Source organism: Oncorhynchus kisutch, linkage group LG25 (genome assembly GCF_002021735.2).
Source record: "Oncorhynchus kisutch isolate 150728-3 linkage group LG25, Okis_V2, whole genome shotgun sequence".
Lineage (NCBI taxonomy): Eukaryota > Metazoa > Chordata > Actinopteri > Salmoniformes > Salmonidae > Oncorhynchus > Oncorhynchus kisutch.
The window spans coordinates 30,966,856-31,111,034 of NC_034198.2; the positions used below are offsets into that span (position 1 = coordinate 30,966,856).

The window sequence follows — 144,179 nt, forward strand, 5'->3', positions numbered from 1 at the left end:
ATGGGGTGGCAGCATCATGTTATGGGAGTGCTTTGCTACAGGAGGGACTGGTGCACTGAACAAAATCATGAGGCAGGAAAATTATGTGTATATTTTGAAGCAGCATCTCAAGACATCAGTCAGGAAGTTAAAGCTTGGTCGCAAATGGGTATTCCAAATGGACAATGACATACTTCCAAAGTTGTGGAAAAATGGCTTAGGACAACAAAGTCAAGGTATTTGAGTAGTCATCACAAGCCCTGACCTCAACCCTACAGAAAATGTGAGGACAGAACTGAAAAAGCGTGTGCGAGCAAGGAGGCCTATCAACCTGACTCAGTTTACACCAGTTCTGTCAGGAAGAATGGGCCAAAATTCACCCAACTTACTGTGGGAAGCTTGTGGAAGGCTACCTGAAACGTTTGACCCAAGTTAAACAATTTAAAGGCAATGCTACCAAATACTAATTGAGTGTATGTAAACTTCTGACCCACTGGGAATGTGATGAAAGAAATAAAAGCTGAAAAAAAAAATTCTCTGAACTATTATTCTGACATTTCACATTCTTAAAATAAAGTGGTGATCCTAACTGACCTAAGACAGGGAATTTTTACTTGGATGAAATGTCAAGAATTGTGAAGCACTGAGTATAAATGTATTTGGCTAAGGTGTATATAAACTACCGACTTCAACTGTATATACAGTGCTGTAACGATGTGCAAATAGTTCAAGTTTAAAAAAATTGATCATAAATTAACATAAATATGGGTTGTATTCTTCACTGGTTGCCATTTTCTTGCAGCAACAGGTCACACATATTGCTGCTGTGATGGCACACTATGGTGTTTCACCCAATAGATATAGCCTGTCTTCTCTTGAGAGCCCGGTCTGCCTACAGCGACCTTTCTGAATAGCAAGGCTATGCTCACTGAGTCTGTACATAGTCAAAGCATTCCTTAATTTTGGGTCAGTCACAGTGGTAAGTTATTCTGCCACTGTGTACTCTCTGTTTATGGCCAAATAGCATTCTAGTTTGTTCCATTTTTTTGTTAATTCTTTCCAATATGTCAAGTAATTATTTTTGTTTTCTTGTGATGTGGTTGGGTCTAATTGTGTTGCTGTCTTAAGGTTCTGTGGGGTCTGTTTGTGTTTGTGAACAGAGCCCCAGGACCAGCTTGCTTAGGGGACTCTTCTCCAGTTTCATCTCTCTGTATGTGATGGCTTTGTTATGGAAGGTTTGGGAATCGCTTTCTTTTAGGTTTTGATCATTAGCGGGTATTGGCCTAATTCATGCATTATTTGGTATTTTACTTGGTACTGAGGATATTTTTGCAGAATTCTGCATGCAAAGTTTCAATTTGGTATTTATCCCATTTTGTGAATTCTTGGTTGTTGAGCAGACCCCAGACCTCACAACCACAAAGGGCAATGGGTTCTATAACTATTCAAGTATTTTTAGCCAGATCCTAATTGTCAAATTTTATGTTCCTTTTGATGGCATTGAAGGCCCTTCTTGCCTTGTCTGTCAGATCGTTCACAGCTTTGTGAAAGTTACATGTGGCGCTGATATTTAGGGCGAGGTATGTATAGTTTTTCGTGTGCTCTAGGGCAACGGTGTCTAGGTGGAATTTGTATTTGTGGTCCTGGCAACTGGTCCTTTTTTGGAACACCATTATTTTTGTCTTACTGAGATTTACTGTCAGGGCCCAGGTCTGACAGAATCTGTGCAGATGATCTAGGTGCTGCTGTAGGCTCTCCTTGGTTGGGTACAGAAACACCAGTTCATCAGCAAACAGTAGACATTTAACTTCAGATTCTAGTAGGATGAGGCAGAGTGTTCTAGTGCCCTCACCAATTTGTTGGTATATATGTTGAAGAGGGTGGGGCTTAGGCTGCATCCATGTCTCACCCCACGGCCCTGTGGAAAGAAATGTGTGTTTTTTGGCCAATTTTAACCACACACTTGTTGTTTATGTACATAGATTTTATAATGTCTTTGTTTTTTCTTCAACACCGCTTTCCATAAATGTGTATCTATCATGCCAAATCGAGTCAAAAGCTTTTTGAAGTCAACAAAGCATGAGAAGAGTTTGCCTTTGTTTTGTTTTGTTTGTTTGTCAATTAGGGTGTGCAGGGTGAATATGTGGTCTGTCATACGGTAACTTGGTAAAAAGTACATTTGACATTTGCTCAGTACATTGTTTTCACTGAGGAAATGTACAAGTATGCTGTTACTGATAATGCAGAGGATTTTCCCAAGGTTGCTGTTGACACATATCCCATGGTAGTTATTGGGGTCAAATGTGTCTCCACTTTTGTGGATTGGTGTTATCAGTACTTGGTTCCAAATACTGTGGAAAATGCCAGAGCTGGGGATGATTTTAAAGAGTTTAAGTGGAGCCAATTGGAATTTGTGTTCTATATGTTTAATCATTTCATCATAGATACCATCAACACCACAGAGCTTTTTGGGTTGGAGGGTTTGTATTTTGTCCTGTAATTCATTCAATGTAATTGGAGAATCTAGTGCGTTCTGGTAGTCTTTAATTGCTGAATCTAAGATTTGTAATTGATCATGTACATGTTTTTGCTGTTTGTTCTTTGTTATAGAGACAAAAAGATTGGAGAAGTGGTTTTGGATAGATAATTCCTCATGTTGTTGTTGTTTATTTAGTGTGTTCCAATTCTCCCAGAAGTGATTAGACTCCATGGATTCTTCAATTACATTGAGATGATTTCTGATGTGTTGTTCCTTCGTTTTCCGTAGTGTACTTTTGTATCGTTTTACTGATTCACCATAGTGTAGGCGTAGATTCAGGTTTTCTGGGTCTCTATGTTTTTTGTTGGATAGGTTTCTCAATTTCTTTCTTGGGTTTTTGCATTCTTCATCAAATCATTTGTCATTGTTGTTCATTTTCTTTGGTTGTCTGCTTGAGGTTTTTTTTATTTGATAGAGAAGCTGAAAGGTCAAATATACTGTTTAGGCTTTCTACTGCCAAGTTTACACCTTCACATTATAGTGAAATGTTTTGTCCAGGAAGTTGTCTAAAAGGGATTGAATTTGTTGTTGCCTAAGTGTTTTTTTGGTAGGTTTCTACACTACTTTCCTTGCATCTATAGCATTTCTTAATATTGTGCAATTCCTTTGGCTTTGATGTCTCATGATTGAGTATTGCTCGGTTCAGGTAGACAATGATTTTGCTGTGATCTGATATGGGTGTTAGTGGGCTGACTGTGAACGCTCTGAGAGACTCTGGGTTGAAGTCAGTGATGAAGTAATCTACAGTAATACTGCCAAGGGATGAGCTGTAGGTGTACCTCCCATAGGAGTCTACTCGAAGCCTACCATTGACTATATACAGACCCAGCGTGCAACAGAGCTGCAGGAGTTCATTTGTGACCCATTTTTGTTGGTTGTTTTGTCATAGTTGTGTCTAGGGGGGCATATTTGGGAGGGAATACTGTCACCTACAGGTAGGTGTTTGTCCCCCTGTGTGCTGACAGTGTCAGGTTCTTGTCCAGTTCTGGGATTCAGGTTGCCAGAACCTATTTTTTAAATAACAATATTTTTTGGTGAATTAGTTTTCAAATAATGTCAAATGAACAAGAAAAATGCCATTATTGAACATGGAGTGAGACGTTGTTACTAATTTTTAAATAAAGCCAATTTGTTATTTAGAATGATTTATTTCTGTTTTTAGAGGGAGAGAAACCAAAAACCTACAGTCATCTCATGGATCTCCTAGTCGAGGCCAGCGCTGTACACTGTAACCAGTCGGGAGTAGTGTACACTACTACAGAGACACAGTAGCGCCTTGGGACCCAAAAGCATAATCAGTGCTCTAATTCCCCCTTCCGCTGGTCTGAAGCAATGAAGTAGTGACGCGGGGTACCGTACTAAACCACAAAAAAAAAACTTTTAGTGGAGCAACCACTGTAGCTTAGTATCCTTATTTACTAAGCTTTATATAACTAAATCACCTAGAGATTATTGCCTTTTACTTTTTGGCTTCAGAAGTAGATTCAGACTGAACATTGCTCACTGAGTTTTGTGTTGGATGATATTTTCAGGTTTCTGCTGTTTCTTCAGCAGGTTTTGGTTTGTTAGAAGTTTTTTTCTTGATAGTAAGTATCCATTTAGGTAATTTTGTCCAACATCAAGATTTAAGTTATAGAATTTTGATTTGAAGATTTTGATGTAGGGGGTAGTATCCTGTATAAATCCTTGCAGAAAAAAAATCTAAGTTTATCTACATTAAATTTTTTGCAGAAAAACTCATTAGCCCATGAGCTCATGACCTCTCCTTGTCTCTCTCATCACTCGGTCTCTCTCTTTTGGTCTCTCTCTTCCGCTCTGCCCATGCAGATGCCACTGTTAGCTGACATGTAAGAGACTTTGGTTTCTGGGATGATCGAAACCAGAAGAAGGAAAACAATATGAACTGCCAATAAATGTACTTTTGGAACAATGAGATATATAACCTAGGATCACTAATTTAGTTCTAAGAAATATCTAAGGAGGATGAGGCTATATTATCGCTCTGCTGTCAGCCCATGTTCTAGAAGGTTTTCTAAATGAGTTCAAAAGTAATATAACATGTGAATGTTACATAGAGAAGCACCCACCTAACATCCTATTACTAAATATCATAGGCAGATATACTGTCTATTAGAAGCCCGAGTGCACAAACAGCTCTGTAGGAAACTCTTCGTTAGTGCGACGCAGTTAAGCCACCAGCAGAAGGAGGTACAGGCCAAATAATGAAATAGAAAGTTGAGCGGTGACAAGACATTGTTTTCCCATGTGGGAGTTTCTACACGTGACTTCCCACACAACCGCAACAAGAACATGCATATTTGTGCAAGATGGGGAAATGTTATCACATTAGCTGTGTGAAAGCCTTACCACCAGTAGGCGACCCACACGACTGACTTCATATCTGGGTCAAAGTGTCATTTTAATTAGTTAGTTTAGGCAGGGGAATCAGGCAATTTGTCAAACGCGTTTGTTCCGTTCCCCAATCTGAACAAACCTACACACAGTTTGGAGTCTGATTTTCTGGTGTGGTGAGATAACTCGATTCGTTGGAATATGGCGATAAGAGAGCTTATTTCAAAGAGCCCTCCATAAACCACGCCCCAGTGGGCAGATCTAGGCATGTTGCACTGGGACAGGTTTTAATACGTATTTGCAATACCTACATAAATGGGATCATTTGGTTACCACCAGTATTTGGAATACATTGAGTTCGTTGACAAAACAGACCACGGGACGCATTTTCACACAGAGATGTATTTGTCAAAGGTCCGCGGCTGGTCTGTGTAAAATTGTGGGATTATAGTGGATACAGCTTTATAGCAGTGAATGCCATCTATTCATTTACTGTCAAAGTATTTCTAAGTAGGAGTTATATCATCCAGGGAAACCAATTCCTCTCACTTTATAATAGAACACTCACATTGTTTCTGCCTGACTGTGGCTCTTTACCTGAATTGTTCTTGTAATCACAACATAACTACTTATTTTGCTCAAATAGAGATAGATTTCAATTGTGTTTTCTTTGAAAAGATGGGCCTGTCTGACATGAAAAATAGATTAAGAGGAAAGGATCCACAGACACAGAGGCTGATTATCTTTCTGCACATCTCTTTATTTACAATGCTGGTTGCCATGGTTAACAAAAATGCAGGACATTGAATGCTACCTGAATTAACTCAGAAAAGGGACATAAGTAGGTCTACAGTATCACAGTGAGGTTAAGCAGGTGTTGTTCCAACATCTAGTGGAAAGCCTTCCCAGAAGAGTGGAGGCTGTTATAGCAGCAAATGGGGAACCAACTCCATATTAACGCCCATAATTTTGTAATGAGATGTTCGACGAGCAGGTGTCCACATAAATTTGTCCATGTGGTGTAAGTAGTCCCACAGTTTCACAGCGGGTCAAACAGGTGTGTGTGTGTGTTAGTCAGATTATCCAGTGTCCACAGTGCATGTGGTGTACTATGGTCTTAGTCATGCTCTCACTAACCTTTCCTTCCCGGAGGGCCTGAGGCTCTTGGAACAGGCCTGATGCTCTTGGAACTTGACTGAGGACACCCTGGCATGACACCTGGACTTGCCTGGCCCAATCTCACCTGGCTTCCATCTATCTGCCAGTTACTTTAAAGTCCATAATTAACCTATGCGGCTCTGGATCCATTGTCTTACTTACTACTGCAACAACTTGTGTCAATTATTTGCCCATAAGGCTCTGGTCAAATGTAGTGCATTAGTTGTGGGGAATAAAGTGCCCTTTGAAATGTATTCTGCCTGTTGAGCCACACCCTGCCTATTGGAAATAATTTCTCCATCTCATTCCAGTTAATCAAACGAAGATGAGATGCTGTGACTATGATTGATGTAGTAAATTACTTGTCAATGACTTTATAAACTTCCTTTATTGTGTATGTGTGTCCCTTTTGAAGGTTTAATAAAACCTTAATTCCATATTTTCATTAATGTAATATTCAACAGACTGAAGAGTCATGTACCAATGAGATGACTTAGTTGCATTGCAGTTGTGTGTGGTGTTGTTGCCATTCAGCATCATCTGGCCTTGGTATCATCTAGCCTTGGTAACTTATAACTGACAAAATACCTCAGCCATAGCAAATCATTGACGAAAGAAGTCACAGTTCCTGTTTGCGCTAATCTTTATTTGACATGCTGTAATATGGAGACACAGAGTGTATAAAAGCATGCATTCAAGAACCTATGGTCAGATGGAGAAGTAGAGAAAGTGCCAGTGGAGGCAGCAACAGGCAGGTAGAAGGGAGCCAGGTGGGCCAGGCCCAACCAGGTGTCAGGCCAGGGTGTCCTCAGTTGCAGTCTAAGTGCCTCAGACCCTCCAGAAGGGTTAGTTAGAGCATGGCTAAGATCATAGTACACCACATGCAATGGGGGTATTGGATAATCAATAGTGTTGCTGTGGACACTGGATAATCTAACACACACCTGTTTAACCTCGCTGTGATACTGTAGACTTACTTATGTTACTTTTCTGAGTCAATTCAGGTAGCATTCAATGTCCTGTGTTTGTGTTAACCATGTCAGCCAGCGTTGTAAATAAAGAAATGTGCAGTGTCTGTGGATCCTTTCCCCTTTAATGCATTTGTCATGTCAGCCAGGCCCATATTTTCAAAGAAACACAATTTATTTCAGTCTCTAGCTGAGAAAATGTAGGCATCTATTGATTCAGTCCTTGTTTCGTTTTCACTTATTGTTACCTGGTAAATAACCAAGAACCATGGAAACCAGATGAACCCAATAATTTAGGTAGCCTAGTAAATGATGCGCCCCATGGGTATGTTCTATTGGGAACTGTCTGGGAGTCGTTTCCTGTTTACTACTCAAATATATTTTACTTAATAAGTCTAAAACGAAATGAACTGCAATACACTGGTCTGAAATATATTAGCATAACTAGGCTACACAGAACAAAAGCGGACCCATTGTAAATTGAGTATTTTTTGTATCCCAGTGCAACATGCCTAGCTCTGCCCACTGGGGCGTGGCTTACCGAGCACTCTTTGAAATGAGCGCTCGCAACGCCGTATTCCAACTGATCGAGTTATCTCACCACACCGGTAGTATCTGGGCCGCGTTATCGCCACAAAAGAACCAAAGCCTGGGACAAGTAAGGTAACACACTTTTATTCATGTAATCTAAACGTCTGTTTTTTTCACACTGTCTTATTATTAGGTTACTCCTGAATGTTCTTATTTTTCGTATACTACAAATAGTATACATATAGTTACTTGGTCAGAATATTGATTATAAATTAAAACCTAGTTTGTTAGATTTCAATCAATGAAAAAAGCTTTGTGATTTTGAACTATATTAACTTAGTGTTATCATAACCAAAAATAACCTATTGGGGAGACTCAAATATGTTGGCTGTCGTTTTAAATGATATTTTTTCTAAATAATTTTGCTCTTATGGAATGCCATTCATTGAGCACTTCAGATAGAAACGAAGTGCTATTTGGAATCAGAAGATGTCATGGGATGCATTTGCTTAGAATGAGAATGAGAAACAATTTTCCTCTCCTGTCCTGACATTTCCTCAAAAGCATAGCTGAGATTTGACAGTCTACTGTACACCAGCACTCCCCTGAGGTAAATTTCTCCATACTAGATTGTATTGTATTGTGGTGCAGTCAGGTAGGGCCAGCCAGGCCAGTCAGCTCTTGGTACACTGTAGTGTTTCCCATGGTGTAACCTAGCAGGGTGTGTCATCAGCATGGTATAATTATCAGATAGCCAGTCAGACAATGTTTACCTGCCAGTACAGTTGTCTGCCTAGAGTTGTGCCCAGTCCTGTTGGGAAGTTGGCTGGTGGAAGACAGTTAGATTAGATTAGAGTTGTTCCACCTCAAAGAGCACAAGAAATAGGATTTCAACACCCACTATCTCAGATAGTTCTGACGTTGTTTCTGTAGTTCCTAACAGATACGATTAGCATTTTTGAAATTTTATTTCGTTGAAATATAATTTGATCTCTGAGAAATTAAGATATTTGATTGCACCAAATATCTTAAATTGGTCATTTTAATTTATCGGATTCAGATAATATTCAATAAATATAGTACTCAACATCCCATTTGAACCAAACTTCTTCCTACCAATGAGTAAGACATGAGGAATAAATAAAAAATGGTCAAAAGCCACCCACGGACCACCCACACCCCATGCCAATCCCACCCCAACAACCAGTACACAGTATCAGTTCTCTATGTTTAACAAGTAGAATGAAGCTGTAGCTTTGAGTGTTGCTTCTCCATACTATGAAATGTATTCACTGTGTATCTGGTGGTGTTTCATTCTCTCTCCTCTTCAGAGGAATTACTAATTGAAGTCGCTTGCATTAGTTACCATAGAGTTGTGTGAAAGTACCAGGTTTTGACCACTAGAACAAGTCAAATCAAATTCTATTTGTCACAAGTGCCGAATACAACATGGTTACTTACACGACCTTAACCAACAATGCAGTATTTTTTTTAAAGTAAGAAAAAATGTTTATGCAGCTGTTCCTGCAATACCACCACACTCTTTTATCCATTTTGCTGTTGTCTTGTGTTTATTAAATAGATCACATTTTCCTTTGTAACTTTGGGTTGAAAACCAATAGATTTGGCTCATTATGAAAATAAATTGTGTGGTCATCTTCACAATTCAAGCCAGTCCTTTTATAAAAGCTGTTCAGTTAATAGGAGGTTCAACACCTGAGGAAGTGGAAACTCAGAACACATTAGATTGCTAACTTTAAATACAATACCCACTGCTAGTAGCCATGTATTCATCCAACAGTAAATGTCAGTAATGTCCTAAAACAGACTTTGACAGTAGACTACTACCCATGATACCTATAGGCCTATGCCCTCGCAATGGCCGATGCGCATTTTGCGCACGCAAAGCTCCATATCTCCAAGCCATATCAAATATCTTGCTTGTAAAATAGTTGCTATTGAGTTGAATATTGAGAGTTGAGAAATCCAAATTATATCTAATAGAAAGCTGAGACCCTCCTCTCTAAGACCTGTTTAAAAAAAAAAAAACATACAGTATATAGACAAAAACAATAAACAACTTAACATAGCATGCTAGCAGACTTAGCATGCTAGCAGACAATAGACTTCCAGTCATTGTGCTAATGCTAGCTAGCATTGGCTCAAGAAACTACCTCTAACTTGCTTCTTTTTATTATTTTTTACAACAAACAAAAAAGATACATGGACAAAAAACAGTAACAACTTAACATTACATACATTTCCACAAACATTAATGACATCACACTTGCTCAGACCCACATGTTCCCACTGTATCCACACCCATTCTTTCTAATACTTGTAAGACTCTTCCCCATATGATTTCAAATTGTGTTATGTTGTTTTTGTCTGTAGAAAGATTATTATTAGATTCAATATTTAAATAATAAAGAATATGATTATTCTATTCTCTTAAGTTTGGAGTATCATTTGGCTTCCAGTATTTAAGTAATAGCTTCTTCAATATATGTGTTGAAAAGAATATTGTCCAACCCTTTGTGTATCTCAATGCACCCCCATTAGCCATGTGTTTAAATATGCGGATAGACGGATTAAAAGTACATTTACATTGTAAAACTTCTGACAGTTTTCTAACACTCCCAGAAGACATGAATTATTGAGTCATTGTGAGTTTTCCACTTAAGACATGACATTGCTGTTTTGCTGTAGACTTTGTGATTGTTGTCTCTTGTATAATACATTAGTTTATACTGGATTAAGAATACATTTTCTTTACCTGTAATTTTGTGCGTTATGTTCTAACACTCTCTCCATCTTGTGCCAATATCAGTTCCAAAGCTGTGTTTTTCGCACTTTTTGCATTTTGAAACGTTATAGCCTACAATCAGAACACATTTTTCTCTTGAGTTCATGGGGGGAGAGGAGAGTGGCTCACTTAATCCAGCAGCAGGCTCCAGTAAGGGCACAGGGGCTGGGCAGACACTTTGATTACAGGAATCAGGAGGATAATGCACTTTACTCTTTGACCAAATCATGGTTTTCAGAACAATAGGAAGTTTTAAGTGAGGTGACAAATTAAAATATGCTTTTTCTACATTTATAGGCACCATTTCCATTTTTTAATATACATGATCTTAGCTGTCTAACTGATGACAGACATGGAGCAGGTCTCTTTGCTGATGTCGAGTTTGACTTTGAATGTGAGTTTGCATGACCTCAGCTCATCAGAAAACCAGGCCGGCCCATCTTGATAGGTGGCTGGTTGTTGCCCACAGAGAAATTGCACACGTAAGGTAACACAAAAAATAAATAATGGGCTTCTGGCCATGTCACCTTTTTTTATTTGTTTACTTTTAGATAAAATTATATTTTTGTGTGTCAATTTCAAGCAGCCCAACCAACAAAAAATGGTCCAGCCCATCAAGGCATTTGCCAGATGGCAAATCTGCCACTGGACCTTTATGGATTGTGGTGACAGGCCTACATGTCTCCTTTTAGATCAGTACAGTCTTTCTTTCGTAGACCTCAATGACTTCTATTCAGCCAAGATGGAGGAAGGGAGAGAGATCAAGAAGTGGAATAAAAGGAGCTTTATTTTTCAGCAGCTCTTTGGAGGGCAGTGAGCGCTTCACTGTGTCAGTCAGGGTCAGGATAACACAACTCTGCCAACTGTTGTGGAGCGAGGATGGGGTGACCTTTGCCCCATTAACCATCCAGTGACTAGCTTTTGTAATTCACCTTCTGAAATATTGAACTTCAACTATTTGAAGTGGTCAGTGAGACTAAATACTGTGAATAAAATAACATTTGAACTTCCTCAACTGGTTGTCTGGGTGGTTGGTTCTCCTACCTCTGGGGAATTTGAGACCACATATCCACAGGTAGGCCTAAGTATTATTAGACAGACCTTTCAAAACTCTGGTGCATTCACATTTCTGTCACCTGAAGCATGCGCACATGATGTAAATACATGCAAGCTATGCATGCATAGTAGTTGAGCAAGGGGGATCTATAGTGTAACTTCCAGTCATCAGTATCTCATTAATGTGTATCCTTGAGACTTGTCTGTCCAACCTGGTCTCAGAGCATTTAGTATTATTCTGTACGTAAATACGGAACACTCCATTTAGTATGATATGTTACATTTTGTCGGGTATGTATTTAGTTGTGGATGTCCATCACCAATTTTGTTTGTTAGGGGGTTAAGTTTAGGAGTTAGGTTAAATGTTAACGTCAGCTTGACAAAGGAGCTGATCGGGGACTACAGGAAACAGAGGGCTGAGTATGCCCCCATTCACATAGTTGAGATGGTTGAGAGATTGAAGTTCCAGGGTGTCTACATCACTTAATTAATTAATTTTTATTTACCCTTTAATTAACTAGGCAAGTCAGTGAAGAACAAATTATTATTTACAATGACAGCCTACCCAGGCCAAGCCCTAATCCGGACAACGCTGGGCCAATTGTACGCCGCCCAATCACGATTGGTTGTGATACAGCTTGGAATGGACACCTCTAGCACTGAGATGAAGTGCCTTAGACCGTTGCACCACTCAGGAGGCCACTAAAGACCCATCATGGTCCAAACACACCCACAATCGTGAAGAGGGCACAACAATGCCTCTTCTCCCTCAGGAGGCTGAAACAAAAAGATTTGGCATGGGCCCTCAGATCCTCAAAATGTTCTACAGCTGCACCATTGAGAGCATCTTGACTGTCTGCACCATCGCTTGATATGGCAATTGCTCGGCATCCGGCCGCAAGGTACTACAGAGGGTAGTAGTGCGTACGGCCCACTACATCACTGGGGCTGAGCTCCCAGTGATTGGAGCACGCATCAGCAACCACTGCTAATGAAGTCACTGAAACTCTTTAAAAAGAGTTGCAGTCTGTTTTGGAATGGGTGGCCAGTAATAAACTGGTCCTGAACATCTCTAAAACTAAGAGCATTCATTGTACTGTATTTGGTACAAATCAATCCCAAAGTTCAAGAGCTCATCTGAATCTGGTAATGAATGGTGTGGCTGTTGAACAAGTTGAGGAGACTAAATAACTTGGCATTACCTTAGATTGTAAACTGCCATGGTCAAAACATATAGATTCAATGGTAGTAAAGGTGGGGAGATGTCTGTCCATAATAAAGAGATGCTCTGCTTTTTTGACACCACACTCCAAAAAGCAAGTCGGTAGGTTTTAGTTTGATCTTATCTTGATTATTGTTCAGTCGTGTGGTTGAGTGCTGCAAGGAAAGACCTAGTTAAGCTGCAGCTGGCCCAAAACAGAGAGACTGACTGCATCACTTCTTCTATAAGAATCATTAATGTGTGGAAAATAGTCAACATACACAGCTCTGACACACACACTTACCCCACCAGACATGCCACCAGGTGTCTGTTCACAGTCCCCAAATCCAGAACAAATTCAAGAAAGCGTACAGTATAATATAGAGCCATTATTGCATGGAACTCGGTTCCATCTCCTATTGCTCAAGTGAACTGCAAACCTGGTTTCAAAAAACAAATAAAGCAACACCTCACGGCACAACGCCTCTCACCTATTTGACCTAGATAGTTTGTGTGTATGTATTGATATGTAGGCTACGTGGTGCCTTTAAAACAAAAATGGATGGAGTTCTTTCCTTTAGCTGTTCTTGTCTATTAATGTTCTATATGATGTCATGTTTTGTGTGGAACCCAGTTAATGGGGATCCTAATAAAATACCAAATACCTCCGATCCCCTCCCCTGAATTCATTCAGTTGTACAACTGACTAGGCATCCCCCTTTCCTCTTCCCTTCCTCCCCACTTCTCTCCTCTAGATGGGTCTGGTACAGTGGTTGAAGGGCCAGTTCTTGTGTCATCTGGTCATCTGCTATGGGTTCTTTGTCAGCGGTCTCCTGATCAACCTATTACAGATCTGCACTCTGCCCCTCTGGCCAATCAACAAGCAGCTGGCCAGGAGGATCAACTGTAAACTGGGATACTCCCTCACCAGCCGTGAGTAGGATCTATTCTACTGTTCTTTACTTCCACTGTTCTTTACTTCTACTGCAGGCCTTCTCTTGGCCTGAAATACAAACCCAATATCGCTCTTTCCCTATTGTTTCACTTCACTGATTTAAAGGGTAAATCTCAGGCTCAGACACGAGGTATGTGGCAGGAATCCCAACCAATCACAGATTATAAAGGGAAAGCCAGCCACGTTGCAGACACTGACGCCTCACTTCCGAACAAACTAAACACCTTTGCCCTCGTCAAGGAAAAAACGGAGCCGCGGAAGTGGGCCACCAGCTCTAACGAGGACAGTGAGCTCTCGTTCTCCGTGGCCGACGTGAGTAAGACATTTAAGCGTGTTAACCATTGCAAGGCTGCCGGCCCAGACGGCATCCCAAGCCGCGTTCTCAGAGCATGTGTAGACCAGCTGGCTGGGTTGTTTACGGATATATTAAATATCTTCCTATCCCAGTCTGTTGTACCAGCTTGCTTCAATATGTCCACCATTGTTCCTTTACTCAAGAGAGCAAAAGTAACTGAACTAAATGACTATTGTTCAGTAGCACTCACTTCTGTCATCATGAAGTGTTTTGACAGGCTAGTTAAGGATCATATCACCTCCACCTTATCCGGCACCCTAGACCACACTACAATTTGCATACCGCCCCAACAGATCCACGGATGTGCACTGTCCTATCCCTTCTGGACAAGAGGAATACCTACGTATGTAAGAATGCTGTTCATTGACTTCAGCTCAGCCTTCAACACCATAGTGCCCTCCAAGCTCATCAATAAGCTCGAGGCCCTGGATCTGAACCCCACCTTGTGCAACTGGGTCCTGGACTTCCTGACCGACCTACCCCAGGTGATGAAGTTTGGCAAAAACACACTGATCCTCAACATGTGGGCCCCACAAGGTTACGTGCTCAGCCCCCTTCTGTACACCGTGTTCATCCATGACTGCATGGCCATGCACATCCCTAACTCCATCATCAAGTTTGCTGACGAAACAAAAGTGGTAGGTCTGATTACCAACAACAAGACCGCCTACAGGGAGGAGGTGAGGGCCCTGGCGGAGTGGTGCCAGGAAAACAACCTCTCCCTCAACGCCAACAAAACAAAGGAGCTGATTGTTGACTTCAGGAGGCAGCAGAGGGAGCACGCCCCCATCCACATTGATGGGGAGAGGGTGAAATGCTTCAAGTTCCTCTGTGTGCACATCACTGACAACCTGAAATGGTCCATCCACACAGACAGTGTGGTGAGAATGCGCAACAGCGCCTCTTCAACCTCAGCAGGGTGAAGAAATTTGGCTTAGCCCCCCAAGCCACAGACTGTTCACCCCGCTACCATCTAGAAGGCAGAGACCATACATGTGTATCAAAGCTGGGACAGAGTCTGAAAAGTCAGCTTCTATCTCCAGGCCATCAGACTGTAAAATAGTCACCTCTAGCTGACCTCCGCCCAGTACCCTGCCCTCAACTTAGTCACTGTTCCTAGCTGGCTACCACCCAATACAATACACTGCACCTTAGAGACTGCTGCCCTAAGTAGTCATTGAACACTGATTTAATAACGGGTGGTATGAGCCATGAATTCTGATACCACAGGTATGATGAAATGTTTAGTTTTGCTGCTCTAATTATGTTGGTAACCAGTTTCTGTTTTGATGTCTTTACTATTATTGCAGACTGATGAGAGAAAAATAAATTACCTGGACTGATGCATTACACACAGACCTATACACAAAGCCCACAGATCACAATACCCTGCTATGTGTGGATAGTATGCATCCTCTTCCCCTCAAGAATGGTCTACCATATAGCCAGTCATGCAGGGTTAAACGAACATGTGGCCACCAGACAGATTTTGACAGCAATGCTAAAAAAATGACAGAAATTGAAAATGAGAGGCTACAAGGACAAAACGTTTGATGCTGCAATGATGAAAATAATTCAAAAACCAAGAGGAATTACTAAACTCAACCAAAGAAGAAAAACAACGCAACCGTCTTTTGTACTAAGTACACCAAGAGTTCGGAGAAAATGAACGCAATCCTGAAAAAGCACTGGCATATTCTACAATGAGACAAAAAAATTGCACACCTCTTCAAGGATCCCCACTGGTGGTCTACTAGGTGTGGTTGCTATATTGGAGATCGCTTGGTGAGATCTGACCTGCCCCCTGAGCCCACTCGGACACTCAAATCAAATCGAAATGTATTTGGACCCATGCCAAATCTTTTCAGTCTCCTGAGGGGGGAAAAGGTTTAGTTGTGCCCTCTTCACGACTGTCTTGGTGTGTTTGGACCATGATAGATCGTTGGTGACGTGGACACCGCGGAACATGAAACTTTCGACCTGCTCCACTACAGCCTCGTTGATGTTTCTTGTAGTCCCCAATCAGCTCCTTTGTCTTGCTCACGTTGAGGGAGAGGTTGTTGTCCTGGCACCAAACTGTCAGTTCTCTGACCTCTTCCTTATAGCCTGTCTCATCGTTGTCGGTGATTATGCCTACCACTGTTAAGCAAACATCATTAAGCAAACTTAATGATGGTGTTGGAGTCGTGTTTGGCCACGCAGTCGTGGGTGAACAGGGAATACAGGAGTGGATTACGTACACACCCCTGAGGGGTGTGTTCAGAGGGAGGTGTTCAGTCCCATGGTCCTTAACTTAGTGATGAGCTTTGTGGGCACTATAGTATTGAACGCTGGGCTGTAGTCCATGAACAGCATTTTCACATAGGTGTTCCTTTTGTCCAGGTGGGAAAGGGTAGTGTGGAGTGCGATTGCATCATCTGTGGATCTGTTGGGGCGGTATGTGAATTGGAGTGGGTCTAGGGTATCTGGGAGGATGCTGTTGATGTGAGCCATGACCAGCCTTTCGAAGCACTTCATGGCTACCGACATGAGTGCTAGGGGGCGGTAATCATTTAGGCATGTTACCTTCGCTTCCTTGGGCACAGGGACTATGGTGGTCTGCTTGAAACATGTAGGTATTACAGACTCAGTTGAAAAGGTTGAAAATGTCAGTGAAGACACTTGCCAGTTGGTCTGCGCATACTTTGAGTACACATCCTGTAATCCAATTGGCCCCACGGCTTTGTGAATGTTGACTGGTTTAAAAGTCTTGCTCACATTGGCTACCGAGAGCATTATCACACAGTCATCCAGAACAGCTGGTGCTCTCGTGCATGCTTCAGTTTTGCTTGGCTCAAAGTGAGCATAAAAGGCATTTAGCTAGTCTGGTAGGCTCGCGTCACTGGGCAGCTCGCAACTGGCTTTCCCTTTGTAGTCTGTAATAGTTTTCAAGCCCTGCCACATCCGACGAGCGTCCGAGCCGGTGTAGTAGGATTCAATCTTAATCCTGTATTGATGCTTTGCTTGTTTGATGGATCATCTGAGGTCATAGCAGGATTTCTTATAGGCATCCGGCTTAGTGTCCCGCTCCTTGAAAGCGGCAGCTCTAGCGTTTAGCTCGATGCGGATGTTGCCTGTAATCCATGGCTTCTGGTTGGGATATGTACGTATGGTCACAGTGGGGATGATGTCGTCGATGCACTTATTGATGAAGCCGATGACTGAGGTGATGTACTCCTTAATGCCATTGGATGAATCCCGGAACATATTCCAGTCTGTGCTAGCAAAACAGTCCTGTAGCGTAGCATTCGCGTCATCCGACCACTTTAGTATTGAGCGAGTCACTGGTACTTCCTGCTTTAGTTTTGGCTTGTAAGCAGGAATCAGGAGGACATATTATGGTCAGATTTGCCCATCTCTGCAGGGGAGAGCTTTGTATGCATCTCTGTGTGTGTGGAGTAAAGATGGTCTAGAGTTTTTTTTTTTTTTTTTCTCTGGTTGCATGTGACATGCTGGTCAAATTTTTTTAAAACTTATATAAGTTTGCCTGCATTAAAGTCCCTGGCCACTAGGAGCGCCGCTTCTGGGTGAGCATTTTCTTTTTTGCTTATGGCCTTATAGAGTTGGTTGAGTGCGATCTTAGTGCAAGCATTGGTCTGTGATGGTAAATAGACGGCTACGTATAATATAGATAGTGTGGTCTACAGCTTATCATAAGGTACTCTACCTCAGGCGACCAATAACTCGAGACTTATTTAGTATTAGACATTGCGCACCAGTTGTTATTGACAAAAAGACACACACCCATCCCTCGTCTTACCAGTCGTAACTTCTCTGTTCTGCAGGTGCATTGAAAACCACTCCAGCTCTATTATCCGTGTCGTCGTTCAGCCACGACTAGGTGTAACATAAGATATTATAGTTCTTAATGTCCCGTTGGTAGGATAATTGTAATTGTGGTCATCCATTTTATTTTCCAACAGTTGCATGTTAGCAAGTAGAATTGATGGCATTGGGAGTTTACTAGCTCGCCTACAGATTCTCAAAAGGCAGCCTGATCTGTGTCCTCTTTTCCTTCATCTTTTCTTCACGCAAATGACGGGTCTCCGGGCCTGTTCCAGTGAAAGCAGTATATCTTTCTCCTCTGACTCATTAAAGGAAAAAGCTTCTTCCAGTTCGTGGTGAGTAATCCCAGTTCTGATGTCCAGAAGTTATTTTCGGCCATAAGAGACGGTAGCAGCAACAATATGTAGAAAATAAGTTAAATACGTTACAAACAACGTTAAAAAAAAGAATAAAATAGCACTTGGTTATGGCCATGTAAAACAGTCAGCCATCCATGTCAGCCATCCTCTTCGGCGCCATCTTACTCTTGACACCCATTCCAAAATGGGAACTACAAATGTGGCTCATGCGCACAGTGCAAAAGCACTTTAAAAACATCCTTCACAGACACTCGCATACAGGTTGATCATCACATACAAGACTAAGGGAAAATCTATCTCATTACCTGTTCATGTGAGAAAGCCTACGTAGGACAAACGAAAGACAATTTAAAAAAATGCATAGTTGAACACCGCAGCTCAGTCAGGTGTAAGAACGTTGACTATCCAGTAGCAGCTCACTTTGTTGAAGCTAACCATCCTATCTCCTCCCTCATACACAGGCATTGAGCATGTTGCTCTACCAAGGAGAGGAGGTAACCAAATCAAATTTACATCAGCTGATATCTCAAAGTGCTGTAGAGAAACCCAGCCTAAAACCCCAAACAGCAAGCAATGCAGGTGTAGAAGCACGGTGGCTAGGAAAAACTCCCTAGAAAGGCCGAAACCTAGAGGGGAACCAGGCTATGAGGGGTGGCCAGTCCTCTTCTGGCTGTGCCGGGTGGAGATTATAACAGAACATGGCCAAGATGTTCATAAATGACCAGCATGGTCAAATAATAATAATCACAGTAGTTGTCGAGGGTGCAACAAGTCAGCACCTCATGAGTAAATGTCAGTTGGCTTTTCATAGCCGATCATTAAAGAGTATCTCTACCGCTCCTGCTGTCTCTAGAGAGTTGAAAACAGCAGGTCTGGGACAGGTAGAACGTCCGGTGAACAGGTCAGGGTTTCATAGCCACAGTCAGAACAGTTGAAACTGGAGCAGCAGCACAGCCAGGTGGATTGGGGACAGCAAGGAGTCATCATGCAGGTAGTCCTGAGGCATGGTCCTAGGGCTCAGGTCCTCCAAGAGAGAGAAAGAAAGAAAGAAAGAGAGCATTAGAAAGAGCATACTTAAATTCACACAGGACACCGGATAAGACAGGAGAAGTACTCCAGATATAACAGGCTGACCCTAGCCCCCGACACAAACTACTGCAGCATAAATACTGGAGGCTGAGATAGAAGGGGTCAGGAGACACTGTGGCTCCATCTGATGATTCCCCCGGACAGGGCCAAACAGGCAGGATATAACCCCACCCACTTTGCCAAAGCACAGCCCCCACACCACTAGAGGGATATCTTCAACCACCAACTTACCATCCTGAGACAAGGCCGAGTATAGCCCACAAAGATCTCCGCCACGGCACAACCCAAGGGGGGGTGCGCCAACCCAGACAGCAAGATCACGTCAGTGACTCAACCCACTCAAGTGACGCGCCCCTCCTAGGGACGGCATGGAAGAGCACCAGTAAGCCAGTGACTCAGCCCCTGTAATAGGGTTAGAGGCAGAGAATCCCAGTAGAGAGAGGGGAACCGGCCAGGCAGAGACAGCAAGGGCAGTTCGTTGCTCCAGAGCCTTTCCGTTCACCTTCCCACTCCTGGGCCAGACTACACTCAATCATATGACCTACTGAAGAGATGAGTCTTCAGTAAAGACTTAAAGGTTGAGACCGAGTCTGCGTCTCTCACATGGGTAGGCAGACCATTCCATACAAATGGTGTTCTATAGGAGAAAGCCTTGCCTCCAGCTGTTTGCTTAGAAATTCTAGGGATAATTAGGAGGCCTGCGTCTTGTGACCGTAGCATGTGAAGGTATGTATGGCAGGACCAAATCGTAAAGATAGGTAGGAGCAAGCCCATGTAATGCTTTGTAGGTTAGCAGTAAAACCTTGAAATCAGCCCCTGCCTTAACAGGAAGCCAGTGTCGGGAGGCTAGCACTGGAGTAATATGATCACATTTTTTGGCTCTAGTCAGGATTCTAGCAGCCGTATTTAGCACCAACTGAAGTTTATTTAGTGCTTTAGCCGGAAAGTAGAGCATTGCAGTAGTCTAACATAGAAGTAACAAAAGCATGGATACATTTTTCTGCATCATTTTTGGACAAAGTTTCTGATTTTTGCAATGTTACGTAGATGGAAAAAAAGCTGTTCTTGAAACAGTCTTGATATTTTCGTCAAAAGAGAGATCAGGGTCCAGAGTAACGCCGAGGTCCTTCACAGTTTTATTTGAGACGACTGTACAACCATCAAGATTAATTGTCAGGTTCAACAGAAGATCTCTTTGTTTCTTGGGACCTAGAACAGCATCTCTGTTGACATTGAGATCCTGCTACTACAAAGGGAGGCTTACTGAATATCTTGTCTAAAAACATTGACCCCTATTGGTAGAATATTCACTGATCTCAGGCCACAATTATCTCTTTGAATAGGTCTTATAAATGGTTATATTCTTTCTACAGTTTATCAGCATACTCCCAAAAATGTTCCCCCAGTTGATGATGCTTATGGTTGAACCAAAAGATCACATCTAACAATTGTTTTTTAATGAAATAGGAAACTTAAATATAAAATGTGAAACTGTATTAAACAATAATGTTTAGGCCTCCCGGGTGGCGCAGTGGTTAAGGGCGCTGTATTGCTGCGCCAGCTGTGCCACCAGAGACTCTGGGTTCGCGCCCAGGCTCTGTCGTAACCGGCCGCTACCAGGAGGTCTGTGGGGCGGCGCACAATTGGCCTAGCGTCGTCTGGGTTAGGGAGGATTTGGCCGGTAGGGATATCCTTGTCTCACCGCGGCCCCTGTGGCGGGCTGGGCACAGTGCGCGCTAACCAAGGTTGCCAGGTGCATGGTGTTTCCTCTGAAACATTGGTGGGTCTGCATTCAGGGTTGGATGTGCGCTGTGTTAAGAAGCAGTGTGGCTTGGTTGGGTTGTGTATCGGAGGACGCATGCCTTTCAACCTTCGTCTCTCCCGAGCCCGTACGGGAGTTGTAGCGATGAGACAAGATAGTAGCTACTAAAAAACAATTGGATATCACGAAATTAGGGAGATTTTTTTAAATCTATGTTGATGCTAATATTATTTGCAGAAATTCAATTGTGTCTATGTATATGTATACGATATCACACAATTGAATTTCTGCAAATAATATTAGCATCAACATAGATAATTAGTTGTTTTTTTTTACCCCTTTTTCTCCCTAATTTCGTGGTATCCAATTGTTTTTTTTAGTAGCTACTATCTTGTTACATCTCGCTACAACTCCCGTACGGGCTCGGGAGAGACGAAGGTTGAAAGGCATGACAAACTGTTTTTTTTTTTTTAACAGTTTCACTCAATTAATTCTAATTCCCTTAATAATTATGACACACCCCTCACTATTGTCACTATTTGTCTACACAATCTGGTTCAAGCATTCATGACATTACCCCGAAGGCACAGTGATGCGGAAACATTGGTGATTTACCTAATAAATTACAGGGAGTTTATATATAGTGTGTGCAACTCTGTTTTTATAGCTTGGAGCTATACATTTTTTTTTTACACCTGCAAAATATGTGTACGCCACCAATAAAATTGGATTTCATCTGCAGTTCAAACAAAAACAAAGTGGGCACCCCACCATTGTTTTGGTAAAAAGCTGAGGGATGGCAGTTCATGACCATCCATGAAATCAAAATTATAGTTTCAACCATCTTTTGAGGATATACTGTTTGTTTCCAATTGCATTGTTTACAGAGTAAAAAAAAAGTGGATATTTTGGATTTTGGTGGGGATCGACAGTTGAACTAAGCCCGAGGTATTTATGTTATATTCTTCAAGAATCAATGGGTATGTATCACCCATTTAAAAGTTGTAAAAAATTGTACCAACTGCAGATTGCCCCTTTAAGTGCACTGATGCTGCAGGAGGGCTATGCTCTCTAACATTGTGCAATAACTGCAATGCAAAGTCACTGTACCCGCTGACAGTGGTATATATTATATATTATTATTTACACTTTTCTCTGTTATGCTACGTGTATTCCTCAGAATCTGTGGCTCTCTTAGAGTGGTGGTCTGGCACTGAAGTCACGCTCTACACAGACCCAGAGAACTACCAACTCTACGGTAAAGAGAATGCCATCGTCGTCCTCAACCACAACTTTGAAATAGACTTTCTGTGTGGCTGGACCTTCTGTGAACGATTCGGGGTCCTTGGGGTAAGAGAACAGGGCGCTTTCTCGATTAATCGATCTCAGATTCCTTGCATTCTCTCTCCATGGATCTTCTCATCCAATACTGTTGAGAAGGAGGTGAGGAAGGTGGGAAGCAAGGAATTGCTTGAGAAAAGACCCAGATTTTCTGAAGTTCTTTGATGCCCTCTGTACTCAAACACATGAACAATCTTTCCCTTTCCAGGCCTCCAAATGTTTAGCCAAGAAAGAGTTGTCGTACCTGCCTGTGATTGGCTGGATGTGGTACTTCCTGGAGATGGTGTTTATTAAGAGGAAGTGGGAGGAAGATAAGAGCAACTTTGTCCAGAGTCTTCAGAACCTACGGGATTACCCTGAGAACTTCTGGGTGAGCAATCAATCAACCAACCAACTAGTAAAGTAATTAATCAATCAGTCAATCAGTAATGACACTTAATAGTCAAGTTGATTAAGACATGTATAGTTCATGAGAGGATGTGATGTCTTTTTAAATTCCTTATTCCAGCTTTCTTCACAACTAACATGAGTATGCAGTTTGGTTGTTCTAAAAGATTGCATTGATTGACACAATCAATAGTATGTCATGAGTCTAGGAAGGATAATAATGTGAGAATATAATGATACTCACCTTGTAAACATGAGCATGCAGGTTCATTGGTAAATCTAAACACAGTTTTGATGCTACAGTGAATCTCTAATTATGTGCCAGTTCTTGCTCCACTGTGAGGGAACACGCTTCACAGAGGAGAAGCATCGGGTCAGTATGGAGGTGGCAGAGAAGAAAAGCCTGCCCAAACTCAAACACCACCTCCTGCCCAGGACCAAGGGTTTCTGGGTAGCCGTCCAGAACCTCAGGGGGACAGGTGCGGAACCCTGTAGAGCTCCAGAATGACCAAACGCTACACGTCAAACTCATGAGCAGAGTTGGGGAATGACTAATTACATGTAATCTGATTACATTAAAAACTGTAATCAGTTAGGGTTCCAACAAAAATATTGTTATCAGATACTTAAAAAAAAACTGGATTACTTCTTGGATTACTGTTAAAATCCGCAAGGATGTTAGTGAAAAAATGAATTGACAACTTTCTGTTTTCTCAATGATATTCAATTCAGAATTTTAAAAAGGTGCAAGTTTAAGTTTGTTCCACCTGGGTGAGTCTGACCACAAGTCAGAGACCACTATGATGACACACCATATGTGTTTGGTGGATCCTTTTTGTCTTCTTTGAATGGAAAGTAATCCAAAAGTAACTGAAAGTAATCAGATTGTTACTGGTTGCAATTTTGGACAGGTAACTGATTAAATTTAGAAAAGTAACACTACAGCGGAGTATTAGGGCCAAGTGAAGAGAAAAAATAAATAAGTGATGGGTGGTGGTACTGGTTTGCACAGATAGTATTTTAAAAACTTGAAATACTTTCACAATAACGTTTAAATACATTTTCGGGAATATTCAAAATACAATTTTGTCAATATTTTAATTAGAAAGTAGCAATATTTTGAGAATAAGGGGCAATATTTAGAGAATAAAGTCGCAGTTGTATATGGTTATTAATTGCATGCCTTCCTGGCTCCCTGTTGCTGTGCGCACCACCGTTGAAGGAAATCCTTGCTCTTTTAGAACATAATAACCACATTATTATAAGTATTAGAACCTGGAAGAGGTTGTGCCATGGTGGCGTGCACAGCAACAGGGAGCAAGGCAGACATGCAGTTAACCAAATCCCTACTATAATCTACTACTATGATCCCCTACTATAATATACAGTCGTGGCCAAAAGTTTTGAGAATGACACAAATATTAATTTTCACAAAGTCTGCTGCCTCAGTTTGTATGATGGCAATTTGCATATACTCCAAAATGTTATGAAGAGTGATCAGATGAATTGCAAAGTCCCTCTTTGCCATGCAAATGAACTGAATCCCCCAAAAACATTTCCACTGCATTTCAGCCCTGCCACAAAAAGACCAGCTGACATGTCAGTGATTTTCTCGTTAACACAGGTGTGAGTGTTGATGAGTACAAGGCTGGAGATCACTCTGTCATGCTGATTGAGTTCGGATAACAGACTGGAAGCTTCAAAAGGAGGGTGGTGCTTGGAATCATTGTTCTTCCTCTGTCAACCATGGTTACCCCCAAGGAAACACGTGCCGTCATCATTGCTTTGCACAAAAAGGGCTTCACAGGCAAGGATATTGCTGCCAGTAGGCTTCAGGGCGCCCAAGAAAGTCTAGCAAGCTCCAGGACCGTGTCCTCAAGTTGATTCAACTGCGGGATCCGGGCATCACCAGTACAGAGCTTGCTCAGGAATGGCAGCAGGCAGGTGTGAGTGCATCTGCACACACAGTGAGGCAAAGACTTTTGGAGGATGGCCTGGTGCCAAGAAGGGCAGCAAAGAAGCCACTTCTCTCCAGGAAAAACCTCAGGGGCAGACTGATATTCTGCAAAAGGTACAGGGATTGGACTGCTGAGGACTGGGGTAATGTCATTTTCTCTGATGAATCCCCTTTCCGATTGTTTGGGGCATTCGGAAAAAAGCTTGTCCGGAGAAGACAAGGTGAGCGCTAACACAGTCCTGTGTCATGCCAACAGTAAAGCATCCTGAGACCATTCATGTGTGGGGTTGCTTCTCAGCCAAGGGAGTGGGCTCACTCACTGCCTAAGAACACAGCCATGAATACAGAATGGTACCAACACATCCTCCAAAAGCAACTTCTCCCAACCATCCAGGAACATTTTGGCGACGAACAATGCCTGATTGAGCACATTGCCATAAGGCAAAAGTGATAACTAAGTGGCTCGGGGAAAAAACATCGATATTTTGGGTCCATGGCCAGGAAACTCCCCAGACCTTAATCCCAGCATGCCAGGGCGGAATGCAGAGGTCTTGAAAAAGAAGGGTCAACACTGCAAATATTGACTCTTTGCATCAACTTCATGTAATTGTCAATAAAAGCCTTTGACACTTATGCTTGTAATTATACTTCAGTATTCCATAGTAACATCTGACAAACATATCTAAAGACACTGAAGCAGCAAACTTTGTGGAAATTAATATTTGTCATTCTCAAAACTACGACTGTACTACTATAATCTACTACTATAATATGGAAATATAACTGCAATATTATTAACTTTATTTAAAAAAATTGGCTTTATTCTTTAAATATTGCCAATTTATTCTCAAATGATCGCCGCTTTATTCTCGAAATATTGCTACTTAAGTACTATCCGTGCAATTACCACCACAAGCAAAAAAATAAATATCTTCACTTGGCCCTAATGTGGGGGCGGCAGGTAGTCTACTGGTTAAGAGAGTTGGACCAGTAACCGAAAGGTTGCTGGTTTGAATCCCAGAGCCAGAAAGGTGTGAACATCTGATGTTCTGCCCTTGAACAAGGCAGTTAACCTGCAGCAGCAACTGACCCCCGGGTGCCGATAATGTGGACATTGATTATGGCAGCCCCCCGCACCTCTCTGATTCAGAGACACATTTCGGTTGAATGCATTCAGTTGTGCAACTGACTAGGTTAATACTCTTCCGTACAACCCTGCTCATGAGTGAATATCTAAGTATTATTTGTTTATATTTGTTTATATATTTTTTAAAATATATTCTCTGTTACCCCTTTAGTTGCTGCTGTGTACTGTTGTACATTAAATTTCAGAAACAACGAAACGCCAACCTTGTGGGGGGTTCTCAATGGGGAAAAGTATCATCCAGATTTATATGTAAGGTATGGATAATATGAATTCTTTTAAACCTGCAATTTCTATCACAAGTTGGGCAAGTGCTATGAGTGGGACCTGGAAGGGCCAATGGTTAGAGGCATAACTTACTGATCTCAAAGCCCACATATTGTCTTATTGAACTGTTTGTTTTTACTGGACCATAAAGTTATTTTGAATTGGACAGCTAAAATAAATGTTTCCTTCTACATTTCTGTCTCAAGGAGAATCCCACTGGAGTCCATACCAGAGGATGAGGCTGAGTGTTCTGCCTGGCTTCATAAACTCTACCAGGAAAAGGTGGTGTTCTTATTGGGGAAAGGGATTACAATTCACTAACTATTGGTACAAGGTGCAGTTTGCATCTATTTGTTCATTAAGGGATACAACAAAGGACAAAGTTAAACTCTCTTAATTTATACTTTATCTTCATGTCAGTACCTACTCTTCACCCTTAAATTATAACTTTGTTCTGTCGCCTATGTTTAATTCAAACATTACACCGATCACTTGCATAATCCGACCCGTATGTACATTAACTGATGAAAAATGGCCCTTTGGCCCCTGTTAGATTCATTTGGATTTGATTATTATAGAGTCATGCGTCTTTAACGATGCCCAGCCCAAATGGATAAGATTAGATGGTGCTTTGTCTGTTAGTCACAGATGTGTACTACGTACAGACATTCCCACTCCTGTTGAGCAGTTAGCAGGTGGAACTGAGTGAGTTTCCAATACTACAGTACATTGTACAGGGAATTATCACCCTTTTACACAGGCAACCCAATTATGGGCAAATTATCTGACTTGTCAAAGATCAGAATTGGGCTGACTTTGTAAACACAGCTATAGTCATATTCACAGTACTCATGCTTTGAACAGGTTGCCACTGCAGTTGTCTGCATTGAATGATTGTGGTAATTCTATAAGAAGTTCCTATTAAACAAGACTATTGGAACTAAGACAGTTTGTCCTGGTTCTAGTGTGAGTAGGTAGTCAACCTTTATGGATAGTGGTGACAGGCCTACATGTCTCCTTTTGGATCAGTAGTCGTTCCCTTGTAGACCTCAAAGACTTCTATTCATCTAGGAGGGAGAGATGAAGTGGAATGAAAGGGTTGCTTTATTAGCAGCCTGCTCTTTGGAAGACCGCAAGCACCAAGGACAAAGCTGAAACTCTCACTTACAATATCTTAATGTCAGTACCTACTCTTCACCCTTACATTGTTGTTCTGTCCCCAATGTTTAATTCACAAACATGGCACCAAACACTTTCATCAATCACTTGCACAATCTGACCCGTTTGTACAGTAACTGATGTAAAATTGCCCTGGTTAGATGAAATTAGATTAGATAGTACTTAATTGCACTGTTAGAGATCCACTACAAAAATACATGATATATATACAAGATCAGAGACCTACAGTTCATAAAACACACCCCTCCCGACCTACTTTTTTTATGGTCATGGCTGTTGTCTATGCTCCTGTTTGTAAGATAATTGATGTGGTCATGTATTGTTGTTCCAGGACAAGTTCCAGGAGGACTACAGCCAGACAGGGTGTTTCCCAGGCCCCAAAGTTACCCCACCACGCAGGCCCTGGGCCCTGATCAACTGGCTGGGCTGGACCTGCCTTCTCCTATACCCCCTCTGCCTCCTCCTGGTCCAGCTGGTCAACTCTGGGTCTATTCTCACCATCATGGCCACAGTGGCTTTCTGCGCTGCAGGTGGGTGTTATTGGAATATTTGATCAACTAGTGGCCCCCGAGACAAATGTGTTACAAAAGTCACCAACCAGGATAACCTTGGCGATAAGGGTCTCGATTCAATCCGTGCCACGAAAGATCTGCGTTGTAGTGTGATTGACATTTTAAAAGGTAATTTACGGTTGGACCATCATATGTAGTGTTTACCTTGAATGCAGTCACGTTGCCTTTAAATTGCACTACAATAGATGTTCCGTGTTACAGATTGAATTGATCCCAAGGTGTACTTATTTGTACCTTCTCCCTAAACTTAGCTATTAACCATCAAATATTTGGACAAAGATTCAAAAGGCAACAACCAAGTCTGATACTGATCAAGAGCTTGTTCCTTACTCTTGGAAAGTAGTAAATTATAATATTGCATGCCTTGTCATGAGCATGTCTGTAAATGCATTGGTACTAGCCCTTATCTCATGAATAATTCCATTGACAAACATCTACACTGGATGCTGTAACCACAAAGATGTCATATGGCCCTCAGCATACAGTATGTTCAAGTCACTTTCTTCTCTATTCTCAGTGTCATTTGGTGTGCGCTGGATGATTGGACAGACAGAGATTAAGAGAAGCTCCAGCTATGGGGTCCCACTGAACAACAAATGAGGGGATGACCTTTTTAAAACTTCAATTTACAATTGCAAGATTTCTTGCCAGCACCAGAGCGTCACTCACATTACTAATCTGAGAACTACAGCACAGTTCACCTCAAACAAATGAGAATTCATCCCAAGAAATACTTGGTAACTCGTCAGGGAAAGCTTTGAAGTCAATTCAAGCAGGACGGTTGACTGGTGCTGAAGTCTTGAGGACACACCTGTCTGCTAATGGCAGTCTCATGTGGCCGTCTTCATCTTGTCGATACATGGGAATGTACTGAACCTATACAAAGCACAGATACGTTCAGGGCATGCATCCAGCATCTTTGTTGTTCAAGATGTATGACTAAAATTGGCACTGTTGTGACTTTGTTAAATGCACTTTTATTAGTTGTGATTTGATATGAATGGACTCAATTGACAATGTTTATTTGCAATAAAATAAAGACCAAAGAACGAAAGCTGTAAAACGCACCAGAGACCACTTTAGCTTGATGCAGTGTGTATGTACAATCCATTCTATAAAGATCCTGTTATCATTACAATGCCATGTTTGATTAATCTAACCTTGACACACCATTTATTAAAAAAAGATTTATTAATATCGTTTGTACATAGCAAACAAAGAGCAGCAGAGGACCAGAATGTATGTGTTCTCAGCAGCAGGGAGTGAGCACGCAACTTTGTCTTCTCTCATTGGTTGGATATGCACCAGCTGTCCAATCAGGGCACACCTGTCTAACTGACCATCAATCCATGCCTGAAGTCTATAGAATCCCACCCACATCCCTGCACCCAAATGGCACACTATTCCCTATATAGTGCACTACTATTGACCAGGACCATAATAGTGCACTATAGTGAATAGGGTGCCATTTGGGATGCACAATAGGCTTAAGCCCCACATTACCATTGGAATCCTCTCCTTAGCAAGAAAAAAAAGATATATTTTAAAATAAAATGTTTCTTTCCTTCCTGGGCTCTACAGCCTTTGAGTGTTAATTTGCATGGTAATAGTTTCTTACAGTTGCAGCATACCCTGCTTCTGTGCAATGAAGCTCACCTCATCAAACAAGGAAAGGCAAGACTATCTGCCTCGACCAAACCTGGGGCAAATTCAGAAGGGCACAACATTGTAGAAAACATGCCTCGACATTTCTAGCTGCAATGTTCCACAACATGTCTACTGAACGAGACCCAGATATCTGAATTCCTCCCCTTAACTGTCCCTTACTTGTCCCTTAGTACTCACTGAAAGGGGAACAGTAAAAAAGTGACATAGCTTTATTTCCCCCCCATTTCTTTAAAATGTCTTCATTTGCCTTTTTATTCAGGTCTTCTATCTTATCTTCACCAGTGAGAGAACAACAAGATGTGGCTATATTTATTACTCAAGCTTTACAATATTGTTTATACAAGGAAGGATCCAATGAACCAATCCTATTATTATAGTATGTACAATGCAATGCTATCCCCTTCCAGAAAATGCAAGACCTGTCACTCGACTACAGGGTCATGTTCATTAGGACACAACGTAGCCAAAACTAAAACAAGCTGTTCTAATTGAACACGACCCAGGTGATCCATCGGAAATTATGTTATAAGAGTTCCTCAGTTTAGCTCCATGTGCCTGCAGTTATCATTTCCTGTTTCCTATGTTCACAAGCCCCTCTATCTGGTTGTGTCCAGTCTCTGGCCAACATCATGTACAGTAGTGCTATAGTTTGTAAACGTGACAGCCACAGGGTCCGTTCCCCCTCACTCACTCTTCATCTGTGCAAACCTAGGAATGAAAGACAGATGAGCTGTAGGTTAGTCTTCACATGTGATCTCCAAATTCCCCTTTAATCTAGACTACAATGTGACTGTCTGCATACATGCACTCTTCCCTTGCACTGAACTGTGTGCTTATGCATGTTTTGCCAATCTGGTACACAGGGGAAAAAGCTTATTTCAGAGTGATTGAGGAGTTAAAATGTTGTTTGTGTAGAAGTAAAATCTTAACACACCACCATGCTTCTCAAAAAGATTTTGTAGGTAATTATAAGCACAAAGTTGAATAAAGATAACATGAAAGTACATGTTATCTAAAAACCAAAAATTATCAACACCAACCATACATCACAGGTATTTTGCTGATATCATTCATTACGATAAGTAGCCTATACTAGAGAACAGTGAAGATTGAAATGTGCTAATATGGGTGATTGTAGCCATCTATTGTTACATGAACAATCATCAAACTAGAAATGGTAGTTTAAAGGATAATTGAACAAAAACGGTGGTGGACATTCACGTTAAGCTTATTTATCGTTATCGCATCAATTCAGGCAATTTATCACAATATGGGTTTTTGTCCGTATGCCCGGCTCGAATAGTACCTCGACGTCCAATGTGTTCTATTCATATTTTTTTTGTAATGAAATATGTAATGTTTCTGACCTTGACGAATGGGTGGTCTAGCAGTGTACTGGCAGTCCAGCGTTGTTTGGGCTCGCTCTCCAGACAGTGACCCAGGAAATCCTTCCCCTCTGTGGACAGCTTCTCTGGGATGGGGGGCTTGTGGCCCATACCCACCTTGTACATGATCTGAAAGTTGTGCTCGTACTCGTGCCACGGCCTCTGCATGGTGGGAGAGGGGAGGAGATATCAGTCTCGAGATTATTCAAAACACAGACGTTTCTTTTCAAACTGCTTAACTGCAGGCAAATGCACAGGGTTTAGATTATATATTTTGATGAGAAATCATAGCCTACATACAAAACAGAGTTTGGGAGGGACAGAGGATTGAAGAGGGACACAGAGAGAGAGAGACAGTGTGAGAAAAGAGGACATGCAGTCTCAAGACATTTGTAAACAACCTTGAATACCTGTAAAATAATAGATTTATACTTCCCCCGAAGCATTCACATAGTGATCATAGTAATAGTAATACCAGTGGTAGTAGTAGTAATAATCATAGTAATAGTGACAGTAACAAGTAGTGGTTGTAGTAGTGGTAGTAGTGATACCAGTGGTAGAAGTAGTAGTAATAGTAGTGGTGATCATAGTAATAGTGACAGTAACAATAGTGGTAGTAGTAGTAGGGATGCTAGCAGTATGGGTAATAGTAGGAGTAGTAGTGCTGATCATAGTAATAGTGACAGTAACAATAGAAGTGGTTGTAGTAGTAGGGATGTTAGCAGTATGGGTAATAGTAGGAGTAGTAGTGGTGATCATAAGTGACAGTAACAATAGTGGTTGTAGTAGTAGTAGTAGGGATGCTAGCAGTATGGGTAATAGTAGGAGTAGTAGTGGTGATCATAGTAATAGTAGTAGTGATAGTAACAATAGAAGTGGTTGTAGTAGTAGTAGGGATGTTAGCAGTATGGGTAATAGTAGGAGTAGTAGTGGTGATCATAGTAATAGTAGTAGTAGTGATAGTAACAATAGAAGTGGTTGTAGTAGTAGGGATGTTAGCAGTATGGGTAATAGTAGTAGTGGTGATCATAGTAATAGTAGTAATGATAGTAACAATAGTAGTGATAGTGGCAGTGCTACTAGTAGTGGTAGTAATAGAAACAATAGTGGTTGTAGTGGTGATAGTAGTAGTAATAATAAGTGGTAGTGATAATAGTAGTGGTGACAATAGTAGTAGTACCAGAAGAATGATGGTAACAAGTGGTTGTAGTAATGCTAGTATTAGTGGTGCTACTAGTAGTGACAGTTGTGATAATAGTAAACAATAATAGTAGTGACAGTTGTGATAATAGTAAACAATAATAGTAGTTATAGTAGTAGTGACAGTTGTGATAAGTAATAAACAGTAGTAGTAGTAGTAGTAGTAGTAGAAGTAGTAGTGGTGATAATAGTAAAAGAAACAATAGTGGTTGTAGTGGTGATAGTAATAGTAGTAGTGGTGAAAGTATAATAATAATAATAATAGTGGTACTAGTGATCGTAGTAGTACCAGTGCTACAAGTAGTAGTGGTGATAAGTGATAGCAATATAAACAATAGTGGTTGTAGTGGTAGTGATAACAGTAGTAAACTCAGCAAGAAAGAAACGTCCTTTCACTGTCAACAGCATTTATTTTCAGCAAAATTAACACAAGATTCAGACAAACTGAACAAGTTCCACAGACGTGTGACTAAGAGAAACTGAATAATAACACAGAACGAGCAGTATGGCTGGTGGCATTGTCATGCTGGAGGGTCATGTGGTTCCCTTCCTGCAGGCTCATCCTGATATGAGGGAGGATGTCGTCTTCCCTGCAACGCACAGCGTTGCGATTGCCTGCAATGACAAGCTCAGCCTGATGATGCTGTGACACACCTCCCCAGACCATGACGGACACTCCACCTCAATCAATTCCGCTCCAGAGTACAGGCCTCGGTGCAACGCTCATTCCTTCGATGATAAACACAAATCCAACCATCCCCCATGGTGAGACAAAACCGCGACTCGTCAGTGAAGAGCACTTTTTGCCAATCCTGTCTGGTCCAGCGACGGTGGGTTTGTGCCCATAGGCGACGTTGTTGCCGGTGATGCCTGTTGTAAGGCAGGTCCTCACCAGACCTACAAGCCTTCAGTCCAGCCTCACAGCCTATTGCGGACAGTCTGAGCACTGATGGAGGGATTGTGTGTTCCTGGTGTAACTCGGGCAGTTGTTGCCATCCTGTACCTGTCCTGCAGATGTGATGTTCGGATGTACCGATCCTGTGCAGGTGTTGTTAAACGTGGTCCTGTCTCCCTGTAGCGCTGTCTTAGGCGTCTCACAGTACGGACATTGCAATTTATTGCCCTGGCCACATCTGCAGTCCTCATGCCTCCTTGCAGCATGCCTAAGGCACGTTCATGAGCACGTTCATGCAAATGAGTATCCTGGGCATCTTTATTTTGGTGTTTTTCTGAGTCAGAAAGGCCTCTTTAGTGTCCTAAGTTTTCAAAACTGTGACCTTAAATGCCTACCGCCTTTAAGCTGTTAGTGTCTTAATGAACATGCACCTGTGGAACGGTCGTTAAATGTTTATGGTTCAATGAACAAGCATGGGAAACAGTGTTTAAACCCTTTACAATAATGAAGGTCTGAAGTTATTTGGATTTTTACGAATCATCTTTGAAAGACAGGGTCTTGAAAAGTGGACTTTTTTTTTTTGCAGAGTTAAGTAGTAGTAGTGATAGCAGCAGCAGTAGCGATAGCAGCAGCGATAGCGGCAGCAGTAGCGGCAGCAGTAGTAGTAGTAGTAGTAGTGGCAGCAGCAGTAGTAGTAGCGATAACAGTAGTAGTAGCAGCAGTGATAGCAGCAGTAGCAGCAGTAGTGATAGCAGCAGCAGCAGTAGTAGTGATAGCAGCAGCAGTAGTGATAGCAGCAGCAGCAGTAGTGATAGCAGCAGCAGCAGTAGTGATAGCAGCAGCAGCAGTAGTGATAGCAGCAGCAGCAGTAGTAGCAGCAGCAGCAGCAGTAATAGCAGCAGCAGCAGTAATAGCAGCAGCAGCAGCAGCAGTAATAGCAGCAGCAGCAGTAGTAATAGCAGCAGCAGCAGTAGTAATAGCAGCAGTAGTACAATAGCAGCAGTAGTAGAATAGCAGCAGCAGTAGAATAGCAGCAGTAGTAGTATAGCAGCAGCAGTAGTAATAGCAGCAGTAGTACAATAGCAGCAGTAGTAGTATAGCAGCAGCAGTAGTAATAGCAGCAGTAGTACAATAGCAGCAGTAGTAGAATAGCAGCAGCAGTAGAATAGCAGCAGCAGTAGTAGTAGTAATAGCAGCAGCAGCAGTAGAATAGCAGCAGCAGCAGTAGAAGTAATAGCAGCAGCAGCAGTAGAAGTAATAGCAGCAGCAGCAGTAGAAGTAATAGCAGCAGCAGTAGTATAGCAGCAGTAGTAGTAATAGCAGCAGTAGTAGTAATAGCAGCAGTAGTAGTAATAGCAGCAGCAGTAGTATAGCAGCAGTAGTAGTATAGCAGCAGTAGTAGTATAGCAGCAGTAGTAGTATAGCAGCAGTAGTAATAGCAGCAGTAGTAGTATAGCAGCAGTAGTATAGCAGCAGTAGTAGTATAGCAGCAGTAGTAGTAATAGCAGCAGTAGTAGTAATAGCAGCAGTAGTAGTAATAGCAGCAGTAGTAGTATAGCAGCAGTAGTAGTATAGCAGCAGTAGTAGTAATAGCAGCAGTAGTAGTATAGCAGCAGTAGTAGTATAGCAGCAGTAGTAGTATAGCAGCAGTAGTAGTATAGCAGCAGTAGTAGTAATAGCAGCAGTAGTAGTAATAGCAGCAGTAGTAGTAATAGCAGCAGTAGTAGTATAGCAGCAGTAGTAGTAATAGCAGCAGTAGTAGTATAGCAGCAGTAGTAGTAATAGCAGCAGCAGTAGTAGTATAGCAGCAGTAGTAGTAATAGCAGCAGCAGTAGTAGTATAGCAGCAGTAGTAGTAATAGCAGCAGTAGTAGTAATAGCAGCAGTAGTAGTAATAGCAGCAGTAGTAGTATAGCAGCAGTAGTAGTATAGCAGCAGTAGTAGTAATAGCAGCAGTAGTAGTAATAGCAGCAGTAGTAGTAATAGCAGCAGTAGTAGTAATAGCAGCAGTAGTAGTAATAGCAGCAGTAGTAGTATAGCAGCAGTAGTAGTATAGCAGCAGTAGTAGTAATAGCAGCAGTAGTAGTATAGCAGCAGTAGTAGTAATAGCAGCAGCAGTAGTAATAGCAGCAGCAGTAGTAGTAATAGCAGCAGTAGTAGTAATAGCAGCAGTAGTAGTATAGCAGCAGTAGTAGTAATAGCAGCAGCAGTAGTAATAGCAGCAGTAGTAGTATAGCAGCAGTAGTAGTAATAGCAGCAGTAGTAGTAATAGCAGCAGTAGTAGTAATAGCAGCAGTAGTAGTATAGCAGCAGTAGTAGTATAGCAGCAGTAGTAGTAATAGCAGCAGTAGTAGTAATAGCAGCAGCAGTAGTAGTAATAGCAGAAGCAGCAGTAGTCGTAGTCATCGTAATAGTAGTGGTAATCGTAGTCGTAGTAGTGGTGATCGTAGTAGTGGTAATCATAGTCGTAGTAGTGGTGATCGTAGTCGTAGTAGTGGTGATCGTAGTAGTGGTAGTCATAGTAGTGGTAGTGGTGATCGTAGTAGTGGTGATCGTAGTAGTGGTAGTGGTAATCGTAGTCGTAGTAGTGGTGATCGTAGTCGTAGTAATCGTAGTAGTGGTAGTGGTAATCATAGTAGTGGTAGTGGTGATCGTAGTAGTAGTAGTAGTGGTGATCGTAGTAGTAGTAATAATCGTAATAGTAGTGGTAGTGGTAATCGTAGTAGTGGTGATCGTAGTAGTGGTAGATATGCTAGAACCAAGGGGGGAAACAAGATGGATGGTATGAAGACCATTGTGGTTAAATATCAGCTCAAAGTTCCCCTTGAGTGCAGAGTGTGTGTGTGTGTGCATTCTTACTTTCCCAGTCACCATCTCTATGAGGACACATCCCAGACTCCAGATGTCAGCTGCTCGTCCGTGGCCCTCGCCCTTTGCCCTGGTAATGACCTCAGGTGCCATATATGCTGATGAACAGAGTAGGAAAACAGCAGGTTAACTCAACTAGGCAAGCAATGATCTTTTGAACTTACAAATGCACAGAAAACATGACATTCTCCATTCTTGTGTAGACATTGACAACTGTACAGCAGGGAGATACAATGACAAAGGAGCACAGGGATGGCCACAGACTGACTATGATAACAAATGACCCAGGCTTTTGTAAACTCACATTGCCTCTTGTGAGTACTTTCATCAGAAGAGAAATTGTGACCCTGCTGGTGCCAACGGGTGGTGACATCACATTTAAATTTGAGTAATTTAGCACAGGGGAAACTTCTTCAGGGACCCCCTTATAATCAGAACACAACTTGAGAAAAAGAAAAATAGCATACAAGGAGTTTTACTTCGGCAGTGCATGGCTGGACGAATCAAGTCTCAAACATAGGTCTCGAGCCCTGAGAAGAAACCTTTTAAAGGCCCGCCTCTTGGCATTGGAGAGAACATTTCAAGCTAATTTCCTGTAATTCTACATATTTTGTCATGGGCAGTTTGTTGTTGTTGTTGTTGCATATAAAGCTAGTATCCTGCAATTATTTTTTTTAAATGAGGCAGAGAACAAACTTAGAAGTTTAAGCTTAAAGTACAGTGCATTTAGGTAATTTTGGGGGAACAAGAAGTATTGAGTTGAAAAATGTTTACCTGGTGGATTGCTGTGGATACCAATATCCCTGTGAGACTTCCAGGCTCATGTTCAAGGTAATAATTAATACAAATATATATTTGGAGATCTGGCCTTGAGAACCAGATTTAGCAGACGCTCTTTTCCAGAGCGACTTACAGTTAGTTAATTACAGTTAGCTAGGTGAGAACAAGCACATTATCACGGTCAATGCTATCTAGGATCCTCGGGACGTCTCTAACCTAAACACCAACTCCCATCTTTACCCGAACACTAAATATTTTAAATGCCAGCAAAGTGCAGGTGTTAGTGCAAGGAAGGCAAGGGTGTTTGTATATTAATCATTATAAACTGGGTGGTTTGAGCATTGAATGTTTATTGGCTGACAGCTGTGGTATATCAGAACATATACCACGGGTATGACAATATTTATTTTTACTGCTCTAATTACATTGGTAACCAGTTTAAAATAGCAATACGGCATTGGTTGGTTTTGTCTAAGAACAGCCCATAGCCGTGGTATATTGGCCTTATACCACACCCCCTCTGGCCCCCCCAAAATAGACGTTTTTTTTTGAAGAGGTAGGTTGTCAGACGTTATCAGAAAGATGGACATTTAAAACTGAAGTACTATTTGATTTATGTGGCTCCCTCACCTGCCGTGCCCATGGTGCTGTTAACCTCTCCGGGCATGGTCTGTGCGTTGTTCAGCTTCACAGAGCAGCCAAAGTCCCCCAGCTTGATCAGGCCGGACGACGTCAGGAAGATGTTGGCTCCTATGGTAGAGAGGGGGAACGGTAACAAAGAATTATGATAGCTTTAAACCCCCAGCCAATTTCACTGATGCTAAAATACATTACCTGATTAATAAGGTGCCTGCATAGCCCTGACATTGACTTGAGAGACAGAGACCATAGCACTCACATCTGTAGCCATGAAATGCTTTGAAAGGCTGGTCATGGTACACATCAACACCGCCATCCCAGACACCCTGGACTCCAATTTGCATACCGCCCCAACAGATCCACAGATGATGCAATCTCTATTGCACTCCACACTTCCTTTCCCACATGGACAAAAGAAACACCTATGTGCAAATGCTGTTCATCGACTACAGCTCAGCGTTCAACACCATAGTGCCCTCAAAGCTCATCACTAAGCTAAGGACCCTGGGACTGAACACCTCCCTCCTACAACTGAATCCTGGACTTCCTGAAGGGCTGCCCCCAGGTAGTGAAAGTAAGCAACACATCCGCCATACTGACCCTCAACACGGGGGCCTCTCTGGGGTGCATGCTCAGTCCCCTCCTGTACTCTCGGTTCACCCAAGACTGCGTGGCCACGCATGACTCCAACACCATCATTAAATTCGGACTATATGACGCTGGTTGGCCTGATCACAGATGAGACAGTCTCTATAGGGAAGTCAGTGACCTGGCAGTGCGGTGCCAGGACAAATCCTCTCCCTCAAGGTCAGCAAGACAAAGGAGCAGATTGTGGACTACAGGAAACGGAGTGGCTGTAGTGGAGTGGGTCGAGAACTTCAAGTTTATTGGTGTACACATCATTAAGGATCCCAGGAGGCTGAAAAGATTTGGCATGGGCCCTCAGATCAAAGGTTTTTAGCTGCACCCCTGAAAGCATCTTGACCGGCTGCATCACCGCTTGGCATGGCAACTGCTTGGCATCCGACTGCATGGCACTAATGAGGGTAGTGCGTATGGCCCAGTACATCATTCGGGCCGAGCTCCCTGCCATCTAGGACCTCTATACTATGCGGTGTCAGAGGAAGGCCCTAAAAATCTCTAACCCCCGAAGTTACTGTTCTCTCTGCTACCGCACAGCAAGTGGTACTGATGCACCAAGTCTGGAACCATCAGGACCCTGAACAGCTTCTACTACCAAGCCATGAGACTGCTAAATAGTTACCTTCAGATCTTCTGCATTGGCCCTTTCTGCACCAACATTAACTCATCACATATGCTGCTGCTGTTCATTACTGCTACTATTATTTCCCTCTGCATTGTTGGGAAGGGACCGTAAGCATTTCACTGTTAGTCTACACCTGTTGTTTACAAAGCATGTGAAACTAGACCAACAGTATGCTAGAGAGAAAGAGACATCTCCTCCAGAGAGAGGTGCTAACTGACCCTTGATGTCTCGGTGCACAATGCCGTGTTCGTGGAGCACGTTGATGGCCGTGGTGGTCTGTTTGCTGTACAGCCTGATGACGTGTTCCTGTAGGCCAAGCCTGGACACCTCCTCCAGGGTCCCTTCATCACAGTACTCCATGAAGATGTACATCTCCTCCTGGTGGGGGGCGGGAGGGGACACACAATCAGACAAATACGATTTATGTAGCACGTAGACAGTTAATGCATACATCCAAATCGATGATAAAGCCCATTCATACATGGTTTCATCTCATTCTTACAGACTAACTGAAATTGAACCGAACTTTGAAACTTTCCCAAAGTTCGCTGGCTTTTCAGAGATTCTGGTTGGAGGATTCCCCCTTAATTCTGGGAACCTCCAACTAGAATTTTGTAACCCATACACGCATGCTCTTACCCAGTCTCAAGAAAATAACTTTTTGGCTCACCTGCCAAGCATATGTTTTACCAGCCAAAATAATGAATTGCCTTTTTGTGTCACATGTACATTTCACTGAGATAATAAGTTATGTTGAATACAAACTTAAGAGGCCAGAGCAAAATTTGAAAAAAAATATTTTAATATATTGATCAACGGTTAATCAAGTCAAGTTTATTTGTAGAGCACATTTAAATACAACTGTAGTTGACCAAACGTGCTGTACAGAGTGAAAAAACGCCAAACAGTGGGCACACAATGAAATAAACAAAACATAGATACAATGAATAAGAGCACATAGAAGTCAAAACAAGGCAACAACAATGGTAAGATACAATTATGAGAAGTGCAGTGGAACTGATACAAAGGGGAAACAGGTCTACAAATCCTTTACTTTGAGTAGAAATACCCTGGTAAAATAGAGACTTATCAGACGCTGGTTAATTTTGGCTGTGGCTACATTTCATTTCCCAGCCTGAATACAACTTAAGTATTTGCTATTAAATGTACTTAAGGATCAAACATAACAGTACATTTGAAGGTTTTGTAAACCTATCAGATGCTTAATCATTTAAATAAACTTAAACCTCCTCAGACTCCTCACCCTCTACTACAATCACCCTCTTTTGCACAGTCCATGAAGTCTGGCCTCCTACTCCTGGTGCCACAGCATCACAGCTTTAATCGGATCATACTCCCTGATCTCTGGAGAGGACAGCTGGACCATAAGATCTGACAGTGTATCAGACTTTAGGTTGGACCGCCAATCGGTTTTCACCTGTTTCATGTTATTAAAACCTCTTTCACATTCAGCTGTGGAGGCAGGGAAGGAGGGGACCAGGTCAACCAATGCCAGCAAATCAGGGCAGGACTGCTGATGGCTGCTGTTGATCCAGAACCAGGACATCTTCTGCAGGGGACTGGGGCTCTTGGTACATCAGCACTTTCAGGACAGTCCACTGGTCAGGGATCCTTTCAACATGGATGCCAGAGGTCTCCAGGACAGTCCACTGGTCAGGGATCCTTTCAACATGGATGCCAGAGGTCTCCAGGACAGGAAGTGGTTCACCAGGGTATCCAAGTTCAGTGTCTCCAAAATCTAGAATAATTGTATACATTACAACAAGCACAATGCAGTTTTAATTCTCAAACTTTAAAAATATGAACCTGAACCCAACCACCCTGTAATACAAAACATAAAGTAACCTGCTGCTTAATCTCCTGACTCTGGGCAGTTGGTGAAGCTGACCAGCTTGGTGGCACACAGGACCCCTGCACTGGTGAAGCTGACCAGCTTGGTGGCATACAGGACCCCTACACTGGTGTCCTGGAACCTGTCAGTCATACTCTCCACTAGCGTGTCAAGTATTTTGTCCTGTGATGTAACGAGGGTCTTGCTCTCACCTCTGACCAGCAAAATTCCCTCATATCTGTTGGTCATTGTGGCCTTCATCATGGGCCCTTCTCTGACGATAACAGGCTCATCTTACCATCCTTTCAGAATTTTCCTCTCTTAAGGTAAGTAGTTCTTATTGCAGCTTAACTAAACATACCTGGTTTTGTACTTCTTAAGTAATGCCTGTGTTGAGCACAAGGAGCTGTGGGCTTCTGCTGTGGTGAACCTCTGCAGACAGGCAGACGGGTTGCTATGGTGATGGTGAACCTCTGCAGACAGGCAGACAGGTTGTTCAGGTGTGTTAGTGTGTCATGCAGGAAGCCACAGCAGCAGACAACAGCCTCCCTCGTAGTACTGTAGTATTTCCTGGCCTTGGACTGCTGGACACCTCAGACATTTTGGGCATCAGCAGATTGTTCTTTATGTATTTTAGATTCAAAGACACACAAATAGACAATTGCTGTCCCCCAAAAAACTTAATTAGACATGACATTTTATCAGTGCATAAAGCATTGAAACACGATGTTAAAATTGTAACCGTGTGTGTTGTTATTTACTGGACATTACATATTGATGACTTTTGGAGTACTTAACATAGCAATCTAGAGCCACTACCTGTTCCAGGTGCTGGACACACCCCTGGTAACCTCGCAGGAAGTGGTCCAGTGCACGCAATAGGTGTCCTACCCATCGGGTCCCGCCAATTCTGGTGGGCACCAGTGGTGTGCCCCCAAAGAGCCTGGAAGCTGTTTACCAGGTTTTCACTGTTCAGTGGGCTGGTATAGAGCCCACTGGGGAGGTCTTCTACTTTCTGAAACATCACGTTGAACCAGATGGCATCAGAAAAGGTCAGTTGAAGGCGGTGTGCCATACAGTGGATGCCAATGATGGCCCTGTCCCCCTTCAGCCGGATGACCACACCATTCTTGGCTCCGGTCATCAAAGCAGCTCCATCTGTTCCCAGAGCGAATAACTTGCTCCCCCATTCATCACACACTCCCTCCACGATGGCACTGACGGCCACACTCCCTCCATGATGGCACTGACGGCCCCACTCATCACACTCCCTTCATGATGGCCCCACTCATCACACACTCCCTCCACGATGGTGTTGCTTACGTGTGCCACGTCTGCCTTCTCCACCGACTTGATGCCAACAAACTTCGACTCGATCTTGCCCTTATGACAGAATGTGACAAACTCCTTTTTCACAGAACTGTCTGTGGAGCCATCTGACATGGAGAGAAATGTGGTGTCTCTCATATTCGCTCTGATGTTGTTTCTCTCCACCTCTGCAATATGGTTCATAAACTCTTTGGCCTGCTTCTCGTTTCTATATGTTGAGCCCACAGCGATTCCTTGTTTTTTCATCTAAACTGCAAAAATCAAACATCAAATTTATTTGATAATTAAATATAGAACCATATTATCCAATATAGCTGGCAGTTGATTGTGCTAAATTAGCCTTCTACCCTTTGTTTACTTCAGGATCAACACTATAAGGCTGGTAAAGTCAATTGTGTCAATGCTTTAAAATGTAAACAGCATCTGGAGACAAACATTAAAATAGAATATTACAGAGCCATAGGAAAGCATGGAGATCCATGTCAGCATCAGTAGGCATATAATGTTATGATATTTATACACTATTTGCATGTGAACCAAAGCTTATCAAGAGCTGAGAAATAACCTACAATACTGGACCACATCTGCTAAATAGAAAAAACTAGCTACAGAAGTATTAGTCAAGCTACAAGAGTAACAACATTTTCACTTACTCACACATCCACTTGAAGTCAGAAAGTGGTCTCGTCGTCTTGCCAATGGCATGTAGTGTCTTAAACAGTATCTTCATCTTCGTGCTGGTCTGCTCTGACATTGCCATTAGCGCCGTCACAGAGGGTATCAAGAGAGGCTCCGGGACACAATTTAGTCCGGGACACAGACACGTAGGCAATGTGACACTTGCTGTGTTAATGGTCACGAATGTTCTCCAGCTTCATTGTTTAATTTCTTGATGACAAATGAGTTGTTTCTGCTTTTATCTTTAGCATACTGGTGACACACAGAACAACTCATCACCACAGCCTCAGCATCACACTGTAGCCAGCCTCTTGAAACCACGATCTCCAAACCTCCATTTCTCACAAAACTTTATTTTTTAATGTGATTTGTCCTTTTCGTCTGCGTGTTTTCGTTTCGAAGGTTGGCTTACTTCAGGTAAATGTCGCCACATAACATCTATTTAATGAACAGTAGCTAGCAGCAGACCCGTGGCAAGTGAGCGATGTTGAGTAGCTGATGTACCGTGCGGTAAACAGTGCCGCGAAACTAGGAGCACTAGAGACGGTCTGTGGCTGGCAAACATTTCCTCCGAGCCATCATGCCAGATATTATTACATTACTATTTTGGTACAAACATTTACCCGCCAGTGTGGCAGATAGCCTTCTGAGATTTACTCGCCAAACAGAAAATCTACCCGCATTTGGTGATTGGCGGGTGTTAATTTCAACCCTGCTCTTACCCGATGCAGCTCAACACCAAAGTAGCGGACCAGGTTGGGGTGTTTGATGCCCTCAAAGATCTTCAACTCATCTGCTGTCTCCTTTATTGTCTTATGGTCATTCGGCTGGAACCGGATCTGGTCAGGAAAATAAACGTAAAAAAATATATAGTAAAATGTATGAAGAATGTTGATAGGCTTTGAATGGATGTTAATTGGCAGCGAAGTAAAATAAACATTACCTTCAATTCAGGGCCTTCTCCTTTAATAATAAATAAAGGTAAGCCCGCACATGTTGTATGCTGCTAGACTCTTGCACCAACATTCATAACACTACAAAAGCCTTTGAGGTCATGGCCACCTACCTCCTTCATAGCCATCAGTTCTCCAGTATCCACATTGATGCAGGTGTACACCTTGCCATACTGGCCCTCGCCTGTAGAGGGAGACAAGTCACAGGCGATCAAACACCATGGGCGTGACATAAACGAGGGCCTACTCCAGGGAAAATCGGAAATGGCAACATATTCCCTTTATTGTGCATAACTGTTGGCTAGGGCCTCATAGGCAATACAGAGGATAGGGTTTCATTCGTGGGAGAAGGGTTCAGTTGAGGCTCTGGCTAAAAGTAGTGCACTATAAATGGGGTGAGCCAATGGGGTGTACAGTACATACCTATCTTGTTGCCCCTCTGCCACTTGAAGGTGACCTTGCGGAGGCCGACGTGCATGACGTTGTCGTAGGACTTGGGGGTGTGGCACACCTGGCCAATGATGTTCCTCTGCTTCATGACCGCGTAGCGGTTGTCCTCGAAGGAGCGTATGGAGCGACGTACAGCTTCCATGGGGCTCTGCCTGGCTGCCGTGTCTGAGGGATATAGAAGACCGTGTTAGGAATGGAGAGACATAGAAACAGACCAGGACACTTTCTCAATTGTCTTAGGGTAAAGGTGGGGAATGGGAATTGCATAGAACAGACCCACTCTATACTCTATTCTGGAGCAGTTTAGAGGTTAAGTGCCTTGATCAAGGGCACAATGGCAGGAGATTGCACCTAGCAGTCATCCCGACACGACTTTTGGTTTGAACTTGCAACCCCTCTCTACCCCCCTCATCATTCTCACCTTTTGATTGACTGATGAAGGTGCGGAGCTCCCAGCTTCTCCTGGCCGTGCTGCTGGGGTCTCCTCCCTTAGGATAGGAGGGTTCTGATGTGTGGGAGTGAGTGAGAGCGATGAGATTACACAAGACAAGCAGTAAGATGGGAGCCATGTCAAGTTAGAAAAACCATACACAGGTTAAGTGACTACTCCTACTTTCCAATCCAGATACATTTTATTTCATCCTTGTTCAGTCGTACAGACTGAATTATGCTATTTGGTATTTTATTAGGATCCCCATTAGCATGAAACATGACATAATACAGAACATTAATAGTCAAGAACAGCTCAAGGACGGAACTACATCAATTATGCAGAATGCAGTTACATTAAGACAATATTTTAAACAACTCAATACCTTCCCTGTCATCAGTGGGACTGGAGTGTCGGCTCAGAGACTTGAACTGCAGCTCAGCCGCTACAGACGACAGCCTGTCGTTCTCGTGGAGGTTGGCCCCTCTGCACAGGGAGAGGCAAGCGCAGTACAATTTAACTAGGGTCAACTACAAAGATATCAATATACCAGAGTTGTCAGGCATCAGAGGGGTATACTACAAAGCAGAATCAATTAAGTTAGCAAGCTAACTTTGATAAGCAACCAGAAATAACTTGATTTTCTGGTTCATAAAACAAAGAAAAGCTTAGATGTGTTTGTTGAATCAATTAAACCATGCCCATTTCAAGCTTATCTTACTAAAACAGTAAAAGGTGTATGAGAATATTTAGGCAAGTTGAACCCCTAACTCCTTGATCCTGGTTTGAAGTACAGCCCTCAGGGCCCACACTAGGCTGGTTCCAGATCAGTTAGTGCCTCCTATGGTTATTGTGATGCCATGAGTGGCGAGACTGCTCAACCAGATCTGGGACCAGTGGTCAACCAATATCAGTCCCCCCAAACATGTAAAGTCTTCTTAATGAAGATAGACCTCTCGCTTTCAGAGGGAGGTTTGTGATTATTGAGCTGGCGGAACATGACATACATACAAGCTCATAATAATGTCCAGAATAGAGTGAATGAAATGGCATGAAACACATGGAAACCATGTATTTGATACCATTCCAGAGATTCCTCTCCAGACATTACCACAAGGCCATCCTCCCCAACTAAGGTGCCACCAACCTCCTGTGTTCTACATCCAAACCTCTCAACCCCACCACCATAGAAATAGAACCCTAGATGATATGTCTATGTGCCCATCAAAACTGACCTTCATACTAAAGGTTTAAAAGATCAAACAGACAGGTCAGATGTCAGAACACATGCTTTCATCCCAATAGGACTGACACCAAACGAGACAAATATTATGAAGAGCGAGCCATCAGATGCTTAGAGCAAGGCCACACTATTAATATGGATTAATAGCAGAGTAACTCACACTGCAGGTTGATGTTTATTGTCATGAGTGTCATCCTAGAGGCAGAACTGAGCAATTTCCCCTTAGGCCAGCTGCAAAGTCAAAATTGTCTACATTGTAAAAATACATGAACAAAAAAAAAGTGCTTTGTCTTAATTTAAGGTTAGCAGTGTTGTTAGGAGTAGGGTTAAAAACTGATTGGATGACTTTTGGGCTGTGCCAGCTAGTGACCACTGCAGAGCTGCCTCCAGAACAAGATTCATGATAAAAAAACACTAACCTGATCTCGCCCTCTTTTCTCCTCTCCATGAGGAGGTAGCTAGCATGCTGTTGTGTTTCCATCTCTCACACTATGAGAGAGTTGGAGAAAATGTGTATTGTGTTGTGCGACACTGGCTAGGTGGACAAAACAAAAAAAGTGTGGATTAAGGTCTCTCCACATCCGTAGACTGCATTCAGAGTTAGGTAACACATTTGAGTGAAGTATCCCTTTAAAGGATGGCCCTTATAAAAAAGTGTAGTTTTCATATTATGTTAAATAGCAGTCTTTTCAAATCACTGCTGATTTCTGTCATAGGCAAAACAAAATGGCCAAAGCCAATACATCTGGATGAGCATGCAGAACATGCTACTCAAGGTTCGCTCCAAACAGAGACGGCATGACAGGGGTGCAGGGTAAACCACAGGGAGCATGACCACCTGAACCTCCGGTGGAATATTTTGGAAGTGGGATATGGGATATCAGCCTGCTGCTGGGGTGCCCTGGGTTGACAGTGGGTGGTCCTTACAGAGAACCCGGTTGGAGGATTCCCTGCTTGCTTATTCCCTCATGATTCCGGGATCCTACAAACAGGATTTCTGGAAAAACCTGGGCACATTCGCAACCCTAGTAGTACTTAGGGGGGGTGGGGCTACCTGACGTCATTGGGGGTGGACCCAGGTGCTTTGGATGGGCAGTGTTCCCCGGGGGCAGGGCCTGGGGCCTGAGGGGCGGGGACAGGGCGGGGGCCGGTAGGTAGACACAGCTGGGTCCGTAGGTCGCAGGGGAGACTCCTAGAGCTGTGGTGGTGACAAAAACACACTGAGGATCTCTGGGGAGCGCCTTGGAGATGAGGGTTTGTGTCAGATACAGGGGCACTCATTCTCAACACAAATGCACACACACAAGCAATCACACACTTACTCGGTGTAATACCCTTTCTAGCAAATAGGAATGAGCATTTGACATTTTTTTAACTGTACGAATAGTCACAGGATTTTTCTTCAAGTTCTCAAATAATAATAATAAAATATATTTTTAGAACAAGAAAGCACTGGAAAGAAAGCACTGGAAAGAAAGCACTGGAAAGAAAGCACTGGAAAGAAAGCACTGGAAAGAAAGCACTGGAAAGAAAGCACTGGAAAGAAAGCACTGGAAAGAAAGCACTGGAAAGAAAGCACTGGAAAGAAAGCACTGGAAAGAAATGTGCTTCCTATGCCAACAGTGCAAGACAGTGCCTAATTTAGCATAACCATTACAGATAACTAATTGCACCATATACAGGGCCTTCAGAAAGTATTCACACCCCTTAACTTTTTCCACATTTTGTTGTGTTACAAATTGGGATAAAAATTAATTTAATTCTTTACAATCCACAAAACATTTTATTTACAAGGCAAGTCAGTTCGGAACAAATCCTTATTTACAATGACAGCCGATTGTGCACCGCCTTATAGGACTACCGATCGCGGCCGGTTGTGACACAGCCTGGGAACGAACCAGAGTCTGTAGTGATGCTTCTAGCACTGCATATTTACCCATTATCATCTTCTTTAACTCTTCAAGCTCTGTCAAGTTGATAGTCTATTACTGCTAGACAGCCATTTCGAAATCTTGCCATGGATGTTCAAGCTGATTTAAGTAAAAAATTACTTGGCCACTTGGGAACATTCAATGTTGTCTTGGTAAGCAACTCCAGTGTATATTTGGCCTTGAGTTTTAAGTTATTATCCTGCTGAAAGGTGAATGTCTCCCCCAGTGTCTGCTGGAAAGCAGACAAACAGGTTTTCCTCTAGGACTTTGTGCTTAGCTCTATTACATTGCTTTTTGTCAGCCCAAAAAACCTCCCTATTCCTTGCTGATGAAGAGCATATCCATAACATGATGCAGCCACCACCATGCTTGAAAATATGAAGTGGTACTCAGTGATGGTAGATTTTCCCCAAACATAACACTATTCGGGACAAAAAGTGCAATTTTGCCACATTTTTTGCAGTATTACTTTAGCGTACTCTGTGCAGAGTTCCTTCTCTCTCTAGGTTAGTATTGTGGAGTAACTACAACAGTCATCCATCTTCAGTTTTCTCCTATCACAGTGATTGAACGGAGTTTGGAAGGACGCCTGTATAGTGATTGGGTGTATTGATACAGCAGCCAAAGTGTAATTAATAACTTCTCCATGCTCAAAAAGGGATATTCAGTGACTGCTTTTTTTTTTTACCCATCTACCAATAGGTGCCCTTCTTTGTGAGGCATTGGAAAACCTCTATGGTCTTTCTGGTTGAATATGTGCTTGAAATTCACTACTCGACTATGGAACTATACATATAATTGTATGTGTGGGGTACAGAGACAGGGTAATCATTCAAATCTGTTTAACCACTATAATTGCATACAGAGTTCATGTAACTTGTGACTTAAGCAAACGTTTACTCCTGAACGTATTTAAGCTTGTAATAACAAAGGGTTTGAATACTTACTGACTCAAAACATTTCAGCATTAAAATGTATTAATTGGTACAAATGTCTTAAAACAAAATGTCACTATGTGGTATTGTGTGTAGAATAGAGGCACAAAATGTGGAAAAAGTCTAGGGGTGACTAATTCAGTCAAGCAAGTGCCATTTAAGATTCAATTATTGAAACGAATATCAACTGGTTGTATCATGGAACACAATCTGCATAAACGTATGAGCCTTTTTGTTAATTTAGCTCTTATTTCCCGAGCCCTTATCAGGCAAGACACCAAATTTACAGTAAAAAAACATGTAATAAAATAAATTGTGAAAAACGTTTGCCGCTTTGAAGTGCTGTGCATCTTGCGTCTGGAACAGTTATTCTCAAAGGAGTGATCATTTCAAACGGTTCTCAAAGGAGTGATCATTTGGAACAGTTATTCTCAAAGGAGTGATCATTTCAAACGGTTCTCAAAGGAGTGATCATTTGGAACAGTTATTCTCAAAGGAGTGATCATTTGAAACGGTTCTCAAAGGAGTGATCATTTGAAACGGTTCTCAAAGGAGTGATCATTTGGAACAGTTATTCTCAAAGGAGTGATCGTTTGGAACAGTTATTCTCAAAGGAGTGATCATTTGGAACAGTTATTCTCAAAGGAGTGATCATTTGGAACAGTTATTCTCAAAGGAGTGATCATTTGAAACAGTTCTCCTCAAAGGAGTGATCATTTGAAACAGTTCTCAAAGGAGTGATCATTTGAAACGGTTCTCAAATGGCGAGAATCATTTTTTTAATGATGAATTATGGCAACGACATCTGTGAATTACGAGTAGGCCTGGGCTTACCGATTCTGATGAAAATATGCTCTGTCTTTATCAAACAAATGTTTGTGTCTTTTCACTGTGGAACCTGTGTAGATTTAGGGGGTTATAGCTAGGCTAGCCAACTCAAAAAAAAAAAACTACCTTTATTTTACTAGGCAAGTCAGTTAAGAACAAATTCTTATTTTCAATGACGGCCTAGGAACAGTGGGTTAACTGCCTGTTCAGGGGCAGAACGACAGATTTGTACCTTGTCAGCTCGGGGGTTTGAACTTGCAACCTTCCGGTTACTAGTCCAACGCTCTAACCACTAGGCTACGCTGCCGCCCCAGCAATTCACAAATGGCACCAGCAATTCACAAAGTAGCCTTAAGCGGTACAAAGGGAACTGCAGAACTGCAGCTCGTTGATGGAACATATTTTCCTACTTCAATCAACTAGTCCATTTTGCATTTGTTGATAAAACTGTTGTCATTTGGCAAGGAAAGTAGCTTGTGTATCCCATCATTTATAGACATTTATTTCTGTAGGCCTAACGGGAGCTTGTGTATCCCATCATTTATAGACATTTATTTCTGTAGGCCTAACGGGAGCTTGTGTATCCCTTCATTTATAGACATTTATTTATGTAGGCCTAACGGGAGCTTGTGTACCCCTTCATTTATAGACATTTATTTCTGTAGGCCTAACGGGAGCTTGTGTACCCCATCATTTATAGACATTTATTTCTGTAGGCTTCACTTGCCCTTTCAAGCAGCCACAAAGCACGTTCCACCAAATAGTTTTACAGTATTTGAAAAAAATGACATCTCTGGTTAAAGATCAAGCTTTGACGTCTGTTCAAGCACTTGAGTCCTCAATTACTCATGTCCATCCCTACTAGCCAAATGTGTTACAAGTTACACATAACACACACATTTAAAAGCCATCAATTACTGTACAAGAGCAGAGAACATGAGGAATATTAGAACATGCAGGAAAACATACTGTACATACATTACACACATTATAAAACAATATTATAATAAGTGGTACAGTGGGGCAAAAAATATTTAGTCAGCCAATTGTGCAAGTTCTCCCACTTAAAAAGATGAGGCCTGTAATTTTCATAGTAGGTACACTTCAACTATGACAGACAAAATGAGAAGAAAAAAAATCCAGAAAATCACATTGTAGGATTTTTAATGAATTTATTTGCAAATTATGGTGGAAAATAAGTATTTGGTCACCTACAAACAAGCAAGATTTCTGGCTCTCACAGACCAGTAACAACTTCTTTAAGAGGCTCCTCTGTCCTACACTCGTTACCTGTATTAAAGGCACCTGTTTGAACTTGTCATCAGTATAAAAGACACATGTCCACAACCTCAAACAGTCACACTCCAAACTCCACTATGGCCAAGACCAAAGAGCTGTCAAAGGACACCAGAAACAAAATTGTAGACCTGCACCAGGCTGGGAAGACTGAATCTGCAACAGGTAAGCAGCTTGGTTTGAAGAAATCAACTGTGGGAGCAATTATTAGGAAATGAAGACATACAAGACCACTGATAATCTCCCTCGATCTGGGGGCTCCACGCAAGATCTCACCCCGTGGGGTCAAAATGATCACAAGAACGGTGAGCTAAAATCCCAGAACCACACGGGGGACCTAGTGAAAGACCTGCAGAGAGCTGGGACCAAAGTAACAAAGCCTACCATCAGTAACACACTACGCCGCCAGGGACTCAAATCCTGCAGTGCCAGACGTGTCGCCCTGCTTAAGCCAGTACATGTCCAGGCCCGTCTGAAGTTTGCTAGAGAGCATTTGGATGATCCAGAAGAAGATTGGGAGAATGTCATATGGTCAGATGAAACCAAAATAGAACTTTTTGGTAAAAACTCAACCCGTCGTGTTTGGAGGACAAAGAATGCTGAGTTGCATCCAAAGAACACCATACCTACTGTGAAGCATGGGGGTGGAAACATCATGCTTTGGGGGTGTTTTTCTGCAAAGGGACCAGGACGACTGATCCGTGTAAAGGAAAGAATGAATGGGGCCATGTATCGTGAGATTTTGAGTGAAAACCTCCTTCCATCAACAAGGGCATTGAAGATGAAACGTGGCTAGGTCTTTCAGCATGACAATGATCCCAAACACACCGCCTGGGCAACGAAGGAGTGGCTTCGTAAGAAGCATTTCAAGGTCTAGCCAGTCTCCAGATCTCAAACCCATAGAAAATCCTTGGAGGGAGTTGAAAGTCCGTGTTGCCCAGCAACAGCACCAAAACATCACTGCTCTAGAGGAGATCTGTATGGAGGAATGGGCCAAAATACCAGCAACAGTGTGTGAAAACCTTGTGAAGACTTACAGAAAACGTTTGACCTCTGTCATTGCCAACAAAGGATATATAACAAAGTATTGAGAAACTTTTATTGACCAAATACTCATTTTCCACCATAATTTGCTAATAAATTCATTAGAAATCCTACAATGTGATTTTCTGGATTTTTTTATCTCGTTTTGTCTGTCATAGTTTAAGTGTACCTATGATGAAAATTACAGGCCTCATCTTTTTAAGTGGGAGAACTTGCACAATTGGTGGCTGACTAAATACTTTTTTGCCCCACTGTAAATGGTTCTTAGTGCTTCACTGTAACCATGAACTTCCACCGACCTGAAGCCCTCTGCATTGGGGATGAACAGGTGGGGGTTGGGGGGGTCGCTATGGCAACGAGGGACCTTCACTGGTCGAGGACTGTTCCTGGGGGCTGAGTGGAGAACAGAGAAAGGGTCAACAAGGCCAAGCTATCCGACTAAATCCATACTTCAGTTCTATTTCTACACAGACATGTTTACCACTTAGACCTAACAGAAGCTTAAATCTAAAGCCACTTACAGAACAGTGAGTACACATTTGTTATGCGCATGTGATCCCTGCTTAGATTGAACCCACAACCTTGGCATTGCTAGTTTCACACTCTTACCAACTGAGCCACACAGGACCACATATTTGCTCAGATGAGCCAGGGTCTTACCTAGGTACAAGCCACTGACTGGGCTGTGAGGCTTCCCGATCACATGGCCAATGCACTCATTCATCAGAGCTTGCAAATTCTGCAGAGGGAATGATTTCCATAATCACAATACCATTCCACAAAATCAATCAATAAAGTAATCAATCAAAGAAGTAGTATGGTTTTACCAGGAAGTCATCCTCTGGTAAAGCAGAGATGAAGGCAGGTTCAATGGCTTGGAGGAAATCAAATCCTTGAGTGGCCCAGCGGGGTCTGGTTCCCCGGCCACTTTCACACTTGGTGAGGACGTAATTCATCCACTTCCTGGCGAAGGCGATATAGCATTCCCCAATCCGCTGACGGAACTCCCCCGACATCAGACGCACCACCTCCTTGTGGTACTATGGAGAACAAAAGTATATTTAAAGGTGCTCTTCACTTGACCAGTATAACATCTACATCAGAAAAGGAGAACCACGACACTCTTCCTCGTGGTGCTACTGTGAGGAACAATATGGCAGTTTGTTGGACTCTGGTTTAGGGGTTAAACTGGTTTCGGTGTTAGACTGGTCAGCCAAAAACACAAGGAGGACCAAGCCACTCTTGCTATTACCAATTTTGGTGGCATGCTCAATAGAACGGATTGTATTTCGTTGTCTGCCTTCCTCAGTAAAGTTGACATTAGTCTAACCAGATATCTGCTGACAGTTAACCCCAGTTTACAGCTTCCCACTGTACTACCACAACCCTCCAAGACAGAACATTTATCAGTTGCAACACTGTGTAGAAAGACAGACAGCTTTACAATCATTCCCATAAACAGTTTAATTATTTTTCCATACTTTTTACAACACTAGGGTTACTGAGGAAATATTTATATTGCAGGCCTAAAGCAAGACTCCAAAGGCGGACCTAAAGTAACCCCCCCACCCCCATGTGGCCACCAGTCACCTATAGTTGCATTATGGCCGACTAATATAACCAACATTGCTAGTTAGCCCACTGCTCCCCTCCACCCCCCTACAGCCACCACTGACACCTAACACCTGCAGACCTCGAAGGCGAAGTTATATCCCTTGATCCTAGCTTTTCTCTAGTACTGCTGCAACCTGGCCGACATTGATATCGCTAGGTAACATCCTCATCATACTGCCCACCCCCAACGACCCAGAACCCTTGAGCTCTAACCTCGAAGGCGAAGTTGTATCCCTGGATCATGGCCTCTCTGTAGTACTGCTGCAGCGTGGCTGACTCAGATTCCTCCACCTCGGCCTCAAACTCTGACGTGAACATGAACTCCACCCGGTCAATGGCTGTGTTGATCTTTCTACAGAGCTGTAAAGCTTCGTTCTGTGGGGGAGACGAGCGAGTGAAGAAGAGGGAATGAGAGAGCAAGAGGAAGAGATAAAGACTGAGATAGTGAGTGTGTGTGTGTGTGTGTGTCTCGACTCCCTCTCCAAGTAAAGAAGAAAGAAACCCTTTGAGGGCTGCTTCAACCACAGCCTTGCCACACAGGAAAAGCCTTATTGAGAAGAGAGGAAGCGAACAGCTTTTGAAACCTCCAATGTGAGGAAGTATAGGAGACAACATCAGTCATGGGCATGACTTTTGGTTTCACAGCAGTATAAACATGACATTTGTGCAAAGTAAATGTGGTATTGGAACGGACCCTGTATTTTGCTTCTTACTTCCTTGTGCTCTTATTTCTATTTCTTGTGTGTTTTTAATTCTACCTTGAATGACTTGTAATGCTACACTGTTAATGATCACTGCATTGTTGGTTTGCAGCATGCATGAAATGCATTTCACTGTACTTGTGACATTAAAAACGTGACATTGGAAGTCATCTTGTGCACTGCACCCTCTGCACCTGGGCCCAATAGCAGCTCAATAAACTTGGGCTTAATAGTGGATCTTCTACAGTAAATTAATTGTAATTCAGGGAAACTTAGAGCATTTACAGTAAATGATCAGAGTGAATAAAGATATTGGATGGTACCTTGAGTTGCTCCAGGGAGCGGGCGATGAGGGGCTGGCTGGAGGTTTGCTCCCTGCTTAGGGTGAGCAGCTCGTCCATACTTTGCTGGAAGGCCTTACGCTGGGCCACAAGGTGGGCTGACTGCATCACTATCAGGAGCAGGTTCTCCACCTGAGGAGAAAGAGAGTCAGGACGGAAAGACATGCTAATTCTGTCATTAGCATCATGTGTGCTCCTCGTAAAAACATAGTACAGCATCTAGCAACCTTATCAAGAGGCTGAGGCACTTGGTGGTAAGCGTCTTGGTTAAGGTGTTGAGATGACAGTTGGCGGGACCAGGGTTTGAGTCCTGGTCCGGCTACCCTCCACATTCACTGCAATATCTAGCTCTTCAAAATACACACAGGAAGAGTATCACTTGGATTAACTACATTTCCCACCCACCTTCATGGCCCGTAGCGTGTCCACAGTCTCCATCTGAGGCACCAGTTTGACCAGCTTCCCATCCCAGTGCCACTGAACCCCGGCCTGGCCTGCCCCCCCAGGCGGGTCCCCTGCTCCATGCTTGCTCATCAGCAGGTAGGCCTCGTCCTCTGCCATCATCTCGTCGGGCTCCTTACTGCAATCCTTACCGGCTGCTGCGTTTAGAAGCTGCAGGATGAGGTCACGCTGGTGCATCAGGGCACATGGGACAAACACCTCCAGCTCCTCCAGCCCTGGGATCTGGACCTGCAGACAGACAGTCACCGACCGGTTAGCTTGTTCATCCATCAAAGAGGAAGGAAAATTCAGGTAGCAAACTGAAATTCCAATTTAATTGAAAACGCAATGAAGAAGATACGAGTTGGAATTTCACTTTAGTTCCTGAATGGATATTGACCATGGGTTGAATACATGGGGAGGAAGCACGGAGTGTGATAAGGAACTAAATGTGTCATTTGAAGCACCTTGACATAATTTCTCTCCTTGAGGGTCTCAAGGAGGCATGGCACCCCACTGGTAATGCTGAAATCAGCAGCAATCTCCAGGTCCTGCAGAGAGAGAGAGGGGCCCGGAGAGAAGGGAGGGGTGCAAAGAGAGAGGTGAGAGAGAAAGGGCAGAGAGAGAGAGTCAGAGCACTCTGAACACCCAATTATTTTATTTTGATACTTCCTATATTTAACCTGGGAAGTCACATTGAGATGGACATCTATTTTTCAAGTGAGCCCTGACCAAGAAGCTACATACATTTAGTAACTTACAAAATACAATAGTTCCCAAATAAAAATGAACAGGAGGCCAACTGGGGGCAGCGTCTCTCACCTTACGGAGCATTTTGGCAAATCCCAGAGCTTTGGATGCCCTCTCTCTAGCCTCGTGGAACAGCTCCTTCAATGACCGGCTCGTCTCAATTACCGACCGGCTAGAACGACAAAAAAACTGCTTAACATGAGCCTCTTACAGCAAGATTACTTTATTTTCCCAACAGCGGGAATTTCATTTGGTAAACACATTGAAAACCACATACTGGTGCAGTCGGAAAGTATTCAAACCCCTAGACTTTCTCCTCGTTGTCACGTTCAGGCTTTATTCTAAAATGTATGAAATAAAAACGTTAAATCCTCAAACTTCACACAATACCCCATAATTAAATTTTTGCAAATGTATTAAAAATAAAAACAGAAATATCACATGTAAATATTTAGACCCTTTGGTCGTGATTACAGCCTCGACTCTTCTTGAGTATGACGCTACAAGCTTGGCACACCTGTATTTGGGCAGTTTCTCCCATTCTTCTCTGCAGATCCTCTCAAGCTCTGTCAGGTTGGATGGGGAGCATCGCTGCACAGCTTTTTTCAGGTCTCTCCAGAGATGGGTTTGTCCAGGCTCTGGCTGGGCCACTCAGACATTCAGCGACTACTTGTTCCGAAGCCACTCCTGCATTGTCTTGGCTGTGTGCTTAGGGTCATTGTCCTGTTGTAAGGTGAACCTACTCCCCAGTCTGAGGTCCTGAGTGCTCTGGAGCAGGTTTTCATCAAAGCTCTCTGTACCTTTCTCCGTTCATCTTTCCCTCAATCCTAGTCTCCCAGTCCCTGCCGCTGAAAAACATTCCCACAGCATGATGCTACCACCACGCTTCACCATATGGATCGTGCCAGGTTTCCTCCAGACGTGACGCTTGGCATTCAAGCCAAAGAGTTCAATCTTGGTTTTGTCAGACCAGATCATCTTGTTTCTCATGATCTGAGAGTCTTTAGGTGCCTTTTGGCAAACACCAAGTGGGCTGTCAAGTGGCTTCTGTCTGGCCACTCTACCATAAAGGCCTGATTGGTGGAGTGCTGCAGAGATGGTTGTCTTTCTGTAATGTTCTCCCATCTCCACAGAGGAACTCTGTCAGAGTGACCATTGGGTTCTTGGTCATGTCTCTCCCAATTGCTCAGTTTTCCTTTTTCTTTGTCATTAAAGGGTATTGTGTAACGTAACTAAATGTGGAAAAAGTCCAGGGGTCTGAATACTTTCCGAATGCACTGTATGTTAAACATAAAACAAGACATACCGGATCTCATCTGAGACTGTACTGTCGTCGGCACTTTCCCAGAATTCATCACCACTTTTCTGCAGGCCCGTGTCCAGGAAGTCCCCTGTGGACTTGAGCAGCATCCCAGCAATGTCACTGTGAGAGAGAAGAGGAAGGGAATATTTAACTAAGTGGCACTAACTAAATACAATGTGGAAGAGGGAGTGAGTTGGACGCTCCCAAGGAGAATAGACGCTTAAAATTAGATGGAGAAACAATGAATCAATGAACAAAAAAAATCTAGCACTTACCAGAAGAGTTTCCCAGACTGGGCCTCCCCTCGTCTGATGTAGGGAGTGATGACCTTGGAGAAGTTCCACTCCTCCTCTAGAAGGTTCTTCAGGCTGTGTGAGGCCTGGGGAAGCTGCTGCAGCATCTGGATCCAGCTGTGCATGTAGTCAAAGTACACCTGCAGACAGAGTGAGGAGAGAGATCTCTACTGATTAAACAGGTAGGTGTGCAGCAGGGTTTTCATTAGCCGGTAACAGCAGGATTTTGGCTGATAAATAAAATTGCCGCCAGCCAGTCGATGTAAATGCATTTGTCCGGTCATGCTTATCGGTGTATAGGTTCATTTACAACATTTAGTGGAATTAAATTGGCCAGTGTATTTTCATGAGTTATCATACGAGCACAGCAAACAGATATGGAGCCTAGAATGAGCGGAACATCTGTCAGACAGCAGGAGAGCTGTTGCTACTGTTACGTGAATCATGCTTTTATAAGCCCAATCATTACGCAACCATTTTAAATGCAAGCACCTGTTCATTTTTTGGGGATGTCCACAATTAAAGACCTACTATTTTTATTTCTCAACTGGTAATTGAAGCACACTTCCCATTAACCATTCAAGTGCGTAGGCAACGGAAGGCAAGCTTCAGTTTGTTTGCAATCCAAACTTTTAACTTCCTATTATGAGGCATGTTTCACTTTTCTTCAAAGTAGCCTAACCAAAATACAACTAAAGACTTACATATGCCATTGAAACCAGTAGCCTCTCTCTCATGCTCTTTGTTTTCAAATCAACTTTATTTCACTGTCCAGTAGCCAAAAGTCCACAATCCTAGCCATATCAGTAATACATGCCAGTTGTTGCATCTTTAGATCACCCCTCGTTCTAAATTTCAAAAATATATTTTCATCTCAGTCACATGAAACTGCTTGCATGTGTGTTGCGCTTTTGACAACGGTGTTTTGCAACTAATTGCATTAAGGAACAAACATTTGCGTGTAGCCTACTGTCGTGTGTGCATTGCTGCGCTTATAGTGTTAACATAAAATAGTTGATCAACTTTTAAGCTCCTCAATGATTTAATTTTTTGGGGGGGATGTACTGGTTGAATGAATTTGGGATCTATCACCCCACAACTGTCCAGAGTCTGTTCGGAATAGGCAATGTATTTTTCGCACAAAATGACAAGCTGACCAATAGAATAGGTAAACTTTCCTACTATGGGGATAGTAGATTGAAATAGACTAGTGATTTTTGCTGTCCGTTATTAGTCTTGTTTGCTGAAGAAAAGTAACTGTGGACAGTTATTCCAACATCGTTCAAGTGTGCATCAGAATTTGGTAAGGAGGATGCACACCGTTGCATGTGTTCTGTTAAGTTGAATTACCATAACATAAAAGTTCTATCATTCTGAGCACCGTGGCTGGACACCCTAATCAGGTTAAGCATATGGGTCGGTAAAGTTCTCAAATGTCCGGTAAATTAAAATGCTGCTGGTCAAATGTCCGGTAAATTAAAAAGCTGCTGGTCAAATGTCTGGTAAATTAAAAAGCTGCTGGTCAAATGTCCGGTAAATTAAAATGCTGCTGGTCAAATGTCCGGTAAATTAAAATGCTGCTGGTCAAATGTCCGGTAAATTAAAATCCTGCTGGTCAAATGTCCGGTAAATTAAAATGCTGCTGGTCAAATGTCCGGCTCCACATTTTCCTAACAGAAACCTGGTGCGCATGTAGTCAAAGTACACCTGTAGACAAAGGGATGAATGTACAGTGATCAACCAGCAGGTAAGTGGATATGTTGCCTACTTACAGGTGTACAATGTTATTCATTGCATGGCTGCATGCAGCAGGTAGTTTCCTCTCCAGTTTGAGACCGTGCCAAGTCATTTGATAAGCAAATCAAGTTCCTAAATGTATGTCCTGACAATTGCTTTGCATGGTTTTTCCACAGTATGATTGTCACCTGTCTGTGATATCACCACCATTATCCCAACACAAATTCCTCCTATAATATATACCATCCTTCCTATGGCATTGTGTGGTATTGCTTCCTATTTGTCAGCAGATGGCAGAGATACTGGGGAATACCTTCATCCTCATTGCTGTCATTCTTATTGTATTAGCCTCACTGCAGGGCAGGGTTGTGATATTCCTAAGGTAAAGCCTGTTTTTCTGCAGCAGCTGAGTGGTGGCAGAAGGTAGTAGACTAGACTTTGACCCTGACAGTGCTGTGGTGGTGACCCTTTTTAGAATTCAGGAACATTGTGTTTTCTTCGGCTTTTATCACCCACTACCGGCCGTCTGTCCAAGGAGACAGACCGCGAGGAAAGGAAACGCTGCAGCCTAAACTCCTGAGAAGTAATCAGTGATTGACTGATGCCAATTCCTACCACACCCCTGGCTGCCATGTGCTGATTCAGCTTGGTGGTTGCTGGTTAAAGCGCTCTCACCCCAGAGATAAGCGCACACTGTTCTCAAGCAGATTTACCAGGTGCTAGTATAACCCCAAGCCTGGGTCCTGGCCAGGCACCCAGAGAGACACAAGCCACTTCCCTACAGTACGCCTCTAGTCTTAACCCACACTCAGGTTGAGTAGGACGCAGCCTCTAACTTCACCCTGTTGAAAGGATGATGTTAAAGTTGTGCTCTGAGACTTTAGTAACCTCTGGGTAAATCTACACCTGACAGACAAGTGACCTCGGTAACCTCTGGGGTAATCGACACCCGACAGAGTGACCTCGGTAACCTCTGGGGTAATCGACACCCGACAGAGTGACCTCTGTAACCTCTGGGGTAATCGACACCCGACAGAGTGACCTCTGTAACCTCTGGGGTAATCGACACCCGACAGACAATAGTGACCTCGGTAACCTCTGGGGTAATCTACACCCGACAGACAATAGTGACCTCGGTAACCTCTGGGGTAATCTACACCCGACAGACAAGTGACCTCGGTAACCTCTGGGGTAATCTACACCCGACAGACAATAGTGACCTCGGTAACCTCTGGGGTAATCTACACCAGACAAAGAAGCTAAGTTGCAGAAAATAGTCTCTGCGCGGTGGACACACTTAAATCAAAACATTTCAGTCGTTTAGGGTAGTTTTCCAACACATCTACTACAGATTAGTACTCCCTAGTTTGTTTTACCACCAGCATCTGGGGAGGTCCTCTTCAAACTTGTATATGTAATGTAGCAGTGATAATGCATTTGAGACCTTTCATAAGAATATATGACTCACTTATCATTTTTGTGGAAAGAGGAATTTTGCAAGCCTAATCCTGACTCAGTAAGTCTGTCTTACCACCAGCATTTTGTGGAGGTCCTCCTCGAATTCGTCTATGTTGGCATTGGTCTGGAGTCCCTGGGGGTCTGTTACCACCCCCCTCAGCATGTACTGGTAATACTGCTTCATCAGGAGACCACCTTTCAACACCTCCTTACATTCACGCACCAACTACAGGACAGATTGAGACAGAGGTTAGCATGGGCATCAACTGACATGTAGCCTACCTTACTGAGCCAAACCGAGCTGTACTAGGCTGGACTGGTTATGCAGCCACCACAGATGCTGGAACTGTGCTTTAAAGGACAATGTGAAAAGAACATATCTGGGCCAGCGCAGTGCGGTTCAGGTCAGCACTACAGTGTGAATCAGGCAATAGAGATAATCATCACTATTCACCTCTCCTATTCAGAATGAGCAAGGCAGAGTGGGAGAAACAGAGAAAGTGTGCCTGCTGACCTGTTTGATGCTGAGCAGTGATGGCTCCCCTGCAGGCCTCTGTTCCAGTCTCAGCTTAAGGCACTCGTGTATCACGTTCAGCAGGACGCGGCACAGGACCAGGAAGGCAGGTCGGAATGAGGGCAGGTCCATGTCCAACAGCTCCTCCCAGGAAACTTGGTCCGCCCCCAGCTCCGGGCCCCCGGGAGTGCTGCAGGAGGACAGGTGGCGGGACAGCTCCGGTAGGTAGTCACTGTTCAGCATGGGGTCTGGGAAGTCAGTGAACTAGAGAAACAGACATGTTAGCATGTCTAAACTAAAGCGTGAGAGGGACAGCTCCAGTAGGTAGTCACTGAACAGCATGTGGTCTTTGAAATCAGTGAACTAGCTGGGAAGACAAAAATACAACACAAAAAAACTAACACACAGAATACACAGACAGGTTAGCATGTCGGCAAACTACAGAGGGCTGAGCAAGGTGAGGATAGTGTAATTCAGAGTTTTAAAAACCTCTGCTTCAGTATTAAACTGGTTAACTGGTCAATTCAACTGGTCATCTGTGAGGTAAAAAGTCAAAATATTCCTGAAAAGAGCAGTGTAGATTCCTAGCTAAATATCTTTCTGTTTACAAGTTGAGTATGCGGTGAACGTTTTTTTTCAGCCAGCACACTGATGTTGGTTTCACAGATAAATGACAACCTCAGCGAGGGGAAGAGGGGCCCCAGGGATGGTGACTCAGCCATCCTGTATGTATATGGGTGGTTGTGTGTGCACACTGGATCTCTCCACATGACCACAGCTGAGAGAGCACAGATAGTCTAACACATGGACTAGTCAGTTGGGCTCTGAAATGGCACATTATCGGCAAAGCACCCTGCAGTAAAGTAGCTGCTTAGTTGGAAATAATTATGTGAATGAGGTTCATTTGTGAAGAAATAATGATTTGCATTCATATTTGCTTTGCCAAAACGTGTCTAGCTTTCAACTCGACAGAAAGCAAAAATGAACAAGCTCCATTAAGCCCAATTAAAAATCCACCAGGGATTCATGACTAAAATGCAAATAGGCCTGTACAATCCATGTATCAATGTATCAAGTCCAAGCACTTCCCTCTCATTTCGCAACCTCACAATAGCCACAGTGCAGCTCTGCGAACACAACATCCAAAAACAGAGCCAGGGCAAGCTGAGCTGAAAAGGGTGGACTAGTTATGCATCCACCATAGTTGCTGGAACCGGGATGGAAAAGAGTGAAAACTAAATCTGAGCCTGCACTGTATGGTTTGGTTGGGCATGAATGTGAAAGGGGTTTTCAAACCTCTGCAAGGGGACCCCCAGACATATCACAATATTGTTGAGGCCTTTAACTAGCTAACATAATTCACCTTATCAAGGGCTTGATGATTTGTTAAGTTGATTCAAGTGTGCTAGCTCTGGAATAGATCAAATACATGGAATGGCTGTGGACTCAGCGGAGTGGTTTGAAAACCCCTGCCATATTGGACAAATGAGAGAGACTAGACACACAGCAATCTAAGCTCTCATGTGAATTTATGACAACCTTTCGACCACTCAGGTCTTCTTCGATCTCAAACCATAGTGGAAGTTGTCATGTCAACAATTAACCACATAGGACAGCGTTTGTCATGTCAAAAAGGAATTCTGCATTTTTCACAACAAAAAAAGACAAAAGAAATATCTTGCTGCGTTTTGTAAACGCAGATTTAAAATGCTTCTCATTGGAATTTCTGCTCAGCATCAGACTAATTCTGTGCTTCAGTTGCACTTCTCCACTCAGATGAGAATTCATGAACAGGCATTCTATCAGCAGACAGAGCTCTGACTGATGTGTAGCTACGTTTCTCCTGTACTTCTCAGTGTGGCCAGCCTAGTTCTCTGGTAAAATAAAATATTAACTTCAAGCAAAACATCAGGAAATGTAACTGGCTACATTCTTTCTATGATAAACAGACATAGGATGGCCGTTTCTGCAAAAAAGACCTTGCTTTTTCATTCTAAGCTCATTTACTTGTGGCTGCTAGCCGAATAGCGTTGCATTTCTGTTGTCATCAGATGTTTTCTGCTGAATGTGACGCACCAAGGTATTTTCTGTGAAAGAAAACTACCATTGCAGATCCCTGATCGTTCTATTGAAGCAAAAAAATACGACTTTCAATATAAAATGCAGATGAAAGATTTGTACAGATTTTTTGAACGTCTGTTATTTGAGTCAGCTGTGTAGTGCTAGGGCAAAACGTGCACCCATTGGGTTCAACAGGACAGTTTGAGAAATACGGACATAGGAACAATGACAATGTGCAGAGTCTCTCCCTCTAATTTCCTTTTTATCATTTGAAATACATCACCTGCTCAAAGACATTGGATGTTCATATGTAACCTTCTCCTATATAAAACCATATGACAGCACTCTCTTACCTCCTGTGCAGGCGTGTGGCTGAGCAGGGCTGCCCGGGACCTCTGGAGGGAGGGGTCCATCAGCTTGTGTAGTCTCAGGATCAGTTTCCTCAGCCCCATCTGTTTCAAGGCCTTATCTACGAATGGTCTGAAGATGGCTGTAGGGCAGTTCATCCCTCCTGTCCCTGTGCCCCCCGATACCACCTCCATAGTCCCTGTCCCATCCTCAGATAGTAGTAACTGGGCAAATTTAGGAGTCAAACAGGGGGAGAGTTCATCTTCTCCCGGCTCAGTTGTCGTTTCACCCCCTCTGGGCTCACCAGTTTCCCCCTCCTCCCCCACTAGGTCTCTGTCCTCTCCGTCGCTGTCACCGGCAGTGAAGGTTGCCGTGGAGTCATTCTCCCCGTCTTCTTCATCCTCGTCTTCCTCGTCGTTGCCACGGGAACAGCGTGGCGAGGGGATCTCGAAGACGGGCCAGCCGATACGGGAAAGGTCCCCGAGGCCGAGGACAGTCGCCATAACACGAAGTTTCTGGTTCAGATCCTAAGTGAAAATATAATAAATATATGCCATTTTGTAGATGCTTTCATACAAAGCGACTTACATTTTCGTATTGGTTGGCCCAGCAGGATCCTAGTGTTGCAAACGCAGTGTACTACCAACTAAGCAAGCCAGGAACACAGAAAATAGTTCATTGTTTTTCTAGTGAGAGGACATAATTTCTCCATGTATTGGCTCTCTACTAGGGTTGCAAAGGGTTGGAAACTTTCCAGGAAATTGAAAAAGTTTCCACCTCTGAATATTCCCCAAAATATGCAACATTATTTAAGTTTTTACATTTTTAGTTATTTCTTTGAATGTACTTCTTAAGCTATTTTTACATCAGCAGTTGTCACAAAAAAAGGTAATGTCAGCTTTTTTGCTGACCCCAAGGTGCTATATTTATAAAACTTCCTGGTGTGTGTGTGTGTATGTGTGCCACAGGCTTACTGCCCTTTTCTATGCATTCTGTCACTTTACCGCCCCTCTCACCTCAGTCAATCAATCCGGTCCCTACCTGTGTGATGTTGAGCCAGAGACAGAGTGCCTGCACCCTGCCCTGGAAGTCCCTGGCTGCGTACTTCTCATAGTCCTTCTGGAGAGTCTGCAGGGACGGGTACAAAGCCTCTACCGACTCCAGCAGCTCCATCACCCGTTTAACCTGCTCGAAGGCCAGCCGCTGGCGCTGGAGGTGCTCCCTGCACCCCGCCCCGGAGCCCAGGGGCGCCGCTGCGTCTACTGCCGAGGGGCAGGCGCTGAAGCCCCATGGGTCAACTGAAGCAAAGTGATTTTGGTTCGTCTCTGGGGCTCCAACAGCAGCAGGCTGGTTAAAATCCCTCTCCTCCCCAGAAACAGTCTCTGAGGCCTGGGTTGGAGACCTCTGTTTGGGACCCTGGTCTGGGCCTCCACAGCAAGGCTCTGTTAACACTAGTGTCCTCTGGGCTCCCTGGCCAGGAGATGCCCCTGATCCAACCATACCTGGTCGTCCTACACACACCCCCAGGGTCAGTTGTCCCAGGCCCACGGTGCTGGGGCTCAGGCTGTGGTAATTGACCTTAAAGTGGAGCACCTTGTTGATGATGTCTGGGATTGCTTGTCGAGCCGTGAACAGGAACAGATCCTGGTCGTTGACGGAGCGTCTCGCGTGCCACGCCTGGAGCTCCAGCCACACCACCTGGAGAGATGGAGGAAGGGATGAGAGGGAGAGTCAGGACACATAAAAGTGCAATACACGATATACATCACCAGAAGATAGCATTAATAATCAATTCATAAGTCAATCCATAGCTACCTCGTTGTTCTGGCCCATGAAGGCTGAGTTCTCCAGACCTCGCTGCTCCTTCTCCTTCTTCTTGGACGACATGGAAGTCAGCTTCAATAACAACCTCAGCGTCTCAAAGAACTTGAGTCTATCTGCAGGGCAGTCTGTCCTTGAGGTCTGGCGGTGGGTGCGGTGGGCCATGGGGTGGGGGATAGTGACAGGGAGCTTGCCGCTGCCGCACCCCAGCGATAGGTAGGGTTTCCTGGGGTCCATGTTCAGGGATGAGCCTCCACCGAAGGGGCTGGAGGTCTTGGAGAGCGGGTCCAGCATGAAGGAACCTTCAAAGGTCTTCTTGTGGTCTCTCTCGCTGGAACGCAGGGTGGCGCGTTGTCTTTTACCCTGCTTATAGTTGTGTTGGTGCTCCTCGGTTGCTTTGTTTACGTTTATTTGGATCCCCTCAGAAGGGTCGGTCTGTTTCTTACCCAACTTGTAGTTATGTTGCTCAGCCTCTGGGGGGTCCTTCTCTCGGTCTCGCTCAGCCCCCTCTCTAGGCCTGTAGGGGTTAGGCTCACTCTCTCTCTGGGGCTGGGATGGACTGGAGGGGGTTGGCTGATTGTCTACTGAGATACAGAAATAGAGAAAATCTATACTTATTTCTAACCAATACAATAACAGAACCTTTACCCCCCCCCCAAGAAAATACACATGCTGTGGTTACTTTACTCACTGCTACTTGCTCATTCCAAACACCAGCCACTATGTTAGTTTGTATTTGTATGTATTAAGGATCCCCATTAGCTGCTGCCAAGGAATAGAGTTAGTTCCATGTAGCCATGGTTCTACATATTACTGTGCGCTTCCCAAAGTCTGTTCTTGACTTGGGGATTGTGAAGAGACCCCTGGTGGCATGTCTTCTGCGCTTCTGCGCATTCAGCATGTCAACACTTTTCACAAAAACAAGTAGTGATGAAGTCACTCTCCTCCACTTTGAGCCATGAGATTTACATTAGCTCTCAGTGTACATTTAACACATTATAACTTGAGGAATGGCAAGGAGTTGTATACCAGTTAATACTATAGAGAATTGGTTAGGTTACTAATGTTAGCTCATCTAATGTTGTAAACGTTAGCTGTCTGATTTAATTAGCCAGCGAATTTTCACACCATAAACTCAATTATTTGATCAATTAAGTTGGCTAATGTTGCTCAACATTTCTCTGGCTTGCTAACTGGATCAAATTCTCAGTTAGCAGATACTTAATGATAACAATACTTGTTCCACCACACTTTGTTTTTCGGTTACATCTCATGAAGTACGCTTCATAACCTTCTCACCCTGTCTCCATGCTCAGACTTCACCTACCTCTTCGTTATCGTTCAGGAGATGCGCTGCTGTAACTGGCAAACTGCCTTTCCACTCTCCCACTGTCTTTCCAGAGCGCCCCCTGATGCTGTAACTAGCAAATTGGTTGTCTCTCTCTTCAGACGCGTGCTGCATTCTGTTATGTGAACGATTGGCTGAGCCTTGGATACAGCCAGTATTGCTCCAAACACGCGTCACTCGTTTGCTTACAGCCAGTAGTGATCCAAGCGCACCCGCCCCCTCAAATTTCTCATCGGATCTACACGAATCACGTAGGTCACCTATTTTGGATTCAAAACGGCGAAAGGTGACTCGTTCACATCCCTGCTTGTTGGTAGTTGTTAAAAAGTCAGGGCAGAGCTTTATTATTGACAGACTTCTCATCATAGCTACTGGTATATCAACGTGTTTTGACCATGACAGTTTACAATCAAGAGTTGCTCCAAGCAGTTTAGTCAATAACTTGCTCAATTTCAGTATTATTTATTACAAGAGTTGGTGAATGATTTGTCCCAAATACAATGGGGAAAGGGCGATACCTAGTCAGTTGTCCAACTGAAATGTCTTCAACTGAAATGTCTTCCGCATTTAACCCAACCCCTCTGAATCAGAGGTGCGGGGAGCTGCCATAATCGACATTCACGTCCACAGCACTCGGGGAACAGTGGGTTAACTGCCTTGCTGAGGGGCAGAACGACAGATTGTCAGCTCGGGGATTCAATCCAGCAACCGTCCGGTTACTGGCCCAGCACTAACCACTAAGCTACCTTCCACCCAATGCTTTTAGTTAGAAATATTTAGCACTAACCTCTCTTGCCACCCATTCTGAAACAGCAGCTCTTTGTTAACTTTCCGGTGATTTTACTAGCTGACGTGTATTGTGTTGAGTCCTAAGCATACACACTGGCTTTATTCAAGGCCATTGGCGTGTCATTAGTAAATATTATTTAAAAAAATATGTTTTTTTAGCTGTCTAGGGCCTAGACAGCTGCCCTGGGGAATTCCTGATTCTAATTGGATGCTTCCATTATTTATTTGTCCACATTTATTTTTCCAGCAGCAGACTATGATTGATGTCAAAAGCCACACTGAAGTCTAACAAAACAGCTCCTACAATCTTTTTATCATCAATTTCTCACAGCCAATCAGTAATTTGTGTAAGTGCTGTGCTTGATGAATGTCCTTCCCTAGAAGCATGCTGAAAGTCTTGTCAATTTGTATACAGTAAAATAGCAAATGTATCTGTTCAACCCACACATTTTCCTCAAAAGTTTACTAAAAAAAGGGTTGGTAGCAGGCTGATTGGTTGGCTATTTGAGCCAGTAAAGGGGGCTTGACTATTCTTAGGTAGGGGAATGACTTTTGCTTCCCTCCAGGCCTGAGGGCACACACCTTCTAGTAGGCTTAGACTGAAGGTAAGGCAAATAGGAGTGGCAATATTGTCCGCTATTATCCTCTGTCATTTTCCATCCAAGTGGTCAGACCCCGGTGACTTGTCATTGTAGATAATAAAAAAAAATATTAAAAAAAAAACACCTCTACAAAATTACAGTGGATGTCTTTCATAATTTGGTCAGATATACTTCAATGTGTACTGTCAGTGTAAAAAACAACAAAAAAAACATGTAAATTAAGTAGTTGGCAATATCAGTGGGTTTTGTGATGAATGAGCCACCTGATTCAATGAATAATGGAACTGAGTTTGCCTTTTTGCTCTAATGTTCATTTAAGCTTTTTACTAGCATTCTTTATATAATGTTTATATAACCGTTTATACGGTCATTTTCTTATTAGTAAGTGGAATAAGCAATTTCATAAATGTATCAAGTGCAGCATCTGGTTGCTCCTCATTACACAACAAATATTCTTTACAGTTACATTAACGTATTTATATCTTTGTGCATGCTTTAGGGTTGAGTGAGATTTTTTGAGCAACGCGCACATTTTGTAACATGATACCCTCACCGGTCCATGTGTTTCGAGACCCTCAAATAGCAACATACACAAGGGGCTGATGCGGTGATTTCCTTCCATTTGGTAAAGCAAAGAAGAATCACATTTAAAACATCACCACTGTTAGCTAATTTCAATGAAAACCAATTGCATATTTGAATAATAGCTACATTTAATGAAAGTTAAGGTTTGTTTTACATTACCTCGTTCTGTGCCTGCCAGGTGGCTTGCTAGCTATCAGAGTAAAAATAGCTTCCCACATCTCCCCATGTGAAATAAGCAGATATACAATTACAGTTGAAGTCGGAAGTTCACATATACTTAAGTTGGAGTCATTAAAACTTGTTTCAACCACTCCCAAATTTCTTATTAACAAACTATAGTTTTGGCAAGTCGGTTAGGACATTAGTGGATGACACATTTTTCCAACAAATGTTTACAGACAGATTATTTCACAGTATCACAATTCCAGTGGGTCAGAAGTTTACATACACTAAATTGACTGCCTTTAAACAGCTTGTAAAATTTCAGATGATGTCATGGCTTTAGAAGCTTCTGATAGGCTAATTGTCATAATTTGTCATAATTTGAGTCAATTGGAGGTGTACCTGTGGATGTATTTCAAGGCCTACCTTCAAACTCAGTGCCTCTTTGCTTGACATGGGAAAATCAAAAGAAATCAGCCAAGACCTCAGAAAAAATATTGCAGACCTCCAGAAGTCTGGTTCATCCTTGGGAGCAATTTCCAAACGCCTAAAGGTACCACGTTTAGCTGTACAAACAATAGTACGCAAGTATAAACACCATGGGACCACAGCAGTCATACCGCCCAGGAAGGAGACGAGTTCTGTCTCCTAGAGATGAACGTACTTGTGTGAAAAGTGCAAATCAATCCCAGAACAGCAGCAAAGGACCTTAAAGATGCTGGAGGAAATGGGTACAAAAGTATCTATATCCACAGTAATACGAGTCCTATATTGACATAACCTGGAAAGCTGCGAAGGAAGGAAGGAAGACACTGCTCCAAAACCACCATAAAAAAAAAAGAATCCAGACTTCGGGTTGCAACTGCACATGGGGACAAAGATTGTACTTTTTGGAAAAATGTCCTCTGGTCTGATGAAACAAAAATAGAACTGTTTGGCCATAATGACCATCGTTAAGTTTGGAGGACAAAGGGGAGGCTTGCAACCCGAAGAACACCATCCCAACTGTGAAGCACGGGGGTGGCAGCATCATGTTGTGGGGGTGCTTTGCTGCAGGAGGGACTGGTGCACTTCACAAAATAGAAGCAACATCTCAAGACATCAGTCAGGAAGTTAAAGTTTAGTCACAAATGGGTCTTCCAAATGGACAATGACCCCAAGCATACTGTCAAAGTTGTGGCCAAATCGATTAAGAACAAAGTCAAGGTATTCGAGTGGCCATCACAAAGCCCTGACCTCAATCCTATAGAAAATGTGTGGGCAGAACTGAAAAAGCATGTGAGAGCAAGGAGGCCTATCAACCTGACTCAGTTACACCAGCTCGGTCAGGAGGAATGGGCCAAAATTCACCCAACTTATTGTGGGAAGCTTGAGGAAAGTAACCCGAAACATTTGACGTAAGTTAAACAATTTAAAGGCAACGCTACCAAATACTAATTGAGTGTATGTAAACTTCTGACTCACTGGGAATGTGATGAAAGAAATAAAAGCTTAAATAAATCATTCTACTCTACTATTATTCTGAAATGTCAAATTCTTAAAATAAAGTGGTGATCCTAACTGACCTAAGACGGGGCATTTTTACTAGGATTAAAATGTCAGGAATTGTGAAAAACTGAGGTAAATGTATTTGGTTAAGGTGCATGTAAACTACCGACTTCAACTGTAAATAATATGCCTTGGTAAATATAGTCTTTACTTGCCAGTGTATTCTACAACATTATCCCAGTTTAATATGCTGCTTGAATGTATTAGTTACCATATCAGCTAAAAGTAGAATGTAATGGTTTGGTCGCAGAGAAGAAGCACATCTCGCAGTGGTTTTTATAAATAGCCTGGAATCACTAGTTATTCTAATGAAGTTACATTGTTATTTGAATAGTAGCTGAGATTATATTTGCTTATCAATGCAAGAGGCTACTTTGATGTATAGCCTATAGATCAAGGAACCAAGCAAGCTTCATTGCCTACACAACAATGCCCCCACAGCTACTCAATGAATAATACAGCACGTTACAATTTTCATGTGGCACAGGAGTATGTTGAATGTTGGAACGCACTACAAGGACCCAATTATTTTGTGACAAAAACACTGCACTCTGTAGGGTATAAATTGTCCTTAACAGGTAGATTGGGTTAATGTTTATCTGTAACGTTTATCTGCAAACAAGGCGTTTGCCTAACGTGTTTATCACACGATACCCCTGTCCCCTCTACCTCGGACTCTGTGACCACTGCCTCCATCTTATCCCCCCAACTTACTCTTGTTTGGAGAGTGTCCAACGGGGGAGCGTCCAGCCGACCTGGCCTGGCTGTTCTTCTGGTGTTTCCCCGACATGCGTTTCATCTGCCGGGAGGTGTAGGGGGGTGATGTTCCGTACAGAGCTTCCTCTTCCTCGCTGGGCTCGTACCAAAAGTCTTCCACCTCGCAGCTCTGATGCGCCGAACCATCTTTTGAGGGATTGACCTGCCTGTGGGAAAAGAGTAGGGTTATGTTTAGTGTAGATTCTATGGAAACTAATCTAGTATCTGCAATGAAAAACGTCCTGTGGAGATGAGGGGTGTGGTGAGTGAAAAGAAAATCTGAAAAAAAGTGCGGGAGATAAAAGGTGGTCACGCCAACGAGCGGTAGGCCTTTCCCTGTTATTTTAATAGGCTATTCGTACATCTGGCACCATCAGCCTTCAGATGCTTGTAAAATGGCTTTTGCAATGTCAAATAATAGGCTTTATTGGTTGAGTGACGAATGTATTTTCCTGGGTCATTGTTACCAAATGTGCTCTATAAAATGGTTTAAACAGAGTAGCCTACCGGAGTGGACACAACTCAGATCCAACTAGTGATAAGGGTTCAGGGTCACCGTAAGAAATAGCTTTAAAACGGTCAGTGTATTTGGTCATTTTTACCATTTTGAAACTCACATCCATGAGCTACTTTGCTATGGGTGTCACTGCTATTAGCTTCAAGACTGACATTTAGACCAGCGATGTCAGCCCCATGAGCATCGAGTCTGACAGCACAGTGGGTTGACGAGGATTTCGTACTGAGGAGAGCCGTATTGCATGCTCAAGAATGTGCTGGTTCTCATACTGCTGCTGCCATTTCAATGGCATTTCAGAACATGTTTGAAATATGAACACTCCTCGCTCCATTCAAAACAACTGACTCGAGAAATAAGCTCAACTGCGTCTGTAGCAGACGTGATACACTTTCATGGCATTGAAACGCCTGCTCAACAACACAGACTGTCAGGTTAACTTGTTAAAGTAATCTACTGGAGGCTGTGAAATAAGTGATTTGGTGGCATTCTGAGCCTCTGTCGCCACCATGCTCGATGCTAGGTACAAAGGACCGCTACTTCGATGCAGACAAGAAACAGTGCTTATGTGAAATGTTACAGATACAGCTGGACACTGACACAGTGGGCACCGAGGAGAAGAGGCCCATGGACAGACCGAGCTGAAACTTCACTGCTTGACATGTATGAATGAAATCCTGGTTGAGACTGAACAAATTAACAATGAAACAGAACAGCAAGTGAGTGAAATAAATAGGTTGATGTTTTACTGGTAATGGGGACATACGTAAATGCCAACAAAATAACCTTGTGGTTAATTTGTGTGCGTGCGCTATTTAACTGTACTAGAATGCTTAAAAAGGCAGCTACAGTTTTGAAATAATAAATCGGTATCTTTTTTTTGGCAAGCAAAATATCAGATATCGGTATCAGCCAAAAATGTCATTTCGGTGCCTCACTAATCTAGAAGTATCGAATCGTTCATGAAAGGAGACAAGCACATCCCCTAAAGGCATCTGCATGCTTCCATGCCAAAACAGTTGGGTAGAGTGTGTGCATATATTGTGACAGATTTCTTGAGTTATAGTGGATAAATTCGGACTATTTCGAGGCATTGTATTCTGGCTACGGCATCTCAAAAATGGACAAACAGTACAGTTGCCGCTTTTTCCCCCTCATTTCTCAAGCAAAGGTCATTCAAGGGAGTATGCGACAATTGTTTGGTTTGGCGCTGGCCGAACTGAAACATGCTAACGCTTTAAGAGTTAGCAATGGTTCACTTAACTACCATCAACTTCCTTCCAGCTGTGTCAAATCAGAGGGTCTATTTGTCGCCAGACCCACTGGCTCCAGGTCATCTATAGGTCTATGCTAGGTAAACCGCCGCCTTATCTCAGCTCACTGATCACGGTAACACCCACCCGTAGCACGCGCTCCAGCAGGTATATCTCACTGGTCATCCCCAAAGCCAACACCTCCTTTGGCCGCCTTTCCTTCCAGTGACTTGAACGAATAGAAAAAAATTAAAAATTAAAATCGCTGAAGCTGGAGACTTAGATTTCCCTCACTAACTTTAAACATAAGCTATCTGAGCAACTAACTGATCGCTGCAGCTGTACATAGTCCACCTGTAAATAGCCCACCCAATCTACCTACCTCATCCCCATATTGTTTTTATTTACTTTTCTGTTCTTTCCACACCAGTATCACTACTTACACACACCATCATCTGCTCATCTATCACTCCAGTGTTAATCTGCTTAATTGTAATTACTTTGCTACTATGGCCCATTTATCGCCTTACCTTCTCATGCCATTTGCACACACTGTATATACTATTTTTTCCTCAATTGTGTTGACTGTACGCTTGTTTATTCCATGTGTAACTACTGCTTTGCTTTATCTTGGACAGGTCACAGTTGTAAATGAAAACTTGTTCTCAACTTGCTTACCTGGTTAAATAATAGGTGGGGGAAAATGGTATCCATGAGTTCATCTTACTCTGGGTAAGTAGATTTTTTATTGTCATAATGTCTAACTAGCCCTTTAACTGCAGAGGTGACTGTCTGTTCAAAGCACATCTTACTGATGAGTGGTTTGACTAGGACGCCTATCTGGTCTGGAGCCTTCCGGGTGGCAGCCGCCACTGGCTCGAACAGTAGAAGTTCTGCTGTATCAATAGCAGTGCTGTGTATGACCAGAGGGCCAGACAGACACAGGATAATGGGCTGTGGTGGGCTTTCAGTGTTCACACCCCCACTCCCCAGCCAGTCTTTCACTAATATAAAGGTAAACATGATTATTGCATAGTTCCACTACAATGGAATGGCACCATATTTGCTACATTAGGTAATAGGGCACAATACCAGATTTCTGGGGGCTTTGTACCCCCCCAAGAGGGGCGCCAGGCAGACAGACCCAGGACAATTGTTTACGGGGGTTCACATTTCACTACTAGGAACATCACTGTTCTGGCTGAGCACGAGCAGAGGAAATAGTAGCCCTGTATACACCAGTAGGGATGTATACCAATTCTCCACACTTTTGCTTCGATACTTTCCTAAATGGATTTAACAAATGGTGAAATGTAACAATGCTGAGAAAATAAACTCTCTCCAGCCAATACTTACAAGTCTATGCTGTTAAAGGGCACTCCACAGTTAAAACAACAAAGCAAAGTCCCTACCACGGTTTCAGTAAAAGGCTGTGGGATGTTGCTGGAGAAATGGAACCAGTCAACTTCATAGAACTACGGATGCAAGGACTGACCATCCATGATATGAAGGTGTTCAATGTTGAGCCTATTAAGTGTTCGTTTACATTTACTGTAGGGCATTCCCCCGGAAAGGTATTACACTGAGACTCTGATTTTTCACTAACACAAGCACCGCTGAACCTCGAGGGACCACCCTTCAAGCTAATGAGCAGTCATTCTGACTCCAAAATTATAACAGTGTAATTAATAAATGTCATTTACAGTGCATTCAGAAATTCAGACCCTTCACTTTTTCCACATTTTGTTACGTTAGAGGCTTATTCTAAAAAATATATTAAATAGCTTTTTCTCCCCTCAATTTACACCATACCCCATAATGACAGTATTCAGACCCATTACACTGTACTGTTGTAGTATCACCTTTGGCAGCAATTACAGCCTCAAGTCTTCTTGGGTATAACGCTACAAGCTTGGCACATGTATTTGGGTAGTTTGTCCCATTCTTCTCCGCAGATCCTCTCAAGCTCTATCAGAGCGATCGTGTTCTTGGTCACCTCCCTGACCAAGGACCTTCTCCCCGATTGTTCAGTTTGGCCGGGTGGCCAGCTCTAGGAGTCTTGGTGGTTCCAAACATACAAATATTGTATCCATTGTAGATTAAGGCAGCAACATAACATTTGGAAAAATGGTGTCTGAATTGTTTCCCGAAAGCACTGTATGCCATTGCAAAATGTATAATTTGGTTGCGTTTATGAAGGTCTTAGAACACAATTTTTTTTTGTAACAATCGAATTTTCATTATTTTATGTTACTGTTAGAACGGACAGCTTCAGTCAGCTGTTCTAGCACGCTGTACTGATGTTTTTTGCCATGCAGCTCTGCCCCCATTCAGAAGGTCCTAACTAACTTAGTTTATTATAAGTAAAGGTCACACCAGTCAATATATGTTAGGCAGTCAGCAGCCTCTATTACGGGACGTTCAGAAGGACTCCTAGCAAGGCAGGGCAGACGTCTGATAAACCCCCTTTTCTCTCCTGCTACCTTTTATCTCGTGGACATTTCCTTTGCCGTTAATTTGATTGTGCGTGCATCTAGAAGTAAGTGCCGTAGCTCTGTAAACAACAAGGCAAAAAGAGCTATTGCCTATGGCTGTTTCTAATGACCATTTATGTTGAGCTTGTTAGCTAGCTCGGACTCCCGCTAGCGGTTCCCATTCAGAATGCATTGGTATTTAGCATGTTAATTAGCGAGGTTAGCAGTTTTAGCATTAGTTATTTGTGGTGCTGCTAGGCTATTTCTCTTCGTGTAAATTCCTCACGCTCTTTGTTATGTAGATGTACCTACACTCTTGTACTGTTCATTTACCTACGTTCAGCATGTTTACAAGTTCCCTAGCCTTTGTAGGTTATTGCCACGTGACTAGTCCTTATGCTGTAGTGTATAGCATGCGCTGTTGGACTTTGGCTGCGCTAGCTTGTACAGTCTTTATTCCTATTATAGCAGTGCTCTTGCCTAAGTTCTTTCTCCTCTTTCCTTTTAGACCCATAATTAATGTCAGTTATCACTGGATAGGATTCTCAGTTATCTGAACCATGAGTGGTCAGATGTGTGTGAATGTGGACAACATCTATTAAACCCGCCTCAAGCTGGACAGCCGCCTCATCCTTGTTCTGACCAGACATTCTGTAGTGGTTGCTACCAGTATTAAGCAAACACGTAAAGGTTTCTTATTACATTCATGGTCCTGATTCTCTACAACCCTACCCTTATTGTTAATGGTCCTTACGAGCTGGATACAACAGTGAGTACTAAAGCCCAAGGATGCCAGTTAACAGAGAAGAGCCTCCACGAGATGTGGTAAGTTTGCGCCGACTGGATCACCCGCCACAATATCTCACTGATTACAACTACTACGGCAAAGAGTCGAGGCACAGACTACCGCACACATCCACTCCTACGAGGGAGAGCTGCTAGAGGGTTCTATTGAGAAAACGAGATGACATACTCCAGTCAAAGTGGCCGCCTACCCCTTCAATGACTCATCACCGGTCCAACTCGCCACCAGGCTGACCAGCAGAATAGAGGACAGAGCCTCAGCCTTTTCATTGGTTGCTAATTCAGAGTTCCCACCACAGGCTAACCTCAACCAGAGATAGCCAAGATTAGCATCAAACTTAGATCGGATATTATCAGGATCAGCGTCGAACCTGCCCCAGAGATCACCGGGCGTGTGGAACTATGGTGACAACCAGAGCGGACACACTGCGTCTACACAGCCAGTGTGACAAGATTGATGAGCTAATTGAAATAGAAAGATTGATGGCTCCTACAGTGCACTTTAGCTAGTACTTACCTGATGGACACTGTCAGTTAGCACCTGACCATCTCAGTCAATCCTTCCACAGTTCTTTCTTCTTACAACTGCAAGCGGTATTAGAGGGGGAGAACGGACCAGCTCAGCAATGCCAGCGCGACCAGCTCAGGAATGCCAGATATCAGAAGATGGTCGAGACACTTTGCCCTTCCACCTTAGCACCGATCTCAGATCCGACCTCTGCTGTGGAGTACCTCACAGGTGCTACAGCTTTCTCCGGGGCCAGAGGAGCTACCAGAGCTCACCCTGAGGGAGCACCCCATCGTCTTCCAGCTGAGTTAGTAGTGGGGCCTAATACACCCGCTCCTACCATGGAGCCTCAGCTATACACTCCCACCACTGTGCTTAAACCAGCTCCTGCTGCAGAGTCTTAACTGGTCTCCACAGCAGTCCTACAGTCTACTCCAGATACAGAGGAGCTACTTGAACTCACCCTGGGGGAGCACCCCACTGTGTTCCAACCAGCTCCTGCCTCACATTCTCAACTGGTTCCCATAGTGATGCCATCACTGTCTCCAATGACAAGAGGTTCTGCTGACCCATTCTGGACCCAAGACCAATACTCACCTCCCTGCCTGCGATCAGTAAAACCTACAGCCTTCCTCAGGGACAAACGAGCTCATCCTGGATGAGCGCCATACCACTGTGCTCCTACTGAGCCTTCTCCAGGGACAGCGGAGCTGGCACCCTGAGAGAGCACCCTATTCCTACTCCAGTCGACACCACCAAATGTCAGTTGGTCCATAATGTGGGAGCCCTGCCTGCGGCTGCTGTGCATGCCAAGTCCACTCAGACCTCTTTGGTCCCGGTCTGGTGGGACCTGCCTAACCCTACCTTCGACATCCAGCCTGCTGTTGTCCAAATCACAATCTGTATTGCGGAGGCCCTCGTCGAGCTCTGGGTACCTGCGGTCAATAGCTCCGAGACCTTGGTCGAGACCTGCAGTCAAACATCTACCGTCTGTCGTACTGAGACCTTTGTCAAGCTCGGCTGCCCAACCTCCTGATCCTGGTCCCTTTGCCTGGGTCCATCCCTTCCAGTGGCCGCCGCCTATTGCTGCTCAGTGGGTCCAGCCACCTAAGTAGCCAGTCCCAGGGTCCTTGTTGGGCTCTGCCGTGTCGGCCCTGATGTCTCCAGTCCTGGTGTCCTCAATTGACACCGCACCGGGGTCAAGAGGACTCCTCCTGCTCCTCTAGGGACCTTACAGGCCCTAATTGCTGAGGTGCTCCTGGACAGGGGGAGCGCCACCACTGGAACCACCATCTTATCCTGTTGGCTCCCCTCTTCCAGAACTGCCTCACAGCCTGCACTAGCCCCCAGTGCCACTTACCCTGGTCTGGTGACCTCAAGCAACTTTGTGATGGGAAAGCCAGCTGCACCAAGAGACAAGACTTCTGTTGGACCAGTCGCTTGTCTGGTCTACGTCTCTGCTGGATGACCACAAGTCTTCACATTATCCCTCTCAGATGACTGTCTGCCCTTTGTTGTCATTGCCAGAACAAAAAAGTTTACAAAATAAATTCCTCAAAAGTAAGTATATATATATATATATAAAAAATAAATACATTTTAAAAAGTCAAACTACACACCAAAAAATAACGCACAATAAGATTTTACTGAGTTAGTCAATTGAAATACATTTCATTAGGCCATAAACTATGGATTTGGGAATACAGATATGCATCGGTAGGTCACAGAACTTTATTTTAATTTTAAACTAGGGGCGTGCATCAGAAAACAGTATCTGGTGACCACCACTAGCCTTACGCAGCACGACATCTCACTCTCATTAAGTTGATTAGGCTGTTAATTGTGGAGAGTAGTGGGACAAAATTCCACTTCAATGGCCGTGCGAAGTTGCTGGATATTGGCAGAAGCTGGAAGATGCTGTTGTACACGTCAATCCAGAGCATCCCAAACTTGCTCAATGCGTGGCATGTCTGGTGAGTATGCAGGCCATGGAAAAACAGGGACATTTTCAGCTTCCAGGAATTGTGTACAGATCCTTACGACATGGGGCCGCGTATTATGCCGAAACATGAGGTGATGGCAGCAGATGAAAGGCACGACAATGGGCTACAGGATCGCATCACGGTATCTGTGCATTCAAATTGCCATCAATAAAATGCAATTGTGTTCGTTGTCCGTAGTTTATGCATGCCAATTCTATAACCCCATCGCTACCATGGGGCAATGTTCACAACATGGACATCAGCAAAGCGCTCGCCAACACAAAGCCATTCACGCGGTCTGGCATCTGCCCAGTACAGTTGGAAACAGGATACATCCTTGAAGAGCGCACTTCTTCAGCATGCCAGAGGCCATCGAAGGTGACCATTTGCCCACCGAGGTTGGTTACGACGCAGAACTGCAATAAGGTCAAGACCCGTGTGAGGACAACGAGCACGCAGATGAACTTCCCTGAGTGTTTCTGAAATTTGGTGCAGAAATTCTTTGATTGTGCAAACCCAAAGTTTCAGCTGTCTGGGTGGCTGGTCGCAGACAATCCCGCAGGTGAAGAAGCCCGGATATGGTGGTCCTGGGATGTCGTGGCTACACATGGTCTGCAGTTGTGAAAAACCTGTAAAGAAAACCTGAAGAACCTGAAACGTATGTGGCATTGTGTTGTGTGAATAAACTTCACATTTTAGAGTGGCCTTTTTATGGCCCCAGCACAAGGTTCCCCTGTGTAATGATCATGCTGTTTAATGAGCTTCTTGATATGCCACACCTGTCAGGTGGATGGATTATCTTGGCAAAGGAGAAATGCTCACTAACACATTTTTGCACAATAGAGAAATAAGCGTATTGTGTGTATGGAAAACTTCTGGGGTCTTATTTCAGCTCATGAAACATGGGACCAACACTTTACATATTGCGTTTATGTTTTTGTTCAGTATACACTACCGGTCAAAAGTTTTATAAAAAAAAATAAAAAAGTGAAATGAAGGTGAAATTCACAGTTATGTCTTAATGTACTCTGAAGTTAAAGCATAGAACAAATAAACAAAAGGAGAATTATGGAATCTTTTTATTTAACCAAATGGGACATTTCTGACTCAAAGTAGCCACCTTTTGCAGACATAACAGCCGAACACACTCGTGGCATTCTTCAACACTTCTTTCTAAAAATGAAAATCAGATATTGTTCGGAAAGTTCTTTTGCACTTCTAGGTTGCTTTGCTTTCACAGTTTGGGATAAACTGGGCAGAAGTGGTAGCCGTTTTGGTTTAGGGTGCCACTCACTTTGTGCAAGTCGCTGACTCTGGATCCAGCAAAAGAGCCCCAGACCATCAAACTTCCTACTCTGTTTGACAGTTGGTGTCACACACACTGAGGAACCATCCTTTCGCCTACTCAGCGACGTACAAAAACCCTGTGTGATGAGCCGAAGACTTCAAAGATTCATTGGTCCATAAGACCTTCTTCCAGTCTTCAGTAGTCCACTGGTGGTCCTTCATGGCCACGGCAAGCCTCTTTCTTATTTTACCGTCGTAGCAATGGTTCAATCTAGGGGGCACTATTTCCATTTTTGGAAAAATAACATCCCCAAAGTAAACAGGCTATTTTGTCAGGACAAGATGCTAGAATATGCATATAATTGACAGCTTAGGATAGAGAACACTCTAAAGTCTCCAAAACGTATTGTCTGTGACTAGAACAGAACTGATATTGCAGGCGAAAGCCTGAGAAAAATCCAATTAGGAAGTGACTCTTATTTAGAAACCTCTGCGTCCCTATTGAGCAGTGGAAGGGATATCAACCAGATTCCTTTTTCTATGGCTTCCCTAATGTGTCTAGTGTCACAATACATAGTTTCAGGCTTTTATTTTGAAAAACTAGCCTGAACGTCAACATTGCGTGAGTGGTCAGCTGAAGTCTCTCATAGGCGTTTTGTGCGTAAAGGACAAATGCGGCCATTGTTTCGCTCTCTCCTACTAAGAAGCCACCAGTCCAGGGTTGATATATTATCGAATAGATATTTGAAAAACACATTGAGGATTGATTATAAACAACGTTTGCCATGTTTGCCGATATTATGGAGCTAATTTGGAATATTTTTCGGCGTTGTCGTGACCGCAATTTCTGGTCGATTTTTTTGCCAAACGTGAAGAACAAACGGAGCTATTTCGCCTACAAAAATAATAATTTGCTATCTAACTGGGAGTCCCGTGAGTGAAAACATCCGAAGCTCATCAAGGTAAACTATTTCATTTGATTGCTTTTCTGATTTTCGTGACCAGGTTGCCTGCTGCTAGCTAGGCATAATGCTATGCTAGGCTATCAATAAACTTACACAAATGCTTGTCTTGCTTTGGCTGTAAAGCATATTTTCAAAATCTGAGATGACAGGGTGATTAACAAAAGGCTGCGTTTCAATATATTTCACTTGTGATTTAATGAATAGGAATATTTATGTCCGTTGTGTTATGCTAATTTGTGTCAGTTGATGACAACGCTCCCGGACCCGGGATGGGTAGTATCTAGAGGTTTTTAATGCCACTCGACCTGTCTAACCTGCAGCATGAAGTCACAGTTGAAACCGAGACTTGCTTACTCCGACCAGTGTTAAGCTGCGCTTAACAAACATTTACTGAAAAAGTATGGAAACAGAATTAACGTAAAACGTTTTACTCCGTTACCAAACTTTGTATCTGCAGAGTACTTCCTGTGAATGTTTTTTTGTTATATTTTCAGTGAAAATTAAAAGTCCTTGTGCATAGAGTTCTATAGTTGGTTGTTTGATATACATGTTAAAGTGAAAGGGTCTCAGTGGAATTCCGTTACTGTGAAATTGGCGTCAACTGCAGATTGCTCTCCTAAATCAATGACGAGGCGTGAACAAGTGCACATTTCAGAAGAAAGGCTAGTAAAGTCCATCTGCTGGATTGGGAGGGGTGCAGCCATACGGCACCAGGTCAAAGTTGAAAAAGGTTAACCTAAAGATCACGTAAAGCCACCGGCTGGCTTACTTGCCCTCTGGTGTGTAAAAAGCAATGCTGCTGACAATGTTATGGGGTGACAGCAGAAACGGTCTCCAGACTAAAATTCTACACCTCAAAAACCTCCCCACTTCTGCCATTAGGTAAACTCAAAAAGTTATTCAAATTCATTCAATGTAGTGATGTCAAAAAGGTTGAAACGCTGGACACATCAAGCAACTGAACATTGGACTACTAGGCCATATATAATCTAACACTCAGTAGCCTGTTTTGTCTGTGCCAGAGATAGGCTGATTGAGGTCATACTGACTGACTGCAGTAGGGTATGTGTGTGTGTGTGTGTGTGTGTGTGTAACCAACCAAGCTCTCTAAACACTTCCACACTTCTTTGGTTAAAGAAACAAAAAGACAAAAACCGAAATGAAGAACGCAGGAGGGGGCACATGTCTTCAAAGATGACCCTGCCAACACAGCTTTGTCCCTCTAAACCTTTTAGGAAGGGATTTTAATAGGACAGGAAAGAGGAGGTAAAAACAATAGAGGGGAAATGGGTCCTAAACATCCGCACTGCAGTCCATCTGTCTGGTCGACCGCAACGCCATGTGCCTCTCCATTGATCAACTGATTAAAAGACATTCCCCCACACGTACGTGTGTGTCAGTTGATTGGGTGCAGTGGGGCATTGGTGGATCGCTTTCACTAATCCGACAATTAGTGGGCAAAGCCTTTCAGTGCGAGATAAAGAGACGCATGGAGAGAGGGGGAGCGTGCGAGCACACACAAAGAGCCACATGGAGAGCACAGGGACCCACTGCCCATCTGCCTCTCTTTTGCCTCACCAAGAGACACCCCCTCCACACACACTGACCCTTCTCTACATCTACACACACACACACACACTTCGTTCTGTTCCCAGGGAGAAACCAAGGACTTCCAGACCGACACCTGCTGCAAGCCATTGGGCTTCCTATGTGCCAGAACAGTGTGTGTGTGTGTGTGTGTGTGTGTGTGTGTGTGTGTGTGTGTGTGTGTGTGTGTGTGTGTGTGTGTGTGTCAGATGTGTCCAGATGCATGCTCTTAGCATATGGGTTTAAAAATAGAAGTAGTGGGAGAGTAGATCAGTCTTAATCTAATTCCAATCAAAATTGTGATAATGACGTTCAACATGCATATCGCAAACTGCCATTAGCTTTTTTTGACAAGGTTAACACAACAAAAAATTGAGTACGGTACCTACTCCAATGAGATGCACTAGACTGCGCGCGTTCATTCTAAATATACAAAGGACGCTGACAAATCACAAGCGGGATCTCACTCTCTGCATGGCATGTACATGCTGGTCAATCACAAGCATCCCCACTTAGAGTGAGCTGTTTGAAGCTCTTTATCTCCTCACCAGCATCTGAGTGTCAGAAAAAGGGTTGCAAAGGGTTGGAAATTTTCCCAGGTAATCTTTGGAATCTTTCAATGGAAGTTAAGCCTGGGAATTTTGCCTAAATTCACCAAAAACGTTAGCTTATAACAGTGAACCTTTGCGGGATACATAAGGCAATTCTAGGTCTTGTGGCAAATTTTGGTCAAACTATCCCCAATTCAATGGTATTGCAACCCTCTGCATGCACAGTGCATTCTTCCATCACATGGACAGCTGATTCTCAAGATCTTGCACACTAATGAGATGCTATTGAGCCCACACCACTAAACTGTCTGAGCCAAGGACTACATGCTTTCTGGTAAGTTTTGATTACAATACTGGGTGGGGTGAATATAGCTTATATGATACACATTTTTTGTTAACTAGTAAATAGTAGCCTACAGCAAAGTGATTAAATCATTTCTAACTTGTTAACAATTTCTGCGAGTTAGTTTTTGCTACCATGTGGGTTTTAGCTTGCTTGAGCATGCTAACTGAGGAGTGTTAATTCACCTGTTACCATACATGTTTCATTTTAAAACATGTACAGTTGAAGTTGGAAGTTTACATAAACATAGGTTGGAGTCATTCAAACTTATTTTTCAACCACTCCACAAATTTCTTGTTAAACTATAGTTTTGGCAAGTCGGTCAGGACATCTACTTTGTAAATGACAAGTAATTTTTCCAACAATTGTTTACAGACAGATTATTTCACTTTATCACAATTCCTGTGGGTCAGAAGTTTACATACACTAATTTGACTGCCTTTAAACAGCTAGGAAAATTCCAGAAAATTATGTAATGGCTTTAGAAGCTTCCGATAGGCTAATTGACATCATTTGAGTCAATTGGAGGTGTACCTGTGGGTGTATTTCAAGGCCTACCTTTAAACTCAGTGCCTCTTTGCTTGACATCATGGGAAAATCAAAAGAAATCTGCAAAGACCTCAGATTTTTTTTTTTTTTTACCTCCAGAAGTCTGGTTCGTCCTTGGGAGCAATTCCCAAGCGTCTGAAGGTACCACGTTCATCTGTACAAACAATAGTACGCAAGTATAAACACCATGGGACCATGCAACCTTCATACCGCTCAGGAAGGAGACGCGTTCTGTCTCCTAGAGATGAACGCACTTTGGTGTGAAAAGTGCAAATCAATCTCAGAACAGCAAAGGACCTTGTGAAGATGCTGGAGGAAACGGGTACAAAAGTATCAATACCCACAGTAAAACGAGTCCTATATCAACATAACCTAAAAGGCCGCTCAGCAAGGAAGAAGCCATTGCTCCAAAACCGCCATAAAAAGCCAGACAACGGATTGCAACTGCACATGGGGAAAAAATACCATACTTTCTGGAGACATGTCCTCTGGTCTGATGAAACAAAAATAGAACTGTTGGGCCATAATGACCATCGTTATTTTTAAATGTATTTGGCTAAGGTGTATGTAAACTTCCAACTTCAACTGTATACTATTTATCTGTACATGGAATTGTATGTTGTTTTTTTCTCATTTTTTGTCTTTACAGGAAAATGCCACAGGCACTATCTGATGTGTAGAGAAAGGAAAAGCTGTGTACATTTGCAAGTACTGTGCCAAATCATATGTGAAGAATGCAACAAAGATGCAGAATCCTCTGGCCACATGCATAAAGCTCCCTCAGCGCACACAACAAGCAACTTGACAAAATTCCCTCTACTTCTATTCGAGGTGAAAATGATGAATCAGACACCTTATTGTTAGCAGCAGCTCATGGTCCTCCTGGAATCAGAAGTTTTTTTGACTCAATGGAGGAATGTAGTCAGAAATGCTGATGAATGTCTTGCTCGAGCTGTGTATGCAACTGATTCGCCTCTGATGCTCACAGGCTGTGTATTGGAAGACATTTCTGAATGTTCTTCACCCAGCATACACCCCTCCCACCAGACATGCTTTATCTAATAATTTATGGATGCATAGTTCAAGTGAAGGTCAAGCAAATCAGAGAAAGCAGACTATTGCAATCATCTGATGGGTGGTCGAATGTTCTTGGGCAAGGAATAATTAACATCCCCACCCTTCAACCATTTTACAAGAGCGCAGACACAAGGGACAACAGAGACACTGGTCTCTACATTGCAGATGAGCTGAAGGCAGTCATCAATGACCTTGGACCACAGAAGGTATTTGCACTGGTAACAAACCATTCTGCAAACATGAAGGCTGCTTGGTCTAGAGTGGAGGAGTCCTACCCTCACATCACACCCATTGGCTGTGCTGCTCATGCATTGAATCTGCTCCTCGCGGACATCATGGCACTGAAAACAATGGATACACTCTACAAGAGAGGCAAGGAAATGGTTAAGTATGTGAAGGGTCATCAAGTTATAGCAGCAATCTACCTCACCAAGCAAAGTGAGAAGAATAAGAGCACCACATTGAAGCTGCCCAGCAACAACTCTTAGGGTGGTGTTGTCATCATGTTTGATAGTCTCCTGGGGGGGAAGGAGTCTCTCCAAGAAATGGCCATATCACAGTCTGCTGATATGGACAGCCCCATCAAGAGGATCCTAATGGATGAGTGGTAAGCAGCCTGAAACCTATAGCAGTAGCCATTGCACGGATTGAGGGAGACAATGCCATACTGTCTGATGTTCAGACTCTGCTTGCAGATGTAAGAGAAGAAATCAATACTACCCTGCCCACTTCACTGTTGCTCCAAGCAGAGGAAACTGCAGTTCTGAAATGCAACAAAAAGCGTGAATCCTTCTGCCTGAAGGCTATACACACCGCAGTGTACATGTTGGACCCCAAGTATGCTGGCAAGAGCATCCTGTCTGGTGCAGAGATCAACAAGGAATATGCTGTCATCACTACTGTGTCTCGCCACCTTGGTCTGGATGAGGGCAAGCTTCTTGGCAATCTGGCAAAGTACACTTCCAAGCAAGGGCTTTGGGATGGAGATTCAATATGGCAGTCGTGCCAACATCTCATCAGCCACCTGGTGGAGAGGACTTTGTGGATCTGAGGCTCTTTCTCCACAATCATCCTCCAAATCCAACCAACATCAGCAACCTCAGAGCGCAACTGGTCCTTGTTTGGGAACACACACATACACCAAAGCACGCAACAGGCTGACCAAAACAAGGGTTGAAAAATTGGTGGCCATCCAGACAAATCTTTGGCTTTTTGAGCCTGACAACGGGCCATCCTCAACCAGGTTGGGTTGTGACAGTGAAGATGAGGCCTCAGAGTCTGACTGACGGTCAAGAGGTGGACATTGAGGTCCAGGGAGAAGACATGGAAGCCTGAGAGGAAGACATCCAAACCTTTAGTTTCTAGACTATTATCTTAGACTTATATTGAAAACATTTTTAGGAGATGCAATGGAACAATATTAATTAGCATTTATTTTCATAAATTAAATGAACTACCTGGGACCTGAATAAGGAGCAGAAACTGTGCGTAACGATAACGGTGCAAATGTGTTAAAGGTCAACGCATTGAATGTCTGGACTAGATTTAAAAATCAGTAGGCTGTGTGTTACATGTTAAGGCACTTCCACTTATAAATTACACTATTATAATCTTCCGATTCCATCTGCAGCCTATGGCTGTCATTTAATAACTCAATGGAAAAATAGGAAAAATCATGTTTGTTCATATGTCGGTGTAATAATCCTAGCATCATATGTATAGCAATGTTGGAAAATATGTTGCATTTAGTTTTGTATGTATTAATTAATATGATCTTTTAGGAGTGGTGTTCTCTACCATAACAAGCGTTTTAACCACGTCTGATGAAATAACCAAGTTCTCACCGACGTGTTCGAAAATCGAAATCCATAATCACATTTGCAATATCTCCCCCCCCTCAGTTAATTCTCACACAGCATCCAACCAAGATATGCAAGGGTATTTTCCAGATATTTGACCACTTTCTGGTCTTTTTCCTCCCTGATTTAGTCACCCTAATTTTGGCCATCCTAAAAGGCTAAAATCTCAAATGACTTAATAATAATAATCCATTATTGAGACGTGAGATTGGAACATCCGTTTTCTTAATAGTATCTACACAATTCATATTATTTTACCAATTGGTTCATATATAAGTTTGACTGGACACCTTAGTGTTATTTTCATTGAATGTTAAACAAGTCCACGTAGACATGAGTATGCCCACGTAAGCCTTTTTGAAACAGTAGGCATTAACTAGATTCCATTTACTACTTTCTATTACAAAAGACCACTAGAAGAAACTGTTCTCTGGAATAGAAATCTACCCCCATATGAAATATTGCAATAAATCAGTTCATTATTGTGAATTATGACAACTGCCAAATATCTGTGCAACTAGGCATAAACTGATTCTTGGATTGTTGATACAGTCGCCACTACATGCAAATTCTTCCTCTACCTAGGTTTAGTATGTGTCTGAGTTAATGTGTTCCCTCTACCTAGGTTTAGTATGTGTCTGGGAGTTAATGCTAGCAATTGTAGCCAAATTAAGCTTGCAAGGGTGTGTACACTTTTCTCAGTGTATGTCATACGTGTGGCGTGTGTTTAAATAAGGTGCAGCAGTGCTAGGCAGTCCAGACTGATGACTCAAACCTTCAGGAATGACAGACCGAGGAAGAGGTGACGTCACTTGTTTATTTGGTTGCTATGAGACTCAAATGCCCCAACTGTCAAGAGCGCATAAATTCCGCTCCCGAGCAGTCACCCCTCTTCTCTTCCATCTCTTCTCTCTGCAGCATGCTCTCGCTGCTCCAACCTACTTATTGGAAGAAAAAGACCTGCTGTGCCTCATGTTGACAGATTGTAGGTGGTGTAAACCACCCAAAGAGGCTACATTTAGTATAGTTGGTTGGATTTTCAGGTTCTTCTAGAACAGGTATTCCCAAACTGGGGGTACATGCAATTCCGACAGGGGTACGCCAAATAAAAATGTGATTCACTTTAATTAAATACTTTTTTCTTCACATTTATTTTCCAATGGGGCTATACATTTGGGTGAGTTTCTCCCTCACCTAAGTAGCCTAGTTTCACTGCCAAAAATCAAATTAAACCATCTAGTGCTCAGCGAAATAACAAAGTCAAAATACAGTTAGCCAGGTCAAATAATTAACATCCAATCAAATTCACCGTTACCCTCTCGTGGGAAATCTTCACTCCGGCACAGACATTTAGAAACAAAACAATTTGAAAAATAAGCCACATTTTTTAAACAAGAATTAAGACTACCTTTGAGTAGTAAGACATGTATAAAAGCAACAGTTACCATTAATAAGAAGGAGCTAGAATATCGGTATCTAGGACAGGAAAGCCCCATACTATTGTGGGGGACTTAATTATTCCTGCTGCCACGGATATGGCTGGGACAATGCTGGGGGAAAAGGCCCAAAAGAACTATACAAAGAATGCCTTCATCAAACAACACTGTTTCACGACGCATCAGTGACATGGCAGGAGATGTTTTGATACAATTACTGCGTCGCTTAGAAGCCAGTGAATTCTATGCGTTACAGCTGGATGAGTCAGACTTGGAGGGCCTGGCACAGCTCCTGGTATTTATTCATTACGTTTATGGGGGGTCAATTAAGGAAGACATCCTCTTCTGCAAACCAAGACAACATGAGGATATTTTTGAAGGACTGGACAGCTTTGTGACAAATGGACTTGTGGTCAAGATGTGTTGGTATCTGTACTGATGGCGCAAAAGCCATGACAGAGACATAGTGGAGTGGTAACGCCCATTCAAGCAGTTGCTCCCGACACCACTTGGGTATACTGCAACATCCACCAAGAGCCTGTGATGCCAAGGGAATGCCTGACAGCTTGAAAGAGGTTGGACACTAGTGAAAATTGTTCATTTTGTTAAAGCAAGGCCCCTGAACTCTCATGTATTTTCTGCATTATTCAATGATATGGGCAGCGACCATGTAAAGCTTTAACATACAGAAGTGCGCTGGTTATCAAGTATTATTGAGAGATGAGAGATTGAGAGATGAGCTCGATTTTTTCCTGACCGCTTGCATAATGACGCATTTCTCACACAACTGTTTTATCCTCGCCTGAATGATCTGAATCTAGAATTACAGGGACTCTGCAACTATATTCAATATGCGGTACAAAATTGAGGCAAAGAAACTATTTTCTGTCTGCATTAACCAGGACAACACACAGGTCTTTCCATCATTGTATGATTTGCGTGCAAATGAACTCGAGCCATACGGACAATGTCAAATGTCATACATACATCGAAGCACCCGACTGAGCTGGGTGCGCAATTACACAGGTACAGTGGGGCAAAAAAGTATTTAGTCAGCCACCAATTGTGCAAGTTCTCCCACTTAAAAAGATGAGGCCTGTAATTTATCATAGGTACACTTCAACTATGACAGACAAAATGAGAAACAAAATCCAGAAAATCACATTGTAGGATTTTTTTCTGACTTTATTTGCAAATTATGGTGGAAAATAAGTATTTGGTCAATAACAAAAGTTTCTTAATACTTTGTTATATACCCTTTGTTGGCATTGACAGAGGTCAAACGTTTTCTGTAAGTCTTCACAAGGTTCACACACTTTCTGGTATTTTGGCCCATTCCTCCATGCAGATCTCCTCTAGAGCAGTGATGTTTTGGGGCTTTTGCTGGGCAACACGGACTTTCAACTCCCTCCAGAGATGTTCAATGGGGTTGAGATCTGCAGACCGGCTAGGCCACTCCAGGACCTTGAAATACTTCTTACGAAGCCACTCCTTCGTTGCCCGGGCGGTGTGTTTGGGATCATTGTCATGCTGAAAGACCGGAGAAAATCTTGCGTAAAGTACAGAGGTAGCCATTATTCCAATCGCTTCTGAGAAACCAATTGTTCCGGTAGATATATTATCGAATAGATATTTGAAAAACACCTTGAGGATTGATTCTAAACAACATTTGCCATGTTTCTGTCGATTGTATGGCGCTAAATTTGAATATTTTTCGGGGTTGTCGTGGCCGCAATTTCCGGTCGATTTCTCAGCCAAACGTGAAGAACAAACGGAGCTATTTCGCCTACAAAAATAATCTTTTGGGAAAAAAAATGAACTTCGGCTATCTACCTGGGAGTCTCGTGAGTGAAAACATCCGAAGCTCAAAGGTAAACGATTTAATTTGATTGCTTTTCTGATTTGTGACAAGGTTGCCTGCTGCTAGCAAGGCATAATGCTATGCTAGGCTATCGATAAACTTACAAATGCTTGTGTAGCTTTGACTGTAAAGCATATTTTGAAAATCTGAGATGACAGGGTGATTAGCAAAAGGCTGTGTCCCAATATATTTCACTTGTGATTTTCATGAATAGGAAGATTTTCTAGGAAGATTTATGGCCGTTGCGTTATGCTAATTAGTGTCAGATGACAACGGTCCTGTTCACGGGATGGGGTGTCACTAGAGGTTAAAGAAGTAGTTACAGGTCTGTGAGAGCCAGAAATCTTGCTTGTTTGTAGGTGACCAAATACTTATTTTCCACCATAATTTGCAAATAAATTCATTAAAAATCCTACAATGTGATTTTCTGGATTTTTTTCTCTCATTTTGTCTGTCATAGTTGAAGTGTACCTGTGATGAAAATTACAGGCCTCTCATCTTAAGTGGGAGAACTTGCACAATTGGTGGCTGACTAAATACTTTTTTGCCCCACTGTACTTTCCCGAAACGGACGACACACACACACACACACACACACACAACTGTATTCGTTATCCCTGTCACGCCCTGCCTCCAGTCCACTTACCGATATCTGAAGAGAGCCTCAAAATTGCAACAAGCGGTTCTGTGAAAACTTTATTTAATCAGAAGCCACTGACAGATTTCTGGGTAAGGTTGTGCTCAGAGTGTCCTGCCTTGGAAAATCGCGCTGTTAAAACCTCGTGTAGTATTTTGATGTTTGGATGAAAAACGTACCCAAATTAAAACTGCCTATTTCTCCGGCTCAGAATCTAGAATATAATTGTCAGATTAGGATAGAAAACAAAAGTTTCCAAAACTGTCAAAATATTGTCTGCGAGTATAACAGAACTGATATTGCAGGCGAAAACCTGAGGAAAAAATAAATAAATCAAACCAGGACGTGGCTTCTATTTTGAAAGCTACATGTTCCATGCCTGCCTTCGCTCCATTTAAAGGGATATCAACCAGATTCCTTTTCCCATGGCTTCCCCATGGTGTGAACAGTCTTTAGACAGTTTCAGGCTTTTATTTTGAAATATGAGCGAGAAAGATCACATCGCGTCATTGTATGGCTGGGTGTCAGTATGCGCAACAGCTTGGTGCAGCCATTCTCTCACTCTCTCTACTATTGAAAAACTATTTTCCCGGTTGATATATTATCCATTATATTGTAAAAACAACCTGAGGATTGATTAGAAAAAACATTTGAAGTGTTTCTACGAACATTTCTGAACATCAAATGGAGGTATTTTGGATATAAAAATACATATTTATGGAACAAAAGGAACATGTATTGTGTAACTGGGAGTCTCGTGAGTGCAAACATCCAAAGATCAAAGGTAAGCGATTTCATTTATTGCTTTCCTGACATTTGTGACCCATCTACTTGGCTGCTAGCCGTTTGCAATATTTGGTCTACTGATAGAGATGTGCTTACATAAACGGTTGGTATGCTTTCGCCAAAAAGCTTTATTGAAATCTGACACACCAGGTGGATTAACAACAAGCTAAGCTGTGTTTTGCTATATTGCACTTGTGATTTCATGAAAATTAAATATTGAGTAATTTAATTAGAATTTGGCGCTCTGCAATTAAGAAGTGGTTGACGAAAATGATCCGGCTAACAGGGTGGGTGCATCAATAAGTTAAGACAGATGCCCTTGCAACCACGTACCAATGTGAGAGTGTATTCTTCACCCTCACTAGCATGAAAACTAAATACAGGCACAGACTGTGTGGAAAATTATTTAAGACAGACTCTCCAATAGAACCCAACATTGCAGAGTTAAGCACATTCTTTCAAGCACACCCTTCTCATTAACCTGTGGTGCATTATTCACAATTTGATGAACAAATGAGCTTTTATATGTAAGATGACTAAATATAGAGCTAAATTATTAATTATATTTGTATTTGTGCCCTGGTCCTATAAGAGCTCTTTGTCACTTCTCACAAGCTGGGTTGTGACAAAAATTCTTGTTTAATAAATGTATCAGATGGTCAGCGCCACACACTCTCGTGCTAGAGGGGGTACACAGCTGGCGGTTGAATGTTTGAAGGGGTACGGGACTATAAAACGTTTGGGAACCACTGCTCTACAGGAATGATGGAGTCCATCCAAATGATTTTGGTGCCAGGACCCTCTCCTCACATTTCAAAGCTGCGTTGAGACTGGGCATCTACCCACAGTGCTCAGAATGACAGAAATCACATTTAGATTACGGTAACTCATTAACAGAACATGCGTCGAAGATGAAATGACGTACGCCCTTACCACGCACTTTGAAGATTTACTGTCCACATTTACTTTTCCTCAGCCAACAAGACAACAGCAAAATCACTAGCTTATGCATAGGGCGGCGCATGAGTTTCCAGTTGGGGAAATCACATTTTCACCATAAAAATGCACTATCACCACATTTGCAGACTTAAAGAGTATGTAAGATATCACATTACAAATAGTAGGCCAAGTAGAGTGGATAGTGATTGTTATATTATTTAGGCTAAACTATCACTGTTCACAAACAACAAAAAAAGACTTGCATACATGGCTGAGCACATTTTAAAAAGCGTAGAGCAGTGATACTCAACTTGTAGGTCACGACCGGAGATTTTGAATGGGTTGCAGGTGTAAAACAATATATTTATGAAAGGAAAAAAAGTGCAGTCTGAACTTAAACCAGGTAGAAGATGTATAGAAATCATTAATTTAATCTGACATTTAATTCTTCAATATAGAGTTATTAATTAGTTTCAAACCAGTGAGTTTATTAACATTCTTAATCAAGAATATGGGAAACATTTAATTAACAATGAAAAGGTGGGAATGTTGTTCCCTTGTGTCACGACTTCTGCCGAAGTCGTTGCCTCTCCTTGTTCGGGCGGTGCTCGGCGTTCGACGTCACCGGTCTTCTAGCCATCATTGATCCATTTTTCATTTTCCATTGGTTTTGTCTTGTCTTCCCACACACCTGTTTTCAATCCCATTCATTACCTGTTGTGTATTTAACCCTCTGTTTCCCCCCATGTCTTTGTTTATTGTCAGTGTAGTGTTTTTGTTGTATAGGTGCGCGACGGGTCTTCGTACCCATATTTGTTTATGTTCTTTTCCTGTTTAGTGTTATGGAGCATGTTTTTATGACATTATTAAAAGACTCCATTTTACACTCCGTTTGACTCTCCTGCACCTGACTTCCCTGCCACCTATACACATATGCCTGACAGAATCTCTGACCAGACAATATGAAGTCAGCAGGAGAAGACACTATGCTCATGGAGCTGGAGGAACGCGTTCAGGAACAAGCGAGGGAGCTTGACTGTATAAGCTCCGTCATGGATCGCATTGTCCAGAATATGGACAGCTGGGAGAGACAGGGAGTTTCTCCAGCGCCACCACCACAATCTCCCTTGAACGTTTTTTCCTCTCCGGAATCGAAGATCCATTTATCCCTACCCACGGGATACAACGGAGATACTGCCGGCTGCCAGGGTTTCCTCCTTAAGCTGAACTTATATCTAGCCACGGCCTCCCCAGTACCATCTGACCGTGAGAAGAGTTACGCCCTCGTCTCATGCCTCACCGGGAAAGCCCTGGAATGGGCCAGCGCTGTGTGTAGAAGGGAGGATGCAATGTTGGACCATTTTGAGGAGTTCACCCGCCAATTCCGGATAGTATTCGATCATCCACCTGAAGGCAAAGCAGCGGGGAGCTCCTCTATCATCTGAGGCAGGAGACGAGGAGTGCACAGGAGTTTGCTTTGGAATTTAGGACCTTGGCTGCCGGCGCTGGATGGAGCGACAGGGCCCTGATCGACCATTACCGTTGTAGTCTACGCGAGGATGTCCGTCGGGAGCTGGCCTGTAGAGACACCACCCTCACCTTCGACCAGCTGGTGGACATGTCCATCAAGCTGGACAACATGCTGGCTACTCGTGGACATCTAGATCGGGGTCTGGTTGTTCCATCCTCTCACACCCTCTCTCCCGAACCTATGGAATTGGGAGGGATGGTGCGCAGGGAAACCGGAGGGGGTTCCCGCTCGAGCACCATTCATGGTCGCAGAGGGCACACTGCTGGTTGGTGCCGGGTTGGTTCCTCTGGGAATAGAGAAGGCAGGCAGGGCATTCTGGCATCACCCCAGGTGAGTAGGCACCATTCTCATCCAGAGCCCTCTGCTGCACTAATGTTTGTCTGTCTCTTTTCCTGATTTTTCACTGCATTCCCAGTATAAGGCGCTAGTAGATTCAGGTGCGGCTGGGAATTTCATTAATAAAAGTCTAGCTCATAGCTTAGGGATCCCTATTGTTCCTGTGGATATGCCTTTCCCTATTCATGCCTTAGATAGTCGACCATTAGGGTCAGGGTTTATCAGGGAGGTAACCGCACCTTTGTGTATGATAACGCAGGAGGGTCACAAGGAGAAGATTAGTCTTTTCCTTATTGATTCTCCTGCATATTCTGTGGTGCTAGGCCTACCCTGGTTAGCTTGCCATAACCCCACTGTTTCTTGGCCACAGAGGGCTCTCACGGGGTGGTCACGAGAATGCTCAGGTAGGTGTTTAGGGGTTTCCGTTGGTGCTACTACAGTGGAAAGTCCAGACCAGGTCTCCACCGTGCGCATTCCCCCCGAATATGCCGATTTGGCTTTCACCTTCTGTAAAAAGAAGGCGACTCAATTACCACCCCATCGACAGGGGGATTGTGCGATAGATCTCCTGGTAGACGCCGCATATCCCAAGAGTCACGTGTATCCTGTCGCAAGCGGAGACGGAGGCTATGGAGACATATGTCTCTGAATCTCTGCATCAGGGGTTCATTCAGACATCCATTTCACCAGTCTCTTCGAGTTTCTTTTTTGTGAAAAAAGATGGCGGTTTACGCCCGTGCATTGATTATCGAGGTCTGAATAAAATCACAGTGAAATATAGTTACCCGCTACCTCTGATCAATACGGTTATTGAGTTTATGCACGGGGCACGTTTTTTCACAAAATTGGATCTCAGGAGTGCGTACAATCTGGTGCGTATTCGGAAGGGTGATGAGTGGAAGACGGCATTTAGCACCACCTCAGGTCATTATGAGTACCTTGTCATGCCATATGGGTTAATGAATGCTCCATCAGTTTTCCAATCATTTGTAGATGAGATCTTCAGGGACCTGCACGGGCAGGGTGTAGTGGTGTATATCGATGATATTCTGATATACTCTGCTACACGCGCCGAGCATGTGTCCCTGGTGCGCAGGGTGCTTGGTCGCCTGTTGGAGCATAATCTATATGTCAAGGCTGAGAAATGCTTGTTCTTCCAACAATCCATCTCCTTCCTAGGGCATCGGATTTCCACTTCAGGAGTGGAGATGGAGAGCGACCGCATTACAGTCGTGCGTAATTGGCCGACTCCAACCACGGTAAAGGAGCTGCAGCGTTTTTGGGGGTTTGCCAATTACTACCGGAGGTTTATCCGGGGTTTTGGTCAGGTGGCCGCTCCCATTACCTCACTGCTAAAGGGGGGCCCGGTGCGCTTGCAGTGGTCGGCTGAGGCGAACAGGGCTTTTGAGCACCTGAAGACTGTTTACCTCGGTGCCTGTGCTGGCTCATCCGGATCCCTCTTTGCCATTCATAGTGAAGCTCAGCCCGGCGGAGCGAAACTATGATGTGGGGAACCGAGAGCTGTCGTAGAAGCCTTGAAGGTGTGGAGGCATTGGCTTGAGGGGGCTAAACACCCTTTTCTCATCTGGACTGACCACCGCAAATCTGGAGTACATCCGGCAGGCGAAGAGATTGAATCCTCGCCAGGCAAGGTGGGCCATGTTTTTCACTCGTTTTGTGTTTACTCTCTTACGGACCAGGCTCCCAGAACGTTAAGGCAGACGCATTGTCTCGGCTGTATGACACAGAGGAGCGATCCATGGATCCCACTCCCATACTCCCAGCTTCGTGTCTGGTGGCGCCTGTAGTGTGGGAGCTGGACGCGGACATTGAGCGGGCGTCACGTGCAGAGCCCTCTCCCCCTAAGTGTCCAGCTGGTCGTCTGTACGTTCGGTCTGCTGTCCGCGACCGATTGATCTATTGGGCTCACACGTCACCCTCCTCTGGTCATCCTGGGATAGGTCGGACGATGCGCTGTCTTGAAGGGAGGTACTGGTGGCCCACTTTAGCTAAGGACGTGGGGATTTATGTTTCTTCCTGCTCGGTGTGCGCCCAGTGCAAGGCTCCTAGACACCTGCCCAGAGGTAAGCTACAACCTCTACCCGTTCCTCAACGGCCGTGGTCGCACCTGTCGGTGGATTTTTTGACTGATCTTCCACCATCACAGGGTTACACCACGATCCTGGTCGTTGTGGATCGGTTTTCAAAGTCCTGTCGTCTCCTCCCTTTGCCCGGTCTCCCTACGGCCTTACAAACTGCAGAGGCCCTATTTACACACGTTTTCCGGCACTATGGGGTGCCTGAGGATATAGTGTCTGATCGGGGTCCCCAGTTCACATCAAGGGTCTGGAAGGCGTTCATGGAGCGTCTGGGGATCTCGGTTAGTCTTACCTCAGGTTTTCACCCCGAGAGTAATGGGCAGGTGGAGAGAGTTAACCAGGATGTGGGTAGGTTTCTGCGGTCTTATTGCCAGGATCGGCCGGGGGAGTGGGCGAAGTTCGTGCCCTGGGCAGAGATGGCTCAGAACTCGCTACGTCACTCCTCCACTAATCTTACTCCTTTTCAATGTGTATTAGGGTATCAGCCGGTTCTGGCTCCTTGGCATCAGAGCCAGACCGAGGCCCCTGCTGTGGACAATTGGTTTCGGTACGCTGAGGAAACATGGGAGGCAGCCCACGTCCACCTTCAGCGTGCCATAAGGCGCCAGAAAATTGGCGCAGACCGTCGCCGCAGTGAGGCCCCAGTGTTCGCACCAGGGGACAGGGTCGGACCCGAAACCTGCCCCTCCGCCTGCTCTGCCGGAAGCTGGGTCCGCAGTTTGTGGGGCCGTTTAAAGTCCTGAGGAGAGTGAACGAGGTATGTTATAGGTTACAACTGCCCACTAATTACCGTATTAACCCCTCGTTCCATGTGTCTCTCCTCAGGCCGATGGTGGCTGGCCCGCTCCAGGAGGCTGAAGTGCGTGATGTTCCTCCGCCTTCTCTAGACATCGAGGGGGTTCCGGCGTACTCTGTTCGATCCATTTTGGATTGGAGACGTCGGGCGAGGGGCCTTCAGTACCTCGTGGACTGGGAGGGGTACGGGCCGGAGGAGAGATGCTGGGTTCCGGTGGAGGACGTGTTAGATCCTTCCATGTTATCAGGATTCCACCGTCTCCATCCGGATTGCCCTGCACCTCGCCCTCCGGGTTGTCCCCGAGGCCGGTGTCGACGCGCCCCGGGGGGGGGGGGGGTACTGTCACGACTTCTGCTGAAGTCCTTGTTCGGGCGGTGCTCGGTGTTCGACGTCACCGGTCTTCTAGCCATCATTGATCCATTTTTCATTTTCCATTGGTTTTGTCTTGTCTTCCCACACACCGGTTTTCAATCCCATTCATTACCTGTTGTGTATTTAACCCTCTGTTTCCCCCCATGTCTTTGTTTATTGTCAGTGTAGTGTTTTTGTTGTATAGGTGCGCGACGGGTCTTTGTACCCATATTTGTTTATGTTCTTTTCCTGTTTAGTGTTATGGAGCATGTTTTGTTATGGAGCATGACATTGAAAGACTCCATTTTACACTCCGTTTGACTCTCCTGCGCCTGACTTCCCTGCCACCTATACACATATGCCTGACACCTTGTCATATAATTGCTACATTTACTATCCATATAGCAGAAAACATTTTTTTCAGATTTTATTTTGCAGAATATTTTTTGCGATGCGAATATTGGGTCACGACAGACAATCTGGTTCAAAACCAGTTAAGAACCATCAGCGCCTGGTTTACAGACTATATCAGATACGCTTCTTCACCCTGCACAGGAAAAACACATTTCATGCAATACTATTCTACTACACTTTATGGCCGGATACATTAAACAGAACATTTTTTAAATACGACAAATAGGTTAGCCTACTCTGCAGACACTGAGAAACAAATCAATAAAAATGTCCATATAAATTGGCCTACAAAAAGTGGAGACAAATACAATATGACATTCATCTAAAGCTGGAGGAGGAAATGTTTTTAGACAAAACTTAATAGCACTGACCGGGGACATAGCTGATGCTCTCCACTGGTGCCAGTAAGATACTGTAGGCTATAGACCTAGTGTTGTTCGCTCAATTAAAATGAGAATTTTGATAAAAGACATGAGAATTTTCATTGTCTTCTCTTTACAGCAATAGCCATTTGCTTTCCAAACTATGTATTCCACGAGATTGAATTTTGAAATATTGTGATATGCCTGGCTAGGCCTCTACTTTTCAGACAGTCACAACTCATGCATCCATTTGGTGTGCACGCTGCCTTTCCTTTCTGACTGTAGCCAATGCAACAAAAAATGCTTGAAGCATTGAAGAGCTGCTGGCAAACACAGGAAAGTGCTGTTTGAATGAATGCTTATGAGCCTGCTGCTGCCTACCACCGCTCAGTCAGACTGCGCTATCAAATTAATTATAATAACACAGAAATACGAGCCTTAGGTCATTAATATGGTCAAATCTGTAAACTATAATTTCGAAAACAAGACGTTTATTTTCAGTGAAATACGGAACTGTTCCGTATTTTATCTAACGGGTGGCATCCATCAGTCTAAATAGTCCTGTTACATTGCACAACCTTCAATATTATGTCATAATTACGTAAAATTCTGGCAAATTAGTTCGCAATGAGCCAGGCGGCCCAAACTGTTGCATATACTCTGACTCTGCGTGCAATGAACGCCAGAGAAGTGACAATTTCACCTGGTTAATATTGCCTGCTAACCTGGATTTCTTTTAGCTAAATATGCAGGTTTAAAAATATATATAGTTCTGTGTACTGATTTTAAGAAAGGCATTGGTGTTTATGGTTAGGTACATGGAGCATCGACAGTCCTTTTTCAGCGAATGCGCACAGCATCTATTATATGCAACGCAGGACACGCTAGATAAACTAGTAATATCAACCATGTGTAGTTATAACTAGTGATTATGATTGATTGTTTTTATGGAGATGTTTAATGCTAGCTAGCAACTTACCTTGGCTTCTTACTGCAATCTCGTAACAGGCGGGCTCCTCGTGAGGCAGGTGGTTAGAGCGTTGGACTAGTTAACCGTAAGGTTGCAAGATTGAATCCCTGAGCTGACAAGGTAAAGATCGGTCATTCTGCCCCTGAACAAGGCAGTTAACCCACCGTTCCTAGGCAGTCATTGAAAATAAGAATGTGTTAACTGACTTGCCTGGTTAAATAATGATTAAATAAAACAGTAAAAAAAAAAAAAAGATTAAAAAAAAGGGTAAATCTGCATCCAACATGACCGTTTGTTATGAAAAAATGAAAATCGGCCATTCCGATTAATCGGTAGACCTCTAGACTGAAGCGTGCAATTGAGCGTTTCTTTTTTTATTCTATGCAAGTCACCTATGATATTACTATTCCTTTGTTGCATGCATCTGTAGCTCCTCAACATCATTCTCTGTAAAACCAGCAGAATGACAGCAGAATCTGAACCAAAAGGAAAATAATACAACAAAAAGAAAACAGAATAGGACAAACCTGACCCCACCCTGCTCAGGAAACAGTGTGATTGACGCCACCCGGACAGACACATTGGTCCCCAAACACACAGTGCACAGCACAGGCCCACACCTGTGCATGCATGCATGCATGCAGTGCACGCGCACACACACACACACATCATGTTTTGATAACATGAAGAATGAGCTTGAACCCTTGGCAAAATCATTTTGCAAAAAGGAACAGTCATCATTTGTGTGCTACATGCTGCGCAATACTTATGACAACACTGAAACAGAACACTGCAACCCCTGAGAGACCAGCTGTTAATCTAGAACAGCACGGCCTGGATTGGAATGCCCTGCCACTGCTTTAGATCCATGGGAGAACAGAGGGTCTAAACTGTGCATCCTCTGGACTCACAACACAAAAACAGTAGTACACATACAACCCAAGTCCATCCAGAGCTAGGCCTAGTCAACATCCTGCAACCACAGCCTTGGAAGACAATACGATAATTAAAGTAAAACTATGAAAAGCTTGCCCTACCCGCTAACACCGACCTGTGCTAGCCAAGGCACAATGTAAACAGACAATCATGTAATGATGGCCTGAATAACCTTCCTTCCTGAATCACATGGTGGCATGACACACAACCAGTCTTTTTCATGCATGCACAAACAGGTGCAGCAGCAGTTTGAGAGAGAGACAGATAGGGGTAAAGAGAGAGAGAGACAAGAAAGAAAGAAATAGCGAGAGTGAGATGGTGAGAGAAAATTCAAAAAATACCAAGTGTCAGCCAAAGTGTATGAGTGCTAGCCTGGGGGGTTCCAGTGTGTTGCATTAATGAGTTCTAGCCACAGGTTCCTCATGCTTCGGGCCATGAGGCTACTATCCTCTCCTCTACGCAGGACTACACCACATCCTGAAATCCCTGGAATGCATGCGAGAGTGCCTGAAAGTTACTTGCCCAGCCAGAGGACCAAATAACAAGAAAGCTCTGACAAAAGATCTGTCCTGTTCCTCCTTGCAATGGTTGGCATGAGAAGTTAGTGAGTGCTGTGCATGCATTTTTAAACATGTTTGCAAATCATCTTGTCTTACACAGTCAGGGACAGGGGTGACCTTAACTCAAACAGGCAGACAGTGTTGCACAATCATGTTCCTTGTTGTTTGTTTGTCTCTCTCCCTCTATGTTCTGCACATGCCGGACAGAGAAGGGGTTGCATCCCAAAGGGCACCCTATTCCCTACATAGTGCACTACTTTTGAACAGGACCTAAAGGGAATCGGGTGACATTTCCCCATTTGGGATGCAGCCAAGGACTCTAGAGGGGGGAGGAGAGGGCAGCTTTGTTGGAACTTGGAACTCTACTATTGACAATATGACATCATTGCTATAATATTCAAGCCCAAAGCAATCCCAGTTCCAGCCTTTGAGGTTTTCCCCTCTTTTCCAGAAAAACATTGGTCAAAACCAGAGGGCCCTCCAGTAAGTGCCTTGCCTGCAGGGCATGTTTATGTCTTAGTCCAAAATGTCACCCTATTCCCTATATAATGCACTGCTTTTGACCAGAGTAGTGCACTATAAGGGTAATAGGGAGCAATGTGGGATGCAGCAAATGAGTTAGGACAAAAATACAATGAGCCTGCAGTGCACAAACTGATTCCTGGAAGAGAGGAACTTCAAGTTCCCCAGTCCCCACCCATACGCTGCAGCTGCATAACCATGAGCAGGGTAAGTATACCTATTAATCCCACCAAAATCTGAGTTGACATTTCTTACAAAAATGAGAGCAGTATGTTAGAAAAGTGGATATAAAATGAAAGATTAATCTCATGTTTTAATGAGAAAAATATTTAAATCTCTTGAAGTTATGACTTTACTTACGTGTTTTAATAAATGTGAGAGAAGTCTGGACTGGGCTTAATGGGTACCGACTGTATGCCTTAAACCCATGGGTATTCCAAATAAGCCCACCTCTTAAACAATCAATGTTAAATACTTAAACTGACACTTCTTATATAAAATGACATTATATGAATCACCCCTAAAATAAAATGATCATTGCTATTCATCATGAAAGTAGCACTTAAAACAGGGGGTGTCCAATTGTATCCACAGAGAACAAAGTGGACTTGGGCTTTCGTTCTTGCTGGCCAGTACACGCCTGATTCAACTAATCAGACTTCAATCAAGACATTAGTCGAATCAGGTGTGTTATTGCTTAGAACACAAACCTGCACCCACACTGGCCCTCTGTGTATAAGAAGCCATGCAACAAAGACCAGAACACAACTTTTTAGGAATTATCTGAAAGCTAATTGACATTTGCAGTACTGCTATTCTTGTTAATTAGTACAACTCACCTTACTAAGGCATATCTGAAGACAGTTTCAATCTCCCACTCTGTGTATTAAATAAAGTACAGGTGGACCAAACAGATTCACCTGGATGAATGAAAGACAGGAGTAGTCCCCCATATTCTTCTTCGCTCTCATTTGTTTGCATTTTTATCCACCACCTGTAGGTTTTTATATATATTGCACTTCTACTTTCTTCTCCAACACTTTGTTTTTGCATTATTCAAACCAAATTGAGCAGGTTTCATTATTTATTTGAGGCTAAATTGATTTTATTGATGTATTATATTAAATTAAAATAAAATAAGTGTCATTATTACAAATACATTTTGATTTAATTTAAAAAACGTCAGATTAAATCGGTATCGGATTTTTTGTTCCTCCAATAATCGGCATCATAATCGGTCGACCTCTAATAAAGATACACTAGACTACAATATTATGCAAAGTTAGGATTGATCATATTTAATTATATTGTTTTGTCATTTACATTCTGTATAGTGCGCTACTGTACCCTTTAAGCCCACCTGAGATAAATGTTAAATTTAACAAAAATGTAGGTATAGCAATACAACGTTCATTTAACAGTGAAATTCTCACACTATTCAAAAACCACAATCGAACAAAAGTCTTAAAGATCAAATCAAATTTCTGTTCATCACATGCACCGAATACAACAGGTACACCTTAGTGAAATGCTTACTTTACGAGCCCCTAACCAACAATGCAGTTAAACAATAAAATACAGATTTTAAAAAAGTAACAAGTAATTAAAGAGCAGCAGTAAAATAACAAGATTATATAAAGTGGGGTCACATATTGCAAACAAATTATCTGAACCAGAAACTACACACAAACTCAGCAAAAAAAGAACGGTGCCTTTTTCAGGACTGTCTTTCAAAGAGAATTTGTAAAAATCCCAATAACTTCACAGATCCTCATTGTAAAGGGTTTAAACACCGTTTCCCATGCTTGTTCAATGAACCATCAACCAACAATGAACATGCACCTGTGGAACGGTCATTAAGACACTAACATCTTACAGACAGGAGGCAATTAAGATCACAGTTATGACAACTTTGGACACTAAAGAGGCCTTTCTACAGACTCTGAAAAACACCAAAAGAAAGATGCCCAGAGTCCCTGCTCATCTGCGTGAACGTGCCTTGGGCATGCTGCAAGGAGGCATGAGGACTGCAGATGTGGCCAGGGAAATAAATTTCACTGTCTGTAATGTGAGACGCATAAGACAGCGCTACAGGGAGACAGGACGGACAGCTGATCGTCCTCGCAGTGGAAGACCACGTGTAACACCTGCACAGGATCAGTACATCCGAACATCACACCTGCGGGACAGGTACAGGATGGCAACAACAACTGCCCAAGTTACACCAGGAACGCACAACCCCTCCATCAGTGCTCAGACTGTCCGCAATAGGCTGAGAGGCTGGACTGAGGGCTTGTAGACCTGTTGTAAGGCAGGTCCTCACCAGACATCACTGGCAACAACGTCGCCTACGGGCACGAACCCACCGTTGCTGGACCAGACAGGACTGTCAAAAAGTGCTCTTCACTGACGAGTCACGGTTTTTGTCTCACCAGGGGTGATGGTCGGATTTGCGTTTATCGTCAAAGGAATGAGTGTTACACCAAGGCCTGTACCCTGGAGTAGAGGCTGACCGATTAAAATCGGCATGGCCGATTAATTAGGGCCGAATTTAAGTTCTCATAATCGGTAATATGCCTTTTTGGACGCTGATTATGGTCGATTACATTGAAATCCACGAGGAAACTGTGTGGCAAGCTGACCACCTGTTACGTTAAAATCAATACACAGTAGTATATTTTGTTAAACCTGCATATTTTAGTTAAAATAAATGCATGTTAGCAGGCAATATTAACTAGTGAAACTGTGTCACTTCTCTTGCATTCAGTGCAAGCAGAGTCCAGATATATGCAACAGTTTGGACCTGTTGGATCGGAGGGTGAGGGCTAGGGCCAACTTGCAGGTGCCTTGGTGGAAGAGTAGGGTAACATCTCACTGCAAGAACGGGCAAATCTGGTGCAGTCCATGAGGATGCACTGCAGTACTTAATTCAGCTGGTGGCCACACCAGATACTGACTGTTATTTTAACCCCCCCCCCCCCCAAGTTCAGGGACACATTACCTTTCTGTTAGTCACATGTCTGTAGAACTTCTTCAGTTTATGTCTCAGTTGATGAATCTTATGTTCATACAAATATTTACACATGTTAAGTTTGCTGAAAATGAACAGTTGACAGTGAGAGGAAGTTTATTTTTTTGCTGAGTTTACTTGGGAATTTCTGTGCATCCTTGACAATCACTAATCAATATCTAAGAACAGCACTTTTTTCCCCCTGCTAATCTGCACATCATTATCTTCTCCCTTTTGGGACACCAATATGAGGGTTTATGGTAGGGGGAAAGGTGTTGCAGTAGTCTAGTGTGGGGGAACAACAAGCAAACCTGGGGAGCGTTGTGTTCACGTTGTCCTAAAAAGGGAACAGGACTACGGAATTCAAGCGAACAGAAAGACCACCTCTCGAGATAGTTCGGTTCATGTTGGGGCTCTTTTGAGGAGTCTGAATTATTTTGGAGCGTTCACACCGCACACAAAAAAATACATTTACAAAACACACCGAGTTCACAAAACTTGCCTGAAAGGGACCAAGTGTGAAAACAACCTAATTGCCATGAGCTTGACAAGGAGTGCAATGGAGTTGGAAAGAGCACAAAGAAATGTGGGACCTGGCTCATCTGACAGCAGCAGTACAGTAACTAGATATTTAAGTCTGCTTGTGCTTGCAAATGAGACTTGGATTGAAAACACTGCCAACCAGTATGATCAAAGTGATGACACAGACAATCAAGACCCACACTAAAGCATTGAACACATTTTAGCACTCTGAACATCATTCTATCCATTTAAATTCAGTCCCCCGTGCAGTGTAGGCCAGACACTCTTGCATGCCTCAAGGGAGAGAGACATAACATTGGATTCCAGAGAATCTGTCGCCAGGAGTCAGGGGCAAACAAACCCTATGACTTCGTGTGGGGTCAAAAGAGAAGCACATAGAACAAAAACATTCCACTAAAATCAGCTGGAAGCAATAACTCAGAAGCCGTTTTCTAGTGGAATACAGAGCATACACATTGACTGTACATGCAATCCCTGGCTAACAACAAATGGCATCTGAAAAGCTTAAGGCAGGAAACACGTTAACAACATTCTCTCCCGAACAAAGAGCAGGCATCATTGTATATCCTGCAATACTAATACCTACTAGCTCAAGCTTGGAATTAATATTTTTCCCCCTGGTGATTTGCAATGTTTACATGATCACCACACATACAACAGCAAGCACGAAATTAATGGGTGTGTAATTTAGCATATAATATAAATGTTCAATCAATCGGTGGTCTATTGTAGCTAGTAAGCTAACCATGTTCCACAAAAAGGTTTTGAAACTTCATAAGCGTTGCTAGAACGAGATCATGTTCCAGTGTTGGCAGCACATAGCTATGTGCTTTTCCTACTGTGCTGAGAACAGTCTTGAATTATAGGAAAGCTAAATAATACATTCCAGAACACGAGTAGTTCCCCCATCTTCTCAGTTCAAGTCATAGCTAAAAAACAGCATATCAGCCTAGCCACTGAATTCTTACTTTTTGGGCTGCAAGTACAACACTTTATCATAAAATGCATGCCCCAACAAATATCACTAGTTGTGACGTGGAGCCTAGCGTAGTAAGTTAGCGAACATCCTAGCTAACGTTAACTGGTTAAAGATTGCTACTATAACTAGCTAGCTAACTTTGGCTAACAATTCATGAAAATTATTAAAACATTTCAATTCATGTTTCAAATAGAGTTATATTTAAGTTCGTGCATACCGTACATATAGAAAATGTTTCCACAATCCTGACGAAAGCTAATAGCTACCAAACTTTGCAAGAAAGAGCAATATTAATTTGCAACTGACAAAACCGAATTAACTCAACGACCCGTTAAAGTAACGTTCGCCACATAGCTAGCCTAGCAAGTTGCTAGGTAGCTGCCTTTCGATGTTGCAAATCGAATGCCAAGTCAAAAATAGTTAGTTACCTCTTTCAAAAGGTAAGTATTTCCTCCATCCCTCCAATAATTCCACAACAAATAGAAACACAGTGCAAAGTTATATTTCAGAGAACAGATGTATCTCCCAAAAACGTTGCAACTTTTAACGCTGCAAAAAACATTGCAACTGCACGCAAACCACTATGTGACAGTAGATTGCCTTTAGACGCACAAGCGCGCCAATTGACCCGCGTGGGTTGTCACATTCAGCTCACAAAGTGGCAGCAGGCGAAGCCCCGGCTGTGTAGTTTCTTTTCACGAAGAAGCACTGATTATTCGCCTACCTGCTAGGTTCGCTATTATCCGGAGGCTCCATAGCAGGTCGGGGAATGCTCGGTTCTAGTGGTGCATGGGACCACCCATGACCATGCAAGTTTAATAGTTGTTTGCACGTTTTCCTCTTGCAAAAGCTGGGCGAAAGGTGTCTTTCTGTTAAGATTTTTTTTCGCCTGCAGAATTGGGGCTCGCCCGGGTGTGCGCTGCCGCCATCTTTCCAGTAGTCAGGAGGAGTGCTACGGCAACCCGCACAGTTCTTCCGTTCAGCAGTCAAGTCACACAATGAACAGCGAGACAGATATTTCACCGGATGTGTAAATGGAAGCATCGTTTGGCGTTTCCACTTACTACCAAATATGGTGATGAGAGGAAACCCAGTGGCAGGCAGTGGTAGAAGATTATCAAGGGAAATGGATTTTGACCGATATTCTGCAAATGTCCTGATTGATGAAACATTTGATCTCCATACAGTTTTCTGTTTCCAAAACTAGAATCTGCAACAAACAGAGTGAACTGTGTTTTGTAGACTTTACCCTTTGCCAAAGTTTACAAAAACATTTGTTATCGCATAAACGCACATCACAAAACAGGCGTTCCCTAACGGAATTATGCAAATAAATGCCAGAACACGCTAATAGGATCTCAATAGCTCGTGATCTCCTTGCTTGTTCTACCCACTATCCTTAATTTGCTCCCATTGGAAACGATAGGCTCTGGTCTATCTTGGGTTATTTATAAAAAATCTTTGACAAAGTGGTGACGATGCTTCTTCTTCGAGGTTTAATGGCAGACTACACCCTACTGGTGCATTGTCGCCACCTACTGTACAGTGAAGTAAAACAAAAATTCAATTTCTGGAAAGTAAAAAAAATAAATTCATAGTTCAAATCAAATTGTATTTGTCACATGCTTAGTCAACAAAAGGTGTTGACTGAAATACTTACTTATGGGCCCTTCCCAACAACACAAGCTCAGGTGCCTTTGAGGGCAGAGCATTCATTGACAGTGTTCCTTGTAGTCCCTCCGAGTCCCAAAAAACCGCACTCTCTGTTTGCGCCATGCAGTTGATAACCGAAGCAATAATCTCTACAAAGTCCACCTTCTTAACATTATAGATGGGCTATGTACCTGGCCAAAAGCCAGCAGAATACCACCCTGCATACCACTGCTGGCTTGCTTCTGATGCTAAGCAGGGTTGGTCCTGGTCAGTTCCTGGATGGGAGACCAGATGCTGCTGGAAGTGGTGTTGGAGGGCCAGTAAGGAGGCACTCTTTCCTCTGGTCTAAAATAAATATCCCAATGCCCCAGGACACTGCCCTGTGTAGGGTGCCGTCTTTCGGATGGGACATTAAACGGGTGTCCTGACTCTCTGAGGTCATTAAAGATTCCATGGCACTTATTCTAAGAGTAGGGGTGTTAACCCCGGTGTCCTGGCTAAATTCCCAATCTGGCCCTCAAACCATCATGGTCACCTAATAATCCCCAGTTTACAATTGGCTCATTAATCCCCCTCCTCTCCCCTGTAACTATTCCCCAGGTCGTTGCTGCAAATGAGAACGTGTTCTCAGTCAACTTACCTGGTAAAATAACGGAAAAAAAAACATGCAACATGTCAGGATCCCTCTGTTGAGGGAATAATAATCTCTGGTGTCCAGTGGCAGATTTAGGTATGGGCGACATGGGCAGCTGCACAGGGTGGCATCTTGCCCGGGGCGGCATGGGGCGCCTGCACAAAAAAATTGTAATAGTGATATTTGCGCGATCGGTTTGCTATCGCTCATTTGCACGTCACGTCAATGATATCATGTCACCGTGTGGGACTGTGGATCAATTAACCTTGTCGGAGTGGGCGCCATGATTCTAGTTCGTGAGCTAGGCAGGCTACTGTCTAGGAAGGTCTCCCTCTCAGGAGTACGAGATTCCGGGAGTAGGTTGACCTCAGGTCTCCCCACTGGAAGTCCGAGGTAGGGGGAGCGGTGAAATCTATCAAATAGAGCACCTCTAACTTTGTACAGTACTAATGCAGTTAGTCAAATCAGCCACACTACGAAATGCTTTCAAATAAACCACAATTCATTCATAATACTGTGAATATATAGTTTCACAGACATATTGTTGCATTTTTTTCTGGTTTGTGCAAAATTGTTAAGAATAATATAAAAGCAGTCTGCACACCACCAAGGTGAATTGTTTTAGTCTTGACTCTTGGTTGACAGTGTTGGGGGATGGGTAATGTATTGATGCTCCAGTGCCAAATCAACACACATGGATCATTTTATTTATTTTATTTCACCTTTATTTAACCAGGTAGGCAAGTTGAGAACAAGTTCTCATTTACAATTGCGACCTGGCCAAGATAAAGCAAAGCAGTTCAACACATACAACAACACAGAGTTACACATGGAGTAAAACAAACATACAGTCAATTATACAGTAGGAAAAAAAGTCTATATACAATGTGAGCAAATGAGGTGAGATAAGGGAGGGAAAGGCAAAAAAAAGGTCATGGTGGCGAAGTAAATACAATATAGCAAGTAAAACACTGGAATGGTAGATTTGCAGTGGAAGAATGTGCAAAGTAGAAATATAAATAATGGGGTGCAAAGGAGCAAAATAAATAAATAAATACAGTAGGGGGAGAGGTAGTTGTTTGGGCTAAATTAAAGATGGGCTATGTACAGGTGCAGTAATCTGTGAGCTGCTCTGACAGCTGGTGCTTAAAGCTAGTGATAAGAAGAGGTCTAAGCCATCAGGTGTCCAGTCTAGGAAAAAGAGGAGAGAAGAAGAGGAGAAACGCACAAAAGATAAAGGTTTGCAGCTATGTCATCTCTTTATGAGTATAATATTATGCATGTAATGAAATAGGCTAGTATAACACTTATGTTTGCTAGTCTATGTTGCTATGTTGCTTGCTATGCTATTACACATAGGGCAACAATATTCTGTTTTCTGTCCAACTAGCTTACATAACATTGGATATAATTTCACACAGTTTCATCATGATAATGTGTGTAGCCTGCAGTAAAATGATTACAACCTAACTAGCACATTCTTGATTTGGTTGACTTTCATTGAGGTGACATCATAAAGGTTTTCTGTGATTGTATTGACTAGGTCCTGAGCTCAGTAAGGGGAATTTCCAATGCTGTAGGCTAACTTAAAAGATGTCTATATTATGCTAATATTTTGTATATTTTGTGATTTAACGAGTATTTTGGGGTGCCTTATGCCTAGAATTAGCCAAGGAGGTTGTATGGTTCATGTGGTTCCTATTCTGAAAGTTTGATAAATTGTACAAAATGACATGTATATTTAATTGTGCAACAAATGTATTTAGGGTGTCAGACTCACATACTGTATTTCAATGCAAATTCAGGGGCACTTCTGAAATATTTTGGAGCACCATCTGGCACTGGCCAGGATGAGGAGCCATCCACCCTCTCAGCCACACAGGCCTCTTCAGAAATTATCTCGGAGCGTCAGGATATCAGGTAGAATAACAACTCAATGTTTATATCCCAGGACAAATTAGCTAGCATCAGCAAGCTAGCTAAATAGGACAAATTAGCTAGCAAGTGCAAGCTAACTAGCTAAATTGCCATACATGTTTAATGCTTTTCAACCTGTTCCCAAATTAATGACATTGGTTCAGAGTTTGTTTTGATATTTTAAGCTGCGTGTCGTGATCGCGTTTGGTGTAGGGGGACGAAATATATTTATGCACGATAGTGCACGATGGCGTACGCGCACAGCCGGTTTGGGTTCCGTGTTAGGGGACACACAGAAACACTGTACTCTCCATCAAATTTTAATTTCCTCAAAGAGGTTGAACTGATGGCCCAATTTGATGTAGTCATGAAAGAGCACCTTAACCTTGTCCAAAAGGGACCGTGAGTCACACCACCTGCTACCTTGGCCACCAAATACAGAATGAACTTATTGATTTGTTGAGCAGCAAGGTCAATTCAATAATGGTGAGTGACATCAAGCTGGCAAAATCATTCTAGATTGCACCTCAGATGTCAGCCACACTGTACAGTTGTCAGTTGTGATTAGAATTGTGTTACTGAAGGAGCCCCACATAAAGGAACATTTTATGGGGGTTTTGGAAGCAGAGGAGTCCACGGGCCAACATTTGGCATCCCTGATTCTCAGATTAGAGGAGCTAAAAATTCCTTTTGAGGACTGCAGAGGACTATCATGTTTCAGGTAAGACCCAAGTGCAGACTTTGTTTAAGTAACAATGTTAATTACAACAACAGGGACAGGCAAACGACAGGTCAAGGCAGGCAGGGTTCGGTAATCCAGAGTAGGGGCAAAGGCACCAGATGGCAGGCAGGCTCAGGGGCAGGCAGAGTGGTCAGGCAGGTGGGCTCAGAGTCAGGACAGGCAATTGTCAAAACCAGGAGGGCGAGAAAAGAGAGACTGGGGAAAAGCAGGAGCTGAGAAACATAACACTGGTTGACTTGACAAACAAGATGAACTGGCAACAGACAAACAGAGAACACAGGTATAAGTACCCAGGGGACAATGGGGAAGATGGGCGACACCTGGAGTGGGTGGAGACAAGCACAAGGACAGGTGTAACAGATCAGGGCATGACAAGGACATTCTTATGATAATGGGGCCAACATGAGAGGCAAAAACAAAGGTGTCCAAGCCAGACTCCTGGAATTGAATCCAAGAGCTCTGTTTGTGCCATGTGGGGCTCGCACATTGAACCTGGTTGTGGCTGATGCTGCTAAAAGTTCTGTCGATGCCACAGGTTACTTTGGCATCTTACACAAACTGTACACCTTGTTCTCAGCCTCCACACAGCGATGAGCCATCCTGAAAAAACATGTGGACATCCCTTTGAAGATGTGGACTTAGACAAGGTGGGAGAGGAAAGTTAAGAGTTTCAAGCCACTGAGGTATCAGGCAGCAGCGGTGAGAGGGGCACTGATTGAGGTGAGGGATCAAACCAAAGACCCTGTGATAAAGATTGAGGCCCAGTCCTTGTCAGAGGAGGTAGGATCATACCACTTCAGCATCTGTACAGTGATGTGGTATGACATCTGGAGCCAGATCCAACATGTGAGCAAGCTGATGCAGTCTCCCAGTATGCATGTGGATGTTGCAGTCAGTCTTCTCAGAAAGACAGAGAGAGGTCTCAGCAACTACAGGGCAACAGGCTTTATGAATGCACAAGCGTCAGCCAAGGATATTTGCGAGGCTATGAATGTAGAGGCCGTTCTACAACTAAAAGGCTGAGGTCCACAAAGCAGGACATTTCATACGGATCATTTGATGAGCCTTTGAGTGATGCCCTGAAGAAGCTGGATGGGACATTTTTCAATGTCATCGTTGATGCTGCAACCTCAGCCCTTCAGGAAAGATTTTCCACATTGGAAAATGTGGGGGAGAAGTTTGGAGTGTCAACCTTCCAAAGTCTCTCAAATGAGGAGCTGACAGAGCAATGTGAGGTCCTTAGTATGACACTGCACTATAAAGAACACTCAGACTTGGATGGCAGAGAGCTTGCACAGGAACTGAAGAACTTGCCTGACTTGCCATCGAAGACCATGACCCTGCTTGGAGCTGCTGATATTTATGCACGAAAGGGAGCTCTCAGAAATATATCCACATTTGTGGACTGCTCTCAGAATTTGTCTTACTCTTCCAGTGACCATAGCTTCAGCAGAGAGGAGCTTTTCAAAGCTGAAGCTCATCAAATCCTACCTGACGTCCACTATGTCACAGGAATGCCTTAGTGGCCTTGCTGTCATCCGTATTAACCATGCAATTGCTGGGCAGATTTCTTATGATGATGTAATTGATGACTTTGCATCAAGGAAGGCAAGAAAGGTCAGGGTTTAGATGGCAGTTGTACAATTTAGTTTGTGTGTTTCTTGTTTGAAGTGCAATAGTATAATAATCAAATTCTCTTCTTTATAAGTGTGTTATTCTATTTGTGTATTTATGTGATATAGAATTTGTGCAATTTAGTTTTATTTGTGTTTTTTGTTAGCAATAGGGTAATATTGTAATATTTCAATTCTCTTTTTTGTTTGTATTTATACACTACAATTTGTTTCTTTTTGTCTTTGTTACTTCTTTTTTGATATTTATGAGTGTTATTTTTGTATATATATATATATATAGTGCTAATCCACTATATATATATATATATATATATATATGGATATACAGTGGGGTGAGCAAGTATTTGAAACAGTTTTCCTACTTACAAAGCATGTAGAGGTCTGTAATTTTTATCATAGGTACACTTCAACTGTGAGAGACGGAATCTAAAACAAAAATCCAGAAAATCACATTGTTTGATTTTTAAGTAATTCATTTGCATTTTATTGCATGACATAAGTATTTGATCACCTACCAACCAGTAAGAATTCCGGCTCTCACAGACCTGTTAGTTTTTCTAAGGTCTTCGAAAGCCAGGTTAACAAACAGATTACTGACCATTTTGAATCACATCGTACCTTCTCTGCTATGCAATCTGGTTTCTGAGCTGGTCATGGGGGTACCTCAGCCACGCTCAAGGTCCTTAACGATATCATAACCGCCATCGATGAGAGACATTACTGTGCAGCTGTATTCATCGACCTGGCCAAGGCTTTCGACTCTGTCAATCACCACATTCTTATTGGCAGACTCAACAGCCTTGGTTTCTCAAATGATTGCCTCGCCTGGTTCACCAACTACTTCTCTGATAGAGCTCAGTGTGTCAAATCGGAGGGCCTGTTGCCCGGGCTTCTGGCAGTCTCTATGGGGATGCCACAGGGTTCAATTCTCGGGCCGACTTTCTTCTCTGTATACATCAATGATGTCGCTCTTGCTGCTGGTGATTCTCTAATCCACTTCTACGCAACGACACCATTCTGTATACTTCTGGCCCTACTTTGGACACTGTGTTAACTAACCTCCAGACAAGATTCAATGCCATACAACTCTCCTTCCGTGGCCTCCAACTGCTCTTAAATGCAAATAAAACTAAATGCATGCTATTCAACCGATCATTGCCCGCACCTGCCCGCCCATCCAGCATCACTACTCTGGACGGCTCTGACTTAGAATACGTGGATAACTACAAATACCTAGGTGTCTGGCTAGACTGTAAACTCTCCTTCCAGACTCACATTAAGCATCTCCAATCAAAAATTTAATCTAGAATCGGCTTCCTATTTCACCTCAAAGCTACCTTCACTCATGCTGCCAATTATACCCTCGTAAAACTGACCATCCTACCGATCCTTGACTTCGGCAATGTCATCTATAAAATAGCCTCCAACACTCTACTCAGCAAACTGGATGTAGTCTATCACAATGCCAGCCGTTTTGTCACCAAAGCCCCATATACTACCCACCACTGCGACCTGTACGCTCTCGTTGGCTGGCCCTCGCTTCATACTCGTCGCCAAACCCACTGGCTACAGGTTATCTACAAGTCTCTGCTAGGTAATTCCCCGCCCTATCTCAGCTCGCTGGTCACCATAGCAGCACCCACTCGTAGCACACGCTCTAGCAGGTATATCTCACTGGTCATCCCCAAAGCCAATTCCTCCTTTGGTCGCCTTTCCTTACAGTTCTCTGCTGCCACTGACTGGAACGAACTGCAAAAATCACTGAAACTGGAGATTCCCATCTCCCTCACTAGCTTTAAGAACCAGCTGTCAGAGCAGCTCACAGATCACTGCACCTGTTCATAGCCCATCTGTATACAGCCCATCTATCTACCTCATTCCCATACTGTATTTATTTATTTTGCTCCTTTCGCACCACAGTATCTCTACTTGCACATCCATCTTTTGCACATCTACCATTCCAGTGTTTAATTGCCATATTGTAATTACTTCGCCACCATGGCCTATTTATAACTCCCTTATTTGACCTTATATGCACTCACTGTATATAGACTTTTTTCCTTTTTTTTCCTACTGTATTATTGACTTATGCTTTGTTCATTCCATGTGTAACTCTGTGTTGTTGTATGTGTCGAACTGCTATGCTTTATCTTGGCCAGGTCGCAGTTGCAAATGAGAACTTGTTCTCAACTAGCTTACCTGGTTAAATAAAGGTGAAAAACAAGCTAAGCGTCAGTATAGAGACAAAGTAGAGTCGCAAATCAACAGCTCAGACACAAGAGGTATGTGGCAGGGTCTACAGTCAATCACGGACTACAAAAAGAAAACCAGCCCGTCGCGGACCCCGATGTCTTGCTCCCAGACAAACTAAACCGCTTATTTGCTCGCTTTGAGGACAATACAGTGCCACCGACACGGCCCGCTACCAAAACATGTGGGCTCTCCCTCACCGCAGCCAACGTGAGTATAACACTTAAACGTGTTAACCCTCGCAAGGCTGCCGGCCCAGATGGTATCCCTAGCCTCGTCCTCAGAGCATGCGCAGACCAGCTGGCTGGTGTGTTTATGGACATATTCAATCAATCCCTATCCCAGTCTGCTGTTCCCACATGCTTCAAGAGGGCCACCATTGTTCCTGTTCCCAAGAAAACGAAGGTAACTGAGCTAAACGACTATCGCCCCGTAGCACTCACTTCCGTCATCATGAAGTGCTTTGAGAGACTAGTCAAGGATCATATCACCTCCACCCTACGTGACACCCTAGACCCACTCCAACTTGCTTACTGCCCCAATAGGTCCACAGACGACGCAATCGCAATCACACTGCACACTGCCCGAAACCATCTAGACAAGAGGAATACCCATTGGGGGAAGTAAGCAAATTGTGTAAGAATGCTGTTCATCAACTACAGCTCAGCATTTAACACCATAGTACCCTCCAAACTCGTCATTAAGCTCGAGACTCTGGGTCTCGACCCCGCCCTGTGCAACTGGGTCCTGGACTTTCTGACGGGACACCCCCAGGTGGTGAGGGTAGGAAAACAACATCTCCACCCCGCTGATCCTCAACACTGGGGCCCCACAAGGGTGCGTTCTCTGCCCTCTCCTGTACTCCCTGATCTATCATGACTGCATGGCCATGCACTCCTCCAACTCAATCATCAAGTTTGCAGACGACACTACAGTGGTAGGCTTGATCACCAACAACGACGAGACGGCCTACAGGGAGGAGGTGAGGGCCCTTGGAGTGTGGTGTCAGGAAAATAACCTCACACTCAACGTCAACAAAACAAAGGAGATGATAGTGGACTTCAGGAAACAGAAGAGGGAGCACCCCCCGATCCACATCGATGGGACAGTAGTGGAGAAGATGGAAAGTTTTAAGTTCCTCGGCATACACATCACAGAACAACTGAAATGGTCCACCCACACAGACAGCGTAGTGAAGAAGGCGCAACAGCACCTCTTCAACCTCAGGAGGTTTAAGAAATTTGGCTTGTCAACAAAAACACACAAACTTTTACAGATGCACAATCGAGAGCATCCTGTCGGGCTGTATCACCGCCTGGTACGGCAACTGCTCCGCCCACAACCGTAAGACTCTCCAGAGGGTAGTGAGGTCTGCACAACCCTTCACTGGGGGCAAACTACCTGTTCTCCAGGACACCTACACCACCCGATGTCACAGGAAGGCCAAAAAGATCCTCAAGGACAACACCCCCCGAGCCACTGCCTATTCACCCCGGCTATCATCCAGAAGGCGAGGTAAGTAAAGTGCATCAAAGCTTGGACCGAGAGACTGAAAAACAGCTTCTATCTCAAGGTCATCAGACTATTAAACAGCTACCACTAACATTGAGTGGATGCTGCCAATATACTGACTCAAATCTCTAGCCACTTAATAATAAAAAATTTGATGTAATAAATGTATCACTATTCACTTTAAAATGCCACTTTATATAATGATTACATACCCTACATTACTCATCTCATATGTGTATACTGTACTCTATACCATCTACTGCATCTTACCTATGCCATCGCTCATCCATATATTTATATGTACATATTCATATTCATTCATTTACACGTGTGTGTATAAGGTAGTTGTTGTGAAATTGTTAGATTAATTGTTAGATATTACTGCATGGTCGGAACTAGCATTTCGCTATACTCGCATTAACATCTGCTAACCATGTGTATGTGACCAATGACATTTCATTTGAATCTCCCAACCTCATAACTAGCTACCAAGAAGCCATTTCAGGCTATCAATCAAGTTACAGTAGCTAGCTTGTCTATCTTAGCTGGCACACCAGCTAGACTTTAGAAAAGCAAGCAACAACTAAATGAAACTAATAAGACTCACATTCCTTTCAATATTTTACCCAGATTTTAGCAGAGATGCAGAAAAGCACAGCTGGTTTCTTTAAAAAAAAAAAACACCAGTCAGGAGGACAGCTCAAGAGGTATGCAGAAAAATACACATATTTTTTAATATTTCTTTACATAGGAGCATAATGATTATTGCTCTAGATTGCAGGAAAAATCTGTTTCAGGTGTTAGAAAAATCCCTCCAAATTACCCCCAGCCATCCACACGTACATAGTGCCCTCAGATTTTTGGGGTGCATGATGCCCCTACTGGTGGACATGCGCTCATCATAATGATGTAGTTAGTAGGGGAAGTGTACATAGCCTGCAGATGGAACATTAGAATGTGAACTCACCTGGTAAAATAGATACAGTATGTAGTAGGCACATCAACTAGGTTGTTGTGGGACAGGTCGAGAGCTTCAAGTTCCTGTGTGTGCACATCACTAAGGAACTGTCATGGTTCAAACACATCAACACAGTCACGCAGAGGGCATGGCAATCCCTCTTCCCCCTCAGTTGGCTGCAAAGATTTGTCATGGTCCCTTAGATCCTCAAAAAGTTATACAGTTGCACCATTGAGAGCATCTTGACTGGCTGAATCACCGCTTGGTATGGCAACTGCTTGGCATCCAACAGCAAGGCACTATAGACGATATGCATACGGCTCAGTACATTACTGGAGCCGAGCTCCTTGCCATCCAGGACCTTTATACCAGGCGGTGTCAGAAGAAGGCCCTAAAAATTGTCAAAGATTCCAGCCACCCAAGTCAGACTGTTCCCTCTGACTCTGCATGGCAAGCGGTAGCAATGCACCAAGTCTGGAATCAACAGGATCCTGAACAGCTTCTACCCCCAAAGTATAAGACTCCTAAATTGTTAATTAAATAGTTAACCAATAGCTATCCAGAATATCTGCATTGACCCTTTTGGCACTAATCTCTTTTGTCAATCAATCAATCAAATGTATTTACAGTTGAAGTCGGAAGTTTACATACACCTTAGCCAAATACATTTAAACTCAGTTTTTCACAATTCCTGACATTTAATGCTAGTAAAAATTATCTGTCTTAGGTCAGTTAGGATCACCACTTTATTTGAAGAATGTGAAATGTCAGAATAATAGTAGAGAGAATGATTTATTTCAGCTTTAATTTCTTTCATCACATTCCCAGTGGGTCAGACGTTTACATACACTCAATTAGTGATTGGTAGCATTGCCTTTAAATTCTTTAACTTGGGTCAAATGTTTTGGGTAGCCTTCCACAAGCTTCCCACAATAAGTTGGGTGAAATTTGGCCCATTACTCCTGACAGAGCTGGTGTAACTGAGTCAGGTTTGTAGGCCTCCTTGCTCGCACATGCTTTTTCAGTTCTCCCAACAAATGTTCTATAGGGTTGAGGTCAGGGCTTTGTGATGGCCACTCCAATACCTTGACTTTGTTGTCCTTAAGCCATTTTGCCACAATTATGGAAGTATGCTTGGGGTCATTGTCCATTTGGAAGACCCATTTGCGACCAAGCTTCAACTTCCTGACTGATGTCTTGAGATGTTGCTTCAATATATCCACATAATTTTCCTCCTCATGATGCCATCTATTTTGTGAAGTGCACCAGTCCCTCCTGCAGCAAAGCACCCCCACAACATGATCCCACGGTTGGGATGGTGTTCTTCGGCTTGCAAGCCTCCCCCTTTATTCTCCAAACTTAACGATGGTCATTATGGCCAAACAGTTCTATTTTTGTTTCATCAGACCAGAGGACATTTCTCCAAAAAGTACGATCTTTGTCCCCATGTGCAGTTGCAAACAGTAGTCTGGCTTTTTTATGGCGGTTTTGGAGCAGTGGCTTCTTCCTTGCTGAGCAGCCTTTCAGGTTATGTCAATATAGGACTTGTTTTACTGTGGATATAGATACTTTTGTACCCGTTTCCTCCAGCAGCTTCACAAGGTTCTTTGCTGTTGTTCTGGGATTGATTTGCACTTTTCGCACCAAAGTACGTTCATCTCTATGAGACAGAACACGTCTCCTTCTGACCCACTGGAATTGTGATACATTGAATTATAAATTAAATAATCTGTCTGTAAACAATTGTTGGAAAAATTACATGTGTCATGCACAATGTAGATGTTAACCGACTTGCCAAAACTATAATTTGTTAACAAGAAATTTGTGGAGTGGTTGAAAAACAAGTTTTAATGACTCCATCCTAAGTGTATGTAAACTTCCAACTTCAACTGTATAAAGCCTGTTTTACATCAGCAGATGTCACAACGTGCTTATACAGAAACCCAGCCTAAAACCCCAAACAGCAAGCGATGCAGATGTAGAAGCTCGGTGGCTAGGAAAACTCCCTAGAAAGGCAGGAACCTAGAAAGGAACCAGGCTCTGAGGTGTGGTCAATCCTCTTCTGGCTGTGCCGGGTGGAGATTCTAAGACTACACCCTAAGAAAAAAAGGTGCTATCTATCTTCGGCTGTCTCCATTGGAGAACCCTTTGAAGAACTTTTTTTGGTTCCAGGTATAACTCCAGGTAGAACTTTGGACAGCCAAAGAACGCAAGCAGAACAGTTGAAACTTGAGCAGCAGCATAACAAGTTTGACTGGGGACTGGGACAGCCAGGAGTCATCAGGCCAGGTAGTCCTGAGGCATGGTCCTAGGGCACAGGTCCTCTGGGAGGGGAGAGAGAGATATGGGAGAATTAGAGGGAGCATACTTAAGATCACACAGGACACCAGATAAGACAGGATAATTTCACCAGATATGACAGACTGACCCTAGACCCCTGGCACATAGACTTTTGCAGCATAGATACTGGAGGCTGAGATAAGGTGGATCGGGCCACTGTGGCCTTGTCTGACGATACCCCGGACAGGGCCAACCAGGAAGGATATAACCCCACCCACTTTACTAAAGCACAGCTTCCACACCACCAGATGGATATCAACAGACCACCAACTTACTACCCTGAGACAAGTCTGAGGGGGCACAAGACCAAACAGGAAGATTACATCAGTGACTCAACCCACTCAAGTTAAGTATAGCAACAATAACAAAAAACTGTCACGACGCACCCCTCCTAAGGACATGATGAAAGAGCACTAGTAAGCCAGTGACTGAGGTCACGTAATAGGGTCAGAGGCAGAGAATCCCAGTGGAGAGAGGGGAGCCAGGCCAGGCAAAGACAGCAAGGGTGGTTTTGTCTCATCACATACTCTGCTGTTACTGATATGATCTATCCCGTTGCCTAGTCACTTTATCCCTACCGATATGTACCTATTTACCTCCATTACCTCGTACCCATGCACACCCCGTGTATATAGCCAAGTTATCATTACTCATTGTGCATTTATTCCTTGTGTTATTATCTTTCTATAACTGCTCTATCCTTTGTGTTATTTTTTACTATTTCTGTTTCTGTTTTCTGCATTGTTGGGAAGGGCCTGTAAGTAAGCATTTCACAGTTAGTCTACACCTGTTGTGACAAATTCAATATTCGGTCTAATAGGTTGTTAACTTAGTAGAGAGAAAACATTACGCAATACGGGATCTGGAAAGGAGCCTAGCCTACTTGGCAACTGGCCTTTTATCCTTGTTCAAATGAAGGTTATAACGTCAGACAGTTGGGGAGTGGAATGAGATGGTTTGGCGATTATGTGTGAAAGACACACACACACACACACACACATACATGCAGCCTATAGGAAGAGGGATGTGACAGGCTACAGCCTACTAAAATAATGAAGTTGTCCCTGCCAATGTCAGTCATTGTCTTTGGGTAGGTTAACACTAAATAAAAAGTCAACCTCCCAATTTCAATTTCAGTAATAGCATCTAATTTTAGCCAAAATGTTTGATTTCACTATGCCCTTGGCTTTCTCGTTGACCGTCTGTTAATTTCGATAACAATAGCTATAGCCAAAGAGGTGCTATAGACTAGCGCTCTACGCCCGAGTGTCTCTCTTTCAATGCGTTTCACCTGGGAAGAGATAAGAGAAGCACATTCTCTCCGCCGCCACATCATTCTCTCAGCAGCAGCTCGACCCGTGAAAGTGAACTGAATAGACAAGAGTAGGTTAGTATGGAAAGAGAGGCTATACAGGCACGCCTGGTGCTCACATGGATGACGTAGGTCGCGCAGTGGAAAGTCGTGGGTGGATTCGGTTCAGTCAGTCAAGCTAGTTAATGATGGCAACAGCAGCAGCATTGTGCTAGTTAAAAAGGAAAATTGTGTTTATATCGATGGGGAAATAACTTGGGATTATTGGTCACCATCTCTAATTTGTTCCATCCCACTTGATAGCAGCCTACACGATAAATTACTTCTAATCGGCTATTGATAGTAACCATCTGGATGTCACCGGGATAATCTATACTGGTCAATGCTAGGGAGCGTTTGTGCTGCAAGCCAACAACACGGGTCACCGTGTCCTTAGCTCCCACTTGCTGCAGTAAATAGAGGGAAGTACTGCAGCTTTACTGAACAAAAATATCAACGCAACATGTAAAGTGTTGGTCCCATGTTTCATTGGTCGCAAAAAAAGATCCCATAAATGTTCCATACGCACAAAAAGCTTATTTATCTCAAATGTTGTGCACAAATGTGTTTACACCCCTGTTAGTGAGCCTGACATGCGTAGCATATCAAGAAGCTGATTAAACGGCACGATCATTACACAGGTGCATCTTGTGCTAGGGACAATAAAAGGCCACTCTTAAAATATGAAGTTCTGTCACACAACAATGCCACAGATGTCTCAAATTTTGAGGGAGCATGCAATTGTCATGCTGACTGCCGGAATGTCCACCAGAGCTGTTGCCAGATAATTTAATGTTAATTTCTCTTCCATGAACCACCTCCAATGTCGTTTAAAAAAAATATCTGGCCGTGTATCCAACTGGCCTCACAACTGCCGACCATGTATAACCACGCCAGCCCAGGAACTTCACATCTGGCTTCTTCACCTGTGGGATCGTCTGAGACCAGCCACCCGGACTGCTGATGAAACAGAAGTATTTCTGTCTGTAATAAAGCCCTTTTGTAGGGAAAAACTAATTGTGATTGTCTGGGACTGGCTCCCAAGTGGGTGGGCCTATGCCCTCCCATGCCCAACCATGGCTGCACCCCTGCCCAGCCATGTGAAATCCATAGATGAGTGTTTAATGTGTTGCTGCCATGCTATGTTGCCCTGCTATGTTGTCATTTTAGGTCTCTCTTTATGAAGTGTTATGTTGTCTCTCGTCATGATGTGTGTTTTGTCCTATATTTGTATTTATTTATTTTTAATCCCAGCCCCCATCCCTGCAGGAGGCCTTTTGCCTTTTGGTAGGCAGTCATTGTAAATAATATGTTCCTAACTGACTTGTCTAGCTAAATAAAGGTTAAATAAAATAATGAATTCACTTCAATTTACTGATTTCCTTATATGAACTGTAACTCAATAAAATCGTTAATTGTTGCATGGTGCGTCTATATTTTTGTTCAGTGTTGATATTGGCTACACTATCTATCAGGCCAGGGTGACAGCTAAAACATATGTATTGTAGTGATTTTCATCGAAAATGTAGCCTATAAGTACCGCATTATTAACGTCTAACGTAGCTGGCTGGGAAGGGCTCATCAGGAAGACAGATTGAACTGACTGAACCGAATCTGTTCGTCTCCACTCGACTCTCGCTGCACGACAACGTCATCAATTTGGGCACCAGGCGTGTCCATTTAGCTTTCCCAACAGACAGAGACAGAAAAAACGATTGTCATCATAAGCTTAGCTGTTGCTAAGGACAGTGCGTGTGAAAAGAAACTAGAAGTCATTGTAACATTTGTGGTGTCTAGGCTATTCATTGTTTATGACAAGGATATCAACTGTAGCCCATCAACTTGTCGATTCGAGAACTATTGGAAAATGCTACAATCTCTAACTAGCAATTCGTGTGTGCGATTGATCGAAAGTCACAAATCGACATGGTATTTTTTGTTTTTAGTCCTGGGCTATATTCTGTATCTTATATTCGGAGCTGTTGTCTTTTCCTCGGTGGAACTGCCTTATGAAGACCTTCTACGCCAGGAGCTCCGAACCATCAAAAAACAGTTCCTCCAAGAAAACCAATGTCTGTCGGAAGAACGCCTCGAGGAGTTTTTGGAGAAGGCGCTCGAGGCCAGTAACTATGGAGTGTCCATTCTCAACAACGCATCGGCAAATTGGAATTGGGACTTCACCTCCTCGCTGTTTTTCGCCAGTACTGTATTGTCTACCACAGGTGAGTCAGTCAGTGGCCCATTTTAAGTGTAGACTACTGCTTTTCAGCCATCTCTCGATGGAACGTTGAATGACATACGGGGCTTGAAGGAGGTGATGCAGCCTCCGCGTCAAAAACGCGTTCTGCATCGGCGCATCGCCCCCAGAAATGAATAGGTGCAATTCAGAAATGTGTTTCTTTTAATAGCTATATTTTCAGAAAAATAAGGGAGTTGCTTGTTTACGTAGTCATGTCTAGTGGTAATATAGTTGATTATTGTCATACGCGTCTTGTTAGGTAGGCACACGACATTCCTGAAAGCAGGTTGGCATTTTGTTGTTGCCTGTGACACTGAAATGTACCCTTTCGCGACACTGTACACCCAAGTAACTAACACTTGCCTACGTTACCCGAGCTCAGCATTCTGTCATGATAATATACAGGATGCCCTCAATGTCTGTCTGCTCGTCTGTGTTTATGCATTGAGCAAGGGAACGTTCTTTCTCACACACTGAACACACTTATCCTTTAAAAAAGCCTACAAGCCTGGGTCTGTAGTTTTTTACACTCTCACCAATGTTTACCGACTTTAAAAGAAAACACTATGTCAATTCCGTTTGAGCCTAACTTTTCAAGTTACAACATATGTGATTTTATGTAGGCCTAACATAAGTAATGTTTAGGGATGGGATACCAACATTTCATGCTTCAGATCAGACAGCAAAGGCGTTTCTTTTGAATAGGTGTTACGTATAACAGCCTCCTTATCATATAGCCTATTGTGTAAAAGGCCTACATTAGTTTCATGTCTCTGTAGAACTTTGGTCCTAACCCAAGTGATACAAAGACGCTCAGAAGTAATCTTTGACTGTGCTTCCAACATATAGGCCATTTTGAAATTGGTGTCTGAGTTGATGTTGCACCTTAAAGTACCAGGTGATACATAGGCTTAGTGTGGTCCCATGTAAATAGAACAGAGCCACAAGGATAGGCCTAAAGCTGGGAAATATGGGTGTGCCGATTGCAGACAATCCGGTTTGACAAGATTAGGCACCCATTGTCATTTAATACTTCCATGACATGACTCAAGTCTCCAACCACACTTCCTTCTCAGTCACCTTTTCCTCACACAGGCATCTGTCATGTTTTAATTGCAACAATGAAACACAAGAAAATATACAATAGTCACAATACAGCCAGAGAGATCCATGAAAAAGTCAAGTACAAGGGATGCTATGGTGTCGAGGTATTCATTTCACAGGTGGTATAGAAGAACTCTCTGTTCTGGTCCTTACAATCCACCACGTTGCTTCTTGACAAGAAGCTATGGTGGTAGTAGTAGTAGCCTATTACTGTAGTAAAGAGGTGGTTTAGACTTGCAATAACTTTCTTTTCTCAGAGGGGAACTTACTTTTTGGTGTCAGGTCAATCGTCCAGGGTAATACTTTATAACCGTTCATCACATTACTTGATAGATACTTTTACTGCAGGATAACATTCCTGACAAAAAAATGTAATACGTTTTGACATAGTAAAGATATCAATGACAATTTATCATGGTAGGCCATCTCTGACATAAAGTAGCTTAGTTGAGTTGGAGGGCCATTGCATTTAAACCACTCATGCTAGGAACACTTAACCAAAACATGCTACATTCTCTTTTCTTTTAATGGCACCTACTCGTGTCCGTGCCATGAGCTACAGAACAGAGTGCTCAACCCCCTCTGACGTCATGGCTATGCTGGTTTGCCTGTCTAAATGAGATAATAATGTGTTCTGTTGCTCCTTCCTATTGTTGTGAACAGCTCTAAAACCAGCAATAGACGATTGTCATGACTACTGCCTTGTAGATGTGGAAAAAGATGATAATGTTGGAAGCATATAAGGCTTTACCAAAGAAACAAAGACTTAAGCTACTGACAATAGATATCTTGTTTTGTGGTTCAGAAACCAATTAAACAAAAGGAAAGGGTGCAGCTCTTCCTTTTGTCTAAGCAGTTTGCTGATAATCTGAAGTTTTCTCTAAAGGGCAGCACTTTTACTAATTGGGGGTGTGTGTGTGTAATAGAGGTTGACGATTCATCAGAATGTCAGATTTTTTTTATTTGGGCCGATTTCAAGTTTTCATAACAATTGCTACAATCAGTATTTTTGGATGCCGAATTTGCCTTTTTTTTCACCTTTTATTTAATCATTATTTAACTAGGCAAGTCATTTAACAACACATTCTTATTTCAATGACGGCCTAGGAACGGTGGGTTAACTGCCTTGTTCAGGGGCAGAACGACAGATTTTGACCTTGTCAGCTCTGGGATTCAATCTTGCAACCTTACGGTTAACTAGTCCAACGCTCTAACCACCGGCCTCTCATTGCACTCCACGAGGAGCCTGCCTGTTACGCAAATGCAGTACGCCAAGGTAAGTTGCTAGCTAGCATTAAACTTATCTTATAAAAAACAATCAATCAATCATAATCACTAGTTAACTACACATGGTTGATGATATTACTAGTTTATCTAGGGTGTCCTGCGTTGCATATAATCGAAGCAACGCTGGGGGATGATTTAACAAAAGCGCATTTGTGAAAAAAGCACAGTCGTTGCACGACTGTACCTAACCATAAGCACCAATGCCTTTAAAAAAAATCAATACACAGAAGTATATATATTTTTAAACTGCATAGTTAGCTATAAGAAATCCAGGTTAGTAGGCAATATTAACCAGGTGAAATTGTGTCACTTCTCTTACGTTCATTGCACACAGAGTCAGGGTATAGTCAACAGTTTGTTGCCGCCTGGCTCATTGCATACTAATTTGCCAGAATTTTACGTAATTATGACATAATATTGAAGGTTGTACAATGTACAAGAATATTTAGACTTAGGGATGCCACCCGTTAGATAAAATACCGAACGGTTTCGTATTTCACTGAAATAATAAACGTTTTGTTTTCGAAATGATAGTTTCCGGATTCGACCATATTAATGACCAAAGGCTCGTATTTCTGTGTGATATTATAATTAAGTCTATTATTTGATAGAGCAGTCTGACTGAGCGGTGGTAGGCAGCAGCAGGCTCATAAGCATTCATTCAAACAGCACTTTCGTGTGTTTTTTACCAGCAGCTCTTCGCAAGCACAGCGCTGTTTATGACCTCAAGCCTATCAGCCTAATGGCTGGTGTAACCGATGTGAAATGGCTAGCTAGTTAGCGGGGTGCGCGCTAAAAGAGTTTCAAACGTCACTCGCTCTGAGACTTGCAGTAGTTATTCCCCTTGCTCTGCAAGGGCCACCGCTTTTGTGGAGCGATGGGTAACGCTGCTTCGAGGGTGGCTGTTGTCAATGTGTTCCTGGTTCGAGCCCAGGTAGGGGTGAGGAGAGGGACGGAAGCTATACTGTCGAACTGGCAATACTGGCAATACTAAAGTGCCTATAAGAACATCCAATAGTCAAAGGTAAATGAAATACAAATGGTATAGAGAGAAATAGTCCTATAAATACTATATTAACTATAACCTAAAACCTCTTACCTTGAAATATTGAAGTCTCATGTTAAAAGGAACCACCAACTTTCATATGTTCTCATGTTCTGAGCAAGGAACTCAAACATTAGCTTTTTTTACCTGGGGCGGCAGGGTAGCCTAGTGGTTAGAGTGTTGGACTAGTAACCGGAAGGTTGCAAGTTCAAACCCTCAAGCTGACAAGGTACAGCAGCAGGCTCATTCTGCCCCTGAACAGGCAGTTAACCTAGGCCGTCATTGAAAATAAGAATTTGTTCTTAACTGACTTGCCTAGTTATATAAAGGTTTAAAAAAAACATAGCACATATTGCACTTTTACTTCTCCAACACTTTGTTTTTGCATTGTTTAAACCAAATTGAACGTTTCATTATTTGAGGCTAAATGTATTTTTATTGATGTATGTATTGTATTGATGTATTAAGTTAAAATAAATGTTCATTCAGTATTGTTGTAATTGTCATAAAAAAACTGAAGAAAGAAAATCGGCCTATTAATCGGCATCGGCTTTTTTTGGTCCTCCAATAATCGGTATTGGTGTTAAAATCATAATCGGTCGACCTGTAGTGTGTAACAGTATAGCTTCCGTCCCTCTCCTCGCCCCAACCTGGGCTCAAACCAGGGACCCTCTGCACACATCAACCACAGTCACTCATGAAGCATCGTTACCCATCTGCAAGGGCCACAAAAGCTGCGGCCCTTGCAGAGCAAGGGGAACAACTACTTCTAGGTCTCGGAGCCAGTGACGTCACCGACTGAAACACTATTAGCGCGCACCACCACCAACTAGCTAGCCATTTCACATCGGCCACATGTGCAATTGGCATATTTTTAGCTTTGTTAAGAACCAGAAATCCTTTTAATTGCTCATTATCTCAACTAACCTGTCCATGTCTCTTTGTTTCAACCAGGATATGGCCACACCGCTCCACTCTCCGATGGAGGCAAAGCCTTCTGTATTGTCTACTCTGTGATCGGCATCCCCTTCACCCTCCTCTTCCTCACCGCCGTGGTCCAACGCATCATGATCTTCAGCACGCGCCGTCCAGTCATGTACGTGTCGACCCGCTGGGGCCTGTCCAAGCCTCTCGTAGCCGTGGTCCACGCCACACTCCTCGCCATCCTGGCTGCTTCCTGTTTCTTCCTCATCCCGGCGGCCATCTTCTCCTCCCTAGAGGAGAACTGGAACTTCCTGGAGAGCATCTACTTCTGTTTTATATCACTAAGTACCATCGGACTGGGAGATTACGTACCAGGGGAGTCCTTCAACCAGAGGTTCAGACAGCTCTATAAAGTCGGAATAACTGGTGAGTTGGTATTGTATTTATTTTTTAAGAACATCAGAGGGGTGTACTACTAAGCATGATCAAGCAGTTAGCTAACTTTGATAAAGAACCAGAAATAACTGGATATTGTATGTTCAGCTGTTTGAAGTTGATGTGAAAGACGCAAAAACGAAAATTAATGGGAAGTATAGAAATAGCTCACATAGCACAGATCTACCGCTTCTTAAACATGCTTTCAATGAGATAGATATGTCAATGTGAATTTGGTCGCGTTGCCCAGAAGGTTACATATTTCAGCTTTAAGAAAGCTAAGCTTAGAAATGTTGTTTGAGTAAATTAGACCATGTCCATTTCAAGATTATATAAAAATAAATGTTTTACAATATTTAGGCAAGTTAGCTGGCTAACTTTTTGATCCTGCTTTGTAGTATACCCCTCTGTTTAACTCCATTGTTTGTAAACAATGTCTTGGTGCTGAAGCGATACATTGTTTGTTTAATATCATGTTGATCTCATGGACTGTCAGACAGTCCTTACATCCATAGCATAATCTACGAATTTGAGAGGTTACATTTCTCCAACTGTGTCCCTCAGCTCTATAGTCAGAAAAGTGGTGGGGCTGCTGTTGACCGAATCTCAGATTCATCGCTTTAAAGTTTGATGAATGATACCATATTTGGTTGCCTTTGATTTAAAGCAAACAAACATCCAGACAAATATAGAGAGAGCAACAACATCTCAAGGCTCTGAATTCTCTTGGACAGTTTCTCATTCTGTTTAGAAGCTTCAGGCTTAAGACATCTTGGCTAAGAATGGAGAAAACGACTGATTTGAACTTAAAAGGGTGTCCTGTATATTTGATGTGAATTGCCTTCAATACTTCTGGCATGTTTTGTTAAGTTTGACTCTGAGAATCTTCACATATCTTTCCTTAAAATTATCTTTCTCGATCAGTGTAGTTGGTCACATTGGAAACACAGGAAAGGCTTGGCAAAGCCTATTGTGTTGATGTCTAACTTCATGTAGTGTATCTACATTTTAGTTCATTAATGATTATGATCAGTGAGGGGAAAACCAAAACCTTTCCACTTCATGCTGCTAATTGTGATCAGCAGCTCACTTCCCCCTAGTGGTAAGATTAGGTCACAGCAATAGTAAAACTATTAAATAACAGCAAAACTATTAAATAACACATGGAATCATGTAAACTCAGTAAAAATCCAAATAACTTCACAGATTGTAAAGGTTTTAACCTCTCTAGGGTAGGTGGGATGCTAGCTACCTGGCCAACATCCAGTGAGATTGCAGAGCGCCAAATTCAAAAACAGAAATTCTTATCATAAAATTCAGAAAACAAAACATATTTTACATAGGGTTAAAGATGAACTTCTTGTGAATCAAACCACGGTGTCAGATTTAAAAAATGCTTTAAGGCGAAATCATACCTTACGATTATTTGAGAACATAGCCTAGTAGACAAATCATTACAAACCGTAACCAGCCAAGCAGAAGAGTTACACAAGTCAGAGAGAGAGAGAACTAATCCCTTACCTTTGATCTTCATATGGTTGCACTCAGACATTCATTTACTCAATACATTTTCCTTTTGTTCGATAGTCTCTTCATATCCAAAAACATTTGTTTTGTTCGCTTTTTCTTCAGTAATCCACAGGGTCAAACACAGTCAAAACAGGCAGAAAAAAATCCTAATTGTATCTGTAAAGTTCATAGAATCATGTCAAACGATGTTTATATTCAATCCTTAGGTTGTTTTTAGCCTAAATGATCTGTAATATTTCAACTGGACAATAACGTTTTCAATATAAAAGGAAAACAAGAAATGCACTCTCTTGGGATTGTGCATGAAAAAGCTCTGACACGTCAGGGTCCACTCATTCAGACTGGTCTTACCCCCTCTTATCAGAATACAAGCCTGAAACAATTTCTAAAGACTGTTGACATGTAGTGGAAGGCATAGGAACTGCAATTTGAGTCCTACGTCAATGGATACTGTAATGGCATTGAATAGAAAACTACAAAACCAACAACAACAAACTTCCTGAATGGATTTTTCTCAGGTTTTCGCCTGCCAAATCAGTTCTGTTACGCTCACAGACACAATTTTAACAGTTTTGGAAACTTTAGACTGTTTTCTATCCACATCTACCAGTTATATGCATATCATAACTTCTGGGCCCGAGTAGCAGGCCGTTTAATTTAGGCCCCCTACCCTAGTGAAGTTCACCTGTTTGAGTTAGGCTGTGCCGCTAGCGAGACACCTCGACAACATCCAGTGAAATTGCAGAGCGCGAAATTCAAATTACAGTATTGTAAATATTTACCTTTCATAAAATCACAAGAGTAATACATCAAAATAAAGCTTTTCTATCCAAACCATCCGGCTGCTAGATTAACAACAAAATTAACAAAGTTAAGCTTTATTTTGATGTATTGCACTTGTGATTTCATGAAAGTTGAATATTTATAGTAATTTATTTCACCAGAAGTTGTCGAAATGGGAAGTTAACTTCTAACGGATCAGTGGGACGCTAACAGTTGTGCCTTGCTAAAAGTTAATTTGTGGAATTTTCTTAACCTCATGCATTTAATCCAATCAGTTGTGTTGTGACCAAGGTAGGGGTGGTATACAGAGAGAGCCCTATTTGGTTAAAGTCCAAGTCCATATTATGGCAAGAACCGCTCAAAGAAGCAAAGAGAATTGACAGTCCATCGTTACTTTAAGACATGGTCAGTCAATCCAGAACATTTCAAGAATTTCAAGTTTCTTCAAGTGCAGTCGCAAAAACCATCAAGCACTATGATGAAACTAGTTCTCATGAGGAACGCCACAGGAAAGGAAGACCCAGAGTTACCTTTGCTGCAGAGGGTAAGTTCATTACAGTTACCAGCCTCTGAAATCGGCAATTAACCTCACCTCAGATTGCAGCCCAAATAAATGCTTCAGAGTTCAAGTAACAGACACATCTCAACATCAACAGTTCAGAGGAGACTGTGTGAATCAGGCCTTCATGGTCGAATTGCTGCAAAGAAACCATTACTAAAGGACCCCAATAAGAAGAGACTTGCTTGGTCAAGAAACACAAGCAATGGACATTAGACCGGTGGAAATCTGTCCTTTTGGTTTGAGTCCACATTTTAGATTTTTGATTTTGAAATGCAGAGTAGGAGTCTGATGGCCTGGAGATGGAAGCTGATTTTCAGTCTCTTGGTCACAGCTTTGATGCACCTGTACTGACTTCTGGATGATAGCAGGGTGAACAATCCGTGGCTCGGGTGGTTGATGTCCTTGCAGATTTTTTTGGGGGCCTTTCTGTGACATTGGGTGCTGTAGGTGTCCTGGAGGGCAGGTCGTGTGCCCCCTGTAATGCGTTGGGCAGACTGCACCGCCGACAAACGCAGGGCTCTCCAGAGGGTGGTGCAGTCTGCCCAACATTGCCGTACCAGGCGATGATACAGCCTGACAGGATGCTCTCAATTGTGCATCTGTACAAGTTTGTGATGGTCTTAGGGTCCAAGCCAAATTTCTTCAGCCTTCAAGCCAAATTTCTTCATTTTAAGATCTTCAGTGATGTGTACGCCAAGGAAATTTAAGCTTTCCACCTTCTCCTCTGCGGTGCCATCAATGTGGATAAGGGTGTGCTCCCTCTGTGGACTTCAGGAAACTTTTTTTTTCCTTTTTTTTTTCTCCATTTTGTTGACGTTGAGTGTGGTTATTTTCCGGGCACCACTCCGGCAGGTCCCTCACCTCCGCCATAGTTGGTAATCAGGCCTACAATGTTTGTCTGCAAACTTGATGATTGAGTTGGAGGTGTGTGTGTGTGTGTGGCCACGCAGTCATAGGTGAACAGGGAGTACAGGAGGGGGCTGAGTACCCACAGTTGTGGGGCCCCTGTGTTGAGGATCAGTGAAGTGGAGATGTTGTTTCCTACCTTCACCCCCTTGGCGCAGCCCGTCAGGAAGTCCAGAACTCAGTTGCACAGGGCAAGGTTCAGAACCAGGGCCCTCAGCTTAATGCTGAGCTTGGAGGGAACTATGGTGTTGATTGCTGAGCTATAGTAAATGAACAGCATTCTTACATAGATATTACTCTTGTTCAGATGGGATAGGGTAGTGTGCAGTGCAATGGCGATTGCATCGTCAGTGGATCTATTGGGGCGGGAAGCAAATTGAAGTGGGTCTAGGGTGTCAGGTAGATGTGATGCTTAACTAGCTTCTCAAAGCTCTTCATGATGACAGAAGTGAGTGCTACGGGCAATAGTCATTTAGTTCAGTCACCTTTGCTTTCTTGTGTACAGGAACAATGGTGGCCATCTTGAAGCAAGTGGGGACAGCTGACTGGGATAGGGAGAGAATGAATATGTCTCCAGCGAGCTGGTCTGCAAATGCTCTGAAGACGCGGTTAGGGACCTCGGTGTCTGAAGTGGCTGGTTTTACCTTTTGTAATCCGTGATTGTCTGTAGAACCTGCCACATGCGTCTCGTGTCTGAGCCGTTGAATTGCATCTCCACTTTGTCTCCGTACTGACGTTTTGCCTGTTTGAATGCCTTAGCGGGAATACAGATGTACTTCCTGATGAACTCAGTCACCGTGTCCGTGTATACATCAATGTTATTCTCAGAGGCCACCCGGAACATATCCCAGCCTGCGAGATCAAAACAATCTTGAAGTATGGATTCCAATTGGTCAGACCAGCGTTGGTTGAATAGAACTTAGCACCGGTACTCGTGTTTGAGTTTCTGCCTAATAGGAAGAGAAGCAAAATGGAGTCATAATCTGATTTGCTGAAGGGAGTGCGGGGGAGGGCCCTGTAGGCATCCCGGAAGAGAGAGACGCAGTGGTTGAGTGTGTTCTCAGCACAAGGAATACAGTCAATGTTTGTTTTTTCCCACCTTTATTTAACCAGGCAGGCAAGTTGAGAACAAGTTCTCATTTACAATTGCGACCTGGTCAAGATAAAGCAAAGCAGTTCGACACATACAACAACACAGATATACACATGGAGAAAAACAAACATACAGTCAATTATACAGTAGAAAAATAAGTCTATATACAATGTGAGCACATGAGGTGAGATAAGGGAGGTAAAGGCAAAAAGTTCTTTGAGGGCCGTCATGGTATTGGATTGAGGGAGGATAAACACGGTTCTGACGATAACCGGAGAGAATTCTCTTGGGAGGCGATACGGTTGGCATTTGATTGTGAGGTATTCTATATCGGGGGACCAGAAGGACTTGAGTTTCTGTATGTCGCACCATGAATGGTTAATCATGAAACATACACCCCTGCCTTTCTTCTTCAAGGAGAGTTCTTTATTCCTGTCTGCACGATGTACTGAGAACCCAGATGGCTGTATGGACGAGGACAGTATATCCTGAGAGAGCCATGTTTCTGTGAAAGAGTATGTTACTATCCCTGATGTTTCTCTGGAAGGAGATCCTCGCCTTGAGCTCATCTACTTTGTCCAGAAACTGAACATTATCGAGTAATATACTCAGAAACAGTGGATGCCCCCCCCCCCCCCGAGTCGGACTACAAGTTCACGCCGAATACCTCTTCTTCGCCGGCGGCTTCTTGGAGCAGCCTCAGGGATAAGATCAATTGCCCTGGGGGGTGCGAACAAAGGATCCAATTCGGGAAAGTTGTATTCCTGGTCGTAATGCTGGTGAGTTACCCCCGCTCTGATATCCAGAAGTTATTTCCGGCTGCATGTAATAACACAAAAAAAAAACATTCTGGGCTAATAATGTGAGAAATAGCACACAAAAAAACTAAACATTACAAAGTTGTTTAGGAGCTAGAGCAGAGCTGTTGGGGCCATCTTGCTAATTTGTACATGTAGATAGGGGTAAAGTGACAAGTAGCAACATTGTAAAAACATAGGGTGGTGGTGTCAATGCAAATTGTCCGGGTGGCCAAATAGTCCGGGTGGCCATACTCCCGCCGTCTTTCGTCTTTGTCATGGTAGCAACATAGTTCCTACTCCTCGCACTTCCAGACAGAGCAGGGCCCAGGGAAGATTGACAACAACAAAAACATCAGGGATCGAGACAGCCACAATCTGCAGTCCCAGTTACAATGACTAACCGCGTCGCGGTTAGGCACCAAACAGCTCCTCAGACCCGCAGGATCCAAACTCAAAAGGTAGCTTAGCTAGTAACTCAACTTTTTCAATCGACTTTCCAAAACACCAAACCAAGCTCTCCCTCTTACCACCTTCAACAAGAAGTGACGTGCGCCAGAAAGGACGTGACAAGGCTTCCTCTTCTAAGGTCACCTCCAGGATTGGTAACTACGAATGTATATTTCACCAGCCACATTGGCGGGTGGTCACACAGAGCATTTGAGGAACATTTTATTTAAATGTTTTAATCCATGGCCTACATGTAGAAGTTCCATGAAAGGCTACTAAAGTGTGACTTTGTCCTCGTTTTTTGGCCAGTTACATCGTGTTGTTCACATGCTAGGTTGTCTTTCAAAATACGTTTGCGTTTGCTGCACCTGTCTGCTGCTAGGAAGAAATCACTCCGATTTTTTTTCCATCACAGGCAAGCAGTTACCACAGTAACGGACCATCCCTGAACATTTCTCACAAAATAATTGTGCTTGATTGAGCATGGATCACTCCCAAAATAATGTTTTTTTTTTTGCTTACTTTTTTTATTGAATACAATGGTGTATAGGTACTTTGTAGAAAATAAGTATGCAATTCTTATATAAACATAAAAGAGCAGATGAATACAAAAGGACCCAGAGTACAAAATAAATCATACGAAATAGGATATACAGAACATGGACAGGTAAACCGAAAGAAGAGGGGAGATGTCACCCCCCCCCCCCCCACTGCCGGGTGACGGGACTAGTACATGCTGCTCTCCAGAGACCAGGCTCAAATCTCCTTTGCGTGAAGAAAAGGCAGAGATGGAGGGAGAAGGTCAGGGTGCTGTGTTAGGATGTGAGTAAATCGCCATTACCATCGGTTCTATTGGCCAACGTGCAATCACTGGAAAACACTCGCTACGGTCGAGACTATCCTACCAACGAGTCATTAAAAACGGTTAAGCCACCGAGACGTGGCTTAAAGACACAGATAATATAGAGCTGGCTGTGTTTTCCGTGCATCAGCAGGACAGAGCAGCTACGTCTGGTAAGACTAGAGGCGGGGGTGTGTGTCTTTGTCAATAACAGCTGGTGTGCAATAGCCTAATATTAAAGAAGTCTCTGTATTGCTCGCTTGAGGTAGTGTGGTCTACAGCTTATCATGAGGTATCCTATCTACCAAGAGTTCTCATCTATATTATTTGTAGCCGTCTATTTACCACCACAAACTGATGCTGGCACTAAAACTGTGCTCAACAAGCTGTATAAAGCCATAAGCAAACAAGAAAATTCTCATCCAGAAGCAGCGCTCCTATTGGCTGGGAACTTCAATGCAGGCAAACTTAAATCCATTTTTACCTCATTTCTATCAGCATGTCACATGTGCAACCAGAGGAGAAAAAAAACTCTAGACCACCTTTACTCCACACACAGAGACGCTTACAAAGCTCGCCTTCCATTTGGCAAATCTGACCATAATTCTATCCTCCCGATTCCTGCTTACAAGCAAAAACTAGAGCAGGAAGTACCAGTGACTTGCACTATACAGAAGTGGTCAGATGATGCGGATGCTACGCAACAGGACTATTTTGCTGGCACGGACTGGAATATGTTCTGTGATTCATCCAATGGCATTGAGAAGTATACCACCTAAGTCACCGGCTTCATCAATAAGTGCATTGACGAAGTCATCCCCACAGTGACAATACGTACATATCCCAACCAGAATCCATGGATTACAGGCAACATCTGCACCGAGCTAAAGGCTAGAGCTGCCGCTGTCAAGAAGTGAGACACCAATCCGGACGCTCATAAGAAGTCCCACTATGCCCTAAGACGAACCATCAAACAGGCAAAGAGGCAATCCAGGACGAAGACTGAATCCTACTACACTGGCTCTGACGCTCGTCGGATGTGTCAAGGCTTGCAAACTATTACGGACTACAAAGGGAAACCCAGCCACAAGCTGCCCAGTGACGTAAACCTACCAAACTAGATTAATGCCTTTTTTATGCTCGCTTCGAGGCAAGCAACACTGAAGCATGCATGAGAGCACCAGGTGTTCTGGTGATCACACTCTGTAGCCGATGTGAGGAAGACCTTTTTTAAACAGGTCAACATTCACAAGGCCGCGAGGCCAGACAGATTACCAGGGCGTGTACTCCGAGCATGCGCCGACCTCTCCCTGACCGAGTCCGTAATACCGACATGTTTCAAGCAACCACCATAGTCCCTGTGCCCAAGGAAGAGAAGGTATCCTGCCTAAATGTGTACCGCCCTGTAGCACTCACGACGGTAGCCATTAAGTGCTTTGAAAGGCTTGTCATGCCTCACATCAACACCATCATCCCGGAAACCCTAGACCCACTCCAATTCGCATACCGCCCCAACAGACCCACAGATGTCTCAATCTCACGCCACACTGCCATTTCCAACCTGGACAAAAGGAACACCAGTAGGAGAATGTTTTTCATTGACTACAGCTCAGCGTTCAACACCATAGTGCCCACAAAGATCATCACGAAGTTAAGGACCCTGGGACTAAACCCCTCCATCTGCAACTGGATCCTGGACTTCCTGACAGGTCGACCGCAGGTGGCAAGGGTAGGCAACACACCTAACACGCTGATCCTCAACACCGGGGCCCTTCAGTGGTGCGTGCTTAGTCCCCTCCTGTTCACCAACGACTGTGTGGCTAAGCATGACTCCAACATTGTCATGAAGTTTGCTGACGTCACAACAATGAGACGATGAGACGGTCTATAGGGACGAGATCAGAGACCTGGCAGTGTGATGCCAGGACAACAACCTCTCCATCAATGTGAGCAAGACAAAGGAGCTGATCGTGGACTATAGGAAAAGGAGGGCCGAACAGGCCCCCGTTAACATTGACGGGGCTGTAGTGGAGCGTGTTGAGTTTCAAGTTCCTTGGTGTCCACATCACCAACAATCATGGTCCAAACACACCAAGACAAGTCGTGAAGAGGGCACGACAACACCTTTTTCCACTTCGGGAGACAGATTTTTTTTTTTTTGTCATGGGTCCCCAGATCCTGAAATTTATACAGCTGCACCATCGAGAACATCCTGACCGGCTGCATCACCACCTGGTATGGCAACTGCTCGGCCTCCGACCTTCAGGCGCTACAGAGGGTGGTGCGTACGGCCCAATACAAAACTGGGGCCAAGCTTCCTGCCATCCAAGACCTACTAGGCGGTGTCAGGGGAAGGCCCAAAAAATTGTCAGACTCCAGTCACCCAAATCGTAGACTTTTTCTCTCTGCTTCCGCATGGCAAGCAGTACCGGAGCGCCAAGTCTAGGTCCAAAAGGCTCCTTAACTGCTTCTACCCCCAAGCTATAAGACTGCTGAATAATTAATCAAATGGCCACCCAGACTATTTACTTTTTATTTTTTACTTTAGTTTATTTTCTTAACTCTATTCCTTGAATTGCATTGTTAAGCATTTGGGCGCAAAAACATTTTTACCTGTTGGTTTATCTGTTCAGGGTTTCTGACACTCCCAGGTTGATCAGAAGCTGGTCTGGGTCAATTAGTCTCCAGAAATTCAGAGGATCCCAAAAATTCCACACCAATAACCATGCAAGTTAGAGCGTAGGGCAAAGCAGTGGAGTAGTGTTAACTCACATGGGAGAGGTATCAGGAAATATGCTATGCAGCTTAGTTTTGGAATAGTCTGTCTTGATTTGTGTGAGACGATGTCTGTAGTTAATTGAGCAGGTGTAGATATGCTCCAAGCTCACTTCCCAGTCTGCTACAGAAATGTCAGTGCCTAGCTCTTCCTCCCATTTAGCCTTAATGGCATCTGTAGAAGGTGTGCTAACAGATTGAAAAGTGTCATATAGATTAGATCTGTCTGCCTGAGTTGGGACAACTTTTTATGCATCTGTCAAACATGGAAGGTTTAGCATTTCCAAATGTAGGAACATGTTTTCTAACAGTCTCTAATCTGTAGGTATCTGAAAAAGTTACTTCTGGGAAGATTGTATGTTTCCCTCAACAAATCAGAGGCAAAGATCCCTTCTATATATAGATCCCCTATGTTATTGATCCCTAGCTCTCCCCATCTCTCAAATGTGTTGTCAAGGTTAGAGGGGGCAAAGGAGGGATTCCTTGTAACAGGGAGCAGGAATGATATTGGTCAAAATGGACCTTTGCTTTCAGATACTATGTATAATAGGATTGTTACAATAACATGACATCTCCAAATTGACAGGGGACAAAATCACGGCCAAATGGAGCCCAAGACTTTTATTCATGAACTTTTAGTCATTGTTCTCTGATTTTTATTTCTGTGTGGTTCTACATTTCTACTCCTTTGAAAATGTTTCAGAGTAGATCCCTGCCCTATTAAAAATAAGTTCAGCATTTTGTGGCAGGGCAGGCACTTTGTTGATGTTCAGTTGTAGAACTGTTTTTATTATTGGTTCTAAATGATCTATTTTAACATTGCTCCGGGGACTTCTATTTAGTGAGGTCGGGCACTGATGTTGGGCGATTTAGGCTTGGCTCACAGTCAGCATTCCAATTAATACCAAAGGTGTTTGATGGGGTTGAGGTTAGGGCTCTGTGCAGGCCAGTCAAGTTCTTCCACACTGTTGTTGACAAACCATTTCTCTCTGGACATCGCTTAATGCTCGGGGGCATTGTCATGCTGAAACGGGAAAGGGCCTTCCCCAAACTGTTGCCACAAAGTTGGAAGCACCGAATCGTCTAGAATGCCATTAGTATGCTGTTGCGTTAAGATTTCCCTTCACTAGAATTAAGGGGCCTAGCCCGAACCATGAACAACGGCCATAAACCATTTATTCCTTCTGCACCAAACTTAACATTTGGCACTGCATTGGGGCAGATTTAGCCGTCAGACTGCCAGATGGCGAAGTGTGATCAATCACTCCATAGAACGCATTTCCACTGCTCCAGAGTCCAATGGCGGCGAGCTTTATACCACTCCAGCCAACGCTTGGCATTGCGCATGGGGATCTTAGGCTTGTGTGTGGCTGCTCGGCCATGGAAACCCATTTCATGAAGCTCTAGATGAACAGTTCTTGTGCTGATGCTGTATCCAGGGGCAGTTTGGAACTCGGTAGTGAGTGCTGCAACCGAGGACAGACAATTTGTATGCGCTTCAGCACTCAGTGGTCCCGTTCTGTGAGCTTGTGTGGCCTACCACTACACGGCTGAGCCGTTGTTGCTCCTAGACTTTCCGCTTCACAATAACAGCAGTTACAGTTGACCCGTTATTTTCCCCCGCTTTCACAAGATTCATGCCGCCAAAAAACTGAGCACCGTCATATAATGTGACGGAAATCGAGCGCGCTCAAACCATCAAGGTGGCGCTCCGTGTTCAGTGGGAGGGTTGGATGACAAGTAGGGAGAAATCCTTCACTAAAACGGGCCGCATGCGAAAGCAACTTATGGTCAAGTCTGCCAGTGGGTCCTGACAGCGTGGAGCATTGTCAAAAAATCAACGGGTTTCGAAAGGCTGGACTGCTGCGTGTTGAAGAGGGCAGCATGAGCTCAGCGGGGAATTTGCCTCCGGATGAAAGTGACGAGAGCGACAATGAAAACGATCCAACATCGGATGAAGCAATTCTGAGGCTATTCAACTCCGACACCGAAGGAGATGACTTCAGTGGTTTCAGTGCACAGGAGGAGGAAGATAGTGACCAATGACTTTCTTGGTAGGCTACTGTTTACTGCTATTTGTTTTATTTTTGTTACAAGCCGTGTTTCGTTTAAAGGCTGTGTAAAGTTCATTAGTTTCAATGTACCGGTAGGCACGTGCGGCTTATTTGTGTACAAAATAAATAAAACATTTAATTCAGTGGGTGCGGCTTATATTCGGGTGCGCTTAATAGTCCAGAAATTACGGTACTTATTTTCAGATTTTATTTGAGCTATTTGTAGCTTGTAGTGTGTGTTTTCTATCCCAGTTCACTATTCTCCCTGTAGACTTTACAGACACAACCCACCCCTTGGCTGCAACCTTTCTAAATTGGTGTACCCTGCGCACACAACCCATGTGGAATTCCTGGTCTCTGTCAGCTTTGGAACTGCCGATCTAAAGTCAAGAACGCAGAGTTCATCTCAGCTTATGCTGCCCCTCCGTCCCTTGACTTTTTGGCCCTGATGGAGACCTAGATCACCCCAGAGTGCACACATACTCCAGCTGCTCTCTCTTCATCTCACTATGTTTTCCCTCATAGTCCGAGAGCATCTGGTCATCGCAGTGGTGGCACAGTGAGATTAGTAGGCGAACAGCCTCATTTCTCCTAAATGGAAATTGTATTTTTTCTCCCTCACTTGTCCATCTCTTCATTTGAATTACATACAGTCACATGCCCACTCAAGTGTAACATAGATGACAATAGTCACCCACCAGGTGCGCTTAGATTTGGCTCTTTAAAAAAAAAATATATTCCTCAATGAGCTTGACACCTTGATACGCTCATTTTCTGACGATGGCTCACCACTCTTCGTACTTGGCGACTTCAACCTCCAGACGTCTGCTTTCGATTTAATTTCTTTCCAACTCTTTCCCCTGCTTGCCTCTTTTGAACTCACCCTTTCCCAGTCCCCTCCCACTCACAAGGCAGGTAATACGCTCAACCTCATCTTTACTCTCATTGCAGCCCTCCTCCATGTCTCTGATCACTACTTTTGTTTCCTTTTCTGTCTCTTTTCTGTCCTCCAACCCTAGCCACAGCCCCTATCCAGATGGTCAAAAGCCGTCACAATCTTTGCTCTCCTCTTCTATCCTCTCCATTCTGCTAAATCCTTCTCCCTCCGGTCTCCTTCTGCCTTTTCAACCCTACTCTTCCCTTTCCGCATCCTATGACTTACACTATCCCCTTTCTGAGACTAGTGAGGTCCAGCCACCTGACAGCATGCCCGCTCGACCCCATCCCCTCCTCCCTTCAGACTATATCTGGAGACCTTCTCACTTCCCTCATCAACTCATCCCTGACCACTGGCTGCGTCCCCTCTGACTTCAAAATGGCCCAAGTCGCTCTACTCCTCAAGAAACCAACACTTGACTCTGATGTCAGAAACTGCAGACCGGTATCCCTTTCTTTTCTTTCCAAAACTTTTGAGCGTGCTGTCTCTGACCAACTCTCTCTCAGAACGATATTAGTGATGATAACCAGTCTGAATTCAATACTGGTCACTCAACTGAGACTGCTCTTCTTCACGGAGGCTCTCCGCACTGCCTCTGTTCTCATCCTCTTAGATCTCGGTGTCGAAGGCAGCCGATGGAACCATTTCTTCCTTTCCACCCTCTCAGGGCAGGTCATCTCAGGCACCGCACACTCTGATTACAGGCTGCTCCTACCAGGTGAATTGGAGAGGATCTGTGTCTGCACCACGTACTCTTATGACTGGTGTCCCCCACGTTTCTAGGCCCTCTTGGTTCCGTCATATCCTCACATGGTTTCTCCTATCATTGCTATGCGGATGACACTTAACTTCTTATGGCTGAGTGGCAGTATTGAGTAGCTTGGATGAGTAAGGTGCCCAGAGTAAACTGCGTTCTACTCAGGCCCAGAAGCTAATATATGCATATTATTAGTATATTTGGATAGAAACCACTCTGAAGTTTCTAAAACTTTTTGAATGATGTATGTGAGTATAACAGAACTCATATGGCAGGCATAAACCTGAGAAAAAATCCAACCAGGAAGTGGGAAATCTGAGGTTTGTAGGTTTTCAAGTCTTTGCCTCTCCAATATACAGTGTAAAATTTGGACCAATTGCACTCCCTAAGGCTTCCACTAGATGTCAACAGTCTTTAGAACCTTGTTTGAGGCTTCTACTATGAAGGGGGAGCAAATAAGAGCCGTTTGAACCAGGTGTCTGGCAGAATGTCTTGAGCTAAGTCTCGTGCGGCGGCCGTGAGGGCGAGCTCCGTTCCCTTTCATTTCTAAAGACAAAGGAATTGTCCGGTTGGAACATTATTGAAGATTTATGATAACATCTTAAAGATTGATTATATACAGTGCCTTGCGAAAGTATTCGGCCCCCTTGAACTTTGCGACCTTTTGCCACATTTCAGGCTTCAAACATAAAGATATAAAACTGTATTTTTTTGTGAAGAATCAACAACAAGTGGGACACAATCATGAAGTGGATCGACATTTATTGGATATTTCAAACTTTTTTAACAAATGAAAAACTGAAAAATTGGGTGTGCAAAATTATTCAGCCCCTTTACTTTCAGTGCAGCAAACTCTCTCCAGAAGTTCAGTGAGGATCTCTGAATGATCCAATGTTGACCTAAATGACTAATGATGATAAATACAATCCACCTGTGGGTAATCAAGTCTCCGTATAAATGCACCTGCACTGTGATAGTCTCAGAGGTCCGTTAAAAGCGCAGAGAGCATCATGAAGAACAAGGAACACACCAGGCAGGTCCGAGATACTGTTGTGAAGAAGTTTAAAGCCGGATTTGGATACAAAAGGATTTCCCAAGCTTTAAACATCCCAAGGAGCACTGTGCAAGCGGTAATATTGAAATGGAAGGAGTATCAGACCACTGCAAATCTACCAAGACCTGGCCGTCCCTCTAAACTTTCAGCTCATACAAGGAGAAGACTGATCAGAGATGCAGCCAAGAGGCCCATGATCACTCTGGATGAACTGCAGAGATCTACAGCTGAGGTGGGAGACTCTGTTCATAGGACAACAATCAGTCGTATATTGCACAAATCTGGCCTTTATGGAAGAGTGGCAAGAAGGAAGCCATTTCTTAAAGATAACCATAAAAAGTGTCCTTTAAAGTTTGCCACAAGCCACCTGGGAGACACACCAAACATGTGGAAGAAGGTGCTCTGGTCAGATGAAACCAAAATTGAACTTTTTGGCAACAATGCAAAACGTTATGTTTGGCGTAAAAGCAACACAGCTCATCACCTTGAACACACCATGCCCACTGTCAAACATGGTGGTGGCAGCATCATGGTTTGGGCCTGCTTTTCTTCAGCAGGGACAGGGAAGATGGTTAAAATTGATGGGAAGATGGATGGAGCCAAATACAGGACCATTCTGGAAGAAAACCTGATGGAGTCTGCAAAAGACCTGAGACTGGGATGGAGATTTGTCTTCCAACAAGACAATGATCCAAAACATAAAGCAAAATCTACAATGAAATGGTTCAAAAAGAAACCTATCCAGGCGTTAGAATGGCCAAGTCAAAGTCCAGACCTGAATCCAATCGAGAATCTGTGGAAAGAACTGAAAACTGCTGTTCACAAATGCTCTCCATCCAACCTCACTGAGCTCGAGCTGTTTTGCAAGGAGGAATGGGAAAAAAATTCAGTCTCTCGATGTGCAAAACTGATAGAGACATACCCCAAGCGACTTACAGCTGTAATCGCAGCAAAAGGTGGCGCTACAAAGTATTAACTTAAAGGGGCTGAATAATTTTGCACGCCCAATTTTTCAGTTTTTGATTTGTTAAAAAAGTTTGAAATATCCAATAAATGTCGTTCCACTTCATGATTGTGTCCCACTTGTTGTTGATTCTTCACAAAAAAATACAGTTTTATATCTTTATGTTTGAAGCCTGAAATGTGGCAAAAGGTCGCAAAGTTCAAGGGGGCCGAATACTTTCGCAAGGCACTGTACATCGTTTGACATGTTGCTACAAACTGTAATGTAACTTTTTTGACTTTTCATTGGACCTAGCCTTGTGAATTTGGATTTGTGAACTAAACGCACAAACAAAAAGGAGGTCTTTGGACATAAATGATGGACTTTATCGAACAAAACAAACATTTTTATTGTGGAACTGGGATTCCTGGGAGTGCATTCTGATGAAGTTCATCAAAGGTAAGTGAATATTTATAATGCTATTTCTGACTTCTGTTGACTCCACACCATGGCGGGTATCTGTATGGCTTGTTTTGGTCACTGAGCGCTGTACTCAGATTATTCCATGGTGTGCTTTCACTGTAAAGAGTTTTTGAAATATGACACAGCATTTGCATTAAGGGGAAGTATATCTTTAATTCCATGCATAACACTTGTATTTTCATCAACTTTTATGATGAGTATTTCTGTAAATTGATGTGGCTCTATGCAAAATCACTGGGTGTTTGGAAGCGAAACATTACTGAACATAACACGCCAGTGTAAACAGATTTTTGGATAGAAATATGAACTAGGAGTGCCATCTGATGAAGATCATCAAAGGTTAGTGATTAATTTGATCTCTTTCTGCTTTTTGTGACTTCTCTCTTTGGCTGGAAAAATGGCTGTGTTTTTCTGTGAATTTGGCGCCCTGCACTTTCATTGGCTGTTGTCAAATCGATCCTGTTAATAACTTCTTACGGCTGAAATCCTGTTAACTACTTTTCTCCTTCCCCCTTCTGACACCCACATGGCAACACGCATGCCTGGCAGATATCTCCGCTTGAATGTTGCCTCGACAAGACTGAGCTGCTCTTCTTCCTGGGAAGGCCTGCCCGCTCAAAGACTTCTCCATCATGGTTGACTCCATGGTGGCCCCATCCCAGAGTGATAAGAACCTTGCCATGACCTTGGACAACACCCTGTCATTCTCTGCAGATATCAAAGCAGTTCATGCTCTACAACATC

At 43.2% G+C, this 144,179-nt stretch overlaps 3 protein-coding genes across 7 annotated transcripts in view; 2 read left to right on the top strand and 1 right to left on the bottom strand.

The window, feature by feature from the left end:
* The first annotated feature begins 7,559 nt into the window (after positions 1–7,559).
* agpat4 (1-acylglycerol-3-phosphate O-acyltransferase 4 (lysophosphatidic acid acyltransferase, delta)) lies at positions 7,560–28,917 on the top strand. 2 transcript variants are annotated; one of them, XM_031804759.1, is made up of 9 exons: positions 7,560–7,659; positions 13,346–13,523; positions 22,116–22,378; positions 22,485–22,646; positions 22,989–23,142; positions 25,919–26,021; positions 26,238–26,313; positions 27,542–27,740; positions 28,300–28,917. In XM_031804759.1, exons 2-9 carry the CDS (start codon positions 13,346–13,348, stop codon positions 28,380–28,382), a joined length of 1,218 nt encoding a protein of 405 aa, XP_031660619.1. In that variant the 5' UTR covers positions 7,560–7,659; the 3' UTR covers positions 28,383–28,917. The 2 variants fall into 2 exon arrangements, with proteins under 2 accessions (XP_031660619.1, XP_020316726.1); XM_020461137.2 differs by having other exon boundaries at positions 22,116–22,285.
* Positions 28,918–28,954: 37 nt separating this feature from the next.
* Positions 28,955–106,443, bottom strand: LOC109870569 (mitogen-activated protein kinase kinase kinase 4). 4 transcript variants are annotated; one of them, XM_020461134.2, is made up of 28 exons: positions 106,170–106,443; positions 70,583–70,791; positions 64,829–65,418; positions 64,055–64,711; positions 63,019–63,540; positions 60,605–60,868; positions 60,164–60,316; positions 56,878–57,035; positions 56,606–56,722; positions 55,372–55,471; positions 55,017–55,100; positions 54,514–54,798; positions 54,091–54,240; positions 53,280–53,441; positions 52,280–52,492; positions 52,113–52,191; positions 51,752–51,845; positions 46,473–46,616; positions 44,561–44,661; positions 44,167–44,250; positions 43,719–43,910; positions 43,409–43,479; positions 43,065–43,181; positions 38,702–38,861; positions 37,208–37,327; positions 35,789–35,895; positions 30,818–30,997; positions 28,955–30,158 (listed from the first exon to the last, which is right to left on the bottom strand). In XM_020461134.2, exons 1-28 carry the CDS (start codon positions 106,199–106,201, stop codon positions 30,138–30,140), a joined length of 5,166 nt encoding a protein of 1,721 aa, XP_020316723.1. In that variant the 5' UTR covers positions 106,202–106,443; the 3' UTR covers positions 28,955–30,137. The 4 variants fall into 4 exon arrangements, with proteins under 4 accessions (XP_020316723.1, XP_020316725.1, XP_020316724.1 ...); XM_020461136.2 differs by lacking the exon at positions 106,170–106,443 and adding an exon at positions 105,874–106,032; XM_020461135.2 differs by lacking the exon at positions 46,473–46,616.
* Positions 106,444–122,011: 15,568 nt separating this feature from the next.
* The window catches only part of kcnk1b (potassium channel, subfamily K, member 1b), a 26,615-nt gene continuing 4,447 nt past the window's right edge, over positions 122,012–144,179 (top strand). Inside the window, exons 1-2 of the mRNA XM_020460349.2 lie at positions 122,012–122,658; positions 127,066–127,461. Of these exons, the coding sequence (XP_020315938.1) occupies positions 122,304–122,658; positions 127,066–127,461 (751 nt within the window). The 5' untranslated portion in view covers positions 122,012–122,303. The remainder of the gene's footprint in view (positions 122,659–127,065; positions 127,462–144,179) is intronic.

Coding starts and splice junctions, on each gene's coding strand:
- agpat4 (XM_031804759.1), top strand. CDS start 13,346: ATGGGTCTGGTACAGTGGTTGAAGGGCCAGTTCTTGTGTCATCTGGTC. Junction 13,524..22,115: donor GGGATACTCCCTCACCAGCC/GTGAGTAGGATC, acceptor TGTATTCCTCAG/AATCTGTGGCTCTCTTAGAG. Junction 23,143..25,918: donor CCAGAACCTCAGGGGGACAG/GTGCGGAACCCT, acceptor TTACCCCTTTAG/TTGCTGCTGTGTACTGTTGT.
- LOC109870569 (XM_020461134.2), bottom strand. CDS start 106,201: ATGGAGCCTCCGGATAATAGCGAACCTAGCAG. Junction 65,419..70,582: donor TGGACACTCTCCAAACAAGA/GTAAGTTGGGGG, acceptor TCTGTATCTCAG/TAGACAATCAGCCAACCCCC. Junction 54,241..54,513: donor ACACGCTACGGGCCATGAAG/GTGGGTGGGAAA, acceptor CTTTCTCCTCAG/GTGGAGAACCTGCTCCTGAT.